Raw genomic sequence first — 124,422 nt, 5'->3', positions numbered from 1 at the left:
TCCCAGCTGTCCAGTAGATAACATCATTGAGTCGTGACAGTATTTAAATTGATTGGTTTTAGAAGCTCGTGTGAAGATAGTAAGGCGATGGGGGGGGCTTAAGTATTGAACCAATACTCTTTACGAGACAATGAATAAGCAGACCATACACATTGTGTCTGCTGTCCCTCCAAGTACAAAGGCCACACCGCCTTCTCGGAGTGCATCTTCACGGCATTGATTCAACACGAGTGGCCGCTGCTGCCGCCGCCTCCCCGCGTATCCGCGTGGTTCCTCGTCGCGCCTGAGTCGTTCTGTCTCCCAGAGTGAGCCAAGATCGTACATTTTACTGTTCAATTATAGAGTCGGTATTCTTGGTTCTTTCGGTAAAGTCACGTAGATATGTTCAAAGAAAATAACAAAAATAATAATATGAATGCCTGCAGTCACGGTAGATTTAAGTCAAGATGTAACCGCCTCTACGGGGAGGGTTTGCACACAACTATTAGCAGCCTGGTGACGACCGCTCGCGTTGCGATCGAAACGTAGCTTTTTGTTATTTATTATTTTCTGTCTACGTGAATTTACCGAAAAAACCAAGAATATGAATCCCTGCAGTCACGAAAGTTTTAAGTAAAAATGTATAGAGTCGGCTACATTCGAAGTGGCGCTCGGTGGAGAGACTGTCAGCCAAATGATTTTCATTCTGCCTGGTGTCCCAACGCCTCGCTCAGCTGCAGCCCCTTCCCCGCGTGCTCAACGCGCGTCGCCCCCAGTATGGGGCTCCGTGGTCACCACGGCTTGCCAGGTCGTGTCGGCGTGGGGGCAGCGAGGAGGAGGAGGCGTGGGCCAGGAGATAGCGGTCGCTGAGTCTCCCTCAACACCCCCCGCCTCGTATGCCGGCGTTATGGGTTCATGTCGCCTACCGTGTTTGTGTGTTGTTGTAATCTTCTGACCCCTTGCCCCTGCTGGACTTCTGTGAAAAAGCTGTATAGCTCATCGGACTCCTCCACTGTAAATATTCTAATTGAGTCTTGAGTTCTCGGGTTTCTCACGAACGCGAAGCCAGCCACACGCGCTCATCAATGATGGAAATTATCCTCAAACATGGCACGAGTGATTATTAGTCTTGGGCCCGCCACGCTGGCAAGCCGTGCGTCGAGGAAGAGCCTCGATGCCAATGTGAAGGTCTGCTCGCCACGACGAGAAGGGCCCTCGCGAGGCGGCGAGTCGGTGTCGTGTTTGCGAACTGTCCGCCGTGGGAGAGTAAACTACAAACATCGCAATGCGGGGTCCTCTTGAACAAAAAAAGGTCGTAAGCCTTGCTGGATGAATAAAGGCGTAACTTCTGGATTGTTATTATTACGACCTTTGAGGCAAGTCACAGTGATACGGTGTGGTCTAGGGGGGGAACCACCATCGAACTGCCTCACTTCTAGATTTGTCCTCTAAAGACGAATCCAGAAACTTCCTAAGCGGGGCGGAGGGGGGGGCAGTGCCTCCAACGCTGCCCCCAATCCTGTACCTGAGTGGGCTCTGCCTGGTAGGATGATGGGGATGGTTGAGTTGTATCTGTTTGGGTGATTTGTTTACCTTTCTTGTACTCTGTGTAGGGGTGTCAGGGGAAGGATTCCCACCAATAGGAGGGGGAGTGGGACGGTGACAGGAGAAGGTGGAGGAGCAGGCGAGGAGATATAAGGGAGAGAACGGGCGGGAACGAGATTGGGGCGGCTGGGGACAGGTGTGGATGGGAGGAAAGAAATCAAAGACGAACCCCCTGCAACCGTGTGTTGGCTCTCCTTTACATCTGCACTACGATCACGTTTTTTTATTTGTTGTGACGTTCTTACCCGCCCCGACTGGACATATGAAAAATAGCTTTATAGCTCATCGGATTTCTCCAGTATAAATCGATATTCTGATTGTTTCCGCCACTGCCGTCCACACCAGCGCGGCCATGCCACACAGCCGCGTGGGGTTCCTTCTTAGCAGTGCCAGTAGTGAGCAGCAGCAGAAGTTCAATCTCTCCGATTCGCACGGTTGGCTGCGTACGGTGCGAAATAAGTTCGACATACAAGTGTAGGGGTGTTAGAGAGAGAGCCCGTTATGCATGGCAGCTTATGGCAAACAAACACAGTGGGCGGGGCTACGTGAGTGCACGGGGAGGTGCTCTCTACGACGTCCGCGCCAGGCACCCCGGGGGGGCCCCACCCCTCAGCGGGGGGTAGGGTATAAAAGGGGATGTATCGGAGGGCTCGGGGTTCTTGTTAAGCTAACCAGTGAAGACTGAAGACGTCTTAGCTAGAGCCCTGGACTCCCCTGGTTCGCCGTCCTTATCAGGGCCGAACAGGACCGAGCCAGCGGCGTGGTCCCGAGATCCAGAGCCGGTGCTCTTGTCAGCGCTGGTCTGGGACTCAGGGTACCGGGCCCGACTTACCAGTGTCGGGCCAGATAGCCTCCCCTAGCCCGTTAGAGGAGGACTAGGAGGCAGGCTAGGAAGTAGCTAGCGCGTGTATCCCCAGCTAGCCGGGTGAGGGGGCCGACACCCCCTCTAGTGTTGTATGCCACAGCTGTGCTGTGTGAATAAACCCGTGTGCCTCCAACTCCGGCGTCCAAGAGTCGTGAACTCTATTACACAAGCAACGCTCAGCGGTCGGGCAGACTTGAACCAATAATGTGACCTTTTTCGATTTAAAGCTTTCGTGACTGCAGGGATTCATCTTCTTGGTTCTTTCGGTAAAGTCACGTAGAAGGGAAGTAATAAAATAATAAAAATAAAACATAATAGAATGAAATAATTCTCACGACGTTTCGGCTACAATGCAAGCAGCCGTCCTCAGGTGAAGAATGAGACACTACCAAGCTAGGAGCTTATATAAAAACTGGGTTGGAGGTGGAAGAGCGCCTTAACAAAAAGAATGTGCATATGAAGAGGAATTTAGCATATTCATGGCAAATGCGTAGGAGGTGGGCGGGGGGGGTTTCAAAGTCATATTATGCCCATGCATTATGCAGGATCAGCAGCACCAAGGGGGGGTGCAGGGAGTAGCATTAACAAAGGAAAGGAATGTTAATGATATGTAGCTGCAGTTACTAAACAACCACGTAGAAAACTAAAGTATAAACTACATAAAAAACTAAAGTAAAAACTGCATAGCACCATCAGTATACTTACTATACTCTACAATAAGCTGAGTTACTAACAGCAAGTAATACATTACAATTCTACGTCGTAAAAATTATATAATATGCTTCCATCTAAACTTTATTCTCTTACATCACACGAGCATATACCATACTATATACTGCCATAGATAAACCCAACATTAAATTATATACTGTATTACTATAAACCACCCTATACCTTATTAGTGACGAGGCTGTTGGTGGGGTCTCTTTTTCATCACTAAAACCAACAAAATCATTTCTGATTCAACCGCATTATTTGATCAGACCAAACAGTTCTCGTTGAAACCTTCTGCAGCCAGGCCACCAAGATTATACGGCTTGCCAAAGATACATAAAGAAGATACACCTCTTCGTCCCATTGTCTCTACTATCAACTCCCCCACCTATAAATTGGCTCGTTTTTTGTCTGAAATCCTACGGCCTTTCACTGGAAAAACCACCTCTGCAGTACTAAACTCTACTGACCTGGTATCGACAATCAAGGGGATTGCCCTGTCCCCAGGCGACCTGCTTGTCAGTTTTGATGTGGTTTCCTTATTCACCAAGGTTCCTGTACCTGACACCATCGCAATCATTGAAGACTTGGTTCATCAAGGACTGAATGCTGGGGTACCCCCCCTGGTGAGACACTGCTTAACCAATACATACTTCACCTGGAATGAAACTTTCTACAAGCAAATTGAGGGCACCCCAATGGGCTCCCCCCTATCTCCGGTTGTAGCCAACATCTTCATGGAGAAATTTGAGACGGACGCCATCCAGACTGCCACTCTACGCCCGACCTTATGGAAGAGGTACGTAGACGACACTTTTGTCATCTGGCCACATGGCCGGCCTGCTCTAGACCAATTTCTCGACCACATCAATTCCATACACCCAGCCATCAGATTCACCATGGAAGTCGAAAATGATGGCAAGCTACCCTTTTTGGATGTCCTAATCAAAAGGAGACCTGATGGTTCAATGAGCCACTCAGTCTACAGGAAAGCCACCCATACGGATGCTTATCTAAAACCGGATTCCCACCACCATCCATCCCAGAAGAATTCCCTCATCAAGACTCTATCATAGAGCCCAATGCATCTCCGACCATGAACACATTTCCAGTGAACTCAAACACGTACGCCAAGCTCTTAAGGCTAATGGTTACTCCGACTACACAATCCGCAAAGCCATCACTCCAACCATCAAGAAGGATGCTGTTGAGGAGCCTTTCAAGACCATCACCTTACCCTACATTGCTGGGGTCACAAAAACGATCTCCAAAATCCTGATTAAACACAAGATCCAGGTCCGATTCAACACAGTACATAAAATCCGTGATCTGGTACCGTCTGTAAAAGATGTGGTTCCAGACATACAGTACCCTGGTGTCTACAAACTAAGTTGCCTCTGTGGTAGCAGTTACATTGGGGAAACCAAACGACATGTCTCGGACCGCATCCGTGAACATAAAGCTGACCTGAAACACGGTAGGACAAACACCTCAGCCGTGGCAGATCACTGTTACAACTCAGTGGGCGCACATGACATTGACTTCTCCAAGACAGAGGTTCTCTGCAAGCCATCTGGCTATCATGAGAGATTCGTTCATGAGGCGATTCACATATACAAACACAGAGACAATTTTAACCGAGAAGATGGATTCTGGCTTAGCAATCATTGGAAGGACATAATAAACCATTTCGATACACATTAGGGTGGGTAGAATAATACATAGTGTTATGTTGAAATGTATAAGGTATAGGGTGGTTTATAGTAATACAGTATATAATTTAATGTTGGGTTTATCTATGGCAGTATATAGTATGGTATATGCTCGTGTGATGTAAGAGAATAAAGTTTAGATGGAAGCATTATATAATTTTTATGACGTAGAATTGTAATGTATTACTTGCTGTTAGTAACTCAGCTTATTGTAGAGTATAGTAAGTATACTGATGGTGCTATGCAGTTTTTACTTTAGTTTTTTATGTAGTTTATACTTTAGTTTTCTACGTGGTTGTTTAGTAACTGCAGCTACATATCATTAACATTCCTTTCCTTTGTTAATGCTACTCCCTGCACCCCCCCTTGGTGCTGCTGATCCTGCATAATGCATGGGCATAATATGACTTTGAAACCCCCCCCCCGCCCACCTCCTACGCATTTGCCATGAATATGCTAAATTCCTCTTCATATGCACATTCTTTTTGTTAAGGCGCTCTTCCATCTCCAACCCAGTTTTTATATAGCCGAAACGTCGTGAGAATTATTTCATTCTATTATGTTTTATTTGTATTATTTTATTACTTCCCTTCTACGTGACTTTACCGAAAGAACCAAGAAGAATAATGCGAGCTGTCGTACGTTCGACACATCACGTAGGCTTTCGCGACAGAGTATTCATCATGTTTGGGTCACATCGCGTGAGTCAAAATGAGTTGTCGCACATCATTCGGCACCTGATATCCAATTAATATCGTTACGGGAGCAAAGGTTACTTCTGCTTTAGCACAAAGGAGTGTTAAAGATCAAATCCACGCGCATTGAGCAATGTCAGATGTGTATCGGCAAACACCCTCGCTGTGCTATATGTGTCCAATAGATCGACTACTGTGCATACATCAATACGGCAAGAACACAAACAACAATAAGCAGTTAGCTTATGTGGTGCCACAGCGACGGGGCCGCTCTGCCGAGCCAGGGAGCCGCCCGGCTTCCACCACCGCACTGCCCCCCATCACCCCCCCCACATAAGCACGCACCCGCACCCACGTAGGGCCTCGTGGTCGGGTCACCTACCCTGAGTTTTCACCCGAGGGCCCCCTCGGGGGGTTACCCCACGGTTTCTCAGGGCCAGGGAATTGGACAGGACCCTTCCCAGGCCAAGTAACACTGCGGCGCCGTGGGCGGATTTGAGATCGCACGACCACGGCGAGCTCAGAGAGCCCCGCAGTTAGAAACGCATACAAACACAAACACGGGTCAGCAGGGCAGATAGCTGGGATCAGGACCCGGAGCGACTGATTGGTCGAAAGGTCAAAGGCCGGCGGGATCGCAAAAGAGCGGGAAATCCTAGGCTCAGGATTGGTCGAGAGACCAAGGCGGTCGGGACGGGGGCGCCTAGCCTTTGATGTGAATAGTTTAAAAGAAAACGCAGGGGCAGTAGGGAGGTCTCTTTTTCTGGAGTTTTGACATGGAGTCAGCGACGAGGGAGTCATCGGGCGAGCCGCTAGATTGTCTGCAGGACGATCTGAGCGCCGCAAGGTCACCAAGAACTACAGACGGTATCGTATTACGCGCCTTACAACACCTCAGAGCGGAGAGTAGGATCCGTAGGAGAGGGTTAGTTCGGGGTAAGGACGAGTAGGAAAGCAGTTTAACAGAGAGCGCAGCATAGAATAGGGCTGCACGCCACCGGAGAGTGGGTTAGAAGCGCCTTGCTGGCCCGCACACACACACGGGTGGCTCGGTGGGTTAACAAGGGCTAATAAAATCTCGAGCGTAGTAACAAAACCGTGTTGTTGGGTGTTTTTGAACGTGGTATTAGCGTGCACTGCATTCGCGGGTGTGTGGTCGTTGTATGCGTAAAGGCCGTGGTCTCTGTACGATTGTGCGGGTACGGAGGTGTGTGTGTTAACGCCCGGGGAGAGCACTTTTGTGTGTTGGCGTGCCTACGCAGCCGTGTGAGAGGAGAATCGTCCTTGTACGATACTTGTGTTGACGTGCACGCGCGAGTGCGGGAGGGGACGAGTCGTCGTGTCGGCGTGCGCCCCGCTCGCGTGTGCGAAACCGCGGTGCGCAGTGAAGCTGTTAGCTTTGTGCGAGCTTGCGTGTGCTCGTTACTTGCGTAAAGTGCGGCGCGGTGGTGGGCCCCTGACCCCCAACCCCGCGGCTCGAGCGCGTAATCGGCTGCGCATTGTTGTACGGTTTGTCTCGCGCGCACGGCGGCGGCAACTTGAGTCGTTGTGTCGGCGTGTGCCCCGCTTACGTGTGCTCGTTACTTGCGTAAGCTCTCGGCGTGCGTAATCGGCGTACCCCAGGTGCGCGATCGTAACATGAGCGGCCAGCGCGGCGCAGAGCGGCACAAGAGTGGGTATCGCGTGTGGAGCTGTGTGTGGGTGTGCGCGCACTTAATTAACCATGCATGCTACGCGGACCCGCGGTGGAGGGGAATCCTCGGGCGACGGCTCCCACACCATGGGTGAGGAACCTAGCAGCGGTTCGCTTAGCAGCGGGGGGGCGATTGATGATGTTAGCCCGGCCGTTAGCATTATCGAGGGAGGGATCTCGGGGGCTAGCGACCCCCACAAATTGGTGTCAGAAGCGGTACGGACCCCCGCGTTACCTCACGCTAAAATAAGACTAATATTTACCGGCCGGGGGGCACCTTCGTGGAAGGCATTCGCCCGCAATCTCTTAGGGGCCAAGGAAATTAATGGATGGACGTACGCGCAGGCAGTACGTCAACTTAATATGAATCTTGATGGGCGGGCAGCCGATTTTGTAGAAGCGTTACCCGCGAGCGCACAGACACAGCTAGAGGAGCTGATGCGCCGACTCGATCAGCGTTTTGGCACGCGTGACGAGGAGGAAGCAAAATCGGCCTTAGAGGCGCGCCGTCGCCAACCTGGCGAAGATCTACGTGATTACGCCGAGGATGTGCGCGAGTTAACAAAGATCGCACGCCCGGGGTACGCAACTGATGTTATTGAGGAACTGGCCGCCGAGAAAATCCAGCGGTACCTGTCTCGCACGGCGTGGTGGCAGCCAGACATGAGCTGCCCACGTCTTCCCTTTAACACCCTTGTCGAGCGCGCACGTAAGTATGAAAGAATTCACAGCGAACGCATGCAGCTCCGGGGGCTGGGACGAAAGTGCGCCGTAGCGAGCCTACTCTCCGACGAGGAGGAAGAGCCCGCATTCGCAGTAAGGGGACGGGCAAGGGAGCCCCAGAGACCCAGCGAGACCACCCCGGGGTGGGTAGCCGGGTTACAGACCGGCATGGGAGATATTGCTGGCCGGGTAGACCAAATGGACGGTAAGGTAACCCAAGCACGCGAGGAAGCAAATAAAAATATGAAGGCACTCCAGTCTGAGATGGGGGAACTACGCTCGACAGTAGGGGGGCTAGCCGGGAGGGTGTCCCAATTAGAGTCCGATGTGGGGCAACTGCGTACTGGGGGAGGGAGAGGGAGCGGACAGGGGACCCGCTACGGAGCCGCCCCCCCTCCCCGGGCATGTTATATGTGCGATCGCCGAGGGCATCTAGTGAGAGACTGTCCTGAAATTACCCGAGCTAGGCAGGCGCAGGGGGTTAAACTCCAACGCCTCCTAGTGAGCTGACCAACTAGGGGTGCAATCGACGCGGTCCCGATACAAATAGACGATAATGAGAATAATGGCGAGCGAGTGATCCATAAACAGGTTACAACGACAACACCCAAGGGCGCGGGGACCTCGGGCGATTGGCTGCGGGAGCTGGTGGCAGGGATAACGGGAGCCACGTCGCTGGTGGAAGGCCAGGTGAACGGGCAGCGCACCCGGATCCTACTGGACACGGGCGCCGTGGCCTCTCTCATGAGCGCCGCGCACTGCAGCATGCTCGGGGTGGACGTGGGCTGTCTGCAGGCCCCGGATCGCGCACTGCACACGGCAAGCAGAGCCGGGATGGGGTTGCTGGGGAAGGTCTCCCTCGAGGTCCGTCTAGGAAACCAGGTGTGCACACAGGAATTCTACGTGTCGAGTGTGTTGTGCCACGAGTGCATTGCAGGAACGGACCTCCTGGAAAAGTTGGGACTTAACGTACAACCCCGGCAATGATGCGCTACGGTGGAGGGCAGCGGGGAGCGGATTCCGTTCCTAGGACAGGAGCCGAATCGCCCACGCTTCACACCCGTGGCCGCTACGCTGGTGTCGGCCGTCACCATCGGACCTCTCGCCGAGATGCTGGTGCCAGTGGCAACCCTCTCCACCGACCCAACCCACCGACCATTGGGCGAGGTAATGCTGACTCCTCACCCGGAGTTGGCATCGCGATACGGGGTGGTAGGGTCAGCCACACTGGTAAACGCAGATGGGGGCCGGCTGTTTATACGTGTGTTTAACCCACACAGTACCCCGGCAATGATACGACGACGCACCCCGGTAGCCACCGTACACCCCCTGCACGCTCGCCACTCGAACGACTCGGTGTTCGCACTCTGGGCGGAGGACCCTGGCCGCCCCGAGGACAGCCAGGATCTGGCCTGGCGGGTCGGCCCGACCCCCCGAGCCGAGATTGTTCCACTGCAGGATGCGTTACATGTGCCTTGGGCAGCCTTACCTAAGGGGGAGGCCGATCAGCTGCGCGGGTTATTGCGGGAGTACGCCGACGTGTTCAGTGAGCACGATTCGGACGTGGGCCGGACCGACCTGGTCAAGCACCAAATTGACACAGGTGCAGCCCGACCCATCAAACTCCCCGCATACCGAGTGGGCGCGCCTGAACGGACCCAGATCAAAGAGGCAGTCACGGATATGCTACGCGATAACATAATTCAGCCCTCGGCGAGCCCCTGGTCAGCCCCAGTGGTACTAGTAACGAAAAAGGATGGGTCAACCCGGTTCTGCGTCGATTACCGTAAACTAAATGCAGTCACGCTCGGCGATGCCTTCCCCATACCCCGCATCGACGACACCTTCGACAGTCTCGCAGGGACGCGGTATTTTTCCACCCTCGATCTGGCGTCCGGTTACTGGCAGGTGGAGATGACGGAGGAGGATCGGCCAAAAACAGCATTCACCACCCCGATGGGCCTGTTTGAGTTTCGAGTGTTGCCGTTCGGACTCACTAACGCGCCCGCGACGTTCCAGCGGTTGATTGAGTTGGTGATGCGGGGCTTACAGTGGGAACAGTGCCTGATTTACCTGGACGACGTAATAGTGTTCAGTAGGTCGCTGTCCGAACACTGGTCCAGGCTGCAGGAAGTATTCCAGCGACTGCGAGCAGCCCATCTCAAGCTCAAGCCGCGTAAGTGTTACATTGCGCAGCGCGAGGTGGGGTACCTCGGACACCGAGTCAGCGAGGCAGGGGTGAGCACCGATCCCGAGAAGGTGCGTGCCATAGTGGATTGGCCGCGGCCGAGGAACCTGACGGAGATCAGGTCATTCTTGGGACTCGCCACTTATTACCGTCGATTTGTAAAGGGATTCAGTGAGATTGCACGCCCCCTCACCCAACTCACCTCCCATAAGAACCCCTATCAGTGGTCGGAGGCCTGTCAGACGGCTTTCACCACACTCAAAGACCACCTCACCCACACCCCCACCTTGGCTTTCCCAGATTTCACCACCGATTTTATTTTGGACACTGATGCCTGCAGCAGTGGGCTGGGCGCGGTGCTGTCGCAAGTGCAGGGTGGGACGGAGCGGGTCATCGCGTACGCCAGTCGGACCCTGAGCGGGGCCGAGCTGAACTATTGCGTAACCCGTCAGGAACTGTATGCCGTGATTTTCGCGTGTAAACAGTTCCGACCGTACTTGTATGGCAGGAGATGTCGTGTGCGCACCGATCATTATGCACTGCAGTTCCTCCTTACATTCAAGGAACCGCGGGGGCAGATGGCTCGATGGCTGGCGCAGCTGCAGGAGTACAACCTGCAGATCGAGTACCGAGCGGGGCGGACACACGCGAACGCGGACGCCTTGTCAAGACGGCCCGCGGTGCGCGCTGAGACGAGGGAGGGAGACGCCTGCCCGTGTTTCACGGGGGGACGCTGCCGCCAGGCAGCAGAACCCAAGGAGCGCGCGGAAACTAAACTCCCCCCCCCGAGAGAAAGTGCGGTGTGCGCCGCAGGAACCCCTGCAGAAGGAGCCCGGGGACAGACGGATCATCCCACCCCAACCGGGCGGATCCAAGAGGATGTCGGCTGCGCCTTCCCGGGCTTGGACGACGAGCAGCTGCGACAAACCCAGCAGCGGGATCCGGATCTGGCGGCGGTGGAGGCGGCACTGCGAGAGAAGAAGGATGCACTACCAGGGCCCTGGAGCGGTTTGTATGCCCGGTTGTGTGTAGAAAATGGGGTGGTGACGGAACTGGCCGACGCTGGGCAGCCGGGGTGCATCTGCGTTCCCGCCCATGTGCGACCCCAACTACTACGACTGGTACACGACCACCCGCTCGGGGGCCATGATGGGGAACGGCGCACCCGGGAGACTCTGCGTCGCCAGTATCTCTGGCCTAAATTGGCGCAAGATGTGGCCGCCTGGGTGCAGGGCTGCCGAGCCTGTCAGCAGTGTGGGCAAAAGCCGGCGAGGTACCAGGTACCCCTGAGGCCGTTCCGAGTCAGTCGGACGAATCAGTTGGTCGGAATCGACCTGCAGGGGCCCTTTCCACGATCCCACCGGGGCAACCGATATATTCTCGTAGCGGTGGAGTACTTCACCCGCTACCCCGTGGCGGTGGCTATCCCGGATAAAACAGCCCTCGTAGTGGCCCGGGCCTTCGTGGAAAACTACGTACTTAAGTGCGGGATCCCCGAACGAGTCATTACCGACCAGGGTAGTGAATTCGAGGCCGAACTATTCCAGGCGCTGTGCCGAGAGTTCGGGATCCAGAAGGACCGAACCACGGCGTATCACCCCCAGGCGAACGGGATGGTAGAGAGGATGAACCAGACTCTGGCCGGGAAGCTTAAACGCATGGCGGCCGCGAATCAACAGGACTGGGACGAACACCTCCCCTATGCCCTGTTCGCCTACACCACCGCCGTTCACACATCTACAGGACAGACCCCGTTCCTAATGATGTTTGGTTGCGAGTCTCGCCTGCCCGCAGATCTGCTGTTCGGTGTCCCTCCGCCGCAACGGGAGGAAGGGAGCCACCCCGTGGAGCACTTGCTGGAGACCCTGCGAGGGGCCAGGGGCCGAGCCTACCCGCACGGAGAGGCCGCGCACCAGCGGCAAGAGCAGGGCGCCCGACCCCATATGGAGCCCCCCTTCTACACTGCGGGCTCCGAGGTGTGGCTGTACACTCCCCGCGTCGGTGCCGGACAGGTGGGGAAGCTGACCACCTACTGGCGAGGACCCTGGATTGTGAGACGGCAGATCTCACCATGGACGGTGCTGATTCAGGGAGGAGAGAGGGGCCGGGAGATGGTGGTCAACATCCGCCGACTGAAGCCGTGGCGAGCAGCCCCCGAGGGGGGGAGCCCCGCCGTCCAAGTACCCCGAAACCCCGGGGTCCCCCCACCCCCCGTGCCCGGGGGCCTCGCGCAGTATATGGGCCCCACGGAGCCCCGGGCTCCGAGGGGCCCCGGGCGGGGCCAGGGGCGACGAGGACGGCGACCCTTAAACCCCACCGCCTCTGAGTTTGTTCCCCAGCCCGCAGGTGCCAGAGGCCGAGGGGAGCCGTTGGAATGGAGGAGGAGACCACCGCCAGAGCCCCAGGAGACGGAGCCGCCACCCCCGAGGCCAGCCACAAGGGCCGGGCGAATCCCGCGGACCCCGCGGCGATACCTCGTGGGGGCAACCCAGGCGAGGTGCTCCAGTCAACCCAGGACGGGGACTGGCACCCCGGGGGGCTATGTGGTGCCACAGCGACGGGGCCGCTCTGCCGAGCCAGGGAGCCGCCCGGCTTCCACCACCGCACTGCCCCCCATCACCCCCCCCCACATAAGCACGCACCCGCACCCACGTAGGGCCTCGTGGTCGGGTCACCTACCCTGAGTTTTCACCCGAGGGCCCCCTCGGGGGGTTACCCCACGGTTTCTCAGGGCCAGGGAATTGGACAGGACCCTTCCCAGGCCAAGTAACACTGCGGCGCCGTGGGCGGATTTGAGATCGCACGACCACGGCGAGCTCAGAGAGCCCCGCAGTTAGAAACGCATACAAACACAAACACGGGTCAGCAGGGCAGATAGCTGGGATCAGGACCCGGAGCGACTGATTGGTCGAAAGGTCAAAGGCCGGCGGGATCGCAAAAGAGCGGGAAATCCTAGGCTCAGGATTGGTCGAGAGACCAAGGCGGTCGGGACGGGGGCGCCTAGCCTTTGATGTGAATAGTTTAAAAGAAAACGCAGGGGCAGTAGGGAGGTCTCTTTTTCTGGAGTTTTGACACGGAGTCAGCGACGAGGGAGTCATCGGGCGAGCCGCTAGATTGTCTGCAGGACGATCTGAGCGCCGCAAGGTCACCAAGAACTACAGACGGTATCGTATTACGCGCCTTACAACACCTCAGAGCGGAGAGTAGGATCCATAGGAGAGGGTTAGTTCGGGGTAAGGACGAGTAGGAAAGCGGTTTAACAGAGAGCGCAGCATAGAATAGGGCTGCACGCCACCGGAGAGTGGGTTAGAAGCGCCTTGCTGGCCCGCACACACACACGGGTGGCTCGGTGGGTTAACAAGGGCTAATAAAATCTCGAGCGTAGTAACAAAACCGTGTTGTTGGGTGTTTTTGAACGTGGTATTAGCGTGCACTGCATTCGCGGGTGTGTGGTCGTTGTATGCGTAAAGGCCGTGGTCTCTGTACGATTGTGCGGGTACGGAGGTGTGTGTTAACGCCCGGGGAGAGCACTTTTGTGTGTTGGCGTGCCTACGCAGCCGCGTGAGAGGAGAATCGTCCTTGTACGATACTTGTGTTGACGTGCACGCGTGAGTGCGGGAGGGGACGAGTCGTCGTGTCGGCGTGCGCCCCGCTCGCGTGTGCGAAACCGCGGTGCGCAGTGAAGCTGTTAGCTTTGTGCGAGCTTGCGTGTGCTCGTTACTTGCGTAAAGTGCGGCGCAGTGGTGGGCCCCTGACCCCCAACCCCGCGGCTCGAGCGCGTAATCGGCTGCGCATTGTTGTACGGTTTGTCTCGCGCGCACGGCGGCGGCAACTTGAGTCGTTGTGTCGGCGTGTGCCCCGCTTACGTGTGCTCGTTACTTGCGTAAGCTCTCGGCGTGCGTAATCGGCGTACCCCAGGTGCGCGATCGTAACGTGAGCGGCCAGCGCGGCGCAGAGCGGCGCAAGAGTGGGTATCGCGTGTGGAGCTGTGTGTGGGTGTGCGCGCACGTAATTAACCATGCATGCTACGCGGACCCGCGGTGGAGGGGAATCCTCGGGCGACGGCTCCCACACCATGGGTGAGGAACCTAGCAGCGGTTCGCTTAGCAGCGGGGGGGCGATTGATGATGTTAGCCCGGCCGTTAGCATTATCGAGGGAGGGATCTCGGGGGCTAGCGACCCCCACACTTACTCTGCTTACTCGTGCTGTTACAGTCTCCACGACGTTCATTGTTCAAGCACAAGTTTCTCTTGTGTTGAACAAAAAGTTGCTGAATATTGTGCACGTGTGGGCCGATGGGGCGTGCGTAAACAAAGACTAATAAATAACATCGTTATCTACGTGGACGGACATATTATATGTTGCGCTCGTTCACGCTGTTATTGTTGATGCGCCGTTTGACGGAGCTGCCCCGACATTCCCGACAGAGGCACGCAGTCTGGGCAGCAGCAGCTCCCTGCAGGGGCGGGGGAGGGGGCGTTGATGAAGTGGGGGGAGCAGTGCCGAGGAAGAGAGAGATGTTTTGATCAAACAAGTCGTGGACCGATACCCACCCCCCACCAACCCCACATCCTGCACCGTGGCCCCCACTCCGCCCTGGCCCCGGCCGGGCTGGCTGATGTCATGCGGGCTGGAGGCGCAGAGCCACCCCCTGACCATTCACTCGCGACGCAGTCACCGACAGTGGTCGTCACTGCAGCGCCCGGGAAGGTCTCGGGGACGGCGCCTCGCTCGATTTCACCTCGCGACGGCGCTGGGGCAGGGGAGGAGGAGGCTGCGGCTTGTGTTCGCGAGAGGATTTTGACCGACGCCGCCGCTCCACACCGCTCGGAGACGAGAATCCGCGCCCGGGGAGGAGTGACAACAAGGAGGTGGAGGAGGATGGTGATGATGGCAGCGTTGGTGATGTGGCCTCTGCGCCTCGCCTGCTGCTGCCTGCCGTGGCTGCCGCTCAGCACGGGGGGGCCAGGTGAGAGTTCGGGCAGCGAGGTGATCCATGGACTCCGTCTTCTTCTTCTTGTGTGGGGTCAGCTGCTGCTGCTGCTCGGATTGTCTCCGTCGTGCTGCTATTTCTGTCTCTCCGCTACAGTCACGTCCACCGCCCTTAGAGGCACTCATAGGGTTACGTAGGGACATCCCGTAGATATGCGTAGAGATGCACGTACAGACCTACAGACTCGCGTGATCGTACGAGACACGCAGACACAAATACGTAACCAAAAACTCCGACTCAGAGACACGTAACACAGAGCCCCATATATATTCATATTATCCATAGACCTGCATAGAGACCCATAGCATTTACATCTTCTTCCAAGCCAAAAGTCCCATGACCGCACGGGTTATCTCTCCCCATGGGCTCGTGTTGTTGGACGCCTCTTGCTCGAGTCACCTCCAGGGGTCCTCATCTGGCCCCACGACCTTCTCCCATCTCCACACTCCCTCTCCTCCTGTTCTACACCGGTGGCATCTCCAGAGCCCTTCTCAGACGGGTGGTCTCCACGCGAGTCCACGGGTCTCTGTGTGTGCCTCTTGCTGCTCGTGATGATGAGAGTGATGGCTTGCCCAACTGTTTGAGTTGGACCTGGACAAGGGCACGTATGTTCGAGTGGCAGGAATGGATTTGTCCACAGATCTGGTACCAGTTTAGCACTGCGCGTTATCCCAAGCAAACTGCGCGGTTTTCATAATCGACTCGCGACGACTGATACATGTGCCTGGGTTTGTTTTTTGTAAACGGCGGCAACCCCCGTGGTGGTGGGGATGGTGATGATAACGGTGGCGAAGGTGGTCGTGATGATGATTCTAGCGATGGTTTTACTTGGCTGCCTTACATTTCCACACGATGATGGGCCACTTTGATGGGCCGTCATTTGTGGCCAGGTCGCTTCTGAGGCAGAGCGATATGGCTCAGTGAGCCTCACCTGGTGAAGTACAAAACATCACTGAGTGTGGGCGAAGCTTCTCGCAGAGCCTGCCATGCGCGCGTGATACTCCTGCTGATGGTGGTGCTGATGGTGGTGGTGATGATGATGGTGGCGGTGATGATGATGATGACGACGACGCCCGGCACCAGGCGGCGTCATGGACGTGACCCTCATCAACTTCGGTCCCACGGTGGGCGACCACAAGGAGACCGCGCTGCTGTGCGTGGCGGGTGAGCGCGACGTAGACCTGCGCCTCACGCGCGAGCTGGAGCCCGTGATGTCGGCGCGCCAGGCCCCGCGACTCGAGAGCCAGCGCGACTCCCGCCGCGTCAACACCGTGCGACTCACGCTCTCCGCCAGGCTCAGCTGGGCGCGACTCGGCGTCTTCAGCTGCCTCGCCAGCAGCCGGCGGGGCGCCGACATGGCCGTGCTGACGACCACCAAGATCAGCGAGCGCGGTGCGGGCCTACCCCCCCCCCCTCCTCATCCCCCCCCTCCTCACCCCCCCCCCCTCCTCATCCCCCCCCCTCCTCATCCCTCCCCCTCACCCCTCCCTCCTCATCCCCCCCCCCTCATCCCCCCCTCCTCATCCCCCCCCCTTTTCATCCCTCCCCCTCACCCCTCCCTCCTCATCCCCCCCCTCATTATCCCCCCCTTCCTGATCCCTCCCCCTCCTCATCCCCCCCTCACCCCTCCCTCCTCATCGCCCACTCCTGATCCCTCCTCTTACGAACCTCGGCTACCGAGTTCGAATCTCGCCCAGGGCCCAAAACACATAGCGGCCGAATATTTGAACTGGTCCCTGGGCCTCACCTAGGTCGACTCAGCCTTACACGAGTATGTGGTGCGGTGTGTGAACTGAGCACTGGGGAGACGAATGTGGCTGGGGCGTGGCGTTGGCCCCCCGTCTCGCTAACAGCACTTGCCCCGACAGTCTTTTTAAGACTATACGGGGGATCTTTGCCTTTGAGTCGGGGACACAGTGGCCAGCTCAGCTGGTGCCACCCGTCACTCGGCCAAGCCGCGACACCCGCAGCGTCTGTCCCGTGACCTGCCAGCGGCGATGTCTTTCACACGCCACAACCTGCACCTAGCATGGCACCAGCACCATCGTGACGTCACCGCCACTGAGTGACCGATGAGAGCTGCTTTTGGGGGTAGCGAGGGTGGACGTGAGTCAGCCTGGAGGTGGCGGGGAGTGCGGTGTGTGTGTCAGTGCAATGGGCGGTGATGTGGCATTTGAAGTTCGCGGTGGGAATCTGGTAGGCGGCCCCGGTAAATACTGTGGTGGTGTGGTATTAGCTCACAGCGTCCATTAAAGACCCCGTGAAGTCATCAAAGAAGAGGAGAAGGGCATCGTGCGACAGCGTCACAGTCCGCATTTCCCAGATTAGAATAATACCGCACGAATGACTCGATTGGGGAACGCAGAGCAACCCGTCGCCCCCCCCCCTCCCCCCGATTGCAAAAATTTGGCAGGACCCTCCTGCAAAAGAGGAGACTCAGCGAGGATTTCCTGGGAAAATAAGTGCAATGATGGCGTCTTATGGCATGCCCGTTTCACCGAGTGTCACCGTCATTGTGCGTCATCGCGCGTCGCCATGTGTCACGGCCATTTGTCGCCATGAGTCACGGTGTTTCAGAGCGTTGTGTCGCCGTACGTCACCATGTGTCACTGACCACGTGCCACCGACTGTGTCACCGCAGCCTTCTTCCTGCCGAGCCGCCCCACGGTGACGGTGAGCCGCGGGGAGACGGCCTCCATCGAGATGATGGCCGTCACCAAACTCAACGAGGACATCATGTGGCTGAAAAACGGTGAGCCCGGCGTGCTGGCACTCCTCCTTATGTGAAGCATGGTGACGATGATGATGTAGATGGCCATGATGCCAGTGTAGATGACCATGATTACGGTGTAGATGGCCATGATGACGATGTAGATGGCCATGATGACGGTGTAGATGGCCATGATGACGATGTAGATGGCCATGATGACGGTGTAGATGGCGATGATGACGATGTCGATGGCCATGATGACGATGTAGATGGCCATGATGATGATGTAGATGGCCATGATGACGATGTAGATGGCCATGATGACGATGTAGATGGCCATGATGACGATGTAGATGGCCATGATGACGATGTAGATGGCCATGGTGACGATGTAGATGGCCATGATGACGGTGTAGATGGCCATAATGACGATGTAGATGGCCATGATGACGATGTATATGGCCATGATGACGATCTAGATGACCATGATGACGATCTAGATGGCCATGATGACGATCTAGATGACCATGATGACGATGTAGATGACCATGATGACGATGTATATGGCCATGATGACGATGTAGATGGCCATGATGACGATGTAGATGGCCATGATGAAGATGTAGATGACCATAATGACGATGTAGATGGCCATGATGACGGTGTAGATGGCCACGATGACGATGTAGATGACCATGATGACGGTGTAGATGGCCATGATGACGATGTAGATGGCCATGATGACGGTGTAGATGGCGATGATGACGATGTCGATGGCCATGATGACGATGTAGATGGCCATGATGATGATGTAGATGGCCATGATGACGATGTAGATGGCCATGATGACGATGTAGATGGCCATGATGACGATGTAGATGGCCATGATGACGATGTAGATGGCCATGGTGACGATGTAGATGGCCATGATGACGGTGTAGATGGCCATAATGACGATGTAGATGGCCATGATGACGATGTATATGGCCATGATGACGATCTAGATGACCATGATGACGATCTAGATGGCCATGATGACGATCTAGATGACCATGATGACGATGTAGATGACCATGATGACGATGTATATGGCCATGATGACGATGTAGATGGCCATGATGACGATGTAGATGGCCATGATGAAGATGTAGATGACCATAATGACGATGTAGATGGCCATGATGACGGTGTAGATGGCCACGATGACGATGTAGATGACCATGATGACGATATAGATGACCATGATGACGGTGTAGATGGCCATGATGACGGTGTAGATGACCATGATGACGATGTAGATGACCATGATGACGGTGTAGATGGCCATGATGACGGTGTAGATGACCATGATGACGGTGTAGATGGCCATGATGACGATGTAGATGGCCATGATGCCGGTGTAGATGGCCATGATGACGATGTAGATGACCATGATGACGGTGTAGATGACCATGATGACGATGTAGATGACCATGATGACGATGTAGATGGCCATGATGACGGTGTAGATGGCCATGATGACGATGTAGATGGCCGTGATGACGATGTAGATGACCATGATGACGGTGTAGATGGCCATGATGACGGTGTAGATGACCATGATGACGATGTAGATGACCATGATGACGGTGTAGATGGCCATGATGACGGTGTAGATGGCCATGATGACGATGTAGATGACCATGATGACAGTGTAGATGACCATGATGACGATGTGGATGACCATGATGACGGTGTAGATGACCATGATGACGGTGTAGATGGCCATGATGACGATGTAGATGGCCATGATGACGGTGTAGATGGCCATGATGACGATGTAGATGGCCACGATGACGGTGTAGATGGCCACGATGACGATGTAGATGACCATGATGACGATGTAGATGACCATGATGACGATGTAGATGGCCATGATGACGATGTAGATGACCAAGATGACGGTGTAGATGGCCATAATGACGATGTAGATGACCATGATGACGGTGTAGATGACCATGATAAAGGTGTAGATGGCCATGATGACGGTGTAGATGACCATGATGACGGTGTAGATGACCATGATGACGATGTAGATGACCATGATGACGATGTAGATGACCATGATGACGGTGTAGATGGCCATGATGACGATGTAGATGGCCATGATGACGATGTAGATGACCATGATGACGGTGTAGATGGACATAATGACGGTGTAGATGGCCATGATGACGATGTAGATGGCCATGATGACGGTGTAGATGACCATGATGACGATGTAGATGGCCATGATGACGGTGTAGATGACCATGATGACGGTGTAGATGACCATGATGACGATGTAGATGACCATGATGACGGTGTAGATGGCCATGATGACGGTGTAGATGACCATGATGACGATGTAGATGGCCATGATGACGGTGTAGATGGCCATGGTGACGATGTAGATCGTCATGAGGACGATGATGACCGTGATAACGATGATGATGATGATGATGACGATGTAGATGACCATGATGACGGTGTAGATGGCCATGATGACGGTGTAGATGACCATGATGACGATGTAGATGGCCATGATGACGGTGTAGATGGCCATGATGACGATGTAGATCGTCATGAGGACGATGATGACCGTGATAACGATGATGATGATGATGATGACGATGTTCCTGTAGCAATTGAAAAGCAAAGGACTGAGTTTGGTAACTCGAATGAAATCGATAAGCAGACGATACCCCTCCTCCTTCCCGTATATTTCCCTCCACATAAAATATTTAAAAAAATACACATCCCATCAGCCACATAGCCCTTCTTACTGTGCCATAATTTCAGCAGCACTGTGGTTCGATACAAGCAAAAGTCTGGTCATGTCTTGACATTCAGCGTCTCATCAGCAGCAGTCAAACTTGCTTGGACCAATGGTGGTGAACTGCCACTTGTTTATCGGCAAGGACCCTTCTGTTCGATACGTGTCCTAGTTGGAGTCAAAATTCAATCGTAATTCACAAAACAATCATTCACATCGTTGCGTAGAATCTAAATAAAATAAACAAGCAGACAATTCCGTCTCCTCGGGCTTGTTGAGTTTGGCACCCTGGATCCCATTTGTCGCTCCTAAAAAAGTGGGCTGAGAGTGAGCCTCTGGTAGAGACACAAAGACCTCACACCGATATCTACAGACTCGTATAGAGACCCACAGACTCACATAGAGACAGACCCATTGACTTACATAGAGACCCATAGACTGACATAGAGGTCCATGGACTCACAGTCACCTGTATATTCGCATAGAGATCACAGAAAACCCACGTGTGCGAGGGGGGAAGACTCTATCCAAATGAAATGGAACATATGGAGTCCACACGTACTTTACTGCCTTCTCCTCTAAAGTGAGGGTATGGCATCTCCTCGATGTGCACGGGAAGGAAGTTTAGCAACTTTTTTGTGCTCCACCAACCCTCACTGCCTCCAGTCCTGGACTGCACGGCTTGGAAATGAACGGAGTGTGCGGCTTGTGTGAGAGTCGGGATCTCTCCTTTTGTTCCCCCCCATCGCAATGCGACCGCCGTTCGAAATGTAACCACAGAACGTGAGGGCCATCCCTCGCCAACAGTGCCGCGTTCTCGACCAAGACGAGAGGGAAGCGCGGTGGAGGAACTGGCAGCGTTTGCGATTATTAACCAGGCAGGAGGAACATCTTTTGAGTCTGCTTCGTCCGTAGGGGATAAGACATTCACGGGAAAAGTGGCTTGTCTGTCGATCCGTTCCGCGCAATGAGGAGGGATCTAGCATCAGTTTTAGGCACATTGTTGTTGTTGCTGAAGAAAAAACTAGGAAGTAAATTGTCCACAATGCGACGTTGATTTAAATGTGGGAATCAGGAAAGGCTACGCCCAACCGCAGCCCGACCCAGCCAGGGATGAGGCCGGGAGAGGAGCCAGTTGGGCCTGGCACCAGGACCCTCGGAGTCGCTGTGTCTCCCGCCTCCTCCTCCTCCTCCACCCCTCCCTCCTTACCCTCCAAACCCCGGCACGGTCCCTGTCTGCTATGGCAGCCGCGCGTCATCTTTGGCCCAGAGATGTTTTTAATCGTCTTCACAAGCCGCGTGAATCCCACCACTTGGCCTGTTTTCAGTGTGTGCGTGTGTGGGGGGAGCGGTGGCGCAGTGGTTAGCGCGCTGCGCAATCAACACGGCAATTTCAATTCCCGCTCGTGACCAATAAGAGTGAAAGCGAATATTTAAACTGGCCCTGGGATTCCCCTAGGTTAACTCAGCCTCAAATGAGTACCTGGTGAAATGTGCAAACAGCACTGGGGAGACAAAAGTGTCCGGGCGTGGTGTTGGTCACCGACCTCCTCGTGTGCCGTGCCGACCTTCATAGGTGCTCGCTAACAGCACTTGCCCCAACAGTCTGTTAACGCTATACGGGTGTTTTTTGCCTTCGCAGCGGTAACATTCGTGCCTCACAGCGTGAATTATCTGGCTTTGATTCCAGGCTGTGGCACACTTCTGTGTGGAGTTGCTAAGTTCTCTCCCTGTTGTGCACGGACTTTCTCCTGGTCCTCCCGTTAGAATCCTTCCTTTGTTAATAACACACACAAAGGTAATAATCTTGGACCAAACATTTCAGTGTACAAGTAACTGCGTTGCGTGGCTTATAAACTCCAAACAGGAAGGCCGCCCGAGTCAGGAATCAAACCCAGGCCCTCCTTGTTGTGAGCGTAACGACTGGCCATGCAAGTAACTCATATTATTAATATGATATCAATTTATTCTCATTTTTTCTTCGCCTTGTCCATTGTCTTAGTGGCTGTGCCCCTCTGCCCCCTCCCGTCGCAGGCTCGTTTGACACCACGACCCCCGTGAGCGAGGTGGTGCAGGGCAAGGTGACGCTGCATATCGCGAACGCCACCCCGGCACACGCCGGCGTCTACTGCGCGCGCTACGTCAGCAACAGCTGGCTCTTGGGCGCCTGCACTCGCCTCATCGTGCGCCGTGAGTCCGGCGAACTCCGCTCCGAGCCACGTGATGAGAACGAGAGCGAGAGATCGTAAAAAAAAGAGAGGAAGAGAGAGAGAGAGGGAGAGAGGGAGAGGAAGAGAGACTGGAAGAGAGAGAGAGGAAGAGAGAGAGGGACGCCCGGTCACGTCGCGCGGTCGCTCGTGTCACCCAGAGCCAGCGCGTGTGTGCGTGTGCGTGGGGAGCGGTAGTAGGTGGGTGCCACGGTGTTGAAATGTTATCTCCCTCGCCTGGTATGCAGGTGGTTGTGGGTTGCAAAGCTATGGAAGAAAAAAAACCCGACATGATGAATGAAGCAAAGTGTCGACTAAACCGAACATCTTCTTGTTTCCTCTGATCGTAAAAAAAGCGAGCTGTATATTTGGAGTTTGCGTGTCTCTCTCCCCGTGGTCGCGTGGATTTTTCTCAGGGTCCTCTGGTTTTTTCCTCCATATTTAGAAACAACATCACGTGTTTAGACTATTTGGCTGTTTTACATTTCCGCACGTTGAGCTATATGATTTGTGACAAGGTCACTTCTTAAAAAGTGCTACATAGCTCAGTGGGCCTTACCTGATTAAATAAAATAAAAATAGTTTTGGTAGTGGTTAGCGCGCGGTGCTACAAAGTACAAACCCGGCGAACCGAGTTCGATTCTCCCTCATGGCCAACACCAGTGACGATTGTCTGAATCGGTCCTGGGCCTACCCTTGGTCGACTCAGCATCAAATGAGTACCTGGTGTAGTGTGTAAACATCGCCACTAGGGAGACAAAGGCGGCCGGGTGTGGTGTTGGCCACCCACCCCCTCGTGTGCCGTGCCGGTCTTAATCGGTGCTCGCGGAGAGCACTTTCCCCAGTTGTTTAAGGCTATACGGGGGACCTTTGTGTTTGTCTGCGCTCCTCGTAATTCCTCAACAGATGGCACATCAGGAAAAGTGCCAGGCAGAGATTGTCTCCCAAGCGAACTGCTGAGGGAAGGTGGCGTTTGTGTATAGACTGCCAAATGTGACATAATCACAACTGTCTGGACTACAGACAGGATTGGAAGGATGCCCGAGTGGTCCCCCTCATCAAGAAATGGGACCGTACTTGATTGTAACAACTACCGGGGCATCTCCCTCCTCAGTTTGCCGTGAAGAGTCCTGGCAAGGGTTATTTACCGTTGCCTTGCCAGCATGCTGAGAACAGACTTGCGGAGCCCCAATGTGGTTTCAAGCTGGGGCGTTTCTGCACGGGCGCCATATTCTCTGTCCATCTGCTACAGCAGAGGTGTAGAGAATTTCAACAGGACCTACATCACTGCTTTATTGACCTTCGTCAAGGCTCGTGATACCATCAATAGGCCAGGGCTCTGGGTTATTTGTCATGCTCTCGGGGTCCCTGAGCCTCTGTACATCACAATATGTAACACTATTTTTGTTCCTGGGTAGTGTTATTTTCGAATGGCTTGTGCCTCAAAAGTATATAAAATGCCTATTATTCCCCACAAATTTTGCTTTTGTGACCAGGACTTTACGTGAAGGAATGACACAAATGCACACGTTTTCTCATTGAAAATAGGTCAATTTCAAAATATCACTGTCCTAGTCACAAAAGCAAAGTTTGTGGGAAATAATAGCTATTTTCTGTACTTTTGAGGCACAAGTAATTGGAAAACAACACTTACTAGCCAGGAACACATTTTGTTGTTGTTACACAGCGTAATCATTAAGAGGCTTGGTGATGATGGGCAGGCCCGGCTGAAGCTTCGAGTTGAAGCTGCGTTGCTTCAACTCGAAGGCGTTGAGCCGGCACCGACCTCGACCCTGGAGGTCACGTGGGGCAGATGCGACGGCCTCTGTCGCCATGGCAACAGCACTCGCAAGCCGCCCCGATGATGAGCTGATGACAATGACCTGAAGATGATGATGACCTGATGATGATGACCCGATGATGATGACCTGATGACGATGACCTGATGATGATGATGACTCCATCATCCCTGCAGGGTGTCCCGCGGACCTGTGGGGACTGGACTGCGCGCGGCAGTGCCCGGCGTGCCTCCATGGCGGCGTGTGCCACGAGGACAGCGGCACCTGCGTGTGCCCACCGGGCTTCATGGGCCCCGTGTGCGAGACCGGTAATGGGCGTGAAGTCAGCGCGGGGGCCGGGGGAACGAGCGGTGGGGAGGGGGGGGGGCAGGGGGGGGGGGAGTTTGGCGTCACCTCTCGACCGATGCATCGACACCGGTGCGATGATGATGATCATGAATTTATGTTTGTAAATGAACCAGCAGTAGTCGTCATACGATTTGAAAAATATAGCAATTTATTCAACCGCCAATAACAAAAACCCAACACTGCTTGGCCTTAAAATGAAACATGACAGGTGACGTTTTGGGCAATGTCCCTTCTCAAGGACCTGTCTCGGAAACGTTTCCAAAAAATGATGAGAACCCCTGGCTTAGGATAATTCGTTTCAAACAATACCCACGTTTGGGATATTGCCATTACATACTTTCACTTAGTGTATTTTCTAACACATGCCATCGGCCACTCGGCCTTTAAGAAGTGTATTTCAGAGCACTTATTGAACACAAGTGTTGAACCAATCTTGCTGAAATGATGCATTCGCAGAAGGCCATGCGGCTTATGGAACGTGTGAACATACATTTAAAAAATATATATATCTTTTACGTAGGGATAGACGGGCATAGTTTGTGATTATTTATGTTACGAATTAACTGTGTTTACATAGAACTGTCAATCAATGCACGCCCTGCCAGCGGCGACTGCGCGCGCCTGTTCGGAGCGGTGGCGCACTGACGACGCGACTTCGATTCCCGCTCACCACCAATAAAAGTGGCCATCGTTTGAACCGCCTATGAGCCCTCCCCTAGGTTGACTCGGCCTCAAATGAGATATCTGGATGCTGTGTGTAAACATCAGCACTGGCAAAGGCGGCCCACTCAGGTGCGCCATGTCGGCCTTCGTAGGTGCCGCTTGCAAACAGAACTTGCCCCAACGGTCTGTTCAAGGCGATACACGGGCGATCTTTGTCTTTGCAGGATGCGGGGACAATGCGTTTGGGAGCAAGTGCTCCGAGCGTTGCAAGGACGGCGGCTGCAACTTCTACACGTTCTGCCTCCCGGACCCCTACGGCTGCTCCTGCGCGACCGGGTGGCACGGCCCAGACTGTGACAAGCGTGAGCACCCAGACGCCCCGCTCGCCCCGTGCTGTGTGCTCCATCCTATATGCTGTGTGCTCCATGTTGTGTGCTCCATGCTCTATGCTGTGTGCTCTATGTTGTGTGGTTCATGCTCCATGTTGTGTGCTCCCTACTCTATGCTGTGCTCTATGCTGTGTGCTCCATGTTGTGTGCTCCATGCTCTATGGTGTGTGTTTCATGCTCTATGTTGTGTGCTCCCTACTCTATGCTGTGCTCTGCTCTATGCTGTGTGCTCCATGTTGTGTGCTCCATGCTCTATGCGATGTGCTCCATCTTGCGTGTTTGTTTCATGCTCTATGTTGTGTGCTCCATGTTGTGTGCTCCCTACTCTATGCTGTGCTCTGCTCTATGCTGTGTGCTCCATGCTATATGCTGTGTGCTCCATGTTGTGTGCTCCATGCTCTATGTTGTGTGCTCCATGTTGTGTTTCACGCTCTATGTTGTGTGTTTCATGCTCTACGTTGTGTGTTCCATGTTGTGTGCTCCCTACTCTATGCTGTGCTCTGCTCTATGCTGTGTGCTCCATGCTATATGCTGTGTGCTCCATGTTGTGTGCTCCATGCTCTATGTTGTGTGCTCCATGTTGTGTTTCATGTTCTATGCTGTGCTCTATGTTGTGTGCTCCATGTTGTGTGCTCCATGCTCTATGTTGTGTGCTCCATGTTGTGTTTCATGCTCTATGCTGTGCTCTATGTTGTGTGCTCCATGTTGTGTGCTCCATGCTCTATGTTGTGTGCTCTATGTTGTGTTTCATGCTCTATGCTGTGCTCTATGTTGTGTGCTCCATGTTGTGTGCGCCATGCTCTATGCTGTGTGCTCCATGTTGTGTGCTCCATGCTCTATGCTGTGCTCTATGTTGTGTGCTCTATGTTGTGTGCTCCATGCTCTATGTTGTGTGCTCTATGTTGTGTGCTCCATGCTCTATGTTGAGTGCTCCATGTTGTATGCTCCATGCTCTATGTTGTGTGCTCCATGCTCTATGTTGAGTGCTCCATGTTGTATGCTCCATGCTCTATGTTGTGTGCTCCATGCTCTATGCTGTGTGCTCCATGTTGTATGCTCCATGCTCTATGTTGTGTGCTCCATGCTCTATGTTGTGTGCTCCATGTTGTATGCTCCATGCTCTATGTTGTGTGCTCCATGCTCTATGTTGTGTGCTCCATGTTGTGTTTCATGCTCTATGTTGTGTTTTATGCTCCATGTTGTGTGCTCCCTGTTCTATGCTGTGCTCTGCTCTATGCTGTGTGCTCCATGTTGTGTGTTTCATGCTCTATGTTGCGTGCTCTATGTTGTGTGTTTCATGCTCTATGTTGCGTGCTCTATGTTGTGTGTTTCATGTTCTATGCTGTGTGCTCTATGTTGTGTGCTCTATGTTGTGTGAGCCCTGCTCCATGCTGTGCTCTATGCTGTGCTCCCTGCTCTGTGCTGTGTGCTCTCTGCTCCATGTTGTGTGCTCCCTGTTCTATGCTGTGCTCTGCTCTATGCTGTGTGCTCCATGTTGTGTGTTTCATGCTCTATGCTGTGTGCTCTATGTTGTGTTTCATGCTCTATGTTGTGTGCTCCCTGTTCTATGCTGTGCTCTGCTCTATGCTGTGTGCTCTATGTTGTGTTTCATGCTCTATGTTGTGTGCTCCCTGTTCTATGCTGTGCTCTGCTCTATGCTGTGTGCTCTATGTTGTGTGCTCCATGTTGTGTGCTCCCTGCTCTATGTTGTGCTTCATGTTGTGTACTCCATGCATTGTGCACCAGCATGGCGCAGCAGTAGTTATCTGCTCCTTGTTGCAGGGGTATATGTGGTTCGATCTGGCATGCCGCCCTGGTTAATACAGCGGTGTGTACAGTATTAACTATAGGAGTACTATGCGCCAGAGTATTTTTACTCACCATGGACGAGACGTATTGTTATTATTATGATTCCGCTTGTTTACCCAGGAAAGCCTCGCTGAGTCTCAAGACTCTTTGTCAGGAGGGTCCTGCCTAGGTTTGCAATGCGTGTTTCCCAACCGAGTGATTTGCGGTGGACATTTTATTCAAATTTGGAGTGTGACGCCGGCACGCGAAGGCTTCCTCTTCGAATGACGTCGCGGGATCTCGATGAACGTCCGCCGCGAGCGAAGCAGGCAGTGCCGAGCGTTTCCCGGTCGATGCCGCACCGCCGCAGGGCCAGTGAGGACGGGCTGCCGGATTTGTGTGTTCGGGAGCGTGCGTGTTGGTGCGTGCGTGTTGTTGTCGTTGTTGTGGGGAGCGGTTGGTGCGCTGCGCTACGAACCCGGCGACCCTAGTTCGATTCCCGCTCACAGCCAACACCAGTGACGATTATCAGAACCGGTCCTGGGCCTCCCCTAGGTCGACTCAGCCTCAAACGAGTACCTGGTGCGGTGTGTAAACATCGCCACTGGGGAGACAAAGGCGGCCGGGCGTCATGCTGGCCACCCACCCACCCACCCACTCGCGTGCCGTGCCGGCCTTCATTGGTGCTACTCGCTAACAGCACTTGCCCCAGCAGCCTGTTAAGGTTGCACTTGTGTGTGTGTGTGGTGCTCAGCGTGCGGCGCAGGGGATTACGGGCCAAACTGCCGCTTCAAGTGCGAGTGTGAACGCGGGGCGCCCTGCGACCCCTTCCGAGGCTGCGTCTGCCCCGAGGGCTGGAAGGGCACGCGGTGCGAGCAGGAGGGTGAGATTGCACGCAACGATACGCAACCGTCGTGCGCAACCATTGCAATCAGCGCACGTAACAATTTAATCTTACTCCTGCATGAATGGATTTTCAACATCACTTTCGTTCCAGGAGATATACTTTGTTTCGTATTGACTTATGTTCGTGTACTGTATTCCGTGTAACGCTGTTGCTTTTGCCCCTATTTCTATTTTATTCATTGCCACACTTAGTTTTTTACGCCCGATCCCTGCCCCCCCACGCAGCCCTGACCCCCCCCTGCATACTGGAGCCGCTCGACGACCTGGAGATTAACGCTCGCACGCGGCTGCAGCTCAACTGCTCCGCCACAGGGTTCCCCACGCCGCGGCGCGACAACATCGAGCTGCTCCGGCCCGACGGCTCCAAGCTCAGCGTGAGCACCGCACCGCACTGTGGAAAACTGCACCACGCTAGACCGCACCACAACGCACGTGTGACCCCATGCAACCCCGTGTTCTCCTGTGTGACCCCACGCGACCCTGCATGACCCCGTGTTCTCCCGTGTGACCCTGCGTTCTCACATGTGACCCCGTGTGACCCCGCGTGAACCCACGTGACCCCACGTGATTTCGGCATCGTGTCCTGTGCTCCAGCCTGCATCATCCAGCACGGAGAGGAATGTCACCACATCGACGTTCAAGCTGGCCGAGGCCAAGGTGACGGACGATGGGGAGTGGAGGTGCCGCGTGGAGACACCTGCAGGCCGTGACGAGAAGTCTTTCCGCGTCGCCTTCAAAGGTCTCGTGGACATTCGCGCTCTCAATCTTCCTCCTCCGCCTCGTCCCACCCACGCCATGCACACTGCGCTGTCGGCGTCACGCGACGGAGAATCGTCTCTCGGTATCTTTCGCGGCACGGTGCGGCGCGCCTAGAGAACGGCTCGCGGGAAGCAGACACCGCAGAACCGCTCCCCACCGCATCTCTTTTATCCCTAAACTCGAAACGTGTTACGCTCTTATCTGTGACAAGTTTGATAACAGTGCTGTTGGTTACTGGCCGCTCGATGTTTTGGGCCTTTGTTCCCTGTGCTCATCGAACTGGAAAGAAACAAATTCACCTCTCATCTGCACTGGGGGGACGACGACGACGACACACGCACATTCGCCCCCATGCACGCCGCAGAGAAATGCTCGTTGCGTGGCAGTCGAGCCTATATCTCAAATTCTTGGTCGTGTAAACACCTGAATATATAGAGGACCACAGAGCTCGGACGATTGTTGGTGGCGCTGGCTCATGGTGTGGCTGCGGCTGCCTCCCTCGTGTCTGTGGTTCCCTCTCGCGCCTCCCAAGTCGTTCTCTCTCTACGGGAGCGATGAGTGAACACTGTGCCTACACGGTTGTGGTGCGTTACAAGTTGACATCATTATTATTTATCCATATTAGGTTTACAAATGTAACCTTATGTCATGACAAATTAGATAACCAGACAATGTGTCTCCTTCACATATCAGTCTCTCTACATATTTCTGACACAGCACGGCCTTCTGGGAGTGCATTGATTTTAAGACGCGAAAAACTACAAACCGGTTCAACATTCGCTGTCTGGACAGGTTTCAACATTCGGTGTATCATCAGCAGTCAGGCTCGCTTGAACCAAAGCTGGTGAACTGCTGGTCTTAACGGGCAAGGACCCTCTCGTCCAGCAGAAAACTTAACAACACGCAACATACTGGAGCATATAAGTAACAAAGACGACTATAAAATTACTGCGCTTGAGAACTGACAAGGAACATTCACGGAGGGCGACGTGCTCTGTCAGCCAACCGCCGTGAGTGTTGACGGTGTACGGCGGCAGGGCAGGCCTGGTGACGTCGCGTGTGGCCCGCTCAGGAGCGGCGACTGAGCAATCGCCCCAAGACCCCTCGCACGCCACGTGCACTTTAGCCGGAGCCGTTCCTTCTGCTTACCGTGGCGATCATCAACCTGCCCTCTCTTTACGATGCCATTCGGCTTTATTTCACAGCTGCAGTCCCATGCGCACAACCGGTTTTCCGTGTCATCAAGTGTGCATGGTGCATGGCGAGATACATCGACCACAGGCCCGAGCCAGTTCAGTATCGTTTTGAAATGGACCTCCTCAAGTAAAAACTGTCAAGGTTGTGGAGGACGGTGCGGATGTGATGATGTCAACATTCGTCAGTCGTGTGCCGCCCATCGTGTTTCTCTCACTTCTGTAGTCATATCCACTCTTGTTCCTCAACATTGAAATGTGATTAAATCAGCCCATGGTCCACGAGGGCACCACGTAACATTCCACCAATCCTGCTCCGTCATCGTTATTATATTTTGGTTGAAATCGGAGCGTCGCGCTCCAAGAACGTCCCCCCCTTGTGAGTTTCACTGCAATGGTAACGAGACGGATCGTCCGCTCGGTCACTCGGCCGCGCACATTATCCACGACGACACTCGAGATCGCCACCGCGGGCGGCCGATTCCCGGGTGACGCTAACTAATGGCGATGGCTGCACCCATCGGCAGCTACGCCGCTGACCCCGGTGGCTCTGGGGTTAGACAGTGCCGAGTTGTGCCGAGTAGGCGGTGCAGCCGCGCCGGGGCCCCGCCGACCGTGGATAGAGGCCCGGCTGCCGGGCCGCGAAGAACGCGGGAACCGGAGACGCGTCGACCACCGGGGCTGCAGCGACCGGTGCCGCGGCGCGGTCGGCCGCCCGCAGTCGTTCCCGCGTTCAATTCCGTCGTGGCCCCCCTTCCCTCGCTCTCCCTCCTCCGGCAGTGCCACCCTCGCCCGAGTCCCCGCCGCGGCTCGTGCAGCGGTTCAGCACGGCGCTCATGCTGGACCTCATGGTGACGCCGCACAAGGGCGACGGGCCGCTCCAGGGCGCCCGCCTCATCTACACCTCCAGCAGCCGCCCTGCCGAGAAGCTGTGCGACGTATACCGTGAGTGCCGCGCTTCACCGTGACGCCTACGTGGTGATCACCGTGATGTCTTCTTTAATGATGACCGTGACGTTTACCGTGACAATCACTGTGATGACCTGGTAAAATAACAATAGTTTAGTTAATTTTTACAATTACTACGACATCTATGGTGATTACCTTGACGATTTCTGTGATGTGTCCCTGCTTTGTCCATGCCGCGTCTCTGCCGTGTCCGTGCCGCGTCTCTGCCGTGCCCGTGCAGTGGAGAACGTGTCGTCCTACCTGCTCGGAAACCTCCAGCCGCTCACCAACTACAGCCTGAGGGTGCAGCTGCAGCGTCCAGGGCCTGAGGGCTCCGGGCCGCGGGGCCCCGAGGCCATGCTGCAGACAGACTGCCCCGGTAAAAAAACAAAACCACGCGCGGCACGCTCGCCAAAACAGCCCGCGCGGTCCTGGACCGATTCCCCAGAACCAACGTCTCCCCTCCCTTCCCGTGTCTCCGCCATGACGTCCAGACCCCACGGTGGCCCCCGTGCTGGGCCCCGTTGCCGCGACGGGCCGCACGGAGGTGCGGGTGGCGTGGTCGCTGCCGGCGCCGCCGCCCGTCGTGGAGAACGCCGAGGGCGTGGTGCTGCTCTTCCACCGCCCGGCCGACGGCTTCTTGCGCGAGGTCAAGGTGCCGGGGCTGGAGGCGCAGGAGCGCTCCGTGCAGGACCTGGAGCCCGACCACCGCTACTCGCTGCATCTGCTGCTCTACAACTGCGGCAGCCGCGGGCCGCCCTCACAGAGCCACAGCTTCCTGCTTGGCTCGCTCGGTACGCATCTTGTCTCGCCGTGTCCGATTCTCATCCTGTCTCGCCGTGTCTCGCCGCGTCTTACCACGCCCCGCCGTGTCTCTCGCTGCGTCTCGTCACGCGCTCCCCCATCTCGGCCTCCCCCAGGCCCCTCGGTGCCGCTGGGCCTGCGCGCTCGCGCCCTCAATCAGACGGCCGTGCGCCTGAGCTGGGAGCCGCCCTCGTCGCACCGTGGCCGCATCGTGCGCTATCTCGTCGAGTGGCGGCGGGCGCCCGGCTCCGGGGCGGGGGCCGCGGGTTCCGCAGGCCCGGGGCCCGCGGGGCCGGCGGGGTCCGGCTCCTCGTCGCCGGCAGGGGTGATGGACGCCGTGCCCCGCGAGGCCGTGACGCCCGGCGACCGGGCGCAGCTCACGGCGGCGCAGCTGCAGCCGGCGTCGCGCTACTCGTTCCGCGTTCGCGCGCACGCACAGGAGCCCGGCGCGTGGAGCGAGGCCATCACCGCGTGGACCCACAGCAACCGTGAGCGCCGCCAATGACACTGCCGCCACCACCACCACCAGTACCACCGCTGCCGCCACCACCGGGCTCTTACCCATCCAGGCTCTCACCAGTCCTGGCTCTCACACGTTCAGGCTGGCATACGAGGGACGTTTGCGCTTTGGCTCAAATGTCCGATTCTTTAAATATGCACGCGCTCTAATTCGTGTTTTATATGATCAAAACTCAACTCCTGCCATCACTCAAATACAGGTGCCAATCTTCAGGCTCACGAGGAACAAACCTCCGTCAAAACCAGGTTTGACCTCGCGCAAATCTGGGTCAAACCTGGGCAGGTGGCAGCACCGTAGACGAGCATCACCCTGGCCACTCCATCTGTGCGCCGCGGCTCCGCACGGAGAAGCAGATTCCCGATTTCAGACTCTCACGGCGCACGCCGATGGACTGCGCCACGTGTGTGCGTGTGCGTAATTGTACGTGTGTGCGCACGTGCGTACGGTCGTGTGTGTGTGGCAGGTCCCCCGCCCGCCCCCACAGATGTCCACATCTACAACACCACGGACACGGCGGCCACCGTGTCCTGGAGTGTGGCCGAGGGGCACTTCATCTCTGCCATCATCCTGCGCTACAAGGTGAGCCCTGGCACCAACACCGCCTCCCAGCTGGGCCCACCGCCAGTCCCCACGCTCCGCTCACCACCGGTCCCCACGCTCTGCTCACCACGAGAACGATGGCGATGGTGAAAGGGAAGCATGGGGATTCAGGGACAGAAGTCATTGGGAGGGAGACGCACAACGCCATGGTCACGCATGATACAACACTGCTCGTCAGACCAGCGAGGGGAGACAGGGAGGACGTGGTTTTGTTCTTGTGTAAGGCAGCAATACGTTCAGAAGCTAAATACCAATGTTGTGGTCTCTTAGGAGAGAATTGGTGTCGTTTTGCTGTTCCTCCTCCTTTTGAACGGTGGTTTACTCTATAGTCTGTAGGTTGGGTTGCATGGCCACCATCGCACTACTGAGGCTCGTCTTGAATGTCCCACTAATGAAGGAGATGTGCGAATCGGCCTGTAGACGTTCTGATGCAGTTGATAGTCACACCACCAGTGTCTTTGAACAACGTAGGCGTTGGATCTCGGTAAGATTCCGGTATTGTCGACGGTACACGTGAACCTATCGCGAATTATACCATGAATTGTGTCGCCGTGAATCCCGCCGTCCGCGCACCGCGCCTGGTGCAGGTGTACGGGGACCGCGAGCCGCTGGATCGGGTGGTGAAGCTGCCGGAGGGCGGCGAGGCTGGGCCTGTGCACTCCGAGGCACGTATTACGGGCCTCGAGCCTGAGCGGCCGTACCTCCTCGAAATCGTCGCCCGCAACAACGTGGGGGAGAGCTCGCCCAACATCATCCGCGAGCTCCGCACGCTCTCAACCATCGCAGGTGCCGCCCCCCTCCTCTCTCCACCATCGGAGGTGCTGCTCTCCCCCCCCCCCCCTCTGCACCATCGCAGGTGCGTGCGGGCCGTGTGTGTGTGTGGCGTGTACCTCGCTGATCTCTTCAAGGAGATTAAACCATCACATGAAGCTTATGGCTGGCCATCGAACAAAGACGGTCACTGCAAAGCGTGTTTTCGGATGCCCTTCTGCGGCTGTCTGGAATGCTCTTCCTTCCGATATTGAGAAGGCACTGGAGCTATGCACTTTTAAATCTAGATTCAAAACTCCTTTGTTTAGAATTGTTTTTTGTGTTTAGTTGCTTGTCCTACTCCCGCACCTCCAATTAGCATGGTTGGCTTCGTACTTTGCGAAAGAAGTTCAATATACATACGTACATGTGCCTGTATGCTCCACTAGGTGGTGATGAGTGCCTGGTTAATGGATTTCCTCTCCCAACTTTGGCCATGAATCACATACACAGTCATGTGCACATGTGCATGAGTCCATACGCACAAGACAGAGACGAACATTCCCCTCTGTAGCAAGTGCAGTTAGCGAGCATCCATGAAGGCCGGCACGGCACGTGATGGTGTGGGTGGCCAACACCACGCCTGACTGCCTTTGTCTCCACAGCGATGATTTTTTTTATATATGCATCGCACCAGGTACTCATTTTAAGGCTGAGTCGACCGAGGGGGAAGTCCTGAGTGAGAACCGGTTCAATTATCCGCCGCTGTTATTGGAAATTGCACTCGGGTCGCCAGGTCGGTAGCGCAGTGCCCTAATCCAGAACTCACGACTCAATTTCGCAATAGACATGTACTGTAAGTTACAATGCATTTACGAGACGCTCGTGTCCGTGCGTGTGTGCGCGCCCGCAGTGATGTCGCAGGACAGGGGCGGCGGTGGGGACGCCCAGGCAACGGGGGGGCCCGCCGCTGGGCCCGAGCCGCAGCTGCTGCTGGCCGTGATGGGCTCCGTGGCCGTCACCTGCCTCACCATCCTGATTGTCGTGCTCGTGCTGCTCTGCCTGCGCGGTAGCGTCTTCCGCCGACGCCGCACATTCATCTACCCGCCGGGATTGGTGAGCCCTCGCCACCGTCGCCACTCAGCCACTCGGCCAGCGCCCAATCATTGGCACCATCGCCACCGCCACCAATCAGCTGCCACCGCCACTCTGCCACTCAGCCTGCGCCCAATCGGCTGGCACCGCCACGACCAATCATCTGCCATCACCAATCATCTGCCATCACCAATCAGCCGTCACGACCTCCATCGCCACTGCCATATGTCTGCCACGACCGTCACCGCCACCACCAATCAGCCGTCACCGCCATTCAGTCACTCCCATCACCGCCCAATCAGCGGCCACCGCCACCACCAATCGGCCGCCACTGCCACCTTTGTCACCAAACCCACCAGTCAACCACCACTCAGCCACCACCAAATCAGCGGCCACCACCACCAATCAGCAACCACCATCGCCACCTTTGCCACCAAACCCACCAGTCAACCGCTACTCTGCCACTTGGCCACAACCAAATCAGCCGCCATCACCATCACCGCCACCGCCATTCAGCCATGAGCGCACAGGAGCCGGATGGAGTGCTGTGATTTTTGTCTCTGTTGCTCAATGCGGTTGACCACATGTGGTGGTGAGACGCCCAGTGGAGGCAATGGAGGTTTTCTTGCGAAGTGTATTTTTTTTAACACATCCCATCAGCCACTTTGCCTTCAGGAAGGGCATCATTTCAGCAGAATTGGTTCAATGCAAGCAAAACTTGCATTGAGCGGGGTGCCACGGTGGTGAGACTAGAATGCCCTCCGCGCCACCAGAGAGGACAAGAAGAAGGCATGTGCTCACTCGTGATTTTGCCACAAAACTCCACGGGGTTGCTACCATCCTCATTGGTTCTACACAGCTGAGTTTGACTCGCCACGGTGGTGAGATGTTAACTACCTCACCTGGTATGCAGGAGGTCGTGGGTTCAAATCCGACCCTGACGCCTGCTGTATATTTGTAGTTTGCATGCTCTCCCCGTGGTCGTGTGGATTTTTCTCCGGGTCCTCCGGTTTTTACCTCCACATCTAAAAATACGCGTTTAGAGTATTTGGCTGCTAGAAATGTCCACATGATAAGCCACTTTGTTGAGCTATAATTTGTGGCCAGGTCGCTATATAGCTCAGTGGGCCTTACCTGGTAAAATAAAAAAAATAGTTGATTGCTTCGTTTAAAACTCTGGACCAGTGTTGGCACGCAGAGTTTTGCTTGTGTTGAACTAATCCAGCTGCCAATATTCAATTCCATGTGATTGTTGGGACGTGCAAAAATACCGTACATTTTAATGTGGAGAGACATATATGGGAAGGACGAGGCGCGTTGTCTGCTCAGTTACATTGTCTCTCATTTCCTCTACAACGATTGAGCCCATCACCTCTCAGCCCGGTCGCCAACAACCGCACAAAAACCATCACCTCAAATTTGGTTCTGCGCTTAACGTGGCTCAACAAACTCGAGCTCTGAGAATTAAAATACCGCGACGAACATCACTCTCATATGGCAGAGCGCGTGAGACAGTGCTGCCCTCTCTGCTGTGTGTGGACCAGAGGTCACTTGAAGAAGAACTCTAAGAGGTAGCTCTGTGATATCCACTTATGTATACAGCCCTAAGCAGCCCTAAGCAGCCCTGAGCAGCCCTAAGCAGCCCTAAGCAGCATTTCACTCCGCCCAATGGCAATAAGGAGCATAACCCAGACTTACCGGACAGTCACTACTAATTGCTTCAAGAACAATAATCGGCAATTTTCCCAGAGCATGTATGTATGTGTGTATGTATGTTGAACTTCTTTTGCACCGTATATAGCCAACTGTGCTAATCAGAGGTGTGATTAGCATGGGTGGCTATGCTGGGGAGGGAGCGGAGGGGAGGTGGGCGGAATCTGTTGTGGCTTCCGCACCTGACGCCCGACCAGGTCGGACGAACTCTCTAATCGGAGGAACTTTCAGAATGCCAAATGGCACGGCTACGAAAAAGTTACTGAAGCCCAATTGAAGAACCTAGAGCCACAGCCGGATGACTTTGATATAAATTCATAAAAATGTTGACATCTGCTGTAAAAGGCAACATCCCGAAGGAGTATCCTCTACCGCCACGTTGCCAACCAGAACCAGAAAGAGTTCATCAGAAGCGATGACCACGATAAGGGCACCGCACTGCTCGAGTCTCTGAACTCTACACGGAAAGACGTAACCACAGTCTCGGACTTCACTCCGGCTGTAACGCCTGGCAGCTCCTCCGGAACCCTGGGGTGCCTCAAATCCAACAGAGCGCAGAGCGCCAACAACCACAGTGAACGCTGCGGCTTCTTCACGCTGCTGTCCTGCTCAAGTAAGAGGAGTGGACAAGCTCGCCACACACATGCTGCCCCGAAACAGCTCCCCATCACCTTGAGCCAATGACCGTCAGCGGCCCTCGGGGTAACAAAGCCCACCGAGGCATCGGGGATATGACGGCCTGCGTGTCCTGAGTTGCTGATAAAACCTGCAACTGTAAGACTCATGATATGTATTGACACTGGAGGAATCCGATGAGCTATAAAGCTCTTTTTCACAGATGTCCATTCGGGGCACGGGGTCAGAACGTTACAACAACAAACAGTACAAAAGTACGCCAGGAGTGCTAAATATAGGAGAGGTAAGCACATGAATGAGAAAAAAATATTCAAATAAAACTAAACCCGTTTTATTTTACTGGGTAAAGCCCACTGAGCTATTAGCTTCCTTTTCAGATGCGACCTAAGCTACAAATGATAGCTCAACGATGTGGCTTATCACGTAGACGCTTAATAGCAGCCATGGACAACAATGGCTTGCAAACCTCTTCACCGGCATATACAGGACAGGCAGAGATGAAATGGCAGCATGGAAGGAAGCCAAAGCCATCGTCCTTCTGAAACCCGGAAAGCCACAAGACTCTCATTAAAACCGGTTTGCAGCGTCAACAGAAAACCTCTCTACAAATGATAGCTCAACGATGTGGCTTATCACGTAGACGCTTAATAGCAGCCATGGACAACAATGGCTTGCAAACCTCTTCACCGGCATATACAGGACAGGCAGAGATGAAATGACAGCATGGAAGGAAGCCAAAGCCATCGTCATTCTGAAACCCGGAAAGCCACAAGACTCTCATTAAAACCGGTTTTGCAGCGTCAACAGAAAACCTCTCTGCTGCCGGTGACACCGTTTGGTGTCATGGCCTGCTGCTGAAGTTGGCCACAATCAGTAGATTGTGCAGCAGATGCCACTCCTTGACGTTCCCTTCTGTGGTAGCCCAGTGCACCTATGACCCTACACAAACATATGTAGGGTTTATCACGGATAGAAAGCCTGACCTTCAAGCCCCACATCAAATTGATCTGTGAAAAGACCAAAACAAGAATTGCTCTGCTATACAATCTTCCAGGAACAACCTCTGGGGCGCCTCAGCTGATGTGTTGGGGACTGCCGCCCTCTCACTCATCTGATCAGTAGCAGAGTCACTGCGCCCCAGCCTGGTCCGGTAGCTTGTACACAAAACTGCAAAGATCCACAATTGAATAACGCAATTATGTATTATTTCGCTAATGCTTTTCAAGACGAACGCTGGTGCACAGAGTGGAATAACACGGACGTCCAGAATAATAAACACCTCTTCGAGACCCGAACGTGGAACCCCCTGACTTTGACATTCCTCCTCTAAGACACCAGTGGAACCGTCAACCGCGTCATAACCATCTACAGGCCGATGCGCACATCTCTTTCATGAATGGAGAATTTAAGATACTCCTCAGTAGTGCGATGGTGGCCACGCGACCTGAACTATGGACTCTATGGTAAATAACTGGAGCCTGTGCTCCCTCAAGGGAGGAGTAGCAAAACTACACGAGCTCTCTCCTGAAGCCCTCTCGTGGCTATCAAATCTCATCATTGCCATTTAGCTCACAAACACATCGCCATGGTACGCAAGAACAGAGCAGAATTTGAACGTCTGTGGGCCGCTCTCTAACACTGCGGCAGATCCGAAAGGATCCTGACGCGATGCCGACAGCGCAACCTATTGGGTAGTGACCTCATCGAGACATTGGCGATATGTAAAAAGGTTTCTTGAATATATCCCTTGTGGATCTTTGGAGTGTTGTTGTCCCGTCGTGTATGCGGAGTAACGGCAAGCCTCGCGAAGCCCCAGCTTTCCACTCAGGAGATTGTCCAACCATCCAAATGTAGCAACACCCTTCTAAAGGGCTCTTCAGATGTACCGGGAGGCCGTTATGGGTAAATCTAGGCCATCATTTGAGTTATTACTGCCACGATAAATGGTTTCTCCTCACCTGATGAGGGCTATTTAAATTAACGTTGATGTATGGTTGTTTTTGCTCTCGTTTATACTCGATAGTTTTTTCGCCGATTCTATCCAGTTGTTGTTTTTCGGCGCTGGCTTCTCTTTGCATGCTTCTGTTCCGATTTCCGTTCGATCGGCTTTTTTGCCGCGGGTCGCCTTTTGCGCTCCTTTAAATTTTTCTTCGCCCTCTGTGCTTTATTTGACATCGGGGAGCACCTTTTGCGATTTCGGTGCCCACCGCCACCCCCCCCCCCCCCCAAGCTCACGAGAAGGTCGACTGCTCTCGCGAAATTAAAGTCGATCCTCGAGCCCGTCTCCCGCCGAGCCCCTCGCCCAATGACACAAAATGAACGTGAACCGTGAGACCCCCCCCCCGGTGCCACTGCCACCCCCACCCCTCCCCACCACCGTGCCCAGCGGGACGAGCCAGTCGTGCAGTTTGCGTCGGGAACGCTGACCCTGAGCCGCCGACCCAAGCCCCCCCCAGAGCCCATCAGCTACCCCGTGCTCGACTGGGACGACATCAAGTTCGAGGACATGATCGGCGAGGGCAACTTCGGGCAGGTGATCAAGGCGCTGGTGAAGAAGGACGGCACGAAGATCAACGTCGCCATCAAGATGCTCAAAGGTGGGCGGGCGAGCGAGCGGGTGGGCGGGCGGGCAGAATCGCCCACCCCGGGGCACTCTTGGGCTGTGTGAAGGATCGTTCGTTTCATGTACGATGCTGCACAACGTTGGACGATGTTGTGCCGTGCTGTACGACATTGTTCGATGTTGTACGATACTGCACGACGCTGTACGACGTTGTTATGATATTTCACGCTGATGTATGATGCTGTGCAATGTTGTGCTTTCTATGATGTAGGAAAGTGTGCGATGTACGATACTGTACGATGTTCAATATTCTACGATGTGCAGTATTGTACGATACTTTACGGTGCTGTACGATACCGTATCATGTACAGTGTACGATGTACGACACCGTGCAACGTGCCCTATTGTACGATACTGTACAATGTACAATATTATTTGATGTTGCACAATCAACGTTGCTGTACGATATTGCCCAATGTTGTACGATGTTGTACAACGCTGTCCGATGCACGATATTGTACGATACTGAATGATCTTGGAGGGTATTGTGCGATGTACGATACTGCGCAGTGTACGATGTTGTCATGTGAGGCGTTGCTCAGCCTGAGCCTGCACAGTCGTGCCGCGGTAAAGTGGTGAGATTTGCATCGCCGCAATCGTGAGGTTGCGAGTTCAAATCTTTGTCGGTTTTGTCCAATCGGATTGCCATTCATCGGCCCAATGATCCAGTAGGTTACCACATTGCGGAAAAGTCAACAGCCGCTGCCCCATCGTGGTATAGATTTATCCCCTGCCATAGGAATGTGGAATTTCCATTGTGACTCAGGCATGCGAATCAGAGGGAGAGATGACCGCAGGCCGAACCTGACGGATTACGAGATTGATCCTTCGAGCACGAATCCACGCAGCTTTCGCCTTTCCCCTTGTTCACGTTCGACAACGAACGCCGTCGGTGTTTGAATACCGCGCTTTTGACAAATGCCTCCACAACAGAATTCGCATCTGAAGATGACCACCGAGACTTCGCGGGAGAGCTCGAGGTCTTGTGCAAGCTCGGGCACCATCCCAACATCATCAACCTCATCGGTGCCTGCGAGCACAGAGGTAAAACACGCCGCTCCCTCCTGCCGGGCGTCATCTCCGCCGATCGGAGCCGGGTTCCGTCCCTCGCGATGTGGGGGGGGGGAGGGATTCGGTTTCGGACGCTTTTGGAGAGCTGCCCAATCAATCGGAGATTTAACCAAAAACAATAAATAACCACCGGCGTGTTTTTAAAGCACAGAATGTGCGCGGGCGGCCGGGCGGGCGGTTTTAGCCACGCGGCCAAAAAAGCCCCAAGTACAGCCGCCTCGGATACGCGCGCCCACTCGCAATCGCTCGCAGTAGCTCCACCCGACCAGAGCAGCGGCCACGCAGCCGCCGCTCGTGGCCGGCAGATATCGCCGGCCGCGCCCGACACCGCAGAGCGCCGCCACCGCCTCCTGCTGCTGCTGCGGCTGCGGCTGCTGCTGAGCGTGCCGCAGAACTCCCACGCACACCGTGCTGCCCATCCCGCCAGCCAGTCGCTGTGGCCAAGAACAACAACAAACAACAACGGACATCTACGGGTCTCTTAATGCCACTATTAAGATGATAAAAATAAAGACAAGGCTGTTTACTCATTACTGGCAATAATACAAGAGGTGTTAAAATGTCAATAAACCCAATGTCTATGTATGTGTTGAACTTCTTTCACACCGTACATAGCTAACCATGCTAATCGGAGGTGCGGGGGGGGGGCAATAAACTAAACACAAGAATCAGTTTCATAGAAATTATTTTTCAATCTAGATTTAGAAGTGCATTGCTCTAGTTGCTTCCTTGTATTGGAAAGAAGAACGTTCCAGACGGCCACAGATGCGCATCTGAAAACGCGCGGTGCGGTGACCATCTTCGTTGACTGGACACACATTACAAGGCATCAAGTCTGCATTCACTGCACACGCTTGTGGTAAAACATGAAAACGTGTGCTTTGGTAATGCATGCGTTGTCTTTTAAACTGAGACAGCCGGCTTCGTGGGTCTGTCTCACCGATGCTAGGGACCAAAAGAACGCCAAAAGGTGAACAGCACAAGTCATGAGTAGCTCGGGTTTAAGTAGTTTCATCTTCGGGAACCGTTTTGCTACCACAATTAATTAGATGTGTTTGCATGTTTTGACCACAAATATGTGTGGTTAATGCAGAATGTGACGCATTGCAATAATAGGTGGCGTGTCTGCTTGTTTTGACATCTTAACACCTCCTCTTGCGTTATTGCCGGGAAGGGAAAAACATTTTCTTCTTTTTCAGATTTTTTTTTTTACAAAAATGACAACCGCAACAACAACGTCGTCGTGTTATCAGCATCGCTCGCTATCCCTTTGCCTTACCCCCCGCCCCGTAAACACCACAGCGGCTCTCGACTCGGTGCGGTTACACTTATCCGGTCCCAAACTCACAACAACAAACTCGCAACAACAAACTCACAACAACAAACTCGCAACAACGCGACCTGAGCAAGCGCCTCCCTCTCGCTCAGACACGGGAGGCCGCTGCTCCAACACGGAACGATGTCTCCCACGCGCGCGCACGGACGCACACAGACACGGACGCACACAGACACGGACACACACAGCTCACGACGACGGCTACGCCGCCAGTCTCGGCCCTAGGCCTCGGCAAGGGAGGGAATTTACCCTTTTTATCGGGTAAAAGGGTAAAGGTAAAGGGTAAAGGTGTTGACATGCCAAGGGGTAAGGTAAAGGGTAGGGTAAAGGTAGCTCGGAAGAATTATCCGGTAGGGTAAAGTTAGCGCGAAGTATTACCCGGTAAATACGGTACCTTGTTTACCGCTATAAACTCCGTGGTGCAGTCCGTGGCCTCCATTTAATCAGTAATATTTAAAAAAAACTTTTAAAAAACACGCTATTATTAAATGTACTAGTAATGGCAGAACTCCACGACTCCAGGAATCGGCCCTGAAGCTTGCCATAATGTAAGGGACCGTGGCCAATTACAGCCAACGTGAGTTGAGCGTGGACAATTAGACCCAAGCCGAAACATAACATATAAAAAATAATATATATTTTTATGATAGAATATATTGTCATCAGTATGACATAAGTATACCAAGTTTGCAGTCGATACCACATTAGGAAGTGGGTTAAAATTTAGTTACAAGATTTGAGGATACAACAACGATGACAACAACAATGACAAAAACGACAAGCGTGTAAAACTGGAATCATCGAGAGTATTCTATATGAATAAAGCGCTCTACCCAGCATTTACCGTTATAAACCTTGTTCATGTGTAGTGCCCTAGTAATTACCATGTAATCGGGTAATTTGTATGGGGTAAGGGTAAAAGGTAGGGTAAAGGTAGGCTCGTTGCTTTTTACCTTACCTGCTAAAGGGTAAAAGGTAGGGTAGAGTGATTGTATTGTGGTAAGGTAAAAGGTAGGGTAAAGGTAAGCTCGTTGTTTTAACTTTTTAACTTTTACCTTACCTTGCCGAGGCCAAGTCGGCCCATTGAAGCCTCCTGGTTTAGAACTCGCATAGCGTGAGCAGCTGTCGCGGAGCGAGTGGCATCGTGCTACTTGGGGAACGCTACGTGTAGTAGCTATGTAGTAGCCGTGTAGTAGCTTCTACACGTGTAGTAGCTACGGGCCCCGCACTTTCAAGGGCCCCGCGCTAAATTATTTCAAGCTATCAATGCCGGTTCAGTGATTCTGCACTTCAACTTTTATGAACGACTGGGTGTTTAAGGTTAGCGATTTCTCGCATTATCTGGCCGTATAACAAATGAAAAAATACAATTACTTTACTATGAAACACGGTAGAACCAACACCTCTGCCGTGGCTGATCATTGTTTTAGCGCTGTGGGCACACATTAAATTGATTTCTCCAAGGCGAAGGTACTATGCAAACCCACTGGCTATCAACAAAGATTTGTTCATGAAGCTATCCAGATATATAAACACAGACACAATTTCAACCGAGAAGATGGGTACTAACTGAGCAATCATTGTAAGGACGTTATTTTTGGTCATAACTGGCTGTGATGCTTCCATCCTACCTGCCGATGTTAGCAGTTATTTCCGACTCTCTGAGTTACATTACCTTGTTAAATGTCGTTACATTAACAGGCTAAATGTCTCACTAACATTGCAGCCGCTCCCTTTTACTCGATGCGGCGGTGGCACTCGTTGTTTAATATGCTGAATGTCTCTCATTAACACAGCCGCTGCTGCGGGAGCCGTCTCACATTGACATGTTCATCTCTAATCTCGAGCAATACAATGGCTTCTTCAGCACCGTAGCCGTGGGGTTACATTAACAGATTGACATGCTAATCTCTAGCAATACAATGGCCGAGGTATAGCTAGCTCTGCGATCCTACATTTACTTGCAAATTCCATCTCTAGCCCCGCCCACTTACCCTTGGGTTGTTCCCATCTCAAACCGATATAACCTTTGGCCGCAGTAGCTCTCTCACTACATTTATTCCTGCCTCAGCATTCCACCTGCTGTATTTTTTCACCTGAAGACGATTGCTTGTTTTGCGATCGAAACGTGATTTTTTATTTAATTTAATTATTTTTCTATCTACATGACTTTACCGAAAGACCCAAAGAGTATTTACTATGCAAGTTAAAATTTTGTGTTTTAATATTTGTGTGTTTTTTTTATTTAGGGCCGCTATGTAACATATGCTACAGGCCCGCACTAGCTTAATCGGGCACTGGTTGTATGTATGCATGTTGAATTTCTTTCACGCCGTACGTAGCCAACCGCGCTAATCAGAATCGCGATTAGCACGCTGTGGAGGGGGAGCGGAGGGGACGTGGGCGGAATCTTCGTGGCTCCAGCATCTGATCCCCCGGACCGGTCGGCGCAGGGTACCTGTACATCGCGATAGAGTTTGCGGCGTTCGGGAACCTGCTGGACTTCCTGCGCAAGAGCAGGGTGCTGGAGACGGACCCGGCGTTCGCCAAGGAGCACGGCACGGCCTCCACGCTCTCCTCGCAGCAGCTGCTGCAGTTCGCGGCAGACGTGGCCAAGGGCATGCAGTACCTGAGCGAGAAGCAGGTCCGGTGTGTGTCTGGTGTGTGTCCAGTGTGTGTGTGTTCAAGGCTACATGGGGGGGGGGGATCTGTCTTGGTGTCAGGTGTGTGTGTGAGGTGCCGCAGTGGCGAGATGTGAACTCCCTCGCCTGGTATGCAGGACGTCGTGGATTCCATTCTGACCCTGACGCCTGCTGTATATTTGGAGTTTGCGTGTCTCTCTCCCACTGGTCGCGTGGATTTTTCTCCGGGTCCTCCGCTTTTTCCCTCCATATTTAGGATCATGCGTTTAGAGTATTTGGTTTCTATGAATTTCCACATGAAAAGCCACTTCGTTGAGCTATCATTTGTGGCCGTGTCGCTTATGAAAAAGGGCTATATAGCTCAGTGGGCATTACCACGTAAAAGATAAATAGTTTAATTTTTAGAGGTGCGTGTGAGGAGCGGTGTGGAGCAGCGGTTAACGCGCTGCATTACGAATCTGGTGACCCAAGTTCAATTCCTGCTCACGACCAATACGGGTCCCAGGCCTTCCCCTTGTTCGACTCGGCCTTTATATGAGTAGAGTAGCACCCCTCTTTACGACCACCCCTGTTAACGACTAATCGCTTAGAGCCCAATGTGTTCGCTTACTGACCATTGTTAACGACGGGCTATTGTAGGTACAGTTAATATTAATTAACTCGCCTTTTTGCCCGTCCAAGCACGGGTGTATATTGCAGTAAATATGAAATATTCAATAGAAAAATTGTTCAGCTCATGATTATTAATGAGGGGGGGGGGGTTGCCCCATGTGGAGTGACGTCACCCGCTCATGATTATTAATTAGCGGAGGGGTGCGGCATGTGGAGTGCGCGACCTTCTTGTGCGTTAGTGTAAATTTCCACGCGGGCATGAATATTAATGAAGGGGGGGGGCTCTTTTGCAGTGACGTCACACACGGATGTAGCACTGTGCTGCATAGATTTATTTTTTACCGTCACTTTCTGTAAAGAAACGTCATATTTGAAGCGACTTTGCTTAATAAATTATTTAATTCAGCTCGACCTTCTGCGTTAGTGTAAAAATCCACCCACTCATGAATATTAATGAGGGGGGTGGGCCTCATGTGGAGTGACGTCACGCAGGGGGGTGGGCCTCATGTGGAGTGTTGTCACGCACAAGACGGACAGACATTTCTGAATGATTATAGTAGGTAATGCATTGATTAAACATGTTTCTTTTAATATTACGTATTTATAATGTTGTTAGTATCGTTATGTATTAATATCCATTGTTTAAATATTAGAAAGTACGTTTTTTTGGTGAAAAAGGGTAACTTTCGATGCTATCGGAACGAATTAAGTCTTAAAAATGTATCTCCTATACTCGCTTAACGACCAAATCACTTATCGACCGGTTTCGTGGAACCAATTACTGTCGTTAACAGGGGGTTCTACTGTTCCTGGTATGGTGTGCAAACATCGGCACTGGGGAGAAAAAGACGGCCGGGAAAGTGGTGCTGTGGCCACCCACCCCACCTTGTGCGCCGTATCAGCGTTCGTAGGCGTCTTGCTGACAGCGCTAGCCCCCGAAGAGTGTTAAAGGCTGACACAGGAGCGGGCATCTTTTTCTCTTTGTCGTTACCAGTTTATTCACCGAGACCTGGCCGCTCGCAACATCCTGGTGGCGGAAAACTACGTGGCGAAGATCGCCGACTTCGGGCTGTCGCGCGGCGAGGAGGTCTACGTGAAAAAGACCATGGTGGGTACAAACGGAAAGAAATCGGAGCAAAATACCAACAACTACCCGATCTACGGAAAGGATCCAATAGTGCTCGCACACACATACGTACTCAAAGCAATGATTCAACGAAGTGCATTTTCTTGCTGTCGCAAAAGTTTGTTCGAGACAAATTACTGTGCGAAAGCGTTCGCGGTTACGCCGGCTGGAGAAAAGGTCAAACTGGATGTCAGGCGGCGCGCTCGCGGCTCGCGAGAAGACGTCGCAGAGGAAGTACCTCCGTGATCCCTTCCGGCGACCTCTCGCCCACACACGAGGGGGCTGCATTGTCCCGCGTGCCCTGCTGCAGGAAAATGTCCATCCCGTGACAATGAAGATGACTTTTTTTTATTCTCAGAGCTGTGGCATTTCACAAAATCAAGTGAGAAGCTTGATGGTCGCGCTTGTTTGCGTGCCTTCGTTTGTGGCTGGGCACTTGAGAAGCTGGCTTCACGGCGAGCGGCTCCAGCACGGATTCAAACCGGGACATCCACAGCTCTCGTGTTACAGCTTCCAAATTGGCCGAGTTTCCCGGGCTATCCGACGCGAGCGGTCGTCCATGTGAAAAAAAATGACTAAAAATCACGGTCAAGAACGTCTTCTTGGTCTGCCAGTGACATCACCGTGACATCATCATCCTCGCTACCATAACTTTTACTAAATTGTCTGGTGATGTTGCTACTGTCTTGGCAGTGGTGTACAAGCGCAAACAACAACTCAACATGCTCCATGTCAATAATAACACTGTGCGTTGCCTTTAAAAATAACTTTTTATAATACGCGACGTTTCAAACAATGGCCTTTATCGAAGATAAACGATTCATTCATGATTCAATGTTGATTCATGTGCTCTGAAGAAGGCTTGTTGCCCGAAACATCTATGTATTCTCTTTGCAAGGCCGTGGACGGCGTTAGTGTTGACACAAAATGTGCTGAGTTGCGATGACATTCAATGTCAGAGCAGCGATGTCACCACAGTGCTGTCATGCTGTGTGTTTAAAAGTCTTCGTGTTCAATCACTATCGAGGCTTCACACTCTGAACGCACAACTCCGAGTGTGCATCCTACAAGATGAGAGCCATCTACTTTGGGTTGCGTCCTCCCATACCCACAGATGCAAACGATCGTTGTAGCAATAATCTATTCTTTTATTTAGTGTCTGAGTAGGTAAATCATTCGCAGACTGAATCCGACACCAAATCCCCTGGGTCCCTGTTCTGGTGAACCTTCTGCCACAAAATATAGCGCAAACTGCAAAGGAGTTTTTACATTTTCTGGCCAACAATAGCCACATATCCACCCATCAACCTAGACCTCAACAATGCTCCTCGCCGCTGACTCAAGTCTCAATCCCTCTTCTGGGATGGCGCCACTACTGCTGCTGCTGTCACAGTCCTAGAATCTCACCCCCAGATCGGGAGGAACGCTGCTGGCGAACAGAGTGGAACAATGTGGACGTCCAGAATACTAAACACCTCCTCGTTCAAAACCCAAGCATCATCCCACCTCCTAGCTATGGGATTTTTTCAAGAGGACACTGGTGGTGTGACCATCAATTGCATCACAACATCTACAGGCCGATGTAGCACATCTCCTTCATAAATGGAAAATTGAAGACAATCCACAGCAGATCAATCGTTGGCCCTATCGTTGCGGCTAGCAGACCTCAACGTTGCCATTTTGAGATACTGAGCATCTTTGCTGCCGTCACAACAGAATCAGGAGACTCTGGGCAGGATTCCCACAAACAGGACAGAGACAAGTGAAGGTCCCGCAACGACGTGACGTGATGGTGGTACCGTGTGTGGGGTCTGGTGGTGGTTGCCATTTGTTGTGTGGTGGGCGCTCCTCTGCTGTGGCGGTACGTTGGCACCGGGCGCGATGGCATCGGCTCGCTCGCTCACTCACTCCCTCCTCTTCTGTGTCTCTCTCCTCCTTCTCGCCAGGGGCGGCTGCCCGTGCGATGGATGGCCATCGAGTCGCTGAACTACAGCGTGTATACGTCCAAAAGCGACGTGTGAGTGGCACACCAGCACACATCGGCACGCGCCGGCGCATGCCAGCACACACAAAAATAGGTGGCCACTTTTTTTCTACTGTAAACCAAACCCATACGTACTTCTCAGTCAGCACTGGGCCTATTGTCAAAACAGTGCAGTCTCCTGCAGTGAAGTTGAACACAGCAACGCCGGTACGAGATCTCGGCACAAATCAATTCCTGCCACCCACACACAGGTGGCCAACTCCCAGACTGTTGGCAACCCCACACACGCGTGGCCAATACGTAGTGAGACGTGCACAAACATTTAACATCTATAACTTATACAGCACTACGCGTTTACGGGATGAATATCGCACACAGTCAACGCACACGAAAGTTGTTCTGTCTGTATCGGTTACCAATGTCGCGTAAGCACGTTTTGTCTGCGGATTCAAATGTTTGGCACTTCACCCAACGTCGTCGTTAAAATCTAAAAAAACTGTAGGACGCCAGCGCTGTTCATCAAACACGCTCCATGCGCCTTGACGGCCACGGGGAGTTTCGCAACAATGGCATGTGGTGATCCACCAACCCTCACTGCCTCCCCACAGCGCTGGCTTACAGGCCTCGTGCATAGCTGTGAAGAAGAGGCATTGCCTGAAACGTCGCCTATGATATATTTCTAATTTCGGCCCATGCGCACGCAGGTGTCATTGTTATTGGCGTACGTGATGAGTGTGTTATTGTTGGCTGAGCTTGTGCGCACCACTGAAAACGCGTCAGCAGCATCACCGACATGCGTTATTCAACGTTCAGGCTGCTCCAGATCACAGCGTACACAGCCGACCACTTCCCCATGACCTTGCAGGCCCCTCGGGTCCACGGAGCACGTGTTCCATTCTCGGTTGGAGGGGTTGACTCAACCCATCATCCCTCCTCACGGGGTCAATAGAATGAGTACCAATTTGTGGCGGAAGTCATCGGCGGTTGTCTTTATGTATAGACCGGGATCCCCACCACAGGAATGTGGAATTTCCACCACTGGCTCAGGGGCTGTTAAACGGGAGTTGAGCACCGATGCCTCAACGCTCGTTTGAACAGCAAATCACTCTGACTTCAGAGAGAAGGGAGGGGGTAGCGGCATAGGGGAGGCTGTGGGACTTCGTCTCTTCACAGAGGTCCGGAGCCCGGGCTCGGACAGCCAGGGAACGCGTCTCGGCCGTGTGCTCGATGGCCGAGCGGGAAGGTTGATCCCACGCGACGGCTTTGGACTCCGGAGGCCGACCGTAGCTCACAGCAGAAGGCCTGGGGTAACTGGAACAAAGAGGAGGCCCGGTTTGCGGTACAGGGTGCCACGGTGGCGAGATGTTAACTTCCTCGTCTGGTATACAGGAGGTCGTGGGTTCGATCCTGATGCCTGTATATTTGGAGTTTGCATGTTCTCTCTCTTCCCGTGGTAACGTGGATTTTTCGCAGGTTCCTCTAGTTTTTCCCTCCACATTTCGAATCAAAGTGTAATTACAGAGTATTTGGCTGCTATAAATTTCCAAATGATAAGCCACTTCGTGGAGCTATCATTTGTGATGGCCAGGTCGCTTCCAAAAAGAGCCATATAGCTCAGTGGTACCTTACCTGGTAAAATAAAAAAAATAGTTAAATAGAGCGTTTCGGAGGTGGCGGTGGGGACCTTCCGCACGAGTCGGTGCTGTGGACCAGCGGGGAGCTCGTTCTGCCGCTGGTTTCCTAGAGGATTTGCGGTTTGAATGCAGTGGGCCTCGTTGATAACCGTGCCATACCACGTGCCGCCTGTTTTGCTCAAACAGCCGATACCGCGACGTTATTTGAAGGAGAATAGTGAGCCATTGCGCTCCGGCGTCGTGGTCTCAAATTGGCCACATTTAGTAAAATCATTGACTCTGGAATCACGCGGAGCAGCGATCGCCGCCGCCCTTTCCATACTGCGAAAGAGCAGGACCCTCGCGAGAGAGCGTCTTGAGACTCGGCGAGGCTTTGCCGGGTAAACAAATTGGCAAACGCCAGGGCGTGAAGACGCCGCGACGTTGATCGCATCCGTGCGGCTGGGATGAGCGCGGGGGCGGTGGGTGGTGGGCGCTGCGGCTCGTTCCCACACGCCCCCCACGTCCCGCCGCCACCACGACCCACAATCCACCTTCCCACGCACGGCGGCCGCAAGTGCGGGCTTATCTCTCTCCCGAAACGCTTCCACGCGGCCGCTGGGGTCCAGCGGGGGACGGTGCTATCGGGGGCCGCAATGCGGTGCCCTCCCTGCTCATCGCGCCGCTACCACGCGCCCACCCCGCCCCCTCCCCCCATGCCCCCACACAACCACGGCCCAGCCTGCTGAGTCGCCGCAGGCCGAGGCCACGGATGATCTGCTAATTAGGCTCCTAACTGCCTCTGACGGCGGCGGTAACCGTAAAGATCACGCGAGAACGTGGCCCTCTGCTTCACTCACAGTGGACGTCAAAGATCCCGCGAAGTAATTCGAAGAAGAGTGGCAGGCGTCACTCACAATTTGTCCAAAAAAATTATCCACCGCAGATTAATCAATTGGGATAGACGACAGCAGCAATCGTCGCCCCCCCTCCCCCCTTAAGCAGGACCCTCCTGAAGAAGAGTCTTGAGGCTCCCCGGTGTAAACAAGCGTAATGACAAGAGCAATAATGCGCCTGGTGTCTGTGAAGGAGGGGATGATGCCAAGTGACTAGGAGATGTTAACTACCTCGCTTGGATGTATACAGGAGGTCGTGGGTTCGATGCCGACCCTGACACCTATATATTTGGAGCTTGCATGTTCTCCCAGTGGTCACATCGATCCTCCGGTATTGCTGCTAGACATTCAAACCGTATGGCTGGACCCTGGGGTCCCATAAGCCCCCGGCTCTTGCGTAAACATTATATTATAATGTAAACATTATATTATAATGTAAACAAACACTTTGCTCTTTTTCACCAATGGGTTTGAAGGATGGTTGCAAGTGTTGTCTTGTTAAACTATGCCTTTAAAACTGAAAACTGCTTACCTGTAGTACCTATATTTAAATGCACTATCGAAAAAAATAATGTACAGCCCTCTGTCAATCATCGTGTTTCTCAGTGTGGATTTGTGAACACACTTTGTAAACAGTAAAATAGTACGCGTTTTTAATGCGCTGTTCATATTGTAACAAGCGTTTATACCAATGTTACTCTACAGCAGGGGTCTCAAACTCAAATTACATGGGGGCCGCTGGAGGCAGTATCAGGGTGAGGCTGGGCCGCATCAGGTATTCCACAAAAAAAACTTTGCTAAAAAAATCCAAACTTCTCAAATGTCATTACTAACAGTTATTTTACTTCAATGGGTTCTTCTGAACATGAATAGAATATTGAAGAACATGAACGGTTCTTCTGAACATGGCTTCTCTTGCCTACTTCCTCTCACATAGCTGAGCCACATTGGGCTTGAGGGAGGAAGCAGTTGAGACCCTCAGTATGGCTTGAAGATGATCATCAGTAAGTCTGGACCTGTACTTGGACTTATTGAAGTTCAAGGTGGAGAAGAGCTTTTCACACAAATATGTGCTCCCAAAAAGGCGCATGGTCCGCTTGAACATTCGGGAAAGCTCAGGGAAGCTGGGGTTCAATTCTCGCAAAAATTGCCCAAGCTTGTCTTCTTTTCCACTCACCTCCCTAAACTTGGCTTTGAGGTCAGAGTTGCACTGCAGGTCAATGAGCTCCATTTGAAGCACAGGAGGGGCATCTTGCACATCAAAGGAGAAGGGATCCGCAAAAATTTGAAAAGTGGCTCTGTGCGTTTTGAAGTCTGCAAATCTGTGATCAAATTCCTCCTGTAGCCTCAAAATGGCATCAACATACTTCTCACCACTGAATGGTGTGCCTGCATTCAGGAGTGCCTTGCATGCTGGGAAATGGCAAAGGTTTGTCTGAGAGAGCTGGGCTTTCCATAACACAAGTTTTGTGGAGAATGCTCTCACGTTGTCATAGGCAGCACTGACGAGCTGCCCCTGGCCTTGTAACTTCTTGTTCAGTACATTCAGCTCATGCGTGATGTCAACAAGAAAAGCTAAGTCCATGAGCCATTTGGGATCACTTAGCACAGGAACAGCCACCCCATCCTTCTCCATGAAGGTTTTCACTTCTGCTCTCAATTCAAAAAATCTCTTCAAGACGTTTCCCCTGCTGAGCCAACGTACCTCGGTGAAGTAGAGCACATCCTCATATTCTGACTCCATTTCCTCTAAAAAAGTACGGAACATCCGGTGCTTTAAGCCCCTGGATCTGATTTGGTTGATGCATTTCACAACAACAGACATCACATTGTCAAACTTCAGGCATTTGCTGCAAAGGGCCTGCTGATGGATGATGCAGTGCAGAGCAATGGCCTCCTCCACACCCTCCTCTTCTAGTTTTCTTTGAACAAGTGCCACCAGTCTATTTTTCCTCCCTGTCATTGATGGCACTCCGTCGGTTGTTATTCCAACAAACTTCTTCCATGGCAAACCGGCATTCACAATGGCATCACACAGCTGGCAAAATATCTCCTGAGCGGTGGTGTGGCCATGCATTGGAATTACTGTGATCAACTCCTCCATCACTTCAAAATTGTCATCAACACCACGGACATATATTGTGAGCTGAGCAGTGTCAGTGATGTCTGAACTCTCGTCAAGAGCGACTGAGTATGCATTGAAAAATTTGGCTTTCTCACGCAGTTGATCATAAATGTCACTTGACAGGTCAGAAATGCGCTCTGCCACGGTGTTAGCAGAAAGGCTGATGTTGCTAAACTGACCTTTCTTTTCTGGACAGACTATACTTGCAGCCTGTAAGATGCACTTTTTGATAAACTCGCCTTCTGTGAATGGCTTTCCTGCCTTAGCAATCATCTCACTAACCACGTAGCTTACTTCGACTGCTGCATTATTCTCTTTGGTTGCTTTCTTGAAGACATTTTATTGCCTCAGTAGACATGTTTTAAGATTGGTAACCCGGTTGGCTCTCTCATCTCCCTGGTATTTTGCATACTCCTCAGCATGTCTAGTTGAGTAATGACGTTTGAGGTTGTATTCCTTGTGCACCGCAACTTTTTCTGTACAAATAAGACACGTCGGGGTGCTCATGTGCTCAACAAAGAAATATTGCATCTCCCACTTTTCCTGAAATTGTCTGTGCTCGTCACCAACCTTTCTCTTCACTGCAGGCTTTGAAAAAGACATGATTGGGGCTTTGTGACAAGATATATATTCATTCCACTTGCTGTCGCTCACGCAATGAAGTTTAAGTCAAGTGTTTAGCCAACCAGCGACGCACGGAGATGTAATTTCCGCAAATGCACGTCATTTCCGCTTTTTCCGGTCACAACAGGTGCGTAGATTATGGGGCGGGGGGGGGGTAATGCGTTCCCATCAGATTTCGTCCCCACACCCCAGTCACAGGCAGACACAGCTGTAGCGGCTGCTACTATACACGCTTCTCTGTTCAAAGCACGGGGATCTGAGCCGGGATGAGCTGTGGATCTGCGCTTTGACGCGCTCAGGTGCGCGCACAGTGGAGAGCCGAAAGAGGGAGAGGAGAGGACTATATGAGGCAGCGTCATTGTGTGACCACGGGGTTCAAATGCTGCTGGCCACTGTCGGGGCTTTCGCTGCCTTCAGTCACATCATCACATTTTTCTATACATTTTTGTGCTTACTTTGTGCCGGCGTGTTGGCTTGCCTGCGTTCCGGGACTTATTTGAGCAGATCCGGTACTCGTATCGAAAAAAATATGAATATTAAAAAAAGTTTTTAAAGAAATGATTGAAATAAAATATAACAATATAATGTAATCACTAGAAAATTACGGAGCCCCTGTTGACATCGGTGGATGAATTACTAATTTGTGGCCACGCAATAACAAGATAATCTAATAAGTTATATATAAAGCTTTCTTAACAACAGCATCACAATTTCATAAAATAATAACAAATGCAAACTTCTAAGATGAACCAAAATAATTATGCACATCGTCATGTACAGACTGTGGCTCGGTGCGTAAATGTCACCACCAGAGGATGAGGGAATTTAAATCATTAAAATTCATCCACACATCAGGTGTAAATAATAATGTAAAACAGCCCAGACTGTAAAATGTAGATATTAGCTCAATGACGTGTTATAAACTGCTGCAGTTTAGAATAATCCGTCTGCGTAAAGAAGCTCCCAAAACCTCACAGTGCAGCGTGTGCGTAAAGGAGCCGTGGTGTCCCTTGAATTTGCCTTCAATTTAACAAATTGTGTGTGTGTGTGTGTTCCGTTCGTTTTCTCCGCTGGACACAGAAGTCGCCTTTGCTCAAGATGCCACTTTATTAATCACTGACACAAAGACTGATACCGTCACTGCAGTATAGCCTAAATAAGTCCCACTGCATTGTAAGTGGCATGTGTGTGCTGTTTTAAGCGTCGTTTTATGTGCGTTCCGGGATCTGTGCTCGTCGTACCTGCACTGTCATATGTACTTAGCGTTCCGGCACCTTGTGATTTACAAATGAAGCACTGGATACATCATGACCTGCGCGAAAGAGGGCGGAAAACTATGAATTTCACCCTCCTGCTCTCCGCATATCCAAAGCCACTCTTTTTTCTCCCGGCTCTCTCTCTCACTCACTCTCACACGTACACAAACACACACACACACGACCCCGCCCCCCATGTCACTCACATGCATGCCGCATTCACTGGACAGGCACACAGTAGGAAACCAGAACATCATAACATTGTCCCACACAGCAGCTAACAGCGGGGTTGCTACAATATAAAACTCGCGGGCCGCACTAACATTAAACTTTCATATTAAGGTGGGGGCCACAAAATATCGTCCCGAGGGCCGCAATTGGCCCGCGGGCCGCGAGTTTGAGACCCCGCCTCTACAGAGTAGTGGGTCGCCGCTCCTCTTATCCGCATTGTTATGAGCGGTATGTGGGGACTATGACTTAATCGCTAAAAAAAAACCTATCTGCACAGATGCATACAGACAAGAGAAGTATCAAACAGGAGGAATTAACGGTGCAACGCATCTGTTAAATATCTGCAGGTAATAGGATTGTCATCGATTGATTCTGGCTGCAGACATTGGTAGGTCACAAATAATAATGAAGATAAGAGAGCAGTTTCACTGTAGTATGCATACTGTTATGACAAATTAAGGACTTAAGTCGTGTAGGCAGTTTGAGCAGCTTTGGATAAGATTTATGATCCTGCCCATACCCGAGCATGGAGTGCATTCGCTTGTTCAGCTCTTCTGCCCAATCGTCCTCGCTCGCTTGGACACGACGTGACAACAGAGCGATCCGCGCCAGGTGGGTCGCGGCGTTTATGTGGGTGGTGGGACGGAGTCGCGAAAAATCAATTAATTACGATTTTGACTTTCGTTTATTCGGGACCCCAGGGTCCCGCCATAAGGTTCATTTTCACACGATGAGCCGTTTCGTAATGCGCTTACGTTACTCCGTCCCCGCACAGACTCGCCGCGTCGGCGGGCGGCCTGGGCCGGGACGCGGGACCTCACGGCCCCCGTATGGATGTTTATTTTCAACTGAAAAAATCGGAGAATTTCCCGGGGAAAGCCACGTGGGGTGCACGTGCATCCGTTGATTCCGTCACCTGGATGCGCGCGTGCGTCGGGAGCCGGAGAGCGGTGGCGTTTGTAACCGCGTCTGGGCCGAGGGCTTTACCCCCTCGCGTTCGTGGGGTATTCTCCACGTTACGCCGGCTCCCACGTTTTCAACTCTCATCAATGGGCGTAAGCCAAGCATCCCAATGCGGGAGCCTCCTGAGTAGTAGTCTTGAGACTCGGCGAGGCTCTCTCGGGTGAATCGATAGCCCCGGCGCGTCGAAAAAGAGGCGAGGTGGTACAGCAAAAATGTGGACTCCATTTGTTCCGCACGCTTGGGTTTTCTCCGGGCAATCCAATTTCATCCCACATATAAATATTAATTAATTGGCCGGTAACACCTGAATATATAGAGGACCGCAGAGCTTGGGCAGTCGTTGGTGCCGGCTCACCACACGACTGCCTTCCCGCTTGTCTGCGGTTCCTCCTCGCGTCTCTGCGTCGTTGTCCCTGAAAATGAAGTTCTTGTTATGAACCTTGGCCCAGCGTTCCAGGTTGTGTTAGTCCCTGACCCTCTGCTCACGATCATTAAGGACCTTCATGATGGTGAGCGGGCCCGGGTAAAACTACGTGGCCGGGAGTCAGAGCCATTCCCTGTACACCTTGGGGTGCGACAGGGATGTTCTCTGGCTCCCACATTATTTTACATATTTTGAACACGTCGTTCGTGAAGCCTTCAATAGCTGTACCGGGGGAATTTCCATTTGGTACAGATGTAATGGGAGGCTGATCGATGCCCGGGTGCGGTCAAGGGATGGCTCCCTCTTGTCAACGATGGTATGTATGCCGATGATTTGGTAATAGCTGCTCATTCAGAGGAGGAGTTGGAGATGCTGCTGCTGAAACTGGAGCGTGCCCTCTAAGAGGTGGGGCCTTACCATCAGCCCCATCAAAACTAAGCACCTGCCTGGGTATTTTGTACCATCGGACACTCCACCCCCACAACTACGAATTGGTGATGGGGCAGTTGTGGAGAGAGTTGAGAGTTTCCCATACCTGGGCAGTGTGCTCGTGAGCGGCTCCGGTTTAACAGCAGAGGTCTCACTCCGAATCAGTCGAGCGGCAATATCTTTTCATCGGTTGCGTAACGCTGTGTGGAAGCTACCTGGTCTGTCAGTCCGCACGAAGCTTCAGGTCTTCTCGGCCACGGTCATTCCCTCCCTTCTCTATGCTTGCGAAACGTGGACCCCCCTAATGGAGCATCTTCGCCGGTTAGAAACATTTAGGCTGGCCTGCGTACGATCCATCCTGGGTTTAACCAGGCAGGATTGTGTGAGGAGCTCACAAATCCTTGAAAGACCTGGGCAAAGTCCCATCGGTGAGCTCCTCCGGCAGGCAAGGCTGTGTTGGCTGGGTCATTTAGCCCGCATGCCCAGCCACCGTATGCCTAAACAGCTTTTGTTCGGCCGGATAGAGGGGGCTAAACGGGCGTGGCACGGGCTACAGAAGATATGGAGTGATGTGGTACAGGAGGACGTGGAGCTGAGTGGACTTGCCGATGACTGGTACCAGCGGTGTCAAGATCGGCCTCAGTGGAGGAGGCTCATTAAGGATGCTACTGGGCAGTTGGAGGCAGTCGCCCTCCAACAACAACAGAGGACGGAGGAGCGACGCTCACAACAACGAGCAGAGCGCCGGGTTGCTAAAGCACAGCAAGTTGGCACAGTAGTCATCACTGTCATCTCAGTCAGTTGACCTGTGGCACCTGGGTCTGCCCCGTGACCTCCTGCCAACGGGCGTTCAACACTTCACGTGGCCTCAAGGTGCACATAGCCTGGCACAAGCGTCGTGGTGACGTCACCGCCACTTAGTGGCGAATTGCGGATGTTGCTGTGTGTGTGTCTGTGTGTGTCTGTGTGTGTGTGTATGTGTGTGTGTCTGTGTGTGTATCTGTGTGTGTGTGTGTCTGTGAATGGGGAGCGGTAGTGTAGCGGTTAGCGCGCTGTGCTACGAACCTAGCGACCCGGGTACGATTCCCGCTCACGGCCAACACCAGTGACGATTATCTGAACCGGTCCTGGGCCTCCCCTAGGTCGACTCAGCCTGATATGAGTACCTGGTGTGGTGTGTAAACATCGGCACTGGGGAGACAAAGACGGTCGGGCGTGGTGCTGGCCACCCACCACCTCGTGTACCGTTCCGGCCTTCATAGGTGTTCGCTAACAGCACTTGCCCCTACAGTCTATTAAGGCTATACGGGGGATCTTTGTGTTATCATTGTGTGTCTGTGTGTGTGCGTTCTGCCTTTGTCTTTGCGAGGCTCTGCGTGTGTCTGCAGTGAATTTATTTTGTTTTGCCAAATGAGAACAACCCTTTGTGTCCATCGATGTGTCTTGTGTCTACGTCTGTGTCTTCGTGTACACGTGCCGCGGTGTGTCTGCGTCTGCGTATGAATGTGACTTCTTGACCCGTATCCACAGATATAAATAAAATCCCTCCACCAGCTCCCAAATCCATTCCTGGGATGAAAGATAGCACAGTCACCTTCTCCCCTCCACGCACTCTCCTACCTCTCCCCTCTAATCTCACTCTACCCCCCTCCACGCACTCTCTTACCTCTCTCATCTCATCTCACTCTACCCCCCTCCACGCACTCTCCTACCTCTCTCATCTCATCTCACTCTACCCCCCTCCACGCACTCTTCTACTTCTCCCCTCTCATCTCACTCTACCCCCTCCACGCACTCTCCTACCTCTCCCCTCTCATCTCACTCTACTCCCATCCACACACTCTCCTACCTCTCCCCTCTCATCTCACTCTACCCCCCTCCACGCACTCCCCTACCTCTCCCCTCTCATCTCACTCTACCTCCCTCCACGCATTCTCCTACCTCTCCCCTCTCATCTCACTCTACCCCCCTCCACGCACTCTCCTACCTCCCCCCTCTCATCTCACTCTACCCCCCTCCACGCACTCTCCTACCTCTCTCATCTCATCTCACTCTACCCCCCTCCACGCACTCTCCTACCTCTCCCCTCTCATCTCACTCTACCCCCTTCCACGCACTCTCCTACATCTCCCCTCTCATCTCATTCTACCCCCTCCACGCACTCTCCTACCTCTCTCATCTCATCTCACTCTACCCCCCTCCACACACTCTCTTACCTCTCCCCTCTCATCTCACTCTACCCCCCTCCACGCACTCTCCTACCTCCCCCCTCTCATCTCACTCTGCTCCCATCCACGCACTCTCCTACCTCTCCCCTCTCATCTCACTCTACCCCCCTCCACGCACTCCCCTACCTCTCCCCTCTCATCTCACTCTACCCCCCTCCACGCACTCTCCTACCTCTCTCCTCTCATCTCACTCTACCCCCTCCACGCACTCTCCTACCTCTCCCCTCTCATCTCACTCTACCCCCCTCCACGCACTCTCCTACCTCTCTCGTCTCATCTCACTCTACCCCCCTCCACGCATTCTCCTCCCTCTCCCCTCTCATCTCACTCTACCCCCCTCCACGCACTCCCCTACCTCTCCCCTCTCATCTCACTCTACCCCCCTCCACGCACTCTCCTACCTCTCCCATCTCATCTCACTCTACCCCCCTCCACGCACTCTCCTACCTCTCTCGTCTCATCTCACTCTACCCCCCTCCACGCACTCTCCTACCTCTCCCCTCTCATCTCACTCTACCCCCCTCCACGCACTATCCTACCTCTCCCCTCTCATTTCACTCTACCCCCCTCCACTCACTCTCCTACCTCTCTCGTCTCATCTCACTCTACCCCCCTCCACACACTCTCCTACCTCTCCCCTCTCATCTCACTCTACCCCCCTCCACGCACTCTCCTACCTCTCCCCTCTCATCTCACTCTACCCCCCTCCACGCACTCTCCTACCTCTCCCGTCTCATCTCACTCTACCCCCCTCCACACACTCTCCTACCTCTCCCCCCTCATCTCTCTCTACTCCCCTCCACGCACTCTCCTACCTCTCCCCTCTCATCTCACTCTACCCCCTCCACGCACTCTCCTACCTCTCCCCTCTCATCTCTCTCTACTACCCTCCACGCACTCTCCTACTTCTCCCCTCTCATCTCACTCTACCCCCCTCCACGCACTCTCCTACCTCTCCCCTATCATCTAACTCTACCCCCCTCCACGCACTTTCCTACATCTCCCCTCTCATCTCACTCTACTCTCATCCAGGCACTCTCCTACCTCTCCCCTCTCATCTCACTCTACCCCCCTCCACGCACTCTCCTACCTCTCCCCTCTCATCTCACTCTACCCCCTCCACGCACTCTCCTACCTCTCCCCTCTCATCTCACTCTACCCCCCTCCACGCACTCTCCTACCTCTCCCCTCTCATCTCTCTCTACTCCCCTCCACGCACTCTCCTACCTCTCCCCTCTCATCTCACTCTACCCCCCTCCACGCACTCTCCTACCCCTCCCCTCTCATCTCTCTCTACTCCCCTCCACGCACTCTCCTACCTCTCCCCTCTCATCTCTCTCTACCCCCCTCCACGCACTCTCCTACCTTTCTCGTCTCATCTCACTCTACCCCCCTCCACGCACTCCCCTACCTCTCCCCTCTCATCTCACTCTACCCCCCTACATGCACTCTCCTACCTCTCCCCTCTCATCTCACTCTACCCCCCTCCACGCACTCTCCTACCTCTCCCCTCTCATCTCACTCTATCCCCCTCCACGCACTCTCGTACCTCTCTCGTCTCATCTCACTCTTCCCCCCTCTACGCACTCTCCTACCTCTCATCTCACTCTACCCCCCTCCACGCACTCTCCTACCTCTCCCCTCTCATCTCACTCTACTCCCATCCACGCACTCTCCTACCTCTCCCCTCTCATCTCACTCTACCCCCCTCCACGCACTCTCCTACCTCTCCCCTCTCATCTCACTCTACCCCCCTCCACGCACTCTCCTACCTCTCCCCTCTCATCTCACTCTACCCCCCTCCACGCACTCTCCTACCTCTCCCCCCTCATCTCTCTCTACTCCCCTCCACGCACTCTCCTACCTCTCCCCTCTCATCTCACTCTACCCCCTCCACGCACTCTCCTACCTCTCCCCTCTCATCTCTCTCTACTACCCTCCATGCACTCTCCTACTTCTCCCCTCTCATCTCACTCTACCTCCCTCCACGCACTCTCCTACCTCTCCCCTCTCATCTAACTCTACCCCCCTCCACGCACTTTCCTATATCTCCCCTCTCATCTCACTTTACTCCCATCCATGCACTCTCCTACCTCTCCCCTCTCATCTCACTCTACCCCCCTCCACGCACTCTCCTACCTCTCCCCTCTCATCTCACTCTACCCCCCTCCACGCACTCTCCTACCTCTCCCCTCTCATCTCACTCTACCCCCCTCCACGCACTCTCCTACCTCTCCCCTCTCATCTCACTCTACCCCCCTCCACGCACTCTCTTACCTCTCTTGTCTCATCTCACTCTACCCCCCTCCACGCACTCTCCTACCTCTCCCCTCTCATCTCACTCTACCCCCCTCCACGCACTCTCCTACCTCTCCCCTCTCATCTCTCTCTACTCCTCTCCACGCACTCTCCTACCTCTCCCCTCTCATCTCACTCTACCCCCCTCCACGCACTCTCCTACCCCTCCCCTCTCATCTCTCTCTACTCCCCTCCACGCACTCTCCTACCTCTCCCCTCTCATCTCTCTCTACCCCCCTCCACGCACTCTCCTACTTTTCCCCTCTCATCTCACTCTACCCCCTCCACGCAGTTTCCTACATCTCCCCTCTCATCTCACTCTACCCCCCTCCACGCACTCTCCTACCTCTCTCGTCTCATCTCACTCTACCCCCTTCCACGCACTCTCCTACCTCTCCCCTCTCATCTCACTCTACTCCCATCCACGCACTCTCCTACCTCTCCCCTCTCATCTCACTCTACCCCCCTCCACGCACTCCCCTACCTCTCCCCTCTCATCTCACTCTACCCCCCTCCACGCACTCTCCTACCCCTCCCCTCTCATCTCTCTCTACTCCCCTCCACGCACTCTCCTACCTCTCCCCTCTCATCTCACTCTACCCCCCTCCACACACTCTCCTACTTTTCCCCTCTCATCTCACTCTACCCCCTCCACGCAGTTTCCTACATCTCCCCTCTCATCTCACTCTACCCCCCTCCACGCACTCTCCTACCTCTCTCGTCTCATCTCACTCTACCCCCTTCCACGCACTCTCCTACCTCTCCCCTCTCATCTCACTCTACTCCCATCCACGCACTCTCCTACCTCTCCCCTCTCATCTCACTCTACCCCCCTCCACGCACTCCCCTACCTCTCCCCTCTCATCTCACTCTACCCCCTCCACGCAGTTTCCTACCTCTCCCCTCTCATCTCACTCTACCCCCCTCCACGCACTCTCCTACCTCCCCCCTCTCATCTCTCTCTACTCCCCTCCACGCACTCTCCTACCTCTCCCCTCTCATCTCACTCTACCCCCCTCCACGCACTCTCCTACCCCTCCCCTCTCATCTCTCTCTACTCCCCTCCACGCACTCTCCTACCTCTCCCCTCTCATCTCACTCTACCCCCCTCCACGCACTCTCCTACTTTTCCCCTCTCATCTCACTCTACCCCCTCCACGCAGTTTCCTACATCTCCCCTCTCATCTCACTCTACCCCCCTCCACGCACTCTCCTACCTCTCTCGTCTCATCTCACTCTACCCCCTTCCACGCACTCTCCTACCTCTCCCCTCTCATCTCACTCTACTCCCATCCACGCACTCTCCTACCTCTCCCCTCTCATCTCACTCTACCCCCTTCCACGCACTCTCCTACCCCTCCCCTCTCATCTCTTTCTACTCCCCTCCACGCACTCTCCTACCTCTCCCCTCTCATCTCACTCTACCCCCCTCCACGCACTCTCCTACGTTTACCCTCTCATTTCACTCTACCCCCTCTACGCAGTTTCCTACATCTCCCCTCTCATCTCACTCTACCCCCCTCCACGCACTCTCCTACCTCTCTCGTCTCATCTCACTCTACCCCCTTCCACGCACTCTCCTACCTCTCCCCTCTCATTTCACTCTACTCCCATCCACGCACTCTCTTACCTCTCCCCTCTCATCTCACTCTACCCCCCTCCACGCACTCCCCTACCTCTCCCCTCTCATCTCACTCTACCCCCCTACATGCACTCTCCTACCTCTCCCCTCTCATCTCACTCTACCCCCCTCCACGCACTCCCCTACCTCTCCCCTCTCATCTCACTCTACCCCCCTACATGCACTCTCCTACCTCTCCCCTCTCATCTCACTCTACCCCCCTCCACGCACTCTCCTACCTCTCTCGTCTCATCTCACTCTACCCCCCTCCACGCACTCTCCTACCTCTCATCTCACTCTACCCCCCTCCACGCACTCTCCTACCTCTCCCCTTTCATCTCACTCTACTCCCATTAACGCACTCTCCTACCTCTCCCCTCTCATCTCACTCTACCCCCCTCCACGCACTCCCCAACCTCTCCCCTCTCATCTCACTCTACCCCCCTACATGCACTCTCCTACCTCTCCCCTCTCATCTCACTCTACCCCCCTCCACGCACTCCCCTACCTCTCCCCTCTCATCTCACTCTACCCCTCTACATGCACTCTCCTACCTCTCCCCTCTCATCTCACTCTACCCCCCTCCACGCAATCTCCTACCTCTCTCATCTCATCTGACTCTACCCCCCTCCACGCACTCTCCTACCTCTCATCTCACTCTACCCCCCTCCACGCACTCTCCTACCTCTCCCCTCTCATCTCACTCTACTCCCATCCACGCACTCTCCTACCTCTCCCCTCTCATCTCACTCTACCCCCCTCCACGCACTCTCCTACCTCTCTCGTCTCATCTCACTCTACCCCCCTCCACGCACTCTCCTACCTCTCCCCTCTCATCTCACTCCATCCCCCTCGACGCACTCTCATACCTCTTTCCTCTCATCTCACTCTACCCCCCTCCACACACTCTCCTACCTCTCCCCTCTCATCTCACTTTACTCCCTCCACACACTCTCCTACCGCTCCCCTCTCATCTCACTCTACCCCCCTCCACGCACTCTCCTACCTCTCCCCTCTCATCTCACTCTACTCCCATCCACGCACTCTCCTACCTCTCCCCTCTCATCTCACTCTACCCCCCTCCACGCTCTCCCCTACTTCTCCCCTCTCATCTCACTCTACCCCCTCCATGCACTCTCCTACCTCTCCCCTCTCATCTCACTCTATCCCCCTCCACGCACTCTCCTACCTCTCCCCGTTCATCTCACTCTACCCCCCTCCAGGCACTCTCCTACCTCTCTTGTCTCATCTCACTCTACCCCCCTCCACGCACTCTCTTACCTCTCATCTCACTTTACCCCCCTCCATGCACTCTCCTACCTCTCCCCTCTCATCTCTCTCTACTCCCCTCTCATGTCACTCTACCCCCCTCCACGCACTCTCCTACCTCTCCCCTCTCATCTCACTCTACCCCCTCCACACACTATCCTACCGCTCCCCTCTCATCTCACTCTACCCCTCTCCACGCACTCTCCTACCTCTCCCCTCTCATCTAACTCTACCCCCCTCCATGCACTTTCCTACATCTCCCCTCTCATCTCACTCTACTCCCATCCACGCACTCTCCTACCTCTCCCCTCTCATCTCACTCTACCCCCCTCCACACACTCCCCTACCTCTCCCCTCTCATCTCACTCCACCCCCCTCGACGCACTCTCCTACCTCTCCCCTCTCATCTCACTCCACCTCCCTCGACGCACTCTCATTCCTCTTTCCTCTCATCTTACTCTACCCCCCTCGACGCACTCTCCTACCTCTCCCCTCTCATCTCACTCCACCCCCCTCGACGCACTCTCATACCTCTTTCCTCTCATCTCACTCTACCCCCCTCCACGCACTCTCCTACCTCTCCCCTTTCATCTCACTCTACCCCCCTCCACGCACTCTCCTACCTCTCCCCTCTCATCTCACTCCACCCCCCTCGACGCACTCTCATACCTCTTTCCTCTCATCTCACTCTACCCCCCTCCACACACTCTCCTACCTCTCCCCTCTCATCTCACTCTACCCCCTCCACACACTCTCCTACCGCTCCCCTCTCATCTCACTCTACCCGACTCCACGCACTCTCCTACCTCTCCCCTCTCATCTCACTCTACTCCCATCTACGCACTCTCCTACCTCTCCCCTCTCATCTCACTCTACCCCCCTCCACGCACTCCCCTACTTCTCCCCTCTCATCTCACTCTACCCCCCTCCATGCACTCTCCTACCTCTCCCCTCTCATCTCACTCTACCCCCCTCCACGCACTCTCCTACCTCTCCCCTCTCATCTCACTCTACCCCCCTCCAGGCACTCTCCTACCTCTCTTGTCTCATCTCACTCTACCCCCCTCCACGCACTCTCCTACCTCTCATCTCACTCTACCCCCCTCCACGCACTCTCCTACCTCTCCCCTCTCATCTCTCTCTACTCCCCTCTCATCTCACTCTACCCCCCTCCACGCACTCTCCTACCTCTCCCCTCTCATCTCACTCTACCCCCTCCACACACTCTCCTACCGCTCCCCTCTCATCTCACTCTACCCCTCTCCACGCACTCTCCTACCTCTCCCCTCTCATCTAACTCTACCCCCCTCCACGCACTTTCCTACATCTCCCCTCTCATCTCACTCTACCCCCCTCCACGCACTCTCCTACCTCTTCCCTCTCATCTCACTCTTCCCCCCTCCACGCACTCTCCTACCTCTCCCTTCTCATCTCACTCTACCCACCTCCACGCACTCTCCTACCTCTCCCCTCTCATCTCACTCTACCCCCCTCCACGCACTCTCCTACCTCTCTCGTCTCATCTCACTCTACCCCCCTCCACACACTCTCCTACCTCTCCCCTCTCATCTCACTCTACCCCCCACCACGCACTCTCCTACCTCTCCCCTCTCATCTCTCTCTACTCCCCTCTACGCACTCTCCTACCTCTCCCCTCTCATCTCACTCTACCCCCCTCCATGCACTCCCCTACCTCTCCCCTCTCATCTCACTCCACCCCCCTCGACGCACTCTCCTACTTCTCCCCTCTCATCTCACTCTACCCCCCTCCACGCACTCCCCTACCTCCCCCTCTCATCTCACCCTACCCCCCTCCATGCACTCTCCTACCTCTCCCCTCTCATCTCACTCTACCCCCCTCCACGCACTCTCCTACCTCTCCCCTCTCATCTCACTCTACCCCCCTCCACGCACTCTCCTACTTCTCTAGTCTCATCTAACTCTACCCCCTCCACGCACTCTCCTACCTCTCATCTCACTCTACCCCCCTCCACGCACTCTCCTACCTCTCCCCTCTCATCTCACTCTACTCCCATCCACGCACTCTCCTACCTCTCCCCTCTCATCTCACTCTACCCCCCTCCAAGCACTCTCCTACCTCTCTCGTCTTATCTCACTCTACCCCCCTCCACGCACTCTCCTACCTCTCCCCTCTCATCTCTCTCTAATCCCCTCCACGCACTCTCCTACCTCTCCCATCTCATCTCACTCTACCCCCCTCCACGCACTCTCCTACCTCTCCCCTCTCATCTCACTCTACCTTCCTCCACGCACTTTCCTACCTCTCCCCTCTCATCTCACTCTACCCCCCTCCACGCACTCTTCTACCGCTCCCCTCTCATCTCACTCTACCCCCCTCCACACACTCTCCTACTTCTCCCCTTTCATCTCACTCAACCCCCCTCCACGCACTCTCCTACCTGTCTGTGTCTCTCTACGTGTGTCTCTCTACGTGTGTCTGTGTGTGTCTCTCTACGTGTGTCTGTGTGTGTCTCTCTACGTGTGTCTGTGTCTCTCTACGGGTGTCTGTGTGTGTCTCTCTACGTGTGTCTGTGTGTCTCTCTACGTGTGTCTGTGTGTGTCTCTCTACGTGTGTCTGTGTATGTGTCTCTCTACGTGTGTCTGTGTGTGTCTCTACGTGTGTCTATGTATCGCTCTACGTGTGTCTGTGTGTGTCTCTCTGCGTGTGTCTGTGTGTCTCTCTACGTGTGTATGTGTGTGTGTCTCTCTACGTGTGTGTATCTCTACGTGTGTCTGTGTGTGTCTCTCTACGTGTGTCTGTGTGTGTCTCTCTACGTGTGTCTGTGTGTTTACAGGTGTGTGAGGGGGAGCGGTGGCGTAGTGGCCACCAGACTGCGATAAAAAACGCTGTGACCCAAGTTTGACTCCCGCTCATCGCCAACATTGGTGATGAATATCTGAACCGGTCCTGGGCTTCCTCTAGGTGGACTAAGCTTGACATTATTACCCCGGTGTGGTGAGGCAAACGTGAGAGGGCGTGGGGCTGGCCACCCACCCACTTGTGTGCTATGCCCATCTTAATAGGTGCTTGCGAACAACACTTGCCCAAGCAGGTTATATAGAGGAATATTTCTATGTTGTGTTTAATTTGGAGCTTTCGTGACTGCAGGAATTACTCTTTGGTTCTTTCGGTAAAGTCACGTATAAAGAGAAAATATTTACATTTATTATTTTATCCTTATACGTGACTTTACCGAAAGAACCAAAGAGTATGTTGTGTTTATTTATGTGTTTGTTTTCGTGTCTGTGCGTTGTTTGCGCGCCTGTTTACACGCGTGTGTATCTGCGTGTGTTTATGTCTGTGCGCGTGTGTGTGTGTCTGTGCGTGTGTGTGCGCGTGTGTGTGCGCCTGTGTTTATGTCTGTGCGTGTGTGTGTCTGTGTGTCTGTGCGTGTGTTTGCGCGTGTGTGTGCGCGTGTTTATGTCTGTGCGCGTGTGTGTCTGTGCGTGTGTGTGCGCCTCTGTTTATGTCTGTGCGTGTGTGTGTCTGTGTGTGTGCGCGTGTTTATGTCTGTGCGCGTGTGTGTCTGGGCTGGTGGCGCTCCCCCCGCCCCCCGTGCGGCTTCCTGCATTCCCCACTTCTTATCTGCGCCCTGCACTCCCAGCCGCACGATTGTTCTGCAGTGTCCAGGCCACGGCAGCTTTTCCTGTCGCGGCCTTGGCCGTGCTGCTTCTGCTGCGGCCGCGCGAGTCTCGAATCCGCCGCCCGCGCCGAGCGCGTGGAGCCGGGGGCTGTGACCCCCCCCCATCCCGAGCCCCCCTCCCCACGCCGCCTCGCTGCAGTGATGGGGGCAGAGGATCCCGTGAAGGTGTAAATGTAGCGGCGATGCGCACACCTGGGGCCGCACGTGGCGGCTGAGGGTCCCCGCGGGTGAGCCGCGTGGGTGAGCGTGCAGGTGAGCGTGAGACGCCCCGGCCTGGACACACTGCAGACGAGATAAACGACATTCGTGCAGTGAGCAGCACCGGGGGACAAAAGTCTCCGCGGTGAGAAAGACGGAGGCCGCCCGAAGTGGCAGCCGAGGAGGCTCCTCGTGTGTGCAGCAGGCAGCTGGGCGGATTGTGAGGCCGCAGGATAGCGAGGGGTGGCAGTGGGGGGGGGGGGGGCTCTGGGAGGAGCCTTCATCCAACAGTGGACCGATGGTGCCTGCTGCTCATGATGGCGAGTGTTGTTGTTGAATTGGTTCACCGCACTTGAGAGAGTTCCCCGTGGTTCCTTCTGAGCACGGGCAGTAGGTGGTGTTGTTGGTGAGCCGAGTACGACCTGGCTAAAAACAACAACAACATCCACTGCTCAATGAAGACCTTCCCACGATGTTGTCGGTCATGGGGGAGGTTGTATGACCATACTTCACCACGCTGGTCAGTGTGAAGGGGGATGTGGGGGTTCAGTTATCGATCCATCGCCACTGGTGTTGGCTGTGGCCGTGAACTCGGGTCACGGGGTTCATAGCACAGTGTGCTAAGCACTGCGGCCGCAGCTGTTACCCAAGGGGTTAAAATAGTGAGCGGATATGTTCACCATGCCCATTGTGATGGGGCAATAGAAATGTCCACATCCTCTTTCTATTCCTGCCCGACTGATTTGGGAATAATTTTGTAAATTGAGGGTAAATATAGGAAACTTGTCATAGGAATCTTGAATGTTTTTTGGTGAGGGATGTTGGGGGACTCGGTGCCGCGATGGTTCCCCGCGCGTTATTCCGGTGGCGTGACGGTGCCACGCGGCGTTTGTAGAGGTCTGACTCCGGGGGACTTGGCGGTGGGGCGAGCGGTTCCACCACAGAGCCCGTCACCCTGCTCCCCCCGGGATGGATCACATGAGCACCGTATCGTCGGGAATTCCAACAGTGGCTGTCCTGCGGATAGACTTTCCGCCTCCATAGGAATGCGAAATCTCCCAGAAACCAGCTCTGTCCTGCGGACAAGGGACGAGCGTCGATGCCTCAATTCTCATTTGAGCAGGAACTCGCTTTATCTTGCATCAGGTTTATTCTTTATTTTTTACTGCCGACTGAGCTTAAGGTTGCTCTGGCTCGGCCACGCGCCCGCCCCGCGCGAGCGAGACTGGCGAGTGGTGTGAAAGAGTCGGTCACACGGAACACGGTCACACGGAACATGGTCACACGGAACACGGTCACACGGAACTGGCCGCTGCCGTGGTCGCACAAATGTGCTGAGGCTTGCTCGCTCTGTCACCCCAATGTCCGCACGGCGCAACGCCTGCGTCTGTGAAACGCCCCCCCCACTACCCCCCCTCCCCCGCATGTGCCGTGCCTCGCATCACACACACGCGCCGGGCCATGCGCGCCGGTGACACGTCGCGTCTCAACCCCCGCGGGCCGAACGCCTCAAGGCAGAGATTGGAGACTGAATCCAGGCCGGTACCAGGGTCCCGCTGGAGACCCGCACGGGGATTCATGGGTGCTCCGCCGATCCAACGCCTCTCTCTCTCCCGTTCACAGGTGGTCGTTTGGGGTGCTGCTGTGGGAGATCGTGAGCTTAGGTGAGTGCTGACATCATCGAGGCGATGGCATCGTGGTCATTGAGGCTCGTGGCACAGCCTCGCTCACTGCACGGCTGTCACGATTCTGATGACGATTTGCACTTGAAAGTGACGATGCTTCGTGCCATGGCCACCCGCCCACCTGCCCTCCTGCCCACCTGCATGCCTGCTCACTTACTCTCCCACCCACCTGCTCTCCTACCCACCGCTGGCTGCAGGAGGCACGCCGTACTGTGGGATGACGTGCGCTGAGCTATACGAGAAGCTGCCGCAGGGATTCCGCATGGAGAAGCCGCTCAGTTGCGACGACGAAGTGTGAGTTGCGCACTTCCTCGACTGTCGCGCCGGTCGGCCGGCGTGGTTCCCGCGACGTCGTGGCGTTCGATGTCGGGTCCAGAGATTTCGGCGGAGACGCGGGGCGGTTTTCGGGCGGAATGAGCGACAGTGGAGTTTTTGTTGAGTGGAGCTTTTTTTTTTGCTCCGTAGTTTAACGTTTATTTATTACTTGGGATATTTCACCTGGACAATCCCTGCAGATGGAACATCTCATCTCGTAAGGGTGTCCGGGACGTCGATTATCACAAAGCAAACGCCCGCTCCACTGATTCTGAGTGAGACTGCTGCCAAAGCAGAACTGGTCATGAGCAGACTGCCCAGATATGAGAAATCCACTTTCTCCCCAACGACCTCATCACTAATAGGAAGTTACTGGGGTGGAGTACTTGATGACCTTAAAATTCCCAGGCAGATGATAAGGCACCACCTCCTACTGGCACGTTCCAGGTTCAGCAGCAGAGTCTCCAACTCCTCAGGGTGAACAGCAATGACCAGATGATCAGCATACATAACACGGTTGACCAATAGGGAGCCATCCCTTGACCGGACCCAGGCATTGATCAAGCTTCTTGTGTATCTGTACCAGATGGGAAATCATCCGGTACAACCATGGAAAGCTGAATTACATTGCCAAATAATGTAGGAGCTAGAAGACATCTCTCTCACACCCCAAAGGGGACCAGAGAATTGCTGTGACTCTCAGCCACGCAGCTTTACCCGGGTCTGTCCACCATCACGAAAGCCCTAACTATTGTGAGCAGAGGATTAGGGACCCTGAAAGCACGAAGAACAACCCAGAGTCCTGGCCTATTGATGGTATCACAAGCCTTGATGAAGGTCAATAAAGCAGAGATGTAGGTCCTGTTGAAATTCCCTACACCTCTTGTGTAGCAGACGGACAGAGAATATCATGTTCGTGCAGGAACTCGAGCTGTAGTAGTTGTGCATGCCGTGCCAGTGAGTTTCAAGTTGAGGCTTAGACAAGTCAAGACTTGCGGCACAAAGGTGTGTCTCTGAGTCTCGGCGAAACGCGAACTCTTCCGCAGTGTCCGTGCGACGTGATGTTGTGATGTCGCGATGCCCTAAGCTATCCGCAGCATGCGCGTGTGACGTGACGTTGTGACGTGCCGCAGGTATGAGCTGATGAGGCAGTGCTGGAGAGATCGTCCCAACGAGCGGCCCCCGTTCTCGCAGGTGTGCGTGTCGCTCAACCGCATGCTGGAGGCTCGCAAGGTGAGAAAGACGCTCGCAAGGCATCGGCGCGGCACCTCTCGGTGAAACCGGCCACGAGCGTTTCATAAACACCGTGGGAATCTGCCGCCCGCCTGCGCGCTCGCTCGTTCGTCCAGCTGACAGCCGCCCTGCTCTGCCCCGCTCAGGCCTACGTCAACACGGCTCTGTTCGAAAACTTCACCTACGCCGGCATCGACTGCTCCGCGGAGGAGGCCTAAGCCTAAGGCCGTGGCCGAGCCGGACGGCCGTGCGGGGGCCTGCGCTGGCATCCGCGGATACCCGCCGGCGAGCCCCGCCCTCACTCCCCGTGTCCGCGACATCCGGGCCAGATGCCTCCTCCGCGGCACGGTGGTGCTGCTCGCTCTCTTCGATATTTAAATTCTGGGCAATATGAAACGACCTTTTCGTAAAAACTGGATTCTAGTGTCTTCTGAATTTGTGTACCGGAATAACCGCAGTATTTTTATTACTAATTTTTTGTATCTGATTTACTTTGTACCTCTTTTGATAAAATACGCTTTAAGGTGTTGCGTGACACGTAATGTGCTCGAGTCTGGACCGTGGCCTTGGAGCTGGAGCCGAGTTCTGGGCTGTCTTGCGAAGATTTTTTTGTTATTGTCACAGTTTTAATCATAATTGTCCGCAAGGGCCGCAGAGATTGTGGGGGCGGGGGGGCATTTTCCCCGGGCCTCAAGAAAAGGCCAAGCAAGGCCTCAGGGCTAGGCCTCACCTGCCATTATTTTAGCCTCGGGCCTCCAAATGCGCTTTGTGGAGCCTGACAGAACCTGCACCAGGGACGACTGCTCTCTTGTTTCTTTCCTGTTTTAAAGGAAGATTCCTACTTACGTTTTGTAAAATTATGTAAGCTGGCAGGAACTTCTGGGTGCCATGACAGTTGAACACCTTGGTTGTCTAAAATTGAAAAAGTTGTCAATACTACTGCATTGAAGAGTCTCTCAAGTTTACAGTTATTTCTATTCTCGTTGTAGCGACAGGGATATGTGTGGCACACTGTATATACATTGCTCTCACTTTTTTCACTTTTGAAGTTAGGGTTATAATTTGAAACCGACTGGTATACTGTGTGTATAGCTAACTGCTCTGAAATGTTTGCCAATAAAATATTTTTGGAATAAAACAAAAGTATCTGAGCTCGATTTGCGATCAACTTATTTCCTGTGTCTTCAGGAAGAGGTGGCGTTAGGTGGCGTGATGGCGACAAGGATAGAAAGCGACGAGGTCAGAGTTGTGACGGCATCAACCTCTTGAGATGGGCCCTGTGTAGAGCCTCGTCAACGTTTACAGAAGAGCAACAAAAAAGCAAATCAGGTGTTTTTTGGGGTTAGATCGCGTAAATTTAAATCTTAAATCCGCCACCACCCGACGCAGCTAATTAGTAAGGTTTGTCATGTAAACAAACCATGCCAAATCGTTACTCGTGGAGTGTCAACGACTCAGAGACGGAGTTTCTAGGAGGCACTTTATTAACAACTTCCACGGCCTCGTCCGCACACTCTCCACTAGCTCAGCCGCCTAGCACTGACGGCGCCGACTGAGATAGCCAACTGTTCTCCTTCGTAGCGCAACGTCTAGTGGAGACGATAAGCGACGACGGCGACGAGACGACAGCGACGACGAGACGAGTCCATTCCCAGAACCGGCAGCCTCGAGCTCCCCGCTCTCGGCTCCTTTGATGCTATTACACGACACTAGCACAGCACACCGGTGTGTTGGAGAGTAAACCCACAATATTTACAACACTGTAAATGTTACAAACCCACAACATTGACTACATTGTAAATGTTACAAACCCACAACATTTACAATGTTACAACATTATAAATGCTGTAGGTTTACTCTCCAACACCGGTATGCTGAACTAGTAATGGATTGGCATGTATTGTTGACGTGACAAACCTTACTAACTGGCTGTGTTGGGTGGTGGCGGGTTTAACGACACGTTTACATTTACGCGATATAACCCAGAAACCTCTTGGGGCTGCTGCCTCTGCCACCGTGGAGGAATGACGCTGCGGCAGTGGCCACGGTCCTGGCCACTGGCGCAGAAAGGAGGACTCGAGGTCGTGAGTCGCTGATGCTGCTGCGGCGGAGATTTATACCGTGGGCTGCAGTGCAGGGAGACCGGAGCGGAGCAATGGAAGGAAAGGACAGGGAGCTAAGACGAAGAGAGAGAGGAGTGCAGGCAACAGAGTGAGCGACATGACCACGGCAGCAGCCAGCTCATGCGGCGCCATCATCATGAAGAAGAGAATAAAACTGTGGGCTGAGGATGACCGCACGCAGGCGGCATGGCCTCCTCAACATTCGACACCGTCATTATCGTGGCCTCATTTTATCTGATTGTGTAATCGGCATCAGGACTCGAGACCAGGAATCCATTCGGAACTCTCGCTGTGCATCGTCGTATCACCCCTTGTTCAACAGAAGGTCAGCGGAAGGAGATACAGGCAGTCGACGACTTACGAACATCCGAAATTATGAACGAGCTTCCATAAGGTATTTTTTTTAACCATCTGGCTTACAAACGGCGGACTCGCACTTGTGAACTGAACCGCAGAACTCTGTATTCAGGACAACCCTCCGCGTCATGTGATGAGTCGCAGCATCCCGCTAGGAGTGTGTGTGTGCACGTGTGTGTGCACGTGTGTGTGTGCACGTGTGTGCACGTGTGTGTGTGTGCACGTGTGTGCACGTGTGTGTGTGTGTGCACGTGTGTGCACGTGTGTGTGTGCACGTGTGTGTGAGTGTGTGCACGTGTATGTGTGTGAGTGTGTGCACGTGTATGTGTGTGAGTACGTGTGTGTGTGTACGTGTGTGTGTGTGTGCACGCGTGTGTGAGTGTGTGCACGTGTGTGTGTGTGCGCGTGTGTGCACGTGTGTGTGTGTGCGCGTGTGTGTGTGCACGTGTGTGTGTCCAGCAAAACAACCCCCTACCTCCTCGCGGTGCCGAACGGGTAACACTGTCGTGGACATTGCAGTGGGGGGAGGGCCAATGCCCATTGGCCTCTCCCCTCATGGCGTCTGTGACCACAACAGTGGCTAAACGGGGGCTCTGGACGGGTGCGAGGGGCTGGTAACCCCTCCACCTTCAATTAATTACCACGAGACTACGATATAAACATAAAGATGTAACAAATAAGCTTGTACCTGGCCAAACCCCAATTGGCGGAGCCAGGAGATTGAATCTTCACCCTCGGGGCTCCTCCAGAAACAACATAAAACCACTATGGATGGCCACGTGGAATGTTCGAACGCTCACTGCGGAGGAGAGGCTGCCACTGCTTTGTCGGGAGCTGGACCGGTACCGCCTGGATCTCTGTGGCATTCAGGAGGTCCAGTGGATCGGTTCTGGCTCCTGCCACCATGAGGGGTGGACAGTCCTCCACTCGGGGCAGGAGACTGCCAAACAACAGGGTGTGGCTCTTCTTCTGAACAAAAGAATGAAGGGGGCGTGGGAGCGTGGCGGTGAGGTGTGGGAAGCTGTAGGCCCCAGGATACTTTGGGCTCGCCTTCCCATCAACCGGAGGCGAGGAGTGGTGGTCGTGGTTACTTCTGCCCCCACCGAAGACGAACATCCGTGGAGGGATGCAGGAAAAGCTGATGAGTCAGATGCCTTCTTTGACCTGTCACAGGTGCTGGCTAAAGTGGCCACTCGGGACAGAGTCATCTTGTTGGGTGACTTCAATGCCCGAGTTTGTCATGCTGCTGGCACCTGGTCTGGAGTGATTGGAAGGAATGGGCCAGATCAGCTCAATAACAACGGTAGGAGGCTGCTAGATTTTTGTGCAGCCCATGGACTAATTACCAACATGCTCTTCCGGCATCGGCGCATCCACACAACATCATGGATGGATGCCGGGTCCAAGCAAGAACATCTGCTGGACTACATAGTGACGGACAAGCGGATGCGAGCCCATGTCCTTGACACCAGGACCTTCCGTGGAGCTGATTTGCCCTCTGACCATCGACTAGTCATCTGTAAGATGCGCCTGCCATTCTTCCACTCCGGTGGTGGGTGTACACCCAGGACCCAATTCAAACCAAAAGTGGCCTGGTCTCAGTTAGCTGATGCAAGTTTCAAGCGAGAATTTCATCATCGCTTGCAGCTGGGGTTGGCATCGTCCCCCACTCCTCCTGATGTCGAGGGTAAATGGGCGAGGTTTAGGACTGTGACTCATGCAGCTGCAATGGCTGCTTTGGGTACGCGGTTCAGACCTCTCCAGAAACCCTGGCTGACAGAGGAGGTGTTCAGGTTAGTTGAGAAAAAGCGACAGGCCCACTCTCATCGGCTACAGAATCCCACGTCAGAGAATGAGGAGGTTTACCGCAGCCTTCGCTCGGAGGTCGGAGAGCCGTAAGGCACTGCAAGGATGGGTGGTGGTTGCGGGTTGCTGAGGAGATAGAGTTTTCCTCAGTGGCCCGCGATCACAAATCACTATTTAACTCCATCAAAAAAGTAACCTGCAGCACCACACCTATTACCATCATTAGGGGAAAAAACGGTGATCCAATCTCCGACCCCCAGGAACAGGTTTGCATATTTGCTGAGCATTTCTGTGAGGTCCTGGGGGAGGGGAAATCCTCAGCGAGGAAAACATCATGGCACAAAGTGGGGATAACCCTGCTGAGGCTGCGGTGCCTCAAATATTGGAGGAGGTCACCCCCTGTGAGTGGCTGACTGAGGTGCCATCTGTTGAGGAAGTACTGAAGGCGATCCGGAGTCTGAGACCAGGAAAGGCACCGGGCAGAGATGATCTCCCAAGCGAAATGCTGAGGGAGGGTGGCGTTTGTGCACAGACTGCCCTACATGACATCATAACAACAGTCTTGACCACTGGACGGGTTCCGCAGGATTGGAAGGATGCCCTGGTGGTCCCCCTCTTTAAGAAGGGGGACCGCACAGACTGTAACAACTACAGGGGCATCTCACTCCTCAGTGTGCCGGGAAAGGTCCTGGCAAGGGTTATTCAACATCGCCTTGCTAGGTACGCTGAGGAGGGGCTTGCGGAGCCCCAATGCGGTTTCAGGAAAGGGCGGTCCTGCACAGATGCCATATTTTCTGTTCGTCTGCTACAGCAGAGGTGTAGGGAATTCCAACAAGACCTACACCTCTGCTTTATTGACCTGGTCAAGGCCTATGATACCATCAGTAGGCCTGGGCTCTGGGTTGTTCTTCGTGCTTTCGGAGTCCCTGACCCTCTGCTCACGATCATTAAGGACCTTCATGATGGTGAGCGGGCCCGGGTAAAACTACGTGGCCGGGAGTCAGAGCCTTTCCCTGTACACCTTGGGGTGCGACAGGAATGTCCTCTGGCTCTCACATTATTTAACATCTATTTTGACCGCGTAGTTCGTGAAGCCTTCAATAGCTGTACCGGGGGATTTTCCGTTTGGTACAGATATAATGGGAGGCTGATCGACGCCCGGGTGCGATCAAGAGATGGCTCCCTATTGGTCAACCACGTTATGTATGCCGATGATTTGGTAATAGCTGCTCATTCAGAAGAGGAGTTGGAGACGCTGCTGCTGAGACTGGAGCGTGCCAATAAGAGGTGGGGCCTTACCATCAGCCCCACCAAAACTAAGCACCTGCCTGGGTATTTTGTACCATCGGACACTCCACCTCCACAACTCCCAATCGGTGATGGGGCAGTAGTGGAGAGAGTGGAGAGCTTCCCATACCTGGGCAGTGTGCTTATGACCGGCTCCAGTTTAACAGCAGAGGTCTCACTCCGAATCAGTCGAGCGGCAATATCTTTTCATCGGTTGCGTAACGCTGTGTGGAAGCTACCTGGTCTGTCGCTCCGCACGAAGCTTCAGGTCTTCTCGGCCACAGTCATTTCCCTCCCTTCTCTACGCTTGCGAAATGTGGACCCCCATAATGGAGCATCTTCGCCGGTTGGAAACATTTAGGCTGGCCTGCTTACGATCCATCCTGGGTTTAACCAGGCTGGGTTGTGTGAGGAGCTCACAAATCCTTGAAAGATCTGGGCAAAGTCCCATCGGTGAGCTCCTCCGGCAGGCAAGGCTGCGTTTGCTGGGTCATGTAGCCCGCATGCCCAGCCACCGCATGCCTAAACAGCTATTGTTCGGCCGGATCGAGGGGGCTAAACGGGCGCGGCACGGGCTAGAGAAGAGATGGAGTGGTGTGGTACAGGAGGACGTGGATCTGAGTGGACTTGCCGATGACTGGTACCAGCGGTGTGAAGATCAGCCTCTGTGGAGGAGGCTCGTAAAAGACGCGGCTGGGCAGTTGGAGGCAGTCGCCCTCCAACAACAACAGAGGGCGGAGGAGCGACGCTCACAACAACGAGCGGAGCGCCGGGTGGCTAAAGCACAGCAAGTTGGCACAGTAGGGGGCACAGGTGGTGCATCAGCCAGTCGTTTCGGTCATCTCAGTCAGTCGACCCGTGGCACCTGGGTCTGCCCCGTGACCTCTTGCCAGCGGGTGTTCGACACTTCTCGTCGCCTCAAGGTGCACATGGCCTGGCACAAGCGTCGTGGTGACGTCACCGCCACTTAGTGGCGAATGGCGGTTGTTGTTGTTGTGTGTGTGAAAGTGAGCGTTTGTGTGCGCGTGAAACTGAGTGTGCGTGTGCGCACGTGTGTGCGTGGCTGGACTATAGAAATTTCCATCTGGTACAGATACAACGCGATGCTGATCGATGCCCGGGTGCGGTCGAGAGATGGCTCCTAATTCGTCAACCACGTGATGTATGCTGACCATCTGGTGATTGCTGCTCACTCAGAGGAGGAGGCGCTGCTGCTGAACCTGGAGTGTGCCACGACGAGGTGGGGTCTTACCATCAGCCCCACCAAAACGAATCACCTGCCTGGGTATTTTGTGCCACCAAACACTCCACTCCCTCAGCTCCTCATTGTTGATGGAGCAGTTGTGGAGAGTGTGGAGAGTTTCCCATACCTGTGCAGTGTGCTTATGACCAGCTCCGGTTTGACAGCAGAGGTCTCACTCCGAATCGGTCGGGTGGCATTATCTTTTCATCGGCTGCGCAATGTATAACACTGACCCGTATGTGCGTTTAAACACAGCACATCGTTGTTGTGTTCCGACTTACAAACCGATCCACTTGCAAACAGACCTCAGGAACCGATCCCGTTCGTAAGTCGGGAACTTTCCCTATTACATAACTCGGGGTTGCCGCAGTCCTCACGACTCCCCACCACGCTCCGCCTGTCCGCGTTTACCAACAATGCACCCCCATTCAAATGAACTCGCTACACGCTACACGCGTCCGATGATCGTGAAACACGTCCCACGCATTGTTGTCCCGCACCTCCGATCAATACATATAGAAGAATGCGTTCCACTGAGTGCGCATTAACTGCTGTAAAACACAGCGATTGGAACCGTGAACGTGCTGAGTAGTGACCGCTGTCTGCATGAATAGCCTGAGATCTCAGTGTGCAGCAGTGCGCGCACGATCGTGTTCCACTTCTGTGTGTACAGCACACGCGTGTTCCACGTCTGTGTGTACAGCACACACGTGTTCTACGTGTGTGTGTACTACGTGTGTGTGTGTACTACGTGTGCGCAGTCCACGTGGAACGCACCGGGGAGAGGTGGGTTGAGGGGGATAACGGAGAGTGGGATGGGGTGGGGTTAGGGGATGGAGGGGAGAGGGGAGGGGGCGGTGGTGCCGAGCCCCTGCGGTCTGGCCGCGTCACGGAGCCGTGGGGGGGGGCTCCCCTCCCGCGCTCCCCCCCAGACCCCGCCACTTGACACGGGGCCCCGGGGCAGGGCGCATCTCGTCTCTCTGCGTCGCCGCGTCCCGGGAGGCCTCTGGTGACCCCCAGTGTTGATCCCCTGTGATGATCCCCTGTGATGATCCCCTGTGGTCATCTCCTGTGGTCATCTGCTGTGGTGATCGCCGGCTAAGTGGGTGAGGAGAGGGTCCCGCACCCCCTCGACGCGGGATGGGACCCCGAGAGCCGCGGACGGGGCTCGTGGTGACGTCCACGGTCTCCTTCTTCTCCTTCTTCCTGCTGCTGCTGCTGCCGCTGCCCCAGCGGGCGCGAGGGTTCGACACTGCGGGTAAGTGGACCCTGGGAGCGAGGGGGGGACCCTGGGGTGAGGGGGGGGGCTCAAGGGGTCTCTCCTCACGCTGGCCGCGTGATGATGGTGGGATTCGGGGTGGTGGTGCTGCTGCTGCTGATGATGATGGTGGATTCGCGCTGTCTCAGTGTCAGGCTGTCCAGTCTGATGCAAGGATTGGTGGCTCACACCAAGACTGGTGAACCACCCAGCCTCTCGTGGTGTGCGTGAAGCCGTCTGTGCGGAACGTGGAGTGAACCCCGTGGTGTGCGTGGGCGAGTTCTCTCTCGGGTCCTCCCACTAACTCGACAACAACAACAGCAGCAACCGGCAATACGGACCGTGTCGTTGACAGGAGACTTGAAGCGGCAGCGTTAGCAGCAGCGTTAGCGTTAGCAGCAGTAGCAGCAGTAGTAGTAGCAGCAGTAGTAGCAGCAGTAGTAGCAGCAGCAGTAGTAGCAGCAGTAGTAGCAGCAGCAACGTTAGCAGCAGCAGTAGCAACAGCGTTAGCAGCAGTAGTAGCGGCGTTAGCAGCAACAGTAGCAGCGTTAGCAGCAGAGACTCGCTGAGGCTCTCCTGGCGAACAACGCACGCCGCTACCACCCCTGCCCTGCTGCGCCGGATGCGAGCCGCATGCGAGCCGCACGCGAGCCGGATAAGAGCTGTATGCGAGCTGTCCGCGAGCTGCACGCGAGCTGCACTCGAGCTGCACGCGAGCTGTATACGAGCTGTATGCGAGCTGCATACGCGCCGTGTTCCACGGACTGTGGTGGTGCACGCTGTTGTTCCACACGAGCCGTGACAAGATTACAGACAACGGTGTCCTTGTGTCCGTAGAACCACCCTGCACACACACACAGTGAGTGACAGTGCTCGTGTCCTGTCTGTAGAACCACCCTGCACACACACACAGTGAGTGACAGTGCTGGAGTCCTGTCTGTAGAACCACCCTGCACACACACATATACAGTGAGTGGCAGTGCTGGGTGCCCTGTCTGTAGACAACAAGAACAACCGCCATTCGCCACTAAGTGGCGGTGACGTCCACACGACGCTTGTGCCAGGCCATGTGCACCCTGAGGCCACTTGAAGTGTCGAACGCCCGCTGGCAGGAGGTCACGGGGCAGACCCAGGTTCCACGACTGACTGAAATGACCGAGATGACTGGCTGATGCACCACCTGTGCCCCCTACTGTGCCAACTTGCTGTGCTTTAGCCACACGGCGCTCCGCTCGTTGTTGTGAGTGTCGCTCCTCCGCCATCCGTTGTTGTTGGAGGGCGACTGCCTCCAACTGCCCTGTAGCGTCCTTCACGAGCCTCCTCCACAGAGGCCGATGGCCGATCTTTACACCGCTGGTACCAGTCATCGGCAAGTCCACTCAGCTCCACGTCCTCCTGTACCCCATCACTCCATCTCTTCTCTAGCCCGAGTCGCGCCCGTTTAGCCCCCTCAATCTGGCCGAACAAAAGCTGTTTGGGCATGAGGTGGCTGGGCATGCGGGCTACATGACCCAGCCAACGCAGCCTTGCCTGCCGGAGGAGCTCACCGATGTAACCTTGCCCAGATCTTTCAAGGATTTGTGAGCTCCTCACACAATCCAGCCTGGTTAAACCCAGGATGGATCGTAGGCAGGCCAGCCTAAATGTTTCCAACCGACGAAGGTACTCCATTAGGGGGGTCCACGTTTCGCAAGTGTAGAGAAGGGAGGGAATGACTGTGGCCGAGAAGACCTGAAGCTTCGTGCGGAGCGACAGACCAGGTAGCTTCCACACAGCGTTACGCAACCGATGAAAATATATTGCCGCTCGACTGATTCGGAGTGAGACCTCTGCTGTTAAACTGGAGCCGGTCATAAGCACACTGCCCAGGTATGGGAAACTCTCCACTCTCTCCACTACTGCCCCATCACCGATTGGGAGTTGTGGGGGTGGAGTGTCCGATGGTACAAAATACCCAGGCAGGTGCTTAGTTTTGGTGGGGCTGATGGTAAGGCCCCACCTCTTAGTGGCACGCTCCAGTCTCAGCAGCAGCATCTCCAACTCCTCCTCTGAATGAGGAGCTATTACCAAATCATCGGCATACATAACGTGGTTGACCAATAGGGAGCCATCCCTTGATCGCACCCGGACATCGATCAGCCTCCCATTATATCTGTACCAAATGGAAATTCCCCCGGTACAGCTATTGAAGGCTTCACGAACTACGTGGTCAAAATGGATGTTAAATAACGTGGGAGCCAGAGGACATCCCTGTCGCACCCTAAGGTGTACAGGGAAAGGCTCTGACTCCCGGCCACGTAGTTTTACCCGGGCCCGCTCACCATCATGAAGGTCTTTAATGATCGTGAGCAGAGGGTCAGGGACTCCGAAAGCACGAAGAACAACCCAGAGCCCAGGCCTACTGATGGTATCATAGGCCTTGACCAGGTCAATAAGCAGAGATGTAGGTCTTGTTGGAATTCCCTTCACCTCTCCTGTAGCATATAGGGCAGTCTGTGCACAAACGCCACCCTCCCTAAGCATTTCGCTTGGGAGATCATCTCTACCAGGTGCCTTTCCTGGTCTCAGACTCCGGATCGCCTTCAGTACTTCCTCAACAGATGGCACCTCAGCCAGCCACTCACAGGGGTGACTTCTTCCAATATTTTAGGCACCGCAGCCTCAGCAGGGTTATCCCCACTTTGTGGCATGATATTTTCCTGGCTGAGGGATTTCCCCTCCCCCAGGACCTCACAGAATTGCTCAGCAAATCTGAAAACCTGTTCCTGGGGGTCGGAGATTGAATCACCATTTTTTCCCCTAATGATGGTAATAGGTGTGGCGCTGCAGGTTACTTTTTTGATGGAGTTAAATAGTGATTTGTGATCGCGGCCACTGAGGCAGACTCCATCTCCTCAGCAACCCGCGACCACCACCCATCCTTGCAGCGCCTTACGGCTCTCCGAACCTCCGAACGAAGGCTGCGGTAAGCCTCCTCATTCTCTGACGTGGGATGTTGTCGCCGATGAGAGTGGGCCTGTCGCTTTTTCTCAACTATCCTGAACACCTCCTCTGTCAGCCAGGGTTTCTGGGGAGGTCTGGACCGCGTACCCAAAGCAGCCATTGCAGCTGCATGAGTCACAGTCCTAAACCTCGCCCATTTACCCTCGACATCAGGAGTGGGGGACGATGCCAACCCCAGCTGCAAGCAATGATGAAATTCTCGCTTGCAACTTGCATCAGCTAACTGAGACCAGGCCACTTTAGGTTGGAATGGGGTCCTGGGTGTACACCCACCACCGGAGTGGAAGAATGGCAGGCGCATCTTACAGATGACTAGTCGATGGTCAGAGGGCAGATCAGCTCCACGGTAGGTCCTGGTGTCAAGGACATGGGCTCGCATCCGCTTGTCCGTCACTATGTAGTCCAGCAGATGTTCTTGCTTGGACCCGGCATGCATCCATGATGTTGTCTGGATGCGCTGATGCCAGAAGAGCGTGTTGGTAATTACAAGGCCATTGGCTGCACAAAAATCTAGCAGCCTCCTACCGTTGTTATTGAGCTGATCTGGCCCATGCCTTCCAATCACTCCAGCCCAGGTGCCAGCATCATGACCAACTCGGGCATTGAAGTCGCCCAACAAGATGACTCTGTCCCGAGTGGCCACTTTAGCTAGAACCTGTGACAGGAGGTCATAGAAGGCATCTGACTCATCGGCTTTGCCTTCATCCCTTCACGGATGTTCGTCTTCGGTGGGGTCATAAGTAACTACGACCACTACTCCTCGCCTCCGGTTGATGGGAAGGCGAGCCCAAAGTATCCTGGGGCTTACAGCTTCCCACACCTCACCGCCACACTCCCACACCCCCTTCATTATTTTGTTCAGAAGAAGAGCCACACCCTGTTGTTTGGCAGTCTCCTGCCCTGAGTAGAGGAGGACTGTCCACCCCTCATGGTGGCAGGAGCCAGAACCGGTCCACCGGACCTCCTGAATGCCACAGAGATCCAGGCGGTACCGGTCCAGCTCCCAACAAAGGAGTGGCAGCCTCTCCTCCGCAGTGAGCATTCGAACATTCCACGTGGCCATCCGTAGTGGCTTTTCGTTGTTTCTAGAGGAGCCCCGAGGGTGAAGATTCAATCTCCTGGCTCCGCCAATTGGGGTTTGGCCAGAAGACGTCATAGACACCTGTCCCCCCGGGGCCTCCAGCACAAGCTTTTTTGTTACATATTTATGTTTAATTCGTAGTTTCGTGGTAATAAATTGAAGGTGGAGGGGTTACCAGCCCCTCGCACACGTCCAGAGCCCCCGTTTAGCCACAGTGGTGGTCACAGACGCCATGAAGGGAGAGGTCAATGGGCATTGGCCCTCCCCCCACAGCACTGCCCACGACATTGTTGCCCATCCGGCACCGCAAGAAGGTAGGGGGTTGTTTTGCCGGACTTGGATGGTTCTGTAGAACCACCCTGCACACACACAGTGAGTGACAGTGCTTGGTGTGATGTCTGTAGAACCACCCTGCACACACACAGTGAGTGACAGTGCTGGGTGTGCTGTCTGTAGAACTACCCTGCACACACACAGAGTGAGTGACAGTGCTGGTGTCCTGTCTGTAGAACCACCCTGCACACACACACACACAGTGAGTGGCAGTGCTGGGTGCCCTGTCTGTAGAACCACCCTACACACACTCAGTGAGTAGGTGAGTGACAGTGCTGGGTGTCCCCCGTGTGCAGGGGCTTCTCTCTTCCCCGCGGGCACCGTGGACCCCGCGCTGGGGCCGCGCATCGCCTTCGTCCGGTGCAGAGCTCCGCGCCAGGAGGAGTTCAGCTGCGAGTGGGGGGTGAGGGGCGAGCTGGGGGGCGAGCTGGGGGAGGTGCCAGCTGAGCTCCAGCACTCGAGGCTCCTCTACGCCTTCTATGAGTGAGTGGGTGTGGGGGTGAGTGGGTGAGCGGGTGAGTGAGTGTGTGGGTGAGTGCGTGAGTGGGTGAGTGGGTGTGTGGGTGAGTGGGTCAGGCAGCCGACGGACCCTACCATTTCAACCGCTCTCAGGTCACAACAACGCACGACCACCACTCGCTCACCCAGACACCCATCAACCAACTTGCTCACCCAGCCACCCATTAACCAACTCGCTCACCCAGCCACCCATCAACCAACTCGCTCACCCAGCCACCCATTAACCAACTCGCTCACCCAGCCACCCATTCACCACTCGCTCACCCAGCCACCCATTAACCAACTTGCTCACCCAGCCACCCATTAACCAACTCGCTCACCCAGCCACCCATTAACCAACTTGCTCACCCAGCCACCCATCAACCAACTCGCTCATCCAGCCACCCATCAACCAACTTGCTCACCCAGCCACCCATCAACAACTCGCTCACCCAGCCACCCATTAACCAACTCGCTCACCCAGCCACCCATCAACCAACTTGCTCACCCAGCCACCCATCAACCAACTCGCTCACCCAGCCATCAATTAACCAACTCGCTCACCCAGCCACCCATTAACCAACTCGCTCACCCAGCCACCCATTAACCAACTTGCTCACCCAGCCACCCATTAACCAACTTTCTCACCCAGCCACCCATTAACCAACTCGTTCACCCAGCCACCCATTAACCAACTTGCTCACCCAGCCACCCATCAACCAACTCGCTTACCCAGCCACCCATTAACCAACTCGCTCACCCAGCCACCCATTAACCAACTTGCTCACCCAGCCACCCATTAACCAACTTGCTCACCCAGCCACCCATCAACCAACTCGCTCACCCAGTCACCCATTCACCACTCGCTCACCCAGCCACCCATTCACCACTCGCTCACCCAGCCACCCATTAACCAACTTGCTCACCCAGCCACCCATTAACCAACTCGCTCACCCAGCCACCCATCAACCAACTCGCTCACCCAGCCACCCATTAACCAACTCGCTCACCCAGCCACCCATTGACCACTCGCTCATCCAGCCACCCATTCACCACTCGCTCACCCAGCCACCCATTAACCAACTTGCTCACCCAGCCACCCATCAACCAACTCGCTCACCCAGCCACCCATTAACCAACTCGCTCACCCAGCCACCCATTAACCAACTCGCTCACCCAGCCACCCATTAACCAACTCGCTCACCCAGCCACCCATCAACCAACTTGCTCACCCAGCCATTCACCCACCTGCACAAACTAACCCAGTGACTCACCCACCCACTCACCGACTCACCCATCCGCCACCCACTCACCGACTCACCCACCAGCCACCCACCCACCCACCCACCAGCCACCCACCCACCCACCGACTCACCCACCAGCCAGCCACCCACACACTGGCCCACTCGCTACGATCCCAGTGACTCGAGTTCTATTTCTGCTCACGACCGACAGTGGAAGTAAATACTTTAACTGGTCCTGGACCTCCCCTAGGACGACTCGGCCTTAATTGAGTACCTGCTGCAATTTATGAACATCGGCACTCGGGAGACGAAGTCGGCCGAGCGTGACGCTGGCCATCAGAGCTGCTCGTTCACGGCACTCGCCCCCAGCAGTGAACCCCCGCCACGGGGGGGAGGGGCTGAGGCACGTGTCGTTACGATGGCACTGAAGGGCTGGAGTTGCGTGCGATGAGACCGAACGATCGATGACGATGATGTGTGTGATGAGGTTGGCCGTCCATGTGCTCGTCCCCAGTGAGGAGGAGGAGGATGGTGAGGAGGAGGAGGGGGTGATGGAGTGCCCCTCGTCGCGGGAGCCGCAGCTGGAGCGCACCCACGGCGGCCTCCTGGCCACGTTCCGCTGCCGCTTCCCGGAGAGGGACGTCATCCACTTCACTCCGCTCCGCATCACCATCCCGCGGGAGCGGCCCGGTGCGGGGGGAGGCGCCACCGCGCGGCCCCCCCCGCTCTACCACGCGGACAGAGTCTACATCGACCAGCTGGGTAGGCGGGGGAGACGTGGGCGAGATGCGGGGGGCACGCGGGGGAGACGCGGGGGGAGACGCGGGGGGGAGACGCGGGGGGGAGATGCGGGGGGCACGCGAGGGGCACGCGGGGGAGACGCGGGGGGAAACGCGGGGGAGACGCGGGGGGATACGCGGGGGGAGACGCGGGGGAGACGCGGCAGGGAGACGCGGGGGAGACGTGGGGGGGAGACGCGGGGGGAAACGCGGGGGGAGACGCGGGGGAGACGCGGGGGAGACGCGGGGGGGAGACGCGGGGGAGACGCGGGGGAGACGCGGGGGGGAGACACGGGGGAGACGCGGGGGGGAGACGCGGGGGAGACGCGGGGGGGAGACGCGGGGGGAACACGGGGGAGACGCGGGGGGGAGACGCGGGGGGAAACGCGGGGGGAGACGCGGGGGAGACGCGGGGGAGACGCGGGGGGGAGACGCGGGGGAGACGCGGGGGAGACGCGGGGGGGAGACGCGGGGGAGACGCGGGGGAGATGCGGGGGAGACGCGGGGGGGAGATGCAGGGGGAAACGTGGGGGGAGACGCGGGAGAGACGCGGGGGAGACGCGAGGGAGACACGGGGGGGAGACGCGGGGGAGACGCGGGGGGGAGACGCGGGGGAGACGCGCGGGAGACACGGGGGGGAGACGCGGGGGGAAACGCGGGGGAGACGCGGGGGAGACGCGGGGGAGACGCGGGGGGGAGACGCGGGGGAGACGCGGGGGAGACGCGGGGGAGAGACGCGGGGGGAAACGCGGGGGAGACGCGGGGGAGACGCGGGGGAGACGCGGGGGGGAGACGCGGGGAAGACGCGGGGGGGGGGAGACGTGGGGGGAGACGCGGGGGAGACGTGGGGGAGACGTGGGGGGGAGACGCGGGGGGAAACACAGGGGGAGACGCGGGGGAGACGCGGGGGGGGAGACGCGGGGGAGACGCGGAGGGGAGACGCGGGGGGAGACACGGGGGAGACGCGGGGGGGAGACGCGGGGGGGAGACGGGGGGGGAAACGCGGGGGAGACGCGGGGTAGACGCGGGGGAAACGCGGGGGGGAGACGCGGGGGAGACGCGGGGGGGAGACGTGGGGGGAACGCTGGGGAGACGCGGGGGAGACGCGGGGGAAAGACGCGGGGGGAAACGCGAGGGGAGACGCGAGGGAGACGCGGGGGAGACGCGGGGGGGAGACGCGGGGGGAGACACGGGGGAGACGCGGGGGGGAGACGTGGGGAGAAACGCGGGGGGAGACGCGGGGGAGACGCGGGGTGACGCGGGGGAGACGTGGGGGAGACGCGGGGGGGAGATGCGGGGGAGACGCGGGGGAGACGCGGGGTGGAGACGCGGGGGAGTCGCGGGGGAGATGCGGGGGAGACGCTTGGAGGAGATGCGGGGGGGAGATGCGGGGGGAAACGTGGGGGGAGACGCGGGGGAAACGCGGGGGGAAACGCGGGGGGAGACGCGGGGGAGACGCGGGGGGAAACGCCGGGGGAGACGTGGGGGAGACGCGGGGGGGAGACGCCGGGAAGACGCGGGGGGGAGACGCGGGGGAAACGCAGGGGAGACGCGGGGGGCAGACGTGGGGGAGACGCGGGGGAGATGCGGGGGAGACGCGAGAGGAAACGCGGGGGAGACGCGGGGGGGAGATGCGGGGGGCAACACGGGGGGAGATGCGGGGGAGACGCGGGGGAGACGCGGGGGAGACGCGGGGTGGAGACGCGGGGGAGACGCGGGGGAGACGCGGGGGGGAGACGCGGGGCAGACGCGGGGGAGACGCATGGGGGAGACGCGGGGGAGACGCGGGGGGGAGACGCGGGGGAGACGCGGGGGGGAGACTTTGGGGGGAGACGCAGGGGAGACACGGGGGAGACGCGGGGGGGAGACGCGGGGGGGAGACGCGGGGGGCAACACGGGGGGAGATGCGGGGGAGACGCGGGGGAGACGCCGGGGGGAGACGCGGGGGAGACGCGGGGAAGACGCGGGGGGGGGGAGACGCGGGGGAGACGCGGGGGAGACGCGGGGGGGAGACGCGGGGGAGACGCGGGGGGGAGACGCGGGGGAGACGCGGGGGGGAGACTTTGGGGGGAGACGCAGGGGAGACACGGGGGAGACGCGGGGGGGAGACGCCGGGGGGGAGACTCGGGGGAACGCGGGGGAGACGCGGGGGGGAGACGTGAGGGGAGATGGCGCCGCTGTCCCGTGCTGACCGCTGCCGCCGCTGCTGCTGCCCTGCCAGTTCTGGTCGACCCGCCGGGCGAGCTGGCGGTGAGGAGCGACGGCCGCCAGGGCCGCCTGCGCGCATCGTGGGCGCCTGCCCCGGGCAGCGACTTTGCTCTCCTCTTCCAGCTATGCTACGCGCGGGTGACGGAGGGCGGCCGCGCGACCCCCGAGCCCGCCGCCCCATCGCACGTGAGAGCCCTCGGCTGTGATCGGCCGCCCCCCTTCCTGCCCCCCCCGCCCCGGCCCCCCGACACGGCCGCCGCGTCTTTCGAGCGATCCGTGCTCGCGCTCCAAGCCGTAGCGAGATTCTTGCTCGGTCTCCTCCTCCTCCTTCTTCCGTACGGCGGATGTAGATGCAGAGCAACGACTTCAATTTCACATTCAGATGGTTAGGTCCAGATAACCGCGTCAGGAGCAGCGGTACCGTATCACGGTGACGTCTTCTTCCCATTTGTGGATCGGGGCATTGCGTCGTTACATGTTGTATGGTCTGTTCTGGATGACCAGAGTCGCACACCGCTGGAGAGTTTCACATTGTCCAGTTGCGCAACATCAGGTATCCGCATCTACTGCCACGGTTTGTGCGGACGCGGTTTCAGGGTAAACTGTGAGCGTCGACCCCAGGGATCGTGTGAGTTGGGTCTTTTGTGAGGGGGAGCCCTGACGAGGCGTCGGTGCCCTCGGCGCCGGGAAATCCCTCGGCTCCGTTGCCGCGTGCTCCGTGAAGGGAGCCGAGCGTGCGTGTTGGCCGCAGGAGAAGACCGCGTACGACACTTGGGCGGAGCTGCACTTCCCCGACGAGGAGGCCGCCGCGTACAGGTTCCGCGTCAGGGCCCGGCCCTCGGACCAGAGTCAGTACGCAGGGCCCTGGAGCACGTGGTCGCCAGCGGTGACGGCGGCCCCTCCGTTCGTCACCGGTGAGCTCGCCGCTGCCTCCGCCTCGCCCCTCAGATGCCGCTTTCGTTCGTCTCGAGATCCGCGTGTGTGTGCGCGTCTGGAGATTCGCGTGTGTGTGTGTGTCTGGAGATCCGAGTGTGTGTGTGCGTCTGGAGATCCGAGTGTGTTTGTGTGCGTCTGGAGATCCGCGTGTGTGTGCGTCTGGAGATCCGAGTGTGTGTGCATCTGGAGATCCGAGTGTGTGTGTGCGTCTGGAGATCCGCGTGTGTGTGTGCGCGTCTCGAGATCCGAGTGTGTTTGTGCGTCTGGAGATCCGAGTGTGTGTGTGCGTCTGGAGATCCGCGTGTGTGTGTCTGGAGATCCGAGTGTGTGTGCGCGTCTCGAGATCCGCGTGTGTGTGCGTGTCTCGAGATCCGAGTGTGTGTGTGCGTCTGGAGATCCGAGTGTTTGTGTGCGTCTGGAGATCCGCGTGTGTGTGTGCACATCTCGAGATCCGAGTGTGTGTGTGCGTCTGGAGATCCGCGTGTGTGTGCGCGTCTCGAGATCCACATGTGTGTGTGTGCGCGTCTGGAGATCCGAGTGTGTGTGTGTGTGTCTGGAGATCCGAGTGTGTGTGTGCGTCTGGAGATCCGTGTGTGTGTGCGCGTCTCGAGATCCGAGTGTGTGTGTGCGTCTGGAGATCCGAGTGTTTGTGTGCATCTGGAGATCCGCGTGTGTGTGTGCGCGTCTCGAGATCCGAGTGTGTGTGTGCGTCTGGAGATCCGCGTGTGTGTGTGCGCGTCTCGAGATCCACATGTGCGTGTGTGCGCGTCTGGAGATCCGAGTGTGTGTGTGTCTAGAGATCCGAGTGTGTGTGTGCGTCTGGAGATCCGAGTGTGTGTGTGCGTCTGAAGATCCGAGTGTGTGTGTGCGACTGGAGATCCGCGTGTGTGTGTGTGCGCATCTCGATTCCGAGTGTGTGTGTGTGTCTGTAGATCCGCGTGTGTGTGTGCGCGTCTGGAGATCCACGTCTGTGTGTTTGTCTGTAGATCCGCGTGTGTGTGCGCATCTGGAGATCCGTGTGTGTGTGCGCGTCTGGAGATCCACGTGTGTGTGTCTGTCTGTAGATCCGCGTGTGTGTGCGCGTCTAGAGATCCGTGTGTGTGTGCGCGTCTGGAGATCTGCGTGTGTGTGCGCGTCTGGAGATCCGTGTGTGTGTGCGCGTCTGGAGATCCGTGTGTGTGCGCATCTGGAGATCCGCGTGTGTGTGCGTCTGGAGATCCGCGTGTGTGTGCGTGTCTGGAGATCCGCGTGTGTTTGCGTCTGGAGATCCGTGTGTGTGTGCGCGTCTGGAGATCCGCGTGTGTGTGCGTGTCTGGAGATCCGCGTGTGTGTGCGTCTGGAGATCCGCGTGTGTTGCGCGTCTGGAGATTCGCGTGTGTGTGCGAGTCTCGAGATCCGCGTGTGTGTGTGCGTCTGGAGATCTGCGTGTGTGTGTGTGCGTCTGGAGATCCGCGTGTGTGTGCGCGTCTGGAGATCCGCGTGTGTGTGTGCGTTTGCAGATCCGCGTGTGTGTGTGCGTCTGGAGATCCGCGTGTGTGTGTGTGCGTATGGAGATCCGTGTGTGTGTGCGCGTCTGGAGATCCGCGTGTGTGTCCGTGTCTGGAGATCCGCGTGTGTGTGCGTCTGGAGATTCGCGTGTGTGTCCGTGTCTGGAGATCTGCGTGTGTGTGCGTCTGGAGATCCGCGTGTGTGCGCGTCTCGAGATCCGCGTGTGTGTGTGCGTCTGGAGATCTGCGTGTGTGTGTGTGCGTCTGGAGATCCGCGTGTGTGTGTGCGTCTGGAGATCCGCGTGTGTGTGTGCGTCTCGAGATCCGCGTGTGTGCGTCTGGAGATCCGCGTGTGTGTGTGTGCATATGGAGATCCGCGTGTGTGTGCGTCTGTAGATCCGCGTGTGTGTGCGCGTCTGGAGATTCGTGTGTGTGTGTGCGTCTGGAGATCCGCGTGTGTGTGTGCGTCTGGAGATCCGCGTGTGTGTGTGCGTCTCGAGATCCGCGTGTGTGTGTGCGTCTGGAGATCCGCGTGTGTCTGTGTGCGTATGGAGATCCGCGTGTGTGTGCGTCTGTAGATCCGCGTGTGTGTGCGCGTCTGGAGATCCGTGTGTGTGTGCACGTCTGGAGATCCGCGTGTGTGTGTGCGTCTGGAGATCCGCATGTGTGTACGTGTCTGGAGATCCGCGTGTGTGTTTGCATCTCGAGATTCGCGTGTGTGTGTGCATCTGGAGATGTGTGTGTGTGTGCGTCTGGAGATCCGCGTGTGTGTGCGCGTCTGGAGATCCGCGTGTGTGTGGGCGTCTCGAGATCCGCGTGTGTGCGCGCGTCTAGAGATCCGCGTCTGTGTGCGCGTCTGGAGATCCACGTGTGTGTGGGCGTCTCGAGATCCGCGTGTGTGTGTGCGTCTGGAGATCCGCGTGTGTGTGCGCATCTGGAGATCCGTGTGTGTGTGTCTGTCTGTAGATCCGCGTGTGTGTGCGCGTCTAGAGATCCGTGTGTGTGTGCGCGTCTGGAGATCCGCGTGTATGTGCGCGTCTGGAGATCCGTGTGTGTGTGCGCGTCTGGAGATCCGCGTGTGTGTGCGTGTCTGGAGATCCGCGTGTGTGTGCGTCTGGAGATCCGCGTGTGTTGCGCGTCTGGAGATTTGCGTGTGTGTGCGCGTCTCGAGATCCGCGTGTGTGCGTCTGGAGATCCGCGTGTGTGTGCGTCTGTAGATCCGCGTGTGTGTGCGCGTCTGGAGATCCGCGTGTGTGCGTCTGGAGATCCGCGTGTGTCTGTGCGTATGGAGATCCGCGTGTGTGTGCATCTGTAGATCCGCGTGTGTGTGCGCGTCTGGAGATCCGTGTGTGTGTGCGCGTCTGGAGATCCGCGTGTGTGTGCGCGTCGGGAGATCCGCATGTGTGTACGTGTCTGGAGATCCGCGTGTGTGTTTGCGTCTCGAGATCCGCGTGTGTGTGTGCATCTGGAGATGTGTGTGTGTGTGTGCGTCTGGAGATCCGCGTGTGTGTGCGCGTCTGGAGATCCGCGTGTGTGTGGGCGTCTCGAGATCCGCGTGTGTGTGTGCGTCTTGAGATCCGCGTGTGTGTGCGCGTCTGGAGATCCGCGTGTGTGTGCGCGTCTTGAGATCCGCATGTGTGTACGTGTCTGGAGATCCGCGGGTGTGTTTGCGTCTCGAGATCCGCGTGTGTGTGTGCATCTGGAGATGTGTGTGTGTGCGTCTGGAGATCCGCGTGTGTGTGCGCGTCTGGAGATCCGCGTGTGTGTGTGCGTCTCGAGATCCGCGTGTGTGTGCGCGTCTGGAGATCTGCATGTGTGTACGTGTCTGGAGATCCGCGTGTGTGTTTGCGTCTCGAGATCCGCGTGTGTGTGTGCATCTGGAGATGTGTGTGTGTGTGCGTCTGGAGATCCGCGTGTGTTTGCGCGTCTGGAGATCCGCGTGTGTGTGTGCATCTGGAAGATCCGCGTGTGTGTGTGCGTCTCGAGATCCGCGTGTGTGTGTGCGTCTGGAAGATCCGCGTGTGTGTGTGCGTCTCGAGATCCGCGTGTGTGTGTGCGTCTGGAGATCCGCGTGTGTGTGCGCGTCTGGAGATTCGAGTGTGTGTGTCCATCTGGAGATCCGCGTGTGTGTGTGCGTCTGGAGATCCGCGTGTGTGTGTGCGTCTGGAGATCCGTGTGTGTGTGTGCGTCTGGAGATCCGCGCGTGTGTGTGCGTGTCTGAAGATCCGCGTGTGTGTGCGCGTCTGGAGATTCGCGTGTGTGTGTGCGTCTGGAGATTCGCGTGTGTGTGTGCGTATGGAGATCTACGTGTGTGTGTGCGTCTGGAAGATCCGCGTGTGTGTGTGCGTCTGGTGATCCGCGTGTGTGTGTGCGTCTGGAGATCCGAGTGTGTGTGTGCGTCTGGAGATCCGCGTGTGTGTGCGCGTTTGGAGATCCGCGTGTGTGTGCGCGTCTGGAGATCCGAGTGTGTGTGTCCATCTGGAGATCCGCGTGTGTGTGTGCGTCTGGAGATCCGCGTGTGTGTGTGCGTCTGGAGATCCGCGTGTGTGTGTGCGTCTGAAGATCCGCGTGTGTGTGTGCGCGTCTGGAGATTCGCGTGTGTGTGTGCGTCTGGAGATCCGAGTGTGTGTGTGCGTCTGGAGATCCGCGTGTGTGTGCGCGTTTGGAGATCCGCGTGTGTGTGCGCGTCTGGAGATCTGCATGTGTGTACGTGTCTGGAGATTCGCGTGTGTGTGCGAGTCTCGAGATCCTCATGTGTGTGTGCGTCTGGAGATCTGCGTGTGTGTGTGTGCGTCTGGAGATCCGCGTGTGTGTGCGCGTCTGGAGATCCGCGTTTGTGTGTGCGTCTGGAGATCCGCGTGTGTGTGTGCGTCTGGAGATCCGCGTGTGTGTGTGTGCGTATGGAGATCCGTGTGTGTGTGCGCGTCTGGAGATCCGCGTGTGTGTCCGTGTCTGGAGATCCGCGTGTGTGTGCGTCTGGAGATTCGCGTGTGTGTCCGTGTCTGGAGATCCGCGTGTGTGTGCGTCTGGAGATCCGCGTGTGTGCGCGTCTCGAGATCCGCGTGTGTGTGTGCGTCTGGAGATCTGCGTGTGTGTGTGTGCGTCTGGAGATCCGCGTGTGTGTGTGCGTCTGGAGATCCGCGTGTGTGTGTGCGTCTCGAGATCCGCGTGTGTGCGTCTGGAGATCCGCGTGTGTGTGTGTGCGTATGGAGATCCGCATGTGTGTACGTGTCTGGAGATTCGCGTGTGTGTGCGAGTCTCGAGATCCGCGTGTGTGTGTGCGTCTGGAGATCTGCGTGTGTGTGTGTGCGTCTGGAGATCCGCGTGTGTGTGCGCGTCTGGAGATCCGCGTTTGTGTGTGCGTCTGGAGATCCGCGTGTGTGTGTGCGTCTGGAGATCCGCGTGTGTGTGTGTGCGTATGGAGATCCGTGTGTGTGTGCGCGTCTGGAGATCCGCGTGTGTGTCCGTGTCTGGAGATCCGCGTGTGTGTGCGTCTGGAGATTCGCGTGTGTGTCCGTGTCTGGAGATCCGCGTGTGTGTGCGTCTGGAGATCCGCGTGTGTGCGCGTCTCGAGATCCGCGTGTGTCTGTGCGTATGGAGATCTGCGTGTGTGTGTGTGCGTCTGGAGATCCGCGTGTGTGTGTGCGTCTGGAGATCCGCGTGTGTGTGTGCGTCTCGAGATCCGCGTGTGTGCGTCTGGAGATCCGCGTGTGTGTGTGTGCGTATAGAGATCCGCGTGTGTGTGCGTCTGTAGATCCGCGTGTGTGTGCGCGTCTGTAGATCCGTGTGTGTGTGTGCGTCTGGAGATCCGCGTGTGTGTGTGCGTCTGGAGATCCGCGTGTGTGTGTGCGTCTCGAGATCCGCGTGTGTGTGTGCGTCTGGAGATCCGCGTGTGTGTGTGTGCGTATGGAGATCCGCGTGTGTGTGCGTCTGTAGATCCGCGTGTGTGTGCGCGTCTGGAGATCCGTGTGTGTGTGCGCGTCTGGAGATCCGCGTGTGTGTTTGCGTCTCGAGATTCGCGTGTGTGTGTGCATCTGGAGATGTGTGTGTGTGCGTCTGGAGATCCGCGTGTGTGTGCGCGTCTGGAGATCCGCGTGTGTGTGGGCGTCTCGAGATCCGCGTGTGTGCGCGCGTCTGGAGATCCGCGTCTGTGTGCGCGTCTGGAGATCCACGTGTGTGTGGGCGTCTCGAGATCCGCGTGTGTGTGTGCGTCTGGAGATCCGCGTGTGTGTGCGCATCTGGAGATCCCTGTGTGTGTGCGGTTCTGGAGATCCACGTGTGTATGTCTGTCTGTAGATCCGCGTGTGTGTGCGCGTCTAGAGATCCGTGTGTGTGTGCGCGTCTGGAGATCCGCGTGTGTGTGCGCGTCTGGAGATCCGTGTGTGTGTGCGCGTCTGGAGATCCGCGTGTGTGTGCGTCTGGAGATCCGCGTGTGTGTGCGTCTGTAGATCCGCGTGTGTGTGCGCGTCTGGAGATCCGCGTGTGTGTGTGCGTCTGGAGATCCGCGTGTGTCTGTGCGTATGGAGATCCGCGTGTGTGTGCATCTGTAGATCCGCGTGTGTGTGCGCGTCTGGAGATCCGCGTGTGTGTGGGCGTCTCGAGATCCGCGTGTGTGCGCGCGTCTGGAGATCCGCGTCTGTGTGCGCGTCTGGAGATCCACGTGTGTGTGGGCGTCTCGAGATCCGCGTGTGTGTGTGCGTCTGGAGATCCGCGTGTGTGTGCGCATCTGGAGATCCCTGTGTGTGTGCGGTTCTGGAGATCCACGTGTGTATGTCTGTCTGTAGATCCGCGTGTGTGTGCGCGTCTAGAGATCCGCGTGTGTGTGCGTCTGGAGATCCACGTGTGTTGCGCGTCTGGAGATTCGCGTGTGTGTGCGCGTCTCGAGATCCGCGTGTGTGCGTCTGGAGATCCGCGTGTGTGTGCGTCTGTAGATCCGCGTGTGTGTGCGCGTCTGGAAATCCGCGTGTGTGTGTGCGTCTGGAGATCCGCGTGTGTCTGTGCGTATGGAGATCCGCGTGTGTGTGCATCTGTAGATCCGCGTGTGTGTGCGCGTCTGGAGATCCGTGTGTGTGTGCGCGTCTGGAGATCCGCGTGTGTGTGCGCGTTTGGAGATCCGCATGTGTGTACGTGTCTGGAGATCCGCGTGTGTGTTTGCGTCTCGAGATCCGCGTGTGTGTGTGCATCTGGAGATGTGTGTGTGTGTGTGTGCGTCTGGAGATCCGCGTGTGTGTGCGCGTCTGGAGATCCGCGTGTGTGTGGGCGTTTCGAGATCCGCGTGTGTGTGTGCGTCTGGAGATCCGCGTGTGTGTGCGCGTCTGGAGATCCGCGTGTGTGTGCGCGTCTTGAGATCCGCATGTGTGTACGTGTCTGGAGATCTGCGTGTGTGTTTGCGTCTCGAGATCCGCGTGTGTGTGTGCGTCTCGAGATCCGCGTGTGTGTGCGCGTCTGGAGATCCGCATGTGTGTACGTGTCTGGAGATCCGCGTGTGTGTTTGCGTCTCGAGATCCGCGTGTGTGTGTGCATCTGGAGATGTGTGTGTGTGTGCGTCTGGAGATCCGCGTGTGTTTGCGCGTCTGGAGATCCGCGTGTGTGTGTACGTCTGGAGATCCGCGTGTGTGTGTGCGTCTGGAAGATCCGCGTGTGTGTGGGCATCTCGAGATCCGCGTGTGTGTGTGCGTCTGGAGATCCGCGTGTGTGTGTGCATCTGGAGATCCGCGTGTGTGTGTGCGTCTGGAGATCCGCGTGTGTGTGTGCGTCTGGAGATCCGCGTGTGTGTGCATCTGGAGATCCGCGTGTGTGTGTGCATCTGGAGATGTGCGTGTGTGTGTGCGTCTGGAAGATCCGCGTGTGTGTGTGCGTCTCGAGATCCGCGTGTGTGTGCGTCTGGAGATCCGCGTGTGTGTTCGCGTCTGGAGATCCGAGTGTGTGTGTCCATCTGGAGATCCGCGTGTGTGTATGCGTCTGGAGATCCGCGTGTGTGTGTGCGTCTGGAGATCCATGTGTGTGTGTGCGTCTGGTGATCCGCGCGTGTGTGTGCGCGTCTGAAGATCCGCGTGTGTGTGTGCATCTGGAGATGTGTGTGTGTGTGTGCGTCTGGAGATCCGCGTGTGTGTGTGCGTCTGGAAGATCCGCGTGTGTGTGTGCGTCTGGTGATCCGCGTGTGTGTGTGTGTCTGGAGATCCGAGTGTGTGTGTGCGTCTGGAGATCCGCGTGTGTGTGCGCGTTTGGAGATCCGCGTGTGTGTGCGCTTCTGGAGATCCGAGTGTGTGTGTCCATCTGGAGATCCGCGTGTGTGTGTGCGTCTGGAGATCCGCGTGTGTGTGTGCGTCTGAAGATCCGCGTGTGTGTGTGCGCGTCTGGAGATTCGCGTGTGTGTGTGCGTCTGGAGATCCGAGTGTGTGTGTGCGTCTGGAGATCCGCGTGTGTGCGCGTTTGGAGATCCGCGTGTGTGTGCGCGTCTGGAGATCCGCATGTGTGTACGTGTCTGGATATCCGCGTGTGTGTTTGCGTCGCGAGATCCGCGTGTGTGTGTGCATCTGGAGATGTGTGTGTGTGTGTGCGTCTGGAGATCCGCGTGTGTGTGCGCGTCTAGAGATCCGCATGTGTGTGTGCGTCTGGAGATCCGCGTGTGTGTGTGCGTCTGGAGATCCGTGTGTGTGTGTGCATCTGGAGATGTGCGTGTGTGTGTGCGTCTGGAAGATCCGCGTGTGTGTGTGCATCTCGAGATCCGCGTGTGTGTGTGCGTCTGGAGATCCGCGTCTGTGTGCACGTCTGGAGATCCACGTGTGTGTGGGCGTCTCGAGATCCGCGTGTGTGTGTGCGTCTGGAGATCCGCGTGTGTGTGCGCATCTGGAGATCCGTGTGTGTGTGCGCGTCTGGAGATCCACGTGTGTATGTCTGTCTGTAGATCCGCGTGTGTGTGTGCGTCTAGAGATCCGTGTGTGTGTGCGCGTCTGGAGATCCGCGTGTGTGTGCGCGTCTGGAAATCCGTGTGTGTGTGCGCGTCTGGAGATCCGCGTGTGTGTGCATGTCTGGAGATCCGCGTGTGTGTGCGTCTGGAGATCCGCGTGTGTTGCGCGTCTGGAGATTCGCGTGTGTGTGCGCGTCTCGAGATCCGCGTGTGTGCGTCTGGAGATCCGTGTGTGTGTGCGCGTCTGGAGATCCGCGTGTGTGTGCGCGTCTGGAGATCCGCATGTGTGTACGTGTCTGGAGATCCGCGTGTGTGTTTGCGTCTCGAGATCCGCGTGTGTGTGTGCATCTGGAGATGTGTGTGTGTGTGTGTGCGTCTGGAGATCCGCGTGTGTGTGCGCGTCTGGAGATCCGCGTGTGTGTGGGCGTTTCGAGATCCGCGTGTGTGTGTGCGTCTGGAGATCCGCGTGTGTGTGCGCGTCTGGAGATCCGCGTGTGTGTGCGCGCCTTGAGATCCGCATGTGTGTACGTGTCTGGAGATCTGCGTGTGTGTTTGCGTCTCGAGATCCGCGTGTGTGTGTGCAGCTGGAGATGTGTGTGTGCGTCTGGAGATCCGCGTGTGTGTGCGCGTCTGGAGATCCGCGTGTGTGTGTGCGTCTCGAGATCCGCGTGTGTGTGCGCGTCTGGAGATCCGCATGTGTGTACGTGTCTGGAGATCCGCGTGTGTGTTTGCGTCTCGAGATCCGCGTGTGTGTGTGCATCTGGAGATGTGTGTGTGTGTGTGCGTCTGGAGATCCGCGTGTGTTTGCGCGTCTGGAGATCCGCGTGTGTGTGTACGTCTGGAGATCCGCGTGTGTGTGTGCGTCTGGAAGATCCGCGTGTGTGTGGGCATCTCGAGATCCGCATGTGTGTGTGCGTCTGGAGATCCGCGTGTGTGTGTGCATCTGGAGATCCGCGTGTGTGTGTGCGTCTGGAGATCCGCGTGTGTGTGTGCGTCTGGAGATTCGCGTGTGTGTGTGCATCTGGAGATCCGCGTGTGTGTGTGCATCTGGAGATGTGCGTGTGTGTGTGCGTCTGGAAGATCCGCGTGTGTGTGTGCGTCTCGAGATCCGCGTGTGTGTGTGCGTCTGGAGATCCGCGTGTGTGTGCGCGTCTGGAGATCCGAGTGTGTGTGTCCATCTGGAGATCCGCGTGTGTGTGTGCGTCTGGAGATCCTCGTGTGTGTGTGCGTCTGGAGATCCGTGTGTGTGTGTGCGTCTGGTGATCCGCGCGTGTGTGTGCGCGTCTGAAGATCCGTGTGTGTGTGTGCGCGTCTGGATATTCGCGTGTGTGTGTGCGTCTGGAGATTCGCGTGTGTGTGTGCGTCTGGAGATCCGCGTGTGTGTGTGCGTCTGGAAGATCCGCGTGTGTGTGTGCGTCTGGTGATCCGTGTGTGTGTGTGCATCTGGAGATCCGAGTGTGTGTGTGCGTCTGGAGATCCGCGTGTGTGTGCGCGTTTGGAGATCCGCGTGTGTGTGCGCGTCTGGAGATCCGAGTGTGTGTGTCCATCTGGAGATCCGCGTGTGTGTGTGCGTCTGGAGATCCGCGTGTGTGTGTGCGTCTGAAGATCCGCGTGTGTGTGTGCGCGTCTGGAGATTCGCGTGTGTGTGTGCGTCTGGAGATCCGAGTGTGTGTGTGCGTCTGGAGATCCGCGTGTGTGTGCGCGTTTGGAGATCCGCGTGTGTGTGCGCGTCTGGAGATCCGCATGTGTGTACGTGTCTGGAGATCCGCGTGTGTGTTTGCGTCGCGAGATCCGCGTGTGTGTGTGCATCTGGAGATGTGTGTGTGTGTGTGCGTCTGGAGATCCGCGTGTGTGTGCGCGTCTGGAGATCCGCGTGTGTGTGTGCGTCTGGAGATCCGCGTGTGTGTGTGCGTCTGGAGATCCGTGTGTGTGTGTGCATCTGGAGATGTGCGTGTGTGTGTGCGTCTGGAGATCCATGTGTGTGTGTGCGTCTGGTGATCCGCGCGTGTGTGTGCGCGTCTGAAGATCCGCGTGTGTGTGTGCGCGTCTGGAGATTCGCGTGTGTGTGTGCGTCTGGAGATTCGCGTGTGTGTGTGCGTCTGGAGATCCGCGTGTGTGTGCGTCTGGAAGATCCGCGTGTGTGTGTGCGTCTGGTGATCCGCGTGTGTGTGTGCGTCTGGAGATCCGAGTGCGTGTGCGCGTCTGGAGATCCGCGTGTGTGTGCGCGTTTGGAGATCCGCGTGTGTGTGCGCGTCTGGAGATCCGAGTGTGTGTGTCCATCTGGAGATCCGCGTGTGTGTGTGCGTCTGGAGATCCGCGTGTGTGTGTGCGTCTGGAGATCCGCGTGTGTGTGTGCGTCTGAAGATCCGCGTGTGTGTGTGCGCGTCTGGAGATTCGCGTGTGTGTGTGCGTCTGGAGATCCGAGTGTGTGTGTGCGTCTGGAGATCCGCGTGTGTGTGCGCATTTGGAGATCCGCGTGTGTGTGCGCGTCTGGAGATCCGCATGTGTGTACGTGTCTGGAGATCCGCGTGTGTGTTTGCGTCGCGAGATCCGCGTGTGTGTGCATCTGGAGATGTGTGTGTGTGTGTGCGTCTGGAGATCCGCGTGTGTGTGCGCGTCTGGAGATCCGCGTGTGTGTGTGCGTCTGGAGATCCGCGTGTGTGTGTGCGTCTGGAGATCCGTGTGTGTGCATCTGGAGATGTGCGTGTGTGTGTGCGTCTGGAAGATCCGCGTGTGTGTGTGCGTCTCGAGATCCGCGTGTGTGTGTGCGTCTGGAGATCCGCGTGTGTGTGCGCGTCTGGAGATCCGAGTGTGTGTGTCCATCTGGATATCCGCGTGTGTGTGTGCGTCTGGAGATCCGCATTTGTGTGTGCGTCTGGAGATCCGCGTGTGTGTGTGCGTCTGGTGATCCGCGTGTGTGTGTGCGCGTCTGAAGATCCGCGTGTGTGTGTGCGCGTCTGGAGATTCGCGTGTGTGTGTGCGTCTGGAGATCCGCGTGTGTGTGTGCGTCTGGAGATCCGCGTGTGTGTGTGCGTCTGGAAGATCCGCGTTTGTGTGTGCGTCTGGAGATCCGCGTGTGTGTGTGCGTCTGGAGATCCGCGTGTGTGTGTGCGTCTGGTGATCCGCGTGTGTGTGTGCGCGTCTGAAGATCCGCGTGTGTGTGTGCGCGTCTGGAGATTCGCGTGTGTGTGTGCGTCTGGAGATTCGCGTGTGTGTGTGCGTCTGGAGATCCGAGTGTGTGTGTCCATCTGGAGATCCGCGTGTGTGTGTGCGTCTGGAGATCCGCGTGTGTGTGTGCGTCTGGAGATCCGCGTGTGTCTGTGCGTCTGAAGATCCGCGTGTGTGTGTGCGCGTCTGGAGATTCGCGTGTGTGTGCGCGTCTGGAGATTCGCGTGTGTGTGTGCGTCTGGAGATCCGCGTGTGTGTGTGCGTCTGGTGATCCGCGTGTGTGTGTGCGTCTGGAGATCCGAGTGTGTGTGTGCGTCTGGAGATCCGCGTGTGTGTGCATCTGTAGATCCGCGTGTGTGTGCGCGTCTGGAGATCCATCGACTCGCTACGCTTGAAACCCCGGTTTTAATGACTGAAATCCAAATTCAAAGCCAGGATGTCAGCGGTGCCGACTCCGCGTCTGAGCTCCCTTTCAGGTTGTTCTCCTTCCCACAGAGCAAACCCGGACACATTTCTCATTCGGCATGAGGTCTGTCATGCAAACTGCTCGGCAGTCACTGCGATGAAATTCAATGCAACAACGGTGCCGGGTGTCGGTACAAATCGACTGCTGCCACCCGACACGCACGACGGCAATACCCCGGCTTGGTGGCGACCACAGCCCCGTCGAGTTCGCACGCGAGCATCCCATCCTCATCCTCGTTGTCGTCGTTTCCAGGGAAGCTGGACGTCCGCTGCTTCACGGCCGACCTGATGTCCGTCGTGTGTGAGTGGCAGGGCCCTCGAGCCGCCAACCTGAGCGACACCTCCTTCACGGCTTCCTATCGACTCGGGTAATGGCGCTGCGTGTCGTGTTGCGGTGATGCCGATATGTTTTGACCGTCGTGATGACGATGCCGACGATGATAACAATGACGACAACAATGACGACGATGACGATGATCACGAGGATGACGACGATGACGACGATGGCAATGACGACGATGACGACAATTGCAATGACGATGATGACGACGATTTGTGTGTTGGTAGTGCCGCACTCCTCTTCACGCCGTGGAGTCTCACTGCTTCACTGACATCCTCGCGTCTCATCTCAAACAATTAAACAGGGCACCCCCAGTGGCAGCTGTCCTTGTGCGGCACAAGGTAACTCAGCGCCTGGCCTGCAAACGGTCATCAGTCTGCCAGTAGGGGGCGATTATTGCTGCTGCATATAATCCAGATTGAGTAGTTTGCGCTGTCATTTTTTTATTAGTTGGAAAATCTGGACCGTGACCCCGCTACACGATGGCCTATTCCTCGTTTTGAATGACGTCGCAGGATCTTTAACGTCCACTGTGAAAGCACCCCCAGCAGTAATAACCAGGGCGGCCTGCCGGATTCAAACCGCGGACATCCGCGCGAGCGGTGGAACGGCGTTACCGCTGGGTGCTGTCACGACAACGTCGCCGTTGTGCGTGTGCGTGTGTGTGCGCTTGTTTGTGTGTGCGTGTTCGTGTGTGTGCGTGTTCATGCGTGTCTCTGCGTGCGTGCTCATACACGTGTGTATACGTGCGTGTGTACGTGCGCCGGCAGCGGGGGGCGAGCTCAGCCCTGTGCTGCTGAGTGGCAGCGGGAGGAGGAGTGGGACGAGGAAGCGGAGCGAGGCCCGACTTGGCGCTGCGGCTTCCCCGTGCACGAAGACAGCGCCGTGCTGGTGACCGTGAACGCCTCCAATGCAAACGGGCGGCACGAAGTGCAGCTAGGGCCCTTCCTCGTGCGTCAGCAGGGTGTGTACGTGTGTGTGTACGTGGGTGTGTGTACGTGTGTGTGTACGTGTGTGTGTATACGTGTGTGTACGTGTGTACGTGTGTGTTTGTGTACGTGTCTGTGTGTGTACCTATGTGTGTACGTGTGTGTGTACGTGTGTGTACGTGTGTGTATGTACGTGTGTGTGTGTACGTGTGTGTGTACATGTGTTGGAATTCCAATGATACCATCAGTAGGCCTGGGCTCTGGGTTGTTCTTCGTGCTTTCGGAGTCCCTGACCCTCTGCTCACGATCATTAAGGGCCTTCATGATGGTGAGCGGGCCGGGTAAAACTACGTGGCCGGGAGTCGGAGCCTTTCCCTGTACACCTTGGGGTGCGACAGGGATGTCCTCTGGCTCCCACATTATTTAACATCTATTTCGACTGCGTAGTTCGTGAAGCCTTCAATAGCTGTACCGGGGGAATTTCCATTTGGTACAGATTTAATGGGAGGCTGATCGACGCCCGGGTGCGATCAAGGGATGGCTCCCTATTGGTCAACCACGTTATGTATGCCAATGATTTGGTAATAGCTGCTCATTCAGAAGAGGAGTTGGAGACGCTGCTGCTGAGACTGGAGCGTGCCACTAAGAGGTGGGGCCTTACCATCAGCCCCACCAAAACTAAGCACCTGCCTGGGTATTTTGTACCATCGGACACTCCACCCCCACAACTCCCAATCGGTGATGGGCAGTTGTGGAGAGAGTGGAGAGTTTCCCATACCTGGGCAGTGTGCTTATGACCGGCTCCAGTTATTCAGCAGAGGTCTCACTCCGAATCAGTCGCTCCGCACGAAGCTTCAGGTCTTCTCGGCCACGGTCATTCCCTCCCTTCTCGACGCTTGCGAAACGTGGACCCCCCTAATGGAGCATCTTCGTCGGTTGGAAACATTTAGGCTGGCCTGCCTGCGATCCATCCTGGGTTTAACCGGGCTGGATTGTGTGAGGAGCTCACAAATCCTTGAAAGATCTTGGCAAAGTCACATCGGTGAGCTCCTCCGGTGGGCAAGGCTGCGTTGGCTGGGTCATGTGGCCCGCATGCCCAGCTACCGCATGCCTAAACAGCTTTTGTTCGGCCGGATCGAGGGGGCTAGACGGGCGCGGCACGGGCTAGAGAGGAGATGGAGTGATGTGGTACAGGAGGACGTGGAGCTGAGTGGACTTGCCGATGACTGGTACCAGCGGTGTCAAGATCGGCCTCAGTGGAGGAGGCTCGTGAAGGACGCTACTGGGCAGTTGGAGGCAGTCGCCCTCCAACAACAACGGAGGGTGGAGGAGCGACGCTCACAACAATGAGCGGAGCGCCGTGTGGCTAAAGCACAGCGAGTTGGTACAGTAGGGGGCACAGGTGGTGCATCAGCCAGTCATCTCGGTCATCTCGGTCAGTCGACCCATGGCACCTGCTGGGTCTGCCCCGTGACCTCCTGCCAGCGGGCGTTCGACACTTCACGTGGCCTCAAGGTGCACTTGGCCTGGTACAAGCGTCGTGGTGACGTCACCGCCACCTAGTGGCGAATGGCGGTTGTTGTACGTGTGTGTGTACGTGTGTTTGTGTCTACGTGTGTGTGTCTACGTGTGTGTCTACGTATGTGTGTATGTACGTGTGTGTACGTGTGTGTGTATGTACGTGTGTGTGTACGTGTGTGTGTACGTGTGTATGTACGTGTGTGTGTACGTGTGTGTGTGTACGTGTGTGGGGAGCGGTAGTGTAGTGGTTAGTGTTCTGCGCTATGAACCCGGCGACCCGGGTTCGATTCTTGGTCGCGGCCAACACCAGTGACGATTATCTGAGCCGGTCCTGGGCCTCCCCTAGGTCGACTCAACCTCAAATTAGTTCCTAGTGTGGTGCGTAAAAACATCTCCACTGGGGAGACAAAGGCGGTCGAGCGTGGTGATGGCCACCCATCCCCTCGTGTGCAGTTCCGGCTTTAATAGGTGCTCGCTTACAGCACGCCGTTCTTCGGCTGCCGCTCCATCGTTTTTTTTTGCCATCGTCCCTTCTGGCCATGACGCATCAAGCCCCGCTCGCTTCTCTTGACGGTCTGGATGATGACGATGGTCATTGCCCTTCCGGTCCTGGTCACCAGACTCCCGGACGCGTTGAGGCTGTTTTGGCACGACTTGAACATTGAAGGAGGATTCGTGAATTTCCAGGCAGTCAGAATGGCGACTGATTTTCTTTAGCCCGTCCTTGTGGAGTTTTCATGCAGTTTTAATCAGAGTAATACTAATGTTTATTTTCGAGTGCCTCTCATAGCACTAGGTTCAAAGCATTTCACGCATGTTAAGATAACATAAACCTTTGATGACAATGATGGCCGTGACGACGATGATTGACCGTGACGATGATGATGACCGTGACGATGATGATGATCGTGACGACGACGATGATGATGACGGTGATACTAATGGCCATGTATGGACAGTGCGACCGGGCCCCCCCGTGAACGTGAGCGCCGAGCCCGACGGCTCCGGGGGCGACGTGACGGTGGCGTGGGGGCCGCCCAGCCAGGAGCTGAGCGAACACCTTCACTACGAGCTGCGCTACATCGCCGACAACTCCTCCGTGTGGAAGGTCCGCCACTGCCGTTCCTCATCGCCCCACACCCCAACCACAATATTATCCCTCGTTGAAAACGTATCGCTCACCCTAATCCTAACCACAATCCTATCCACTCACCCCAACTTTATTCTTAACCCTGACCATAATCCTAACCCTAAACACAAACTTATCTCTAGCCCTAATACTTAACATCATAACCCCTAATCTCCAACCTTATTCTTAACCCCAATTCAAATCCTATTGCTAATGTCAACCCCAAGCTGTCCCTGATCCTCACCGCCTAACCTTATACCTAACCATCATGCGATTTTCTAAACTTAACCTTTACCTAATGCTAACCATAATTATACTCCCTAAACGTAACTTTTACCTAATGCTAACCATAATTATACTCCCTATACTTAACCTATCCCTAACCCTAATCCTTAAATTTACCTCGAGCTGATCCTAACCATAATCCTATTGCTACACGAGGGGGCTACCCTCTCCTGGTGCCGTGACTCCTTGCCGGCCTTACCGTGCCCGCGAGAAACTTCACCCCCTTCCCTGCACGGTGATGCCGCGTGCCTTGCCGCACACTGTGAGGCTCAAACCGGCTCCGATTGGCTGCAGCGGTCCCTGCGCGTCTCCCTCCGTGACCCCCCCCCCTGGTGCCCCCCTCATCCCCACCACCGGTGCCCCCCGTCAGCTCGTGAGTGTGGGCCATGCCGAGGGAGGCCACCACCGGCTGCACAGCCTGCGGGCCGGGCCGGGCTACCTGGTGCAGGTGCGTGCCAGGCCCGACGGCGTGAGCCTCGCGGGAGAGTGGGGGGCCTGGAGCTCCCCCGTCAGCGTCAAGCCCCGCGCCCCCACGGGTGAGATGTGGCCCACGGCACTGAAACTCAAAAACGACGATAACTACTTTTTATTTTACCAGGCACACAACTCCGCAACGCTGGCACCGTGTGCTCTCTAGAACACGAATGCCGAGAAGTCTGGAACACACGCCTGGACTAGTCTACAACACGCACACCTCGTACTCTAGAACACAAAGTCTCAACCTCTTGCACCGCACGGGACTCACACAAGCTTGCTCGATATTCGCAGAACACCGAACCAAAATAATCACAATTGTTTTTTTCTATTTACCAAGTCAGCCCTACTGAGCTCTAGAGATCTATTTCAGTAGCGACCTGGCTATCACAAATGAAAGTTCAACAAAGTGGCTCATTATGTAGAAATGTAAAGCAGCCAAATGTTCTAAATGCGTGATGCTGATTTTACATGTGGAGGACCTGGAGAAAAATCCACGCGACCATCGGGAGAGAGACACGCAAACTCCAAATATACAGCAGGCGTCAGGGTCGGGATCGAACCCACGACCTCCTGCATACCAGGCGAGGTAGTTAACGTCTCTTAGCCACCGTGGCGCATGCCGGTGTTGCAATACGAAAAATTGCCAGGTTTTAAAATATCACCCGGAAATTGGGTAAAACCACAAACCCTAGGGGTTAGGACTCCCGTCTCTCGTGAGTGTTTACTTGGACTTGGCGACACCAGCACGCCGCCTCCGTGGTGCTGGTGTAGCCGGTCGACCCTGACGCCTCTCCTCCCGCGGTGAATCCTTGCGAGATCGGGATAGGAGAACAGAGACACCCCTCACGTCACACCACCCTCTTCAGGTCACACCACCACGTCACACCACCCTGTCACACCACCCTCCACATCACACCACCCTCACATCACACCACCCTCCACGTCACATCACACCACACACGTCACACCACCTTCACATCACACCACCACGTCACACCACCACGTCACACCACCCTCACATCACACCACCCTCCACATCACATCACACCACACACGTCGTACCACCTTCACATCACACCACCTTCACATCACACCACCACGTCACACCACCACGTCACACAACCCTCCACGTCACACGACCACGTCACACCACCCCCACGTCACACCACCCTCCACGTCACACCACCTCACGTCACACCACCCTCCACGTCACACCAACGCAGCTGAATTCCTAAGTCCGAAGTCAGCCCAAATCTAAATTGGAGGCATGCCCCCGTACTCTGCTGTGGACGTGGCGCCTCAGGACCCAATGACCACAATTGCCTTCTCTTACAACAATCATCATCATTATTTAACACAAAACATCGTACCTGGCTCCCTGTAGCTATTTGCAGAGTGCACAATTATAGTGCGATTCATCATCGGTGAGCTCACACCAGCTACACCACCCCCTCGGAGGGAGCGGCAGCGCGGGCCTTAATAGGCGCTCGCTAACAACACCTGACATTGTAACCCAGGTCGCCCTTGCGCAAGAAGTGGCGGTGGCGTTTCCTCCGTCCCCAGGAGGGCCGCTATTTCTCCATCTCCGTAGTAACAACGTGGCGCGCCGCCGACTTGCCGACGTTCTGTCTGCGCGGTCACACGGCGGAACGTGGCGGTCACACGGCGGAACTTGGCGGTCACGTTGTCTGCGTGCGTGCGCTGGGATCGGTGGCACGGCGGTTAGCACTGCACCTCGAACCCGACTACCCATGTTGGATTCCCACTCACGGCCAACATCGGTGACGAATGCGGGCGTGCCTCTGTATGCGTTTCAGCTGCGATATCGAAACACCTGAACGCAAAAGTAAAAAATCGTGTATTGAAACGCGTCTTTACATAATGTAACACATTTTATGAACTAAGATGCGTTCCCGAGAATTTTTTTCCTGATCCAAAACCTACTAGAGTAACGCGTTTCAACACAACTAAGATATTTTCATAATTATGGACTCATAACTAAACGAAACTTTTTTTTTACCAGGTAAGGCCCACTGAGCTATGTCGAACGTTTTCAGAAGCGACCTGGCCACAAATGATAGCTCAACAAAGTGGCTTATCATCACGTGGACATATATAGCAGCCAAATAATCTAAAAACATGATTCTAAACGTGGAGGGAAAAACCAGAGGACCCGGAGAAAAATCCACGCGACCACGGGGAGAGAGACACGCACACTCCGAATATACAGCAGGCGTCAGGGTCGGGATCGAACCCACAACGTCCGGTAGATTAGGCGAGGTAGTTAACAGCTTGCCACCCGTGGCGTCCAGACACGTGACTAACAACGGGGGGGCGAGGGAGGGGGCAGTCGGGTGGATCGTACAGAACAGCGAGCCCTCGTTCAACGCGCCAGTCGAGATGCCTGCAAAGTGCCGCGTGAAGCGAGGCATTCCTCCAAGTGCAGGTTGCTTCAAAAATGCTCTTACACTTCTGCGAACTGGCAACAATAGTACGAGAAATGTGCCTCCGGGCTCTGGAGACCACCTGGAGAAGATTCCAGACAAGCGATAACAATGATGGCGAACAAGTGGAGACTCTGACTTTTTGACGCTATTAACAGACATTTATGATGTGACAGTGTAGTATTATCCGTTCTTTTCCATTAAAAACGATAGTCCCATATAAGTGTAAACATTTTTGAAGCACCCTGTACATTACAGGGCATGGATAAATACAAAAAAATGCAAATATGAATCACGTTTGCACTATAACATCGGGCAGCAGTCACTACCCCATGGCAGGACAACGAACTCGAGATGAGGGTACACATCCACAGTTACCCCTCACGATAACAACACAGCCACAGTTACCCCTCACGATAACAACACAGCCACAGTTACCCCTCACGATAACAACACAGCCAGTTACCCCTCACGATAACACACACCCACAGTTAACCCTCACGATAACAACACACACCCACAGTTAACTCTCACGATAACAACACATCCACAGTTACCCCTCACGATAACAACACACAGCCACCGTTATCCCTCACGATAACAACACAGCCACAGTTACCCCTCATGATAACAAGCAAAGGCGTTGACGCAAGGAGTGTGCGCACGGCTTGCGAACAATAACGAGTGGCGGCGTCGGCGGTGAGGCCAAGCCTGGGACAGAATGAAATGCACGCACCTGCATCTGAATCGGGTCTGGGCCACCTCTAGATCGACTCGGCCTTAAATGAGTATCTGGTGCGCTGCGTTAAAACATCAACATTGGGGAGACAAAGACGGCCATGGCATGGCGCTGGCCACACCACCTCTTCATAGGGGCGCGGCCGTCACAGGCGCTGCTGCTCAACGAACAGCACTTGGCCCAGCAGTCCGTGTGTGGGCTACACGGAGGATGTTTCTCTTCGGTGCAGATGGTGCCGCCTGGATCATCCGCGCGCTGGCGGTGGTGGCGCTGCTGCTGCTGCTGCTCATGGCTCTGGGCGCGTCGCTCGCTCACGCCGGCAGGTCCGCATGCTCAATCCACCGCTACGTTGCGCCTCGTACGGGCCCAGCCAAGTGTGCGCACTGCACGGGTGTGTCCGTGTGCCTGTGTGCGTGCGTGTGTTTGTGTGTGCGTTTAGCCTGGGCTTTCCCTGGGTCAACGTGGCCTTCAATGAGTATCTGGCGCGGTGTGTAGTGAACATCGGGTAGACAAAGGTGTTTACCAACCTACCACCTCGCGTGCCGTGACGGCCTTCACCGGCCCCACTCGCTTTAACGCCACTCGCCCCAGGTGTCTGTAACAGGCGACAGGGATGATCATTTGTCTTCTTGTGTGGTGCAGAATCAAGGAGCACGTGTGGCCTCCCATCCCCAGCTTGGAGACTCACTTTGCCGGCCTCTTCCAGGTAGCCACACCGCCACCAGCCCCCACTGCCCCCTCACTTCTACCCCACATTCTCTGGGCACCAGATGGCCAGTGCCGGCTCCACAGGCATAAAGCAGTGGACGGGGCGTGGTGGACACGGGGCGTGGTGGACACAGGGTGTGGTGGATGGTGGATGGGGTGTGGTGGACACGGGGCGTGGTGGACACAGGGTGTGATGGATGGTGGATGGGGTGTGGTGGATGGGGCGTGGTGGACGGGGTGTGGTGGACACGGGGCGTGGTGGACACAGGGCATGGTGAATGGGGCGTGGTGTATGGTGGATAGGGTGTGGTGGATGGTAGATGGGGTGTGGTGGATGGGGCGTAGTGTATGGTGGATGGGGTGTGGTGGATGGTGGATGGAGTGTGGTGAATGGGCAGGGATGGTGGATCTGTAAATCTAAAAGCCTCACTTTTGTGTCTGTCCATCTGGAGCCCCACTCGGTGCGCTTCCTTATTCAACTCTTCGGTCGCTTTCTCGACGGTGTCAGCGATAAAAGTCACCGATGGAAACGAGCTCCAGGCAGTGAGTTGGAGAGCGCTCGTCCCAGCGGCGTGTAAATGAGCACAGGCAGCACCCTGCTGCTGCCCTCGCCCGGGTGGCGCACGCAGGTCCTTCTCACGGACTCCTGCACCTCATACGCCCGTGTGTACGTTGAACTTCTTTCGCACCGTACGTAGCCAACCGTGCCAATCGCAGGTGCGGGGATACAACTCAGAGTGAAGCAGCGGTCTGGGTGATTGATGATCCGGCAGTGACCGATTCAATTCCAGTCACTTGCTCAGCGGTGGTCGCTCGTCTCCTTATCACTCGACTAGCGCTACTGCTACGACAGCGGTTGCTGTGTGCCGTGTACTTCACACATTGATCATCCGCCCATGTGTGGGAGTCGCTCGAGCAGACACCGATTGTTTCGTCTCCATCACAGCGTGCTCAACCACCACCAGCACTGCAGGTCACGGCAGCAATGCTGAACGGGGGATTTAACACAAAGGCTTTAGATACCAGTATTCATAATATGGGGTTTTGAGTTAGATCGCATAAATATAAATGTGGTGAACTAGTAACAAATTGCCAGTTTTTGTTTACGTGACATACCTTTTTGTTTGATTACGTGACAGACCTTACGAATTGGTGGTGGGTTTAACCACACATTTCTATTTTACACGATCTAACAAAAAAAACCTGTTATGAACGGGCGATCTTTGTCGTGTGCGCGCGTGTGTGTGTGTATGCACAAGTTGGCACAGTAGGGGGCACAGGTGGCGCATCGGCCACTCATCTTAGTCAGTCAACCCATGACACATGGGTCTGTCCCGTGACCTACGAGGCCTTAGAGTGCACATAGCCTGGCACAAGCGCCGTGGTGACGTCACCGCCACTTGGTGGTGGTTGTTGTTGTGTGTGCATGTGCGCGTGTGTGTGTGTGCATGTGTGTGTGTACGTGTGTGTGTGTGCATGTGTGTGTGTACGTGTGTGTGTACGTGTGTGTGTGCATGTGTGTGCACGTGTGGGGAGCGGTAGTGTAACGGTTAGCGCTTCGAACCTGGCGACCCGGGTTCGATTCCCGCTCACAGCCAACACCAGTGACGATTATCTGAACCTGTCCCGGGCATCCCCTAGGTCGACTCAGGCTCATTGAGTGCCTGGTGCAGTGTTTAAACATCGCCACGAGGGAGACAAAGGCTGCCGGGCGTGGTGTTGGCCACCCACACCCCCTCGTGTGCTGTGCCGGCCTTCATAGGTGCTCGCTAACAGCACCTGCCCCAACAGTTCTGTTAAGGCTATACGGGGGATCTTTGTCTTCTTTATGCAACAGAGGTGGTTGGGTGAGTCGTATGAAGTCGGCTGCACAGTCCCAGCCGACTCGAACGCGCAGGTCTGTGTCGTCGAGGTCCTCTCGGAGCTGACAGAGACATCGCCCACGGCGGGGAGGAAGGAGTTGGGAACGATGAAGATCGCAGGGGAGACGGCAATGATCGACGTTTTCGAAGGAAAGATTTTTGACGACCTCGGCAAGGAAATCGAGCTCCCGCTTCTGATCGAGTCCGCTCCGAGCCTCGTGCCGAAATCCGTCACGGACCGGGGCGCTGGCATCGGATCCCCGCCGCCTCTACGCAACAACAACAATAACAACAAGGACGCGAGCGTGGCCCGCCTCTTGCCGAACGCAGCGAGGCTTGAGGACGACCTCTCAGACCGTCGGGCGTCCCCGGGCACCGGGGACAACGCGACATCGCCGCCGCCGCTGGGAGGAGACCGCGCAGACGAAACCTCGAGGACGCCGTGCCACGAGTACGTCTGGCACGGCCACGCGCCGTCTCTCTGGCCGGGGCCACCTTTCTCCAACGGGAATTTCTCGAACCTCGCCTACGTGCCGCCGTTCGAGTCGCCGAAGCCTCCGGACGGCGCCGATGCTGGCGGCGGTGGCGGCGTTGCCGTCGCCACGCTCGAGGCCGCATCCACATCCAGCCCGCGCTCCACTTTGCGGAGCTGCGAGCGCTCTCGGCAGCAGAGCAGTGCCAGCACCCCGCTGCCGGCGACGTCGCCGGGGCGTCACTCGTACGTGAACTGCGCCAGGCGTCCCGGCGCGCCGTCGCGGACTGCGCCGTGCCGCCGGGACGCGAAGCTGCTGCCCTACGTGAACCAGTCGCTCGAGAGCTCCATGTAGCGACCGACGCCGCGCTCGTCCATCGCCGGCCGCATTCCATCTGCCGCGGTCGCCTGTTAGCTGCCGTGGTCATCTGCCACTTTACCAGTTTCCAACTCAATCCTAGAGCTTTATCCGAATCCAGTGGCTGTAATTTAGCGGGGAAATCGAAATCTGGGATAAAAGCGGGCGGCGGCAGTTCTCAAGGGAAGGGACTGGCTCACGGCACGGATACCGTGCAAGAGAAATATTGCGCGTGCGGGAAACACCGGCGCTGCGTTGCGGCAATCAAACGCAAAACAACAATCGCATTGCAAACGTAAGAAGGACGCACCGTTTCGCAAACACGTTCTTTCACGTTAATGCATTGGTGACGCAGTGAGTGAGCTATATGAGTCAAAGTAAGCTATGGGATTTATTCCATCGCATTACAGTTCTAATAAGGACGCTACTCGCAGTACAGGGGGAACAGTGGTGTGGCGTGCTCAACTGCCGTGGGCCATTTCATAATCAGAATTTGTATTTCTTCTGGAGGAATAAAATGAGCTATAAAGCTATTTTACACAGATGTTAAGTAGGGGTGGGTCACTTGCCATGGGTTGAGGCTTTTATACCAGGAGGGCCCAAAATAAATCAAACAAATCACAGCACAAGATATTGGTAAGTGGCTGTAACTTGGTAAGTCACTCAATATAAGTTAACGTAAAATGGGAATTTTGAGCACAAGTAGTCATTGCTCCTGCTTCTGAACGGAAACCCAGGGGAGCACCTGGCCCGGCACCATCGCCCCTGGCGACTGCCCGGCACCGGCACCGTCGCCCCTGGCGACCGCCCGGCACCGTCGCCCCTGGCGACCGCACGGCACCGTCGCCCCTGGCGACCGCCCGGCACCGTCGCCCCTGGCGACCGCCCGGCACCGTCGCCCCTGGCGACCGCCCGGCACCGTCGCCCCTGGCGACCGCCCGGCACCGTCGCCCCTGGCGACCGCCCGGCACCGTCGCCCCTGGCGACCGCCCGGCACCGTCGCCCCTGGCGACCGCCCAGCACCGGCACTGTCGCCTCTGGCGACCGCCCAGCACCGGCACCGTCGCCCCTGGCGACCGCCCGTGCTCTCGCTGCAGTGGCCCCCATCAACGTGACGCTCGCCTCTCCGCATCTCGTGACGTTTTGTGTCAGTCAAGGCGCGAGTGCTCGTTAAGCCGAGAAAAACCACAACCCGCGCCGTCGTATCAAGAACGAAACGAAAATAAATAAGCAGACGAGCGAATCGCGTGCCTCCAGCCTATGCGGACTGCGTAACACATCTGTGTCATTTTTTGGCGGTCGCTACGCTGCTGCTGCACGTGGCTGCCTGTAACCCAGCAACCGTGGAGGCAGCAGCAGCAGCAAGGGTTTGTAGATCGCCGCACCCCAATGCTGTGAACCTCCCTTCCTGCGGGCGTTTGAAGAGGTGGCCGCACCCTAGCACACCAGGAGGAGCTCCAGCTACATTCGGACTCCCGACATTCGTCTGTGTGGGATAGAGTGTTGTCCTCTCACTCGGGTGTGTTTTATCCAGGTGCTCTGCTTTTCTCCCATACGTAAACACACATGAGTTGCCCCATAACACCGTCATATATAGAGGGCTGCAGAACTTGGGTGTCATTTGGCACCCTCTCATCGCCTGACTGCTGACTTCCCCCGCTCGTCTTTGGTTCGTTACGGGTATCACTCGCTTTGCACGGGTTCCCTTTCTGCAGTTTCCCAAATACGCGGCTAACCTGTTGTTTCTACCAAATATGAGCTCTACGTGGGTTGAATTCACTCTCATTTGGCGGCTATGCGGTCGGGCATGGAACAACACTGTGTACTGTGTGTACTGTGTATGTACTGCATGTGTACTGTGTACTGCGTGTGTACTGTCTGTATTACTGCGTGTGTACTGCGTGTGTACAGTGTGTGTACTATGTGCGTACTTGATTTGAAGCTTTCGTGACTGCAGTAATCCATATTCTTTGGTTCTTTCGGCAAAGTCACGTAGGTAGAAAACATAATAGATCATGACGTTTCGATCGCAACAACAGCGACCGTCTTCTGAAAAAAGACGGTCGCTTGCTGTTGCGATCTAAACGTCGTGATCTATTATTTTTTCTACCTACGTGACTTTACCGAAAGAACCAAAGAGTATGTGCGTACTGTGTGTGTACTCTGTGTAGTGTTGCAGATTCTGGAGACGGATCTTGGAGGCAACACTTGTTTATTTATAACACACAACAGTAACAGCCAGCTATACAGCCTAGGAACATAGCCTACGGCTAGCGTGCCTGACACCGGCTACGCTCTCAGGTCCTCCGGCTATGTATTTCCTAGGGGAGGCTATCTGACCCGACCTAGCCAGGGTACGGGTCCCAACCACTGGCCCGCTTGGACCCGGCCCTGATAAGGACGTCGGGCCGGGGGTTCCCAGGGTCTCACCACTGAGCCACACAGAGTCCCGGCCCTGACAAGGGTGGTTGGGCTAGGGGTCCCAGGGTCCTACCTAGCTTGCTCCGTCTTCTGTCTTCAACTGGCCCTGAGCCTGTAGAGAGGTCCGCCTTTTATACACCTCCAAACCGAGGGGCGGGGTCCCGAGGGATCGTAGGACACCCCGCAGCCCCCACCCGTTGGGAGGGGCCCCGGGAGATCACAGAACACGACACCGCCCCCTCCTGCTCCGGGGCGAGGGATATTGCGACTGCCCTTGCTGGACTGTGTCAGCCCCTACAGCAGGGGCGGTTTCTTCATTAGGGCGATTGGGCGACGCACCACCAATGTCATTCAACCACAGAGGCACGCTAGCCGTCACTGTGCCTCTGGATATAGTCCAATCAGCGTCATGCTACGTTCTGTGGAGTACCGCCTCTTTTTGGGCGATTTCCCTCCAGCTGAGAATCGCCCCGAGTGGTCCCATAGACTTACATTCAAAGATGTTTTTTTTCGAACGGGGGCGCTGCAATGCATTCTCTATGGCTTCCGGGAGGGCTCGCCCTAACGTGCTTACGTCATCATACGTGCTTACGTCATCATACGTAAGCACGTTTCATCAAACAATATAATTTGTCGCCACCTAGTGGAATCTTTAATAAAATAAATTTGAGTGGTTTGTTTTAATAGTGAGTATAGAAACAAACAAGATGTATTGTAAGAGTCACTTTATTTTTCATTAATATTAAAGAAGTGAAGTTTCCTTTACATGCTTAAGCTGTTAATTTATCCATTGCATGGGTGGACCTTATCCTTATCAATCATCCAGACATTTGCCCCCCTGAGAGATTTTGCAGGAGCCGCCACTGCCCTACAGGTAAGTGTTCCCAGTCCGTTCACATCGCTACATATAGCCCAGAGGTCGCAACGGGTTTTGATTCCTTACCCGTACACGGCCGCACCAGGGTCGCAAACGGGTACCCGTACCCGGCCGGGTACGGGTAGCCGGGTATCGGGTAGGGTACGGGTATCGGGTACCCGGTTGCGACCTCTGATATAGCCCATACACGCCTCTGCATATGTACTGTGTGTGTTGCGTGCACACTGTGTGTACTGTGTGTGTACTGTGCGTGTACTGTAAATACTGTGTGTACTGCACATGTACTGTGTGTACTCTGTGTATACTGTGTGTGTACTCTGTGTGTGCACTGTGTGTGTACTTTGTGTACACTGTGTGTGTGCTGTGTGTACTCCGTGTATACTGTGTGTGTACTCTGTGTGCACTGTGTGTGCACTTTGTGTACACTGTGTGTGCTGTGTGTACACTGTATGTGTACTGTGTGTGTACTCTGTGTGTACACTGTGTGTGTATTTTGTGTACACTGTGTGTGCTGTGTGTATACTGTGTGTGTACTCTGTGTGTGTATTTTGTGTACACTGTGTGTGTTGTGTGTACTCTGTGTATACTGTGTGTTGTCTCTGTGTGTGTACTTTGTGTACACTGTGTGTGCTGTGTGTACTCTGTGTATACTGTGTGTGTACTCTGTGTGTGCACTTTGTGTACACTGTGTGTGCTGTGTGTACACTGTATGTGTACTGTGTGTGTACTCTGTGTGTACACTGTGTGTGTATTTTGTGTACACTGTGTGCTGTGTGTATACTGTGTGTGTACTCTGTGTGTGTATTTTGTGTACACTGTGTGTGTTGTGTGTACTCTGTGTATACTGTGTGTTGTCTCTGTGTGTGTACTTTGTGTACACTGTGTGTGCTGTGTGTACTCTGTGTATACTGTGTGTGTACTCTGTGTGTGCACTGTGTGTGTACTTTGTGTACACTGTGTGTGTGCTGTGTGTACTCCGTGTATACTGTGTGTGTACTCTGTGTGTGTACTGTGTGTGCACTTTGTGTACACTGTGTGTGCTGTGTGTACACTGTATGTGTACTGTGTGTGTACTCTGTGTGTACACTGTGTGTGTACTTTGTGTACACTGTGTGTGTGCTGTGTGTACTCCGTGTATACTGTGTGTGTACTCTGTGTGTGCATTTTGTGTACACTGTGTGCTGTGTGTACACTGTATGTGTACTGTGTGTGTACTATGTGTGTACACTGTGTGTATTTTGTGTACACTGTGTGTGCTGTGTGTATACTGTGTGTGTACTGTGTGTGTGTATTTTGTGTACACTGTGTGTGCTGTGTGTATACTGTGTGTGTACTCTGTGTGTGTATTTTGTGTACACTGTGTGTGTTGTGTGTACTCTGTGTATACTGTGTGTTGTCTCTGTGTGTGTACTTTGTGTACACTGTGTGTGCTGTGTGTACTCTGTGTATACTGTGTGTGTACTCTGTATGTGCACTGTGTGTGTACTTTGTGTACACTGTGTGTGTGCTGTGTGTACTCCGTGTATACTGTGTGTGTACTCTGTGTGTGTACTGTGTGTACACTGTGTGTATATTTTGTGTACACTGTGTGTGCTGTGTGTATACTGTGTGTGTACTCTGTGTGTGTATTTTGTGTACACTGTGTGTGCTGTGTGTACACTGTATGTGTACTGTGTGTACACTGTGTGTGTATTTTGTGTACACTGTGTGTGCTGTGTGTATACTGTGTGTGTACTCTGTGTGTGTATTTTGTGTACACTGTGTGTGTTGTGTGTACCCTGTGTATACTGTGTGTTGTCTATGTGTGTGTACTTTGTGTACACTGTGTGTGTGCTGTGTGTACTCCGTGTATACTGTGTGTGTACTCTGTGTGTGTACTGTGTGTGCACTTTGTGTACACTGTGTGTGCTGTGTGTACACTGTATGTGTACTGTGTGTACACTGTGTGTATTTTGTGTACACTGTGTGTGCTGTGTGTATACTGTGTGTGTACTCTGTGTGTGTATTTTGTGTACACTGTGTGTGTTGTGTGTACCCTGTGTATACTGTGTGTTGTCTGTGTGTGTACTTTGTGTACACTGTGTGTGCTGTGTGTACTCTGTGTATACTGTGTGTGTACTCTGTGTGTGTACTCTGTGTGTGCACTGTGTGTGTACTTTGTGTACACTGTGTGTGTGCTGTGTGTACTCCGTGTATACTGTGTGTGTACTCTGTGTGTGCACTGTGTGTGCACTTTGTGTACAATGTGTGTGCTGTGTGTACACTGTATGTGTACTGTGTGTGTACTCTGTGTGTACACTGTGTGTGTATTTTGTGTACGCTGTGCGTGCTGTGTGTATACTGTGTGTGTACTCTGTGTGTGTATTTTGTGTACACTGTGTGCTGTGTGTACTCTGTGTATACTGTGTGTGTACTCTGTGTACACTGTGTGTGTGTACTGTGTGTACACTGTGTGTGTACTGTGTCCTCCCCTCTGGCTTGTTGGCTGACCGTACGGTCCCCACACTATGCCGTTTCGCTTTGCGCTGCCCGCTTTTTTAAAAATCCTTTATATTAAGTTCACTTGCGCGCTTGCTTGCTTACGACCGTGCAAATCTTTCGGTCGTTTTTTAACCCACTTCCCGTGATCTAATCGAGCTGACATTTTCCACACAGACTCGTTGTGCGTGACAATGAATGTTCGTGAAACTTTTTTTACAAAATTTTACACTTTTAGGACAAAAATATTATATTTAATTACCAATTGCTTAATGGTGCCATGCAATCATCTGACCCATAGGTGGCAGCCATCTCAAGCCAGAGGACGAGATGACTCTAGCCGCCACACATATAAAGGATTTATACTGGTAGGAACGAAGTGGACTAGCCTACAATAGATTATATCGTCCGTCCGTCCGACCGTCCGTCCGACCGTGTAGCAACATCGCCCCCTACTGCAAACACTTGGCATGACCCTACAAAAACCTTTAGACTCAGTGACGCTTTCCTGGCTAAACAAGTGTAACATTCCCTTATAATTCCCTCAGATAGCTTTTAATGAAAACTTTTTAATTCAAATTTTATAATTAAAACTTTTAAATTCAAATTTTACTCACAGCGCCCTAAAGCCTACAGCTAGGCCTAAAGCCTCGAACTACGCCTATCACTCTCCCTTCGTATCGTACCCCCGCGTGTGTGCAAGGGAGTTAATGTTTAACAATGTTACATTCCCTGATGCTTTTAAATAGAAACATTTAAATTTAAAGCTTTTACATAAATAATAAAAACATTTAATTTTAAAATTAACTCACGGCGGCCTAAAGCCTACAGCTAGGCCTAAAGCCTAGAACTAGGCATCAACCTCTCCCTTCGTATCGTACCCCCGCGTGTGTGAAAGGGAGTTAATGTTTTACAATGTTACATTCCCTGATGTTTTTAAATAGAAACATTTACATTTAAAGCTTTTACATAAATAATTAAAACATTTAAATTACAAATTAACTCACAGCGGCCTAACGCCTACAGCTAGGCCTAAAGCCTAGAAGTAGGCCTCACACTCTCCCTTCGTATCGTCCGATTCGGTGTAGCAACATCGCCCTCTACTGCAAACACTTGGCAGGACCCTACAAAACCTTTAGACTCAGTGGGGCTTTCCTGGCTAAACAAGTGTAATAATACATTATGTTTATATTCTTTGGTTATTCGTTCCTACCAGCCCACCCCGCAGGGTCCTGTTAGTGAAAAACTTTGTTTTTACGGGTTATACTTGTTAACTAATCGACCGCATAAAGCGAAGGGAACCCTGCTCTGGCATTACGTAGAGGAACGGATACGGGCAGCCGGCGAAGCGTTTGCTTAACTTATTTTGTCACCAAGACGCTGCTTTTTCTTCCCGTCGTAAGCGATCTTTATTTCTGATATTTGTTATCGTTTAATATTGAGAGCGAGTTAACCCGCTGCTGCTGCTATTGGAGATGTTTACGTGACGGATTCCGCTGGGTACGTTATATATATCTCACGCTGCTGAGTGTAAATCAAAGTGCTGCATGTTGTATGTACGTGTTAATTCGGACCATTACTGTAAAAACAATCGCACTGCGCCACGGACAGGGTTCCTGTGTTTCATTGAAGACCGCCCTCAGTGCGGATGTATGTTCTACAGTATTACGGATGTACGTTCTAGAATATTACGGATGTACGTTCTAGAATATTACAGATGTACGTTCTAGAGTATAAGAGATGTATGTTCTAAAGTATTATGGATGTATGTTCCAGAGTATAAGAGATGTATATTCTAGAGTATTACTGATGTACGTTCTAGAGCAGCGGGCTCTGTTCAGGTGGTCCGTGGAAAGGTTGCATAATTATGGAGAGGAAGTGTCAGCGAGCTTCTAGATGCGAAATATATATACAGTGTAGCCGGTCTGCCCTGTCTCCTCTCCTCCTGTCGTGAATCCTTGTGAGGGGGGAACAGGTCGGCGGTTGAGGGCCTTCGTAAGCGGCAAAGCAGCTGAGGTGGACGAGATTCGCCCAGAGTTGTTGAAAGCGCTGGACAGCGTAGGAGGGTCGTGGTTAATGCGCCTCTTCAATGTTGCATGGAAGGTGGGTACAGTACCTCTGGATTGGCAAACTGGGGTCGTGGTTCCCAAATTAAGGGGACCAGAGGGTGTGCTCCAACTACAGAGGGATCACACTCCTCAGCATCCCAGGTAAAGCTTATGCCAGAGTGCTCGAGAGGAGGCTCCGCCCGGTGGTCGAGCCCCAGACTCAGCAGAAACAATGTGGATTCCGTCGTTGTCGTGGAGCAATGGACCAGCTCTTTTCCCTCTCACAGATATTTGAGGGGTCTTGGGAGTATGCTTCTCCAGTCCTACCTCTGCTTTGCAGACTTGGAGAAGGAGTATGATGTACCGTTGCAGTTTTTGTGTGCTATCCGGTCTGTCTATTCTCGGAGTGAGAGCTGTGTCCGTATTTTTGGTGTTAAATCAAAGTCGTTCACTGTGGGTGTTGGACTCCGCCAAGCGTGCGTCTTGTCTGCACTCCTGTTTGTGATTTTCATGGACAGGATATCAAGGCGCAGCCGAGGTATGGAGAGTATCCAGTACAGGGGCATGGAGGTGGCATCGCTATTTTTTTGCAGATGACGTTTTCCTGTTTGCCTCGTCTGTCTGTGATCTCCAAGCATGCACTTGAACGGTTTTATGCCGAGTGCGAAGTGGCTGGGATAAGGATCAGTGCCTCCAAATCTGTTGTCATGGTTCACTCCCGGGAGATGGAAAGGGCGGTATATAAATCTGAAGTAGAATTGTGCTCTCCAGATGAGGGGGGAATAGCTGCCCTTAGTGGAGGAGTCTAAGTACTTTGGGGTCTCTTTCGCGAGTGATGGTAAGTGGAAGCGGGAGATCGGCTGGTGGATCGGTCCGGTGATCGCAGTGTTGCAGGCAATGTACCGTTCCGTGGTAGTGAAGCAGGAGCTGAGTTCTTGAACAAAGCTTTCGGTTTACAGGTCGACCTACGTTCCCACCCTCAGCTATGGTCACGAGCTGTAGGTAATGACCGAAAGGATCAGATCCCGAGTACAAGGGACCGAAATGAGGTTTCTCTCCTTGATCTGGTGAGGAGCTCGGTAATCCGGGAGAGCCTCAGAGTCGAGCCGCTGCTCCTCCGGATCGAGATGAGCCCGTTGAGGTAGTTCGGGCACCTGGTAAGGATGCCCCCCCCCCCCGATAGACTCCCCCTGGAACTCTACCGGGCACGTCCCACTGGACGAAGATCCTGGAGCCGGGGAAACGCTGGCGATACTATGTCACTCAGCTGGCCTGAAATTCCACAGGAAAAGCTACAGTTTGTCGCCAGGGAAAGGGAGGTCTGGACCATCTTACTCAACATGCTGGCCGCTGCGACCCCCGCCAATACAATCGGATTGAGAAATGAACGAATTAACAATGAAAAAAAATAAAGTCTGGAGACGATGATGAGTAGAGATTCTGCGTTGTACACGGGGTGGGGGGGGGGGTGAAATCTGCGAAACATTATTTCGTAGCGCAGCGTTCTTCTGAAGGGCAGTGGCCTTATCTGAAATAGCGATCAGAAGCACCCTCACTTCACAACACCGCAGCTGAATTCCTCAGTCTGCAATCTTAATTTTAGAACTTTCGTGACTGCAGGAATTATTATTTGTTTCTTTCGGTTAAGTCACGTCTAAAGATAAAATAAGAAATTAAATTAAATAATAGAATACGACGTTTCGATTGCAACACAAGCAATCATCATCAGGTATAATGAAATAGCGACATAAAATCTAACCAGAAAACTATAGACAGACATATTAGCAGACAGATATCACCAAGCTACATAGCGAGAGCAACACAGGTAACAGAGAGGGGTGATCGTCTCTGTGGGGTGGCCTTAAATAGACAGAGGGGGGGGCGGAGGCAGAGAGAGGGAGGAGGGTTAGAGAAAAAATCAGCATATCAATGAGTGGTCAACAGACGTGGTGCTGCGAATGCGATGGCACGGCAAGCAAGCCTGAAAATCAGGAGGACACACTAAAATTAAATAACCTAGTAAAATATCGAAATGTAATGTAATACAACACAGAGGGTCGGTCAACACACAATTAACGCATAGCCTGGTTGATTACGTATTTCAAAGATTGCTAAGTTAGAATTTAAGTGTGAACAATCTAAAGAGAGGACACAGGCAGAGAAAACAAGTCGCCAGAGAGAGAGAAAAAAGATTAGCTTAAAACTTCCCCGTAGAAGTGGTTCAATCTTAATTTTAGAACTTTCGTGACTGCAGGAATTATTATTTGTTTCTTTCGGTTAAGTCACGTCTAAAGATAAAATAATAAATTAAATTAAATAATAGAATACGACGTTTCGATTGCAACACAAGCAATCATCATCAGGTATAATGAAATAGCGACATAAAATCTAACCAGAAAACTATAGACAGACATATTAGCAGACAGATATCACCAAGATACATAGCGAGAGCAACACAGGTAACAGAGAGGGGTGATCGTCTCTGTGGGGTGGCCTTAAATAGACAGAGGGGGGGCGGAGGCAGAGAGAGGGAGGAGTGTTAGAGAAAAAAATAGCATATCAATGAGTGGTCAACAGACGTGGTGCTGCGAATGCGATGGCACGGCAAGCAAGCCTGAAAATCAGGAGAAGGACACACTAAAATTAAATAACCTAGTAAAAAATCGAAATGTAATGTAATACAACACAGAGGGTCGGTCAACACACAATTAACGCATAGCCTGGTTGATTACGTATTTCAAAGATTGCTAAGTTAGAATTTAAGTGTGAACAATCTAAAGAGAGGACACAGGCAGAGAAAACAAGTCGCCAGAGAGAGAGAAAAAAGATTAGCTTAAAACTTCCCCGTAGAAGTGGTTCAATCTTAATTTTAGAACTTTCGTGACTGCAGG

At 54.8% G+C, this 124,422-nt stretch overlaps 2 protein-coding genes across 3 annotated transcripts; both read left to right on the top strand.

The window, feature by feature from the left end:
* The first annotated feature begins 14,701 nt into the window (after positions 1–14,701).
* Positions 14,702–73,343, top strand: TIE1 (tyrosine kinase with immunoglobulin like and EGF like domains 1). 2 transcript variants are annotated; one of them, XM_078867494.1, is made up of 25 exons: positions 14,702–15,144; positions 16,252–16,560; positions 17,810–17,920; positions 22,707–22,862; positions 24,855–24,986; positions 25,914–26,051; positions 28,621–28,749; positions 28,998–29,146; positions 29,367–29,511; positions 31,505–31,669; positions 31,914–32,051; positions 32,167–32,466; positions 32,593–32,964; positions 33,460–33,575; positions 34,184–34,382; positions 35,260–35,462; positions 40,237–40,387; positions 41,347–41,457; positions 45,274–45,464; positions 47,069–47,182; positions 49,147–49,217; positions 70,648–70,688; positions 70,907–71,003; positions 72,158–72,257; positions 72,404–73,343. In XM_078867494.1, the coding sequence occupies exons 1-25, from the start codon at positions 14,799–14,801 to the stop codon at positions 72,473–72,475; spliced, it is 4,056 nt and encodes a 1,351-aa protein (XP_078723620.1). In that variant the 5' UTR covers positions 14,702–14,798; the 3' UTR covers positions 72,476–73,343. The 2 variants fall into 2 exon arrangements, with proteins under 2 accessions (XP_078723620.1, XP_078723618.1); XM_078867492.1 differs by having other exon boundaries at positions 40,177–40,387.
* A 6,686-nt stretch (positions 73,344–80,029) lies between these two features.
* MPL (MPL proto-oncogene, thrombopoietin receptor) lies at positions 80,030–113,774 on the top strand. Its single transcript, XM_078867833.1, has 12 exons — positions 80,030–80,331; positions 85,045–85,231; positions 87,005–87,252; positions 89,491–89,663; positions 90,229–90,391; positions 102,697–102,811; positions 103,554–103,747; positions 106,193–106,341; positions 107,018–107,183; positions 110,537–110,630; positions 110,950–111,013; positions 112,853–113,774. The coding sequence occupies exons 1-12, from the start codon at positions 80,214–80,216 to the stop codon at positions 113,702–113,704; spliced, it is 2,523 nt and encodes an 840-aa protein (XP_078723959.1). The 5' UTR covers positions 80,030–80,213; the 3' UTR covers positions 113,705–113,774.
* Positions 113,775–124,422: the final 10,648 nt, after the last annotated feature.

This window comes from Lampetra fluviatilis, chromosome 24, assembly GCF_964198595.1.
Source record: "Lampetra fluviatilis chromosome 24, kcLamFluv1.1, whole genome shotgun sequence".
Lineage (NCBI taxonomy): Eukaryota > Metazoa > Chordata > Hyperoartia > Petromyzontiformes > Petromyzontidae > Lampetra > Lampetra fluviatilis.
The sequence above is the reverse complement of the archived record's forward strand: the minus strand, read 5'-3'. Positions and strand labels throughout refer to the sequence as shown.

Bases quoted from the DNA above. Each gene is read 5' to 3' on its own strand.
- TIE1 (XM_078867492.1), top strand. From the start codon at position 14,799: ATGCGGGCTGGAGGCGCAGAGCCACCCCCTGACCATTCACTCGCGACG. The intron at 22,863-24,854 runs GTGAGTCCGGCG...TCATCCCTGCAG, and splicing joins CACTCGCCTCATCGTGCGCC to GGTGTCCCGCGGACCTGTGG. The intron at 70,689-70,906 runs GTGAGTGCTGAC...CGCTGGCTGCAG, and splicing joins GTGGGAGATCGTGAGCTTAG to GAGGCACGCCGTACTGTGGG.
- MPL (XM_078867833.1), top strand. From the start codon at position 80,214: ATGGGACCCCGAGAGCCGCGGACGGGGCTCGTGGTGACGTCCACGGTC. The intron at 103,748-106,192 runs GTGTGTACGTGT...ATGTATGGACAG, and splicing joins CTTCCTCGTGCGTCAGCAGG to TGCGACCGGGCCCCCCCGTG. The intron at 110,631-110,949 runs GTCCGCATGCTC...TGTGTGGTGCAG, and splicing joins TCGCTCGCTCACGCCGGCAG to AATCAAGGAGCACGTGTGGC.